This window comes from Amborella trichopoda, chromosome 12 (genome assembly GCF_054954075.1).
Source record: "Amborella trichopoda isolate Santa Cruz 75 chromosome 12, AtrichopodaSantaCruz75HAP2 v2.0, whole genome shotgun sequence".
Taxonomy (NCBI): domain Eukaryota; kingdom Viridiplantae; phylum Streptophyta; class Magnoliopsida; order Amborellales; family Amborellaceae; genus Amborella; species Amborella trichopoda.
The window spans coordinates 39,634,427-39,745,655 of NC_142347.1; the positions used below are offsets into that span (position 1 = coordinate 39,634,427).

Genomic DNA, 111,229 nt, shown 5'->3' on the forward strand with positions numbered 1-111,229 from the left:
AAATGGTTCCAATCCAACCGGGCGGTTAGCGGTTAGATTGTATGGATTTGCAAATACTGAGTATGATAGTTACAAGAGTAGTCTTCTGGAGAACTATAATCATATATCTCTCTTAACTACAACATCTACAACATACAAAAGGTTATTCTATCAGCATATTCATCCCCCAATTCTGTCCAAATCATTGTCAATAACCCCAATACTTTTCATTTATTTCTTAATCCACTTAATCACATTCAATGAATCGCCATTTATTTTAAAATCTTTAGCCAATTTAACCCCTCTCAGCTCTGCGTCATTTGCTATTGCAATCCCCGCCAGACCATAATATTTATTATGGATAAGTCTATTATAATCTCTAATAACTCATCCAATTCCAACTTGCCCTGAATTGCCATGAATTTAATAGGAGCCTCCCATCTACATAAAATCTCCTTTTGTCACCTCTGATCCACCAGATAAACTTATGTTCATTTCCTTCAACCACTGTTGCCTTTGATCAATCAGTTAGGAGCTATAGGCCTTTTAGGATTGCTCGGGCTTAGCCCGATGCTCAAACATTCAGGTACTTTGGCCGGAATAGGTGAGGATGCATACTCCTACATAGCATCTAAAAAGTGATTGAGGAGGAGGCCCCACGATGGTAATTCCCAATTTTCCAATCATTGATTTCTAGTTGGGATCCTCCCTATAATATCTTGACAAAATTAAAAGAAATGTATAATTACCGTATAGCCTATATTTTTCCAATTTTACACCCAGATCTTATTGTTTGGTGATTTTTTATTTCAATTTTGTCTCTAGTTCGATGTTAGTAACATTAAACAATATATATATTTTTAAAGTTTTAGAATTGTTGTAATCTTGAGGTGTTGCAATACCCTAGAAATATTTGGGGCTTGGCCCCAATATGGGGCAGTTTTGACATCGACTCACTTCCTGTGTTGGAATTTTGTTCAAGTATAGGGTGGTTGGATATCAACAATACCTTATGCTATATTAATATGCAAGGTGGTTTGATGTTGTTAACGTCGAACTACCCTAGATATGGGACGGATTGATTTTTAAGTATCATATTTGCCCTAGAGGTCAAATAAAAATAAATAAATAACGGTTTAGTTTTTGTCAAACTATCGAACCCGGGGCTAAATTGGAATAAAGAAACTACAAAAAAATTATGACATGTTGTAAAACTAGGAAAAATATGGACCTTTCAATAATTCCATATTTGTTTTCTAGTCTATGCGTATTTTTTCCTAATATTTTTTATATTGGATAGAAGGTTAACCAAGTGAATTCCCCCAAGTCTTTATGTGTTTTTTTTTTTTTTTTTTTTCTTGAGTGTTCCCAATTCTTTGTGTTTAGCCGAGGCTATCATGATCGTCAGAAGTTTTACTGTTGAGATTTCTTGGCTTTAATGTTGAAGGCCATTGTTCCCACTAGCCAAAGGACCCCAAATTCCCTAAGATACGTAGTAAATTTCTGATAAAAAAATTCATTAGGGAGCACTTACTATCTAGAAAGCATGAATACTTGAATAGTTAATACGTGATAATGGTCACGAGGGAGTATTACAATTTAGAAGAAATGCATAAAATATGTCACAAGATCAAAACTTATTCAATGAGTCACGTCTTTGAGCCAAATGGATAGCTCAGTGCAGTTGGGAATCTAGAAATTTTTGCACAACGTGATTTGGTTTGTGATGCGATTGTAAGATGAAGTTGATTGACAAGCAACTTTTGGAAATGAACAAAATGTGCATGCACCTTTTTTTCTCTAGATTTTTTATAGGAGAAATAATGGATTACATAAAAAGAAAGTAATGGCTGTTGTTATATTAGAAAAGAGCCTGAGCTTAACTGGTTAGCACTGGATGACTTGCAAAACTACGTCCAGGGTAGGGGCCCTCTCTCCACTGACTCACCCAAAAAAAAAAATAGCATAGCGAATTGCTCTTTAAAAGTCTACCTATGTGGAAGTTTTCGCCTCATGAGCTCACTGTTTCAACCTTAGTCTAAAGAAAAGATGGGTACCTTTTGTTAAATAGACCTAAATGACATTTTCAAGCAAGAATTTCAATGTATCATTCTTATCTGTCTATAATCAATTTGGGAGGAAAAATTCGAGATCTCTTATCTCTGATTTGTGTTCAGATTAAGTTTCAACGCAGTACAAGAAGAGTGTCAGACTTTTCTCTGGATGGGTCCGGTGAATTTTTCAACTTCACAATCTCATCTCTCTTGTTTGCTAGTATCGTTCGCCGAAGATCACTCGTAAACCTTCAAATTTTAATGCAACTTGAAAATAAAATATATCATAAAGCTAATCATCAAACAAAAGAAGAAAATAAACAAGAACAACAAAATTATAGGTTGCTAGCCCCATAGGCACCACACCCTGAGTTGACACCATGAGTTGGGACCTAGTTTAGACTGATGGAATTGTGATTTGTCCACTTCAACTTGACGATTACTTGAATATTGCACTTGTATTTGAGAATTGGTTTTGAGATTAAATGGTTTGAAAGACTTAAAAGATCCAAGGCTTTATAAGGCTAGATCTAGGGTTCTAGATAGGACCAATAAGCTTAAATTAGGGTTTCTTATGGCTCATAGGCATGTTACAAATTTTTTTGGGGTGTGGTTTGTACAAGGTTGAGGCCCTAAACAATCAAAGTAAGGCGCGCCTTAAAATAGTTTTGAAATAGGTTGTTTTAGTATTGAAAATCTTTATAATAGATTGAAAATTTATTTTTATTTGTTATTATAGAATTTTTAGCTTCAAAAATAGTGCATATCAATCAGATATATGAACACTTGCAAACTTTGAAAATTGATGGTCTAGATAATGCTTTACAAGATGCATTATTTGTAAGACTTGAAGTCCATTATTTATAGGGAAAATTACGTATATATCAATTATAGTTTCTGATATTACGAAAATACTAAATAGTTTATGTTATTACTGGAATGTCCGTTTTTTTCACTTCATAACGAAACTTTTAAAAAAAACTTTTTTAGCTTTTTTAGGTTTTTGAACCGAAATGGCTAGAGTTTCGGTTGTTTTTTTTCACTTCATAACGAAAATTTTTAAAAATACTTTTTGACCTTTTTTAGGTTCTTGAACAACCGAAATTGTTAGATTTTCGGTTGTTCAAAAACTGAAAATAAGCTAATTTCGGTTATTGAACAACCGAAAATAGCATGGCTCGTTTGAGCTTATGGAATAAGCAGTCCTATTTTCGGTTTTTCAACATTCGAAAATGTCTTATTTTTTGTTGTTCAACATCCAAAAATGTCATATTTTCGGTTGTTCAAAAACTGAAAATAAGCTAATTTCGGTTATTGAACAACCGAAAATAGCATGGCTCGTTTGAGCTTATGGAATAAGCAGTCCTATTTTCGGTTTTTCAACATTCGAAAATGTCTTATTTTTTGTTGTTCAACATCCAAAAATGTCATATTTTCGGTTGAACAACCAAAAAAAAGAATGCAAATTCCAAGCTTTTGTCCTATTTTTTGTTGTTCAACATCCGAAAATATGAACAACCGAAAATATGATATTTTTGGATGTTGAACAACCGAAAATAGGACTGTGTATTCCTTAAGCTTTTTGGAATACACAGTCCTATTTTTGGCTGTTCAACAACTAAAAACAAGACATTTTCTGTTGTTTCAACAACAGAAAATAAGAATGCAAATTTCAAACTTCTGCTTATTTTTGGTTCTTCAAAAACCAAGAACCGGCAAAAAAAAGAAAAAAAATTAAATATTTTTGTTATGAAGTGAAAAAAAAAACGTTCCATCAATAAAAGTATAATAGATATATATGTACTTTTTTTTTATTTTTATATCCATGTATCTCAAGGTCAAGATGATCAAATTTGATGATTTTTCAACATCGAAACAACTTCTGGTCATTCATTAAGTGTACCCTTATATGAATGTTTAGGGCCTCAACATTCTATTAATTTTTTTATTTGGATGTTAAGTTTAGGGTAAGGTTTCTCGAAACTTGGGCTCCGCTTTTAAGTATCACAATCTAGCTCTTTAAACGGGTCGGCGGGGTAGATATACGGTTAATAGTCGGTTTCTTGCCTCTTGCATCTTTAGGTCACCCTAACCCTTATCTCGCACTTGTGCCAATTTGGGCCATTGATTTCCGTGCCCCACGATCCTTGTCGTTGATGCCATGCTTGGTGGCGCTGACAGAACATTGCTCCAATATCTCTGAAATTTTGAAATTGAGTTATTTGAAGAACCAAAATTCTAATTCAGCTCGATCTCATATGTTTTCATATATGACTTTGGGATTGCCCGCAAAGAGACATGGAGGTCACAATTATTTACACTCATTACATGTCCAATTCAATGGCTTGGGGTGAGTTACAATGTCGGAGAAATTTTATATTTTTTTAATTATATGTCTATTCAATGATACTCTTACGACTACTCATTTTGAAATTTAAAGGATAAGAATAATTGCGACCTCCATGTATAAACGATAAATAGTCTTGTTGTAGATAATTCAATATGAATTTACTGAAATTTGATGGCATTTTAAATCATAAAATTGCTATTTATCCATCCTTTACAAATTTTTGAAATTAAATATTGTTACATAATTTCAAAGTTTGCTGAGTAAATTTAATATAGATAAACATAAAATTAAGAGAAAATTACGTATAAATATGTTATTTTTATCATTATTACGAAATTACTTAAAATTTTATGCTATTATTACTATAAACATAAAATTAAGGGAAAATTACGCATAAATATGTTAAATTTACTATTATTACAAAATTATCTAAAAGTTTGTGTTATTATTACTATAACATTTTTTATTCGTTATCCCATCAATTTTCTGCATTTTTTTAAAATAACCAAATTGCCCTTTTTGAAATTTCAAGATTCAAAATATTCATTTGCACAGGGCCCTAAATATGAATTGTTCAGATTTTGAGTGTCTTAAATAGTGACGATTTCTTATTTCCAAAATCCGAAATTTCTTTCATGCGAAATGCAAGTGTCATGTACCTTGAGTGTGAACTAATCAATTGACTTATGTTTATAGTGCAAAATAAGAGAGAGATCTCTCATATCAGAACACCATAAACTGATTTTTTTTAAAAAGTGATAGAGAATGTGAAGAAAATTGAATTCTGATATGAGGCCAGATCTGCTCTCAAATCAGTAGCAGAGCCATCATAGATCCAAAATACGAAAAACTGAATAAAAAGGAATAAACTAATTATTTCTAATTAAAATGTAATAAAACAAAAAAGAAATATAAAAGAATAATAAACGATACCAAACAGGGCCGGATGGCCCGGAACTCCCGAGCCTTCGAGGGCTCGCCGGTATCAGAACCGGTGTCCTCTTTGTCTCTCTTTCTCCAAGTATTGATCAGGCCTTAGCCTGGTTGAATGATTTTTCTGATCTAAAGATAGCTTAGAATTAGAGCTTCTTAGGTTTAGGTTTTTCTTTCTCTGGCTCTCTCTCTAACTTCTAGTCTCCCACGTCCCACCTTTTTAAGAGGTGTCCCTAGTCTCCCACATCACACCTCCTTCCCAAAAAAAGGGACGTTAGTTTTATTTTTTTTAGAGACCTAATAAGGATGCAGAATAGATAACTACTAAAACATGGGGATTTACTAGGTGCGGAGTGAATAACTACTAAAACTAAAAGATTTGCTGGGTGTGGATCATAGGATGGGACTATGGATTGTGGTGGTCTATAGTTTAGGGGTCTACTAAAATAGTGTGGTCCTATGAGTTCATAAAAACCATAAAATTTGTCAGATTTAAAATGGGGTATCTACAACTTCCTATATTGATGGATTGGTTTAGTAATACCTGATGCTAATTGATCTTGCCCTATCAGCAAGGTCGAGTTGGCCCAATAATTTGGAGAAATATGGGGATTTTTTATACCTATTGTAGATGACTCTTGAATCGAGATCTTGGTTGAATGTTTAATTAGTTATTAGATAGTTCTATCTCTTTGCTAATTACTTGTTTTATTACTACTCCGTAATTAGAAAATGCCATTTATGTAAGGGTGCGGTTTGTATAGAGCCTAGGCTCTAAACAATCAAATTAGAGCCTGCCTTCAAATAGTGTCGAGAAATGTGGTTTTAATATTGGAAATCTTTGTAATAGCCTTAAAATATATTTTTATATTCATTTATAAAGTTTAAAGCTTAAAAAATAGTATCTATCGATTGATAGAGGAAAACTTGAAAATCTTGAAATTCTTGAAAATATTGAAAATCTTGAATATTGATGGTCCCAAAACATGTTACAAAATACACTATTTTCAAAAGTTGAAATCCATTTTTTTCTCATGTCCATGCATCTTGATGTTGAGATGAACGATTTGAAGATATTTGGGCATCAAAACAACCTCTTCTAGTTAAATTTTTGAGGTAGGCTCAAATTTGATTGTTTAGAGCCTCGGCTCTATATAAACTTTTCCCTTTATGTAATACAAAATTATCGATAATAACTGGTGAGGGAGTACGATTAGTATTCCGTTTGGGAAGAACCGTAAACCCGAAAACTTTTGGGTCTATATCTGCCTAATAATAGGGCCACTATCGTAAAGTCAATTTAACAATAATGTCGAGTGGTGAACTAAGAAAATTTTGAAGTAAATTTCATAAAACATGGTTTAAAATAAAGGAGGAACTTTGCAGATTGGTGGATTTGCATTAAACGAAAAACAATAGACTGTAGCTAAATTGAGCCCAAAAAAATTAAAAAAAAGAAAAAATTGAGAGCAGAAAATTCAAAATAGTTTGTGCAAGTGATTGATGACTTCATCTACATTAAAACCAATCTTGCAATTGATTTTAGAAATATTTTAAAATCGATATATCAGTGGATTTTCACTTCTTTTACCGCCCTCCCCCACCACCCCCAAAAAAAGGGGCATTAGTGAAACCCGAAAGCAATAATTATTTGATGATTTTATAGGAATTATTTGATCCATTATTGATCGAATAATGCCAAACAAATGAACAAAAAAAAGTTGAAAATATTGAAAAAAGCTAATTCTATAGTGGCCCTCCATTATTGGACTGAAGTCTTTTGGAAGAATCGTCTAATTCACTAATGAATCTCAATGATTCTATCAGGAAACACCTGGTTCCGAATCCTGTCAAGGAATCGGGATGATTTTGAGATCAGATCTGATCGAACCCAATGATTTTTCAAAATTTGTTAAACAAGTATGAATACCTGCATCGTAGAAGCCCATACCAAAATATAGGTATCGGCGTATACAAAAAGTAAGATTTGAAGTAAATAAAATAATTGTTATTTTTTTTTGTAAAGGGTGTGGTTTGCATAAAGTTGCAACCTTAAACAATCAAATTAAAGTGTGCCTCTAAAATTTGGCATGAGATGGAATTTTGGTGATGAAAATTCTTAAGGTGGTGCTAGCATCTATTTTTATTTTTAATTATAAAATTTTAAACTCCAAAAATTGTTTAAATCAAGCATATCGATAAAAGTATTAAAATTTTGAAAATAGACAGACCAAATACTGTGTTGCAAGATGTACTATTTTAACCGTTGAAATCTATTTTTTCTCTATATCTATACATCTCGTTGTTGCGATTATCAATTAGATGTTTTTCTAACATCAAAACAACTGCATCTTAATTTTGCATTTTAAGGTATCAACCTGAGATGTCCCTTTACCTTTGCCATAACATGTACAAGGTCCTAATAGAGTCATAATGAGTGTTCCCGTATGGGTCCTGAGAGCGTATAAACAGTCGACTCGGCCGCCTTGGGTGAGTTATCTGTTGAGTTAGGTATATTTCATAAAAAAAAGTGAAGAAAGCTTACAAAGGGAAAAAAAAATTTACAAAAAAATTAAAAAACAGAAAAAATTAAAATGACTAATAAAATTAGAAAAAAAATATAAAGAGACAATTTATTTTTAGTACAAGGATGTCAGTGTCATTTTTATCCATCAAAGTTCAAATCAAATGGTTGTAATTGTATTTGTGACTATACTCAAAACCCAACAAAAAATTTCTTGAATTTCGTGATACACTCCAAGCCTTCTAATCAGACATCTAATGGTTAGGATTAGTTATGACCTTTTTGTACTAAAGATAAATCATCTCATAGTATACAATCCCATAAAATTATTAAGAGACTAAATAATTTTATAAAATCTAGAAAAGATGGATTATTTAAAGGGTGTAGTTTCTATAAGGTTACAACTTTAACCAATCCATTTAAGGTGCACCTCCAGGTTTTATCATAAATGTAATTTTGTTGTAAATTTTTTTTAGTATTATCTTAAAATATATTTCATATCTAATTAGAAAATGTTAAACTCCAAAAATGGTTAAAATCAAGTAGATCTATAAACATATGAAATTCTTAAAATGGATGGTCTAGATAATGTGTTGCAAGATGTATTATTTCTGAGACTCAAAAACATTTTTTTTTCCATATACATACATCTCAATGTCGAGATGATCAATTAGAGGGTTTTTCAAAATTAAAACAACCTTTCCAATGGATTTTTGAGGTGCATTGTAATTCTACATTTTAAAGTGGGAAAATTTGTATAGAACCTTAATTCCTCATATTATTTTATGGTAGACCCTCCTTCTTTTTTTCTTGGCAGAGACATAAGGAAACCTTTAAAGATTTCACCATATCCTATCATCTCTTATCCATCTTTTATTGATTTTTTATCATAAAAATTAACACCAAAAAATATTTTTATACCATTTCAACCCAAAAACTTTTTTAATAGGAGGAAAGGGGAAAAGAGGGTTAAAAAAATGTTTGGGTTGAAATGGTATAAAAAGATAGAAATAAGAGATGAGGGGGTGCAGTGAAATCTTTAGGGGTTTCCTTATGGAGTGTGAAAGAAAAAAGGAATGAGGGTCTACCATGAAATAATATGAGGAATTAGGGACATTATATAAACTTTTTTCTTATTTAAAAAAGAAAAAAGTTTATATAGAGCCGAAGCTCTAAATAATCAAATTAGAGCCCACCTCAAAAATTTCACTAGAAGAGGTTGTTTTGATGTCCAAATATCCTCAAATTGATCATCTCAACCTTAAGATGCATGGATATAAGAAAAAATGGATTTCAAGTTTTGAAAATAGTACATTTTGTAATGCATTTTTGGACCATCAATTTTCAAGATTTTCATGTTTTCATAGATCTGCTCGATCTGTACTACTTTTGAAGCTTTAAGTTTTATATATAAAAATGAAATATATTTTAAGGCTATCGCCAAGACGTCCAATATTGAAACCACATTTCTCGACACTAATTGAAGGTGCACTTTACTTTGATTGTTTAGAGCCGCAGCTCCATACAAACTGAACTCTTTAAAAAGTAGATTTAGACCTTGAATATTTCATATTTTTTTTGAAAATAAAAATACAAAATTTCCTAAATGATCTTAAAAACTAATAAATCTTATAAAGAATTATTTCTAACCATTATGCTAGTGTTTTCTTTTTCTATTTTACTTTTTGCATTTTTATACATTTAGCACTTATTTGGGCTTGGCGAGCTAGGCCGAGTAACTTGTCCGAGTAGACTCGAGCGTGTCCCAAGTCACTCGTTCGAGATAATGCCCCCAAACCAGCTCATCCTAGATTCATTAAAGAAATTTAATTAAAATTCAATTTACAGTACCGAGCTAGATGTGGAGTCTACAAATTTACTTGCTAGTACTTTGGCACTTGTGCTCCCCCCACTAGATTAAATATTATATCTATTTTGGAACGGTGCAGTTTGTATAGAGCCGAGGCTCTAAACAATCAAATTCGAGCCCACCTTCAAATAGTATTGAGAAATATGGTTTCAATACTGAAAAGTTTTGTTATAGCCTTAAATTATGTTTTCATCTTTAGTTATAAAATTTAAAACTTAAAAAATAGTGTACATCAAGCAAATCTATGAAAACTTGAAAAACATGAAAATTGACAGTCCAAAAATGCATTACAAGATGCACTATTTCCAAAACTTGAAATCCATTTTTTCTTATGTCCATGCATATTGATGTCAAGATGATCAATATGGGACCCTTCCTCTTAGCCATCCGATCTGGATAGAATTGGAACTTGAGCATCAGATCTCAATCCAATTGCTCATAATGTTTTGTTTTTAATTTTTATTTTATAAATAATTTGATAGATATATTTGGGGCATGCATATATCTAATAGGGCCATCTCTGTGTACCATCTCCTAAGTGACCCATTGCTTATTAAACTATAAGACTCTGCAAATTCTCCTGAGGGCTTACACCCCTAAACTGCTCCAATAGTGTTGAAGAAATGTATCTAACACTCCCCTTTATCTATAGGCGAAGGTTTCTATGCGGGCCAGCCCGCATATAGTAGAAATGCGAACTTGGTAGTAAATGTGTTTTTTAAAATATAATTTTTTATTTTTTAGAGAATATATAATCTTTAAATGGGGATGATGAATATTAAAAAAAAAAAAAAAAACTAGAAATAATAATTATATTAAAAAAACAGTTGAACTGTTAGTTATATATGGACCACCTATTTGCTTCTATCTTTAAGATGGATGCTATATACCTCTGGACCGCAAATGCAGTCCAGCCAGCATGAAACAATTTTCCATAGTATTGTGACTGTTATCAGTTACGACCTAATTAACCTCGACTCTGTGGTTGACAACTCTCTGGATACTTGAGGAAAGAGCTCCATTAAAGAACTATGACTAGCCCATTTACTGAACTACAACGATCTCTAATTCCTTTTCCCATAATGATTCTATTTGTTTCTAATGAATATGGGTCTGCACTGGTTATCCCCTTCTATAGAGGGTTTAACCTTAGAAATAAGGCCCTTTATTGTGGCACAACCATTTCTCAGAATTTGTCTCCAAGGGTATGTTTGATTAGTGGAACTTTTAGGGAGTGGAGCTCCCAAGTTCTATGAGGATCACCCTCCTGTGTTTGTCGTGGAGCATGAAAGCCACCAAATGGAAGTCCTGCATACCACGCTTAGCGTACAAAAGGCCCTATTTTTTAAGAAGAGGCTGCTTCCATGCTAAATTTCATCATATTTGTAGAAGAGCGGGCTATAGTAGAGCCGATTTCCGCCTGTCAAACGCATCCTAAATCTCGGCAACTTAGGCCCCAATACTCTCCGAAGTACGTTCAAGGTTACTAAATGGAGTTTCCCGGCAGCAACATAGGTACCCAACTGGAATTTTCCATCATGCTTTCTAGCCATTTGGCCACCTTGCTGGGCATCCAACAGGGAAAACAAAAGTATGTCTGAAAGGGTGGAGTTGATCAATGTTATTCTCTTACCCAGTAAAAGACACCTTGACATCTACATATTGAGTTTTTTTTTATTATTTTGGAACTTCTTGGTGACAGGTCCCAAACAGTTCTAGGAACCTGCCATCCGTTAACTGTAGAATGAGGTAACTAGGTAATAAACCCGACCACCCATTAATGAGCTTGATAGGTTTGTGGCATTTATACAGATGTATTATAATTATTGCAAAAATTATATATGGGTGTGGTTTCTATAGAGCCGAGGCTCCAAACAATCAAATTAGAGCCCACCTTTAAATAGTGTCGAGAAATATGGTTTTCATACGGGAAATTTTTGTGATAGCCTTAAAATATATTTTCATCTTCAATTATACAACTTAAAGCTTAAAAAATAGTGTATATCGAATAAATCTATGAAAATCTTGACAATTGATGGTCCGAAATTGCGTTACAAAATGCATTATTTCTAAAACTTGAAATCCATTTTTTTTCTCATGTCCATCCATCTTGATGTCGAGATGATCAATTTGATGACATTTGAGCATCAAAACAACATCTTCTAATGAAAATTTTGAGGTAGGCTCTAATTTAAATGTTTAGATCCTAGGCCATATATAAATATATAAACCTACTACTGTAAAGTTTCTATGTAAAGTTGCATGAAGCTCTAGGTGAGTTTTTGGGTCATTTTAGATGAAAATGCCCCTCACGATTATATACATGAAAATTAATTTAAATATTTTATTTTTTGTTGTATGGGTTTTTTTCCAGAGAACTCAAAATGTGGAAAAAAATTTAAACTAATTTTCATGCTTTTGTTTTTGAGAGACAACTTCATCCAAAAAAAGGCGTCCCATGTAATTTCCCTAGTTTATGCAACACATAACATCGGGACGAGATGGATGGAGAAGAGAGAAGGGTTGAGATGAACCGTAGAAGGGACACCTTGTGCTATAATTCGTCTTTAACACATATCTTGGAAATGGATGGATGATGCTCGCCTTGCATGTAGCTGCTATACGTCATTCCATCCAACCGCTTGAGATATCTTATTTCCACACAGAGAGAGAGAGTATGGTGTTAAATTTGTTAGTATTTTTTTTTTGAAAAAGTAATATGCTTTGAAATTATTCTTTCATCAATATTTAATAAACAAAGAAAAAAAGTAGTACGTTTTACTCTTAAATTGAACAACAGAGTGAATCAAGAGTGGTTTTATATGAAAACACTATTATATATTATGTTTATGGAGCAAAGGAGAAAATGGAGAGTGCATGGTAGAGCATGGAGGTATGTGAGACACATGACGCGCACTTTGCACCTCGCATCAATGTTATTGCACTTTCCTTCAATGGAGAGTTGCCCAAACCCCTTAGCCCGAGATGTGACCCGGACTCCACCGCTCATTGGATGACTGTGTGCGGGCATCCAACTGTTATAAACTAACCAATGTTATGGTTGGTGACCGTTGACACAATGGTTGTCGCAAATACAACTATTAGATGTCAATTTTAACGGTTGATGACCATTAGATGTTGACAATTGTGTTTCAATCAGGCACATGGCTCAGTGAACAATCACTACTATTCACTTGGATAGTCACCTCCAAGAGCCATACTCCATATAAAAGGGTTCGAGCTCTCCATTTAAAATATGCTTTTCTCTCATTGATTCTCCCTCTCAAAAGTCTCCACCATCTTTCTGTCTCTAAAACTTATGACATATTCTCTCTTTAACTTTGAGACCTTGTATTTTCCATGCAATAGTAGGTATTGTTTTTTTTTTTTTTACCTTTAGTTTTAAATATGGCCTGAACTTTGACGGTAGTATTGCCGAGTCTTATGCGAAAGTCTTTGATTTAATTCTCACCAAAAATTAGGGGCCTAAATCCCCACTATCAATACCAACTCTTTTAACATGATTGAAAACATAAAGGTCCACCATCCATCTTTGTATTTTCATAAAACTTTCGCACCAAATTTCTATAACCCCATTTCATCAGTCCAATTTTTCAAAATTTGGCTATATTGATATCGATGTTCACAAAATCGAACCAGAATGATTAACCGGACATAGACCTGAAAGCGATTTAACCGGCCTAACCAGTAAACCGGCTGATTCAACCGCTCTAACTAAGCAAGTCCCGGGAGGTCAAAAAAATGTTGAAAATAAATAAAAAAATACAAAAAAAATCTACTAAAATATGAAAATCATATAAAAAATGGTTAAAACAAAACACATTCAAATGAAGTTGAAAATTAATGGAAAAAATGAATTTTAACCTATTTTATATTTTCCAATTGTTATTTTTAAATTTTCTAAAACGATGGGAAAATGGAAAGTGAGTATTAATGACCAAAACAATTTTTGATATTTACCATAATATAAATAATATTTAAAAATACATTACAAATCAAATTCTTTATTTTTTAGAATTTATATACATTTTTGTGTTTTTTTTTTTTAAATACCGATTGATCACCCTAACTGCCCAAAATTAGAATCGGTCAGTAACCGGGCAGTTAGCAGTTAGCAGTTAGATTGGGTGATTTTGTGAACAATAGTTGATATGTTCTTCTGATAGAGAAAGAGAGTTCACTTCTACCCCGAGGAAACTAGAGGTTTATACAATGGTAGCATTTTAATGAGGGGTGCGGTTTTTATAAGGTGTTAACTTCTTCTTTATTTTACCTCTAAATTTTACTAAAAGATGTAGCTTGGATGCTTATAATGGTGTAAAAATATTTTTTGTATGGAATTATAAAATGGACATGTTTTCTATGCAGCAAGTCCACATATTGTAGAAATGTGGGCTTGGCAATAAATATATTTTTTAAATATAATTTGATCCTAATTTAACAAAAAAAAAATTTAAAAATAGAAATAATAATTATAGTAAGAAAAAATTTGGACCGTTAGTTACAATTGTACAATTGTTTTTAGATGGACTACTTATTTGCATCCAACTTTAGGATTGATGATTTATACCTTTGGATTGCATATTGTAGAAATGTGGTCCAGCCCCGTATGAAACAATTTTCTTTATAAAATACAACTCTAAACATTAATCTCAAACATATCTATAAAGGACACAGTTTCTATGTGACCAGCCTGCATATCGTAAAAAAAGTGGGCTTGACAATAACTATATATTTTAAATATAATTTGATCTTATTTTTTAGAGAGATCATGCATATGAAAAATAAAATAATTAAAAACTACAAATATTAATTATATTAAGAAAACCTTTGGACCTTTAGTTACGCTTGCTTTTAGATGGACCATCTATTTGCAGCTATCTTTAAGATGGATGCTTAATACCTATGGAGTACATATTTGTAGAAATGCGGTCTAGCTCGCATAAACAATTTTTCAATAAAACACTCAAAATCTTTAAAAGGAAAATTGTTTTATGCGGATTGGATCACATTTCTATATATGCGGTCCATAAAGTGTAAAGCATCCATCTTAAAGATAAATGCAAGTAGGTGTTCCATCTTAAAACAATGGAAATTAGCGGTCCAAATGTTTCTTTACTAGAATTATTATTTCCAGTTTTAAAAATTTATTTATATTTTCATATTCACGATCTCCATATTAGAGATTACATGTCCTTCAAACTGAAGTCTTATAAAAATCACCTCAAAATAGATTTATTAAGAGGCCTGCATTTCCATGTATATGGGCGAAAAAGTTTATATCGAGCCGAAACTTTAAACAATCAAATTAGAGTATACTTCAAAAAATTTATTAGAAGAGGTTATTTTGAAGTCCAAATATTTTCAAATTGATCATTTCAACATCAAGATGTATGGATACAAAAAAAAAACATATTTCAAGTTTTAGAAATAGTACATATTGCAATGCATTTTTGAACCGTCAATTTTTAAGTTTTTTAAATTTTCATAGATTTTCTCCACCTACACTATTTTCAAAAGAGTACTGATCCTATGAGACCCTCCCGTACCTATGTATATAGAACTACGAAAGATCACTATTAAATTTGATACATACCGTTGAAAAATTTATATGATAAGCGTAAGATTTGATTTTTATAGAGATCTATATCAAGTTTAATGATGGTCATTCGAGGTGGATCTACGCATATGAATGTACGAAGGTCACGTAAAATCATTGTTCTCTTCTAAACTTAAAAACTTTATAACTAGATGTGAAAATATATTTGAAGGCTACTCAATACAAACGACGGCACCAATGCGCTGTTTAGGTTAATATGTACAATAATAAATAGTAGTAAAGACCAGCGTTTTAAAAAACGTCGAGTCGAACCGGACTCGCCCGGTTCAACTCGGAAATCGTGAAAGGGGACCGGATCGCCTAAAAAATCGGAAATCGTCCGGTTCTAGAGAGAACCGGACGATTCTGTACAGTGAATCGCCGATTCACTGTACGGAATCGGCGAGTCCGAACAGTGAATCGGCGAGTCCGTACGGTTTTTTTTTTATTATTTTTTTATTTTTTTGTAATCCATGATAGATTTTTTTGTAATACTTGATCGATTTTTTTGTAATCCATGATCGAATTGTTTTTGTTTTTTTGTAATCCATGATCGAATTTTTTGGTTTTTTGTAACCCATAATAGAATTTTTTGTAATCCATGATCGAATGTTTTGTAATACATGATCGAAATGTTTGTTTTTTTTTTGTAATCCATGATCGAAATGTTTGTTTTTTTTTTTGTAATCCATGATTGAATTTTTTGTTTTTTGCTTTTTTTGTAACCCATGATAGAGTTTTTTGTAATCCATGTTTGAATTTTTTGTAATCCATGATCGAACTGTTTTTTTCTTTTTTTGTAATCCACGATTGAATTTTTTGTTTTTTTTTGTTTGTTTTTTTTTGTAATCCATGATCGAATTTTATGTAATCCATGATCGAATTTTATGTAATCCATGATTGAATTTTTTGAAAATTTGTGATTTTTTTTTTTAATCCATGATCGAATTTTTTTTTGTAATCCATGATAGAATTTTTTGAAAATTTGTGATTTTTTTTTTAATCCATGATCGATTTTTTTGAAAATTTGTTTTTTTTTTTTTTTAATCCATATTATTCAAAGAGAAAATGAGAGAGATGATGATTCTGAGGCCACCCTATCCCAGCCATATTATTCACATATCGAGTCCCAACAGCAACAGTGTAGGGATGAGCACGAAATACTGTAAATTAAATGCTGAATGGCGGTTCATGCAGGGAAAAAACATATCAATATTCGCATATTCATTCAAAAACATGAAAATTCTTAATGGAATACCCTCATTTTTTATTGAATTCCTAAAAAACAATATTTATAATGAATATTAATAATTTTTTCGAATTTTTTTTAAGCTTTATTCTGACCGATTCACCCGATTCTCGATCAGGATCGCCGATTCACCGATTCGGATCGATTTTTTGGAAGCCCGATCCGGGTCACCGATCCGTTTTTTAAACCATCGGTAAAGACTACTCTCAAGATTGAAAATTCCTTTTTTAATTACCACCTCGATTTTTTACTCTAACGAGTAGGGTCATTATCGTTCCGTGCTATCCTTGTTATTAAAAAGACAAGTATATTTTACATCTTCCACCTGCCTAAATCTTTGCGGATTGCGGGAACAAGTGGCGCGCATTTCAAATTTCGAAGCAATCCGTAATCTGCCGCTAATAGATCTTGGAGCAGAGCACGATGGAGAAAGGAAACCGTGTCGTACGAAACTCGGAGCTATCTTCTTCTTTATAGGGGAAAGAAACAGGAGAGAGAGAGAAAACACTGCAGAGAGCGAGAGTTAGGGTTTTATTCTTTGTAAAAGGGCAAACACACAGAGAGAATTGGGGCACACAGAGAGAGATGGGTGAGCTTCAAAACCGCAGATACTGGTTACTCAAGACCGAACCATCAGAGTGGTCATGGGATCACCAATCAGCCAATGGTGGTCTCTCCATATGGGATGGTGTTAAAAACGCTCAAGCGCAAAAAAACCTAAGAGCCATGAAAATCCATGACCTCTGCTTCTTCTACCACTCTGGTTCGAAGGCCCGAGAAATTGTGGGCGTTGTCGAAGTTTTGAAGGAATTCTATGACAGTGAGAAAGAAGGTGAGCCAGGAATGGTTGAGGTGAAGGAGGTGGCTCCGCTAAAAAGGCCGATAAGTTTAGCGGAGATGAAAGGGGAGGAGTGTTTGGGAGAATTTGCTCTGTTCAGGCAGCCAAGGTTATCTGTGGTCCCTGTTCCAGAGGGCATTTGGAAGAGGATTTGTGAAATTGTGGAATTTGAGGAGCCAGAGCCAGAGAAGGCGGCTTGAGTTGGAGGTCTATCTCTAGATATCTATATGGGTTTTTTTTGAGGTACCCTTTTACAGAACCCTCTCTCCTGGTTTTGGGTTCGCATCTCTGTCTCGGCCTTTTACCCCTCTCTGTTTATGTTTAGCTCTGGTTTTCGGCGTCTCTCTGTATTTACATGAATATTTGGTTTGGTTTGGTTTGGTTTTGGGGTGTTTTTATTTTTTGTTACATGTAATTTTGGTTTTGGGTGTTTGCTTCTCTTACTCTCTTTTCAAAGAAAAAGAATTGGATTTTGAGTCATTGAGCAACTAGATCTTTCCTTCCAAAAATTCTGACGATCTTAGGATTTGCACGAAGAGTGGTTTTTTTTGTTCACTTATTGAAGCGTTGAAAATGTAGTACTCTCACGATTGGCATTAATGTGGTGAATTCGTGAATAGATAGAAGCCAGTGGTATATTCATGGGAAAAAAATAAAATAGTAGTCAATGAATTCGGGAAAATTTTACAGAAACACCATCTATAATTACAGAAAAATTATCGTGCACGGATTGTGAAAGGAAAAGAAAAAAGAAAATAGTAGTAAATGAATTCAGGAAGGTATATTCGTGGGAAAAAAAGAAAATAGTAGTAAATGAATTCAGGAAAATTATACAGAAACACTATCTATAATTACAGAAAAATTAGCGTGCACGGATTGTGAAAGGAAAAAAAGAAAATAGTAATAAATGAATTCAGGAAAATTATACAGAAGCACTATCTATAATTACAGAAAAATTATCGTGCGTGGATTGTGAAAGTATACCATTGCATTGCATGGGGGAGAGAGATTAAATAATTGATGCTATATCCAAAAAAATCCAGGATATGAGTAAGATAAAACTTGATCGCAGAGCTTGGATTTCAATTAGCTTTAGAGAGAAGAGATGCTTTGTATAAATAGGAGGTTTTGTATTTTGTTGCTGTGTTTTCCTCTCTTTGACTTGCATTTTCATTGGAAAATATTATCTCTCTAAAGGAAGGGTGGAGCAATACCAACCAAATAAAAACAAATATGGTTTTGCATCTCAGCTATGTAATTGCGAAAATATGAGACACGGGTTTTGGGGGAAATGGTATAGACATTAGGGCATTGTTATTGTTGGGGTGCTGCTGTGAAAATTAGGGTTTTAGCAGAAAGTGCAGAGGAAATGAATAGTGTTCTTCACACTCGCAGGAGCCACGCCATTGATCGTGGAAGCCAGAAAGTTTGGTCATGCAGGGAGGATCTATTGGGTTCTGCAATCCACAAAATTCAGGGGTTTTGGGTGAACTTGTAAGCAGAAGAGATGTATTTTTGGTTTAACAATAGGGTCTCACAAGAACAGTGAAGAGCGAGAGAGGTGTTGAGCCTCCAATTTGCAGACCGAGAGGCTTCAATTAGCAGGTTTTCACAAAAAGTCAAACAGCACAAACAAAATAAGGTAAAGAGGGGTTCAACTTGGCTCGAAGCAAAAGAGAGAGAGAGAGAGGAGGGAGAAGATTAAGGGATTTAGGTAAAAGGAGGTTAAAGGGCAAATCAGGGATTTAAGTAAAAAGAGGTTTAAGGGCGAATCACTACATGGAAGTAGAAGAGAAAAGGATTAATCGGTGGGAGAAAAGGTTTCTTCTCGAGATTAGAACGTCTTCTCTTGAACTTCGTTCGACCTTTCACATCCATTTCACGTGATCATCTCCAATATATATATAAAAAATTAGGATCGTACCATTAACGTTCTGCTTTATATTTCAATTCAAGTGATTGTGAGCATCAAACTAGACTTTGAAGTTCGAAATGTTGTATTGAATTTAGTGATACTCCCCAGCTATCTAATTTGGCATCTCACGGTTAGGATTGGTTGTGATTTAGTATACAATCTCATTCATATATAAGCTATTTAATTTGATATCTTAATTGTGACTTAATATACAATCTCATTCATATATATATATATATATATATATATATATATATATATATATATATATATATAGGCCATGATTTCATACAACCATTGTATAGTAATATGATGCGATAACTTTAAAAAACCATCTCATGGCTATTTGTTTGATCCAAATTTTGAAATATACATTCTTTTCATTTTAATGAACAATCAAAAAAAAAAAGAAGAAAAAACTGAAAACAGAATTTATTTTGATCCAAATTTTAAAATATTCATTTTTTTTATTCTAATGAATAATCACAAAAAAGGAAAAAATTGAAAACACAATTTAAAAAGTATTTTTTTGGTTTAATTAATTGAGATGTTTGAACTTAGGCTTTAAAAGGAATTTTTCATTTTTAATTTTTTTGAATGGTTCTATTATCATTAGATGAACAATATTAAAAAAAAAAGAAAAAATGATTTTGAGTTTACAATGGTTAAAATCTTGAAATTAACAAAATGGATAGATTAGATTCGGAGGGGATTCATTTTGACCATATCTAGATTCAAATTGTACTTTTTTTTTGGGGGGGATTGATTATTAATGTTTTTTTTGGGAGGATGGGGGGAATTGATTATTGAGATGAAAAAAGTGTATGTGTAAAATTTGAGGTCATACCACAAACATGGTTTTCTATAGGTGTCATTGCATTATACTATAATACTTCGTTGCATTGGATCATTGCTCATAAGAAAGGGGTTGCATTCTATAAAAACTTCATTCTATATAGGAAAGGGGTTGCATTCTATAAAAACTTGCATTCTATATAGTAAAGGGGTTGCATTATGTAAAAACTTGCATTCTATATAGGAAAGGGGTTGGGGTTGTGGTGGTCGCATCCTCCAATTTAACACCTTCAAACATTTCCTACCGTTAGACACTCAATTTAACTCTTTCAAATTTTTCCTACCATTGGCCCTTCCAATTTAACACCTTCAAAATGTAACTCCCTAATCTATTGAAAAATGGGTAGGTACCTATTTTCCTCATTGAATTACCAAAAAAAAACTTATATTCTCTATATATTTTTTTTTGAGTCTAGCTATTTTTAAAACCTTTAGATTCTATAGCATCTTTTAAAAGTTCTAATTTTGTGTTGATGCTATTTTGGGTCTTATTGATTAAAACTTTGTAGTCTGCAAACAACATATACCACGTAACCTCATTTTGTAGGTACCTAGTTAAATCGTCTATAATTAAGACAAATAGGTATGGGCTCAATGTTAATCTTAATGTAGATCTATTGTCTTTAAAAATTCATTTGTTTCTCCTCTAATTGTTCACACAATAGTTAGTGTTCTCTTGTACATATATCTCACCAGGTTGATAGTATCGGGAGATTCATTTTTTTTCCAATACCCGCCAAATTTAATGTTAAAGTATTTTATCATACAACAATGATCCAATGCAACAGTTGTATCATAGTATAATGCAACGACACTTCTAGAATATTATGTTTGTGGTATTTATATGATTTCAAATTTTGCACACACTCTCTTCATCTTAATAATCAATTCTTCTTAAAAAAAATAAGTTCAATTTGGACTCTAGATATGGTCAAAATGAGTCAATTCCAAAAACGAATCTAGACCATTCATTTTATGAATTTCAAGATCTTAGCTTTTATAAACTCAAAATCATTTTTTTCTTTTTCAACATTGTTCATCTAATGATAATGAAGCCATTCAAAATAATTGGAAATGAAAAAAATCTTTCTAAGGCCTAGATCTAAGCATTTCATCAAAATGAACAGTTTATGTTAATTGGGCTAAAAAAATACTGTCTATGTTGTGTTTTCAATTTTTTTTTTTTTTATTGTTCATTAGAATGAAAAAGAGTGTATTTCAAAATTTGGATCAAGCAAATGGCTATAAGAAGTTTTTTTAAGGTTGTTGCATCATGTTACTATACAACATGAAATCATTGCATTTGCCTTTTATCATAAGCTTTCTCTAAATCAATAAAAATCATGTAGAGGTTTTTTTTTTTCTTAAACTTCTTAATCAGTTGCTTAAGTAGGAAAATAGTTTTAGTTGTTGCCTCTTTGACATAAAACGAAATTAGTTTATGATGTACTTGTATCATGTCTTAGTCATTGTATTATAATAAAAATGTATTATAATAAATAATATAATTAAAAGCATTTAAAAAAAAAGTTAAAAAAATCCATGAAAATATTATGCATCTAGTTACCACTCAACAAAAATCTATTTTGTAATAAGTACTTTTATCAAAAGATATATTTCAAAGAAAATACATGTTTCTAAGACTTTTTCCATTGATCCAACAGCCCTTATTAGTTGATTGGAGTGTCCACGACGGTCTATGTGCCTTGGGGAAATATTTTACAAGGGTGAGACCTTATACAATTAAATTAAGGCGCACTTCAAAAGTTCCCTTGAAGAGGTTACTTCGATGCTAAAAAATCTTCAAATTTCGATGTTAAAAAATCCTCAAATTGATATATAAATGTGAAAAAGGATGAATTTCAACTATTGAAATAGTGTATCTTATATTACATTTTCTAGACCGTCAATTTTCAACATTTTTAAGTGTTCATTGATTTGCTCGAGCTACACTGTTTCTATAAATTTTGGAATTAGGGATAAAAATAAAATTTAGATCGACCATCACAAAATTTTTTAGATATTAAACAACATTGTTCGATATTATTTGAATTTTTAGATATTAAACAACATCGTCTCGACTTTATACAAACCACACCTTCTTCTTCTCTCTCTCTTTTTTTTTTTTTGGGGTGTAAAATGGTCTATGTGGTCTTTCTTAAAGGAAAGTTCAAAACAGCCCTGGGCTCACAATTCCATCTTTACTTAGGCCTTATTTTAATGGAAAAAGTTTATGTAAGGTTGCAAACTTAAAATGTAAAATTAGAGATGCACTTCAAAAATTCATTGGAAAAGGTTGTGTTAATGTTGAAAACCGTCTAATTGAACATCTGAATAATGAGATGAATGAATATGAAAAAAGAAATAGATCTTGAGTTTCAAAAAATAGTGCATCTTGCAACAAACACATTATCTAGACCGTTCATTTTCAAGATTTTCATATCTTTATAGATCTATTTGATTTTAACTAATTTTGAAGTTTAAGATCTTATAATTAAATATCAAAATAGATTTTCAAATAATCTGAAGAATTTTTTAAACCAAAATCACATGATAAATGCCTTAAGTGGATTGTTTAAGGTTGCAACCGTATAGAAACACACCCTTGTTTAATTGGTACTGATCAATGACATAATAACTGAGGCCTTTGTTTACTTGGTACTGATCAGTAACGGCAATAGACCCGACTTCATTCGTATGCTACATTCTGCATTTTTTCTCTCCTTCTAGTCTAGCCTGGTAAGAGGGAGAGATTAGAGGGGAAAAAGAGAGTAGGTGGTAGAAAGAGTAGAGAGAGAATGCTGGGCAGGAATAGGTTCCTCTCGCTGCCCACGGTGTTCGTTGCAGCTGTGTGAGTTTCCGCCGCTTCTAAAACCCTAATTTCTCTCTTCATCTCTATATTTCTTAATACCTAATGGTGGAATGATTTTTTAATGAATTTAATCACCAGTATTTGATAATTTGGGTACAGTCTTATATTTTCATAGATTACCATTATTGTAGTTCCCTGTAAATCTGACGAGTGCTTATATTGATAGATGATATCTTCCTACAATTTTTCATTTCCTGAATTTGTTTGACATCGTGAATCTGACGAATGCCTATATTTGTTTCTGGAAAGGATTGCTATGTATTCTTGAGCACAATTTACGACTTTTGATTCTCTCTCTGTATTTCCGTATTAGAGTTTTCTTTTTAGGAAATTGAGTATATTTGTCATTACGAAATGTCAAATTTGAGGAAACATAAACAGACAGACAGGATGTTATGGGAGAACAGATCAATTCTGAGTAATAACTTGATAAGTTTGCAATGACATAGAACTAGGATAGTTATTGCATAGAAGTAGGCAGGAAGTGATACATTAATTAATGGGAAGCCCATTATAATAGTACATATTTCACACTAACAAACAACTTTCGACTGAGCCATGGGTTTGAAATCTCAAATTGATGAGTGGCAATACAGAAACAACATCCTCCATTGCTGCTCTTCATCAAATTCTTTTGACTTTGATAACTGTTGTACTAGAATTCTGGATATGTAAGATAAAATGGCTTATGGCGATTTGATATGCTTTGGTGGTTTGGTTTGGTGAGTTTTGTTGTTTTCCTTGGATACATTCAGCCATTTGATTGAAATTCGGATCTCCAACTTAATTAGAATCGAATATAAAATCAGAAAATATACTAAAATTTCTTAGGCCGGCGACTTTTGACCTTTGCCGACGACCCATTGGAGGCTGCATATTTATGTCTTTTTTGCTTGATATAGATCATTGTTTTTTGACAGTACTGCATATTTATGTCTTTTTGTTTGATACAGATTATTGTTTTTGGACAGTACCCTTGGACTTGGGAGGGTAACTCAGCCACGCCCGCTAGGTGATTGGGGCTAGTTGGGTGCCCCACTCTCCAAGCCTCAGCAACCTGCAAAAGAAAAAAAATACAAACAATTGTTAAAAATTACAAAAAGTAAAAAATAAAAAATAAAAAACACCAATATGTTAATTAGTAATGTCTTTTGATGATTCTCATAGCTTTTAAGATGATTTGAGAAGTTTTATATTTTTTCCTTTTTTTTTCAATTTTTTTGAAATATTCAAGGTATAAATCATATCTTTCAGTAATCCATCATTTTTAACTTCTTTTCTTTTTCTTTTTCTTTATTTTTTTACAATTTTTTTGGTTTTTTAGAATTTTTAAACAAATTTTTTGGATGGTACATGACTAGGCCGAGTTACTTGTTCCAGCCAAGGGTCAAGTACCTTGGACGAGGTGGTTTAAAAAACATTGATACAAATGATGATACTTATTGTCTAGCACAACGAAGTCGTGTGAACTTGCAGCTCAAGAATTTATAAGTGGAAAATTTTTGCATTCAATATGTTTGGTTAAGTGTGGGATCTGAATTTTTTTCTTATTTTAATATACATTATACATTGTAATTTATACTTAAATATTCTATGATGACAGATGACCCAACTATGTTTGTTGTATTGTATGATACATTAAATCAAAGTGCAACCTGTCAGAAATATGCATTTGGTTGGTTAGGCCATTAGGGGAACCATCAACCCAATATGTGAATTAAGATTGCTTAAGTTTTTTGCATTTGATTTTTCTTGAAACTATCCAGAGTCATTACTCAACCATTTTGGAGGCTACAATGAATGGATACTTTAATATGCATAAACATGAGCGTTTTGCACTGTGTCAACAATGATATTGAAATGGGATACTGCTAGGATACTTGTCAATATAAATGCAAGGTGGATAAAATGTAGTAGTATGCACTATGATAGGTTAGAAATGTGGTAACATGTAAGATGCTAGTGGTCGGGGCCTAGGTCGGACCGGTTCACACTTGACCCCCTCTCGAACAACCGCGTGGCCTTACGAGGGTCGCTCGCGCATCTCGTGGTGTCACTTTGTGCGGATAGATGTGTCCAACTTTTGAGAGGATTTTTAAGAATGGCGAAGAGATGAACTAGAGCACCTACCTCACCGCAGTTGGGTTCGTGGGAAAAGCCAGGGCAGAAACGCCCTCTTAAATCAATTCACAAAAGCCCTCCTGTTGTCTAGCAGCGCGGTTTGGGCGCAAACCCCTCTCAAACGTCAACACTTCATTTGGGTTCTTTCTTAGAAAACTGCTGTTGTAAATTCAAATAAAAATGCTCTTCTTTAGCGGGTTTTGTGAATGAGTGGCTCTGGTATGGTCTAGAAATGGGAGAGAAGAAAGCCTTCTCGCGACTCAGACACTATATGATCGGATGGTTAGTTGAGATAGCAAGAGAGTCAGAATTATGAAGAAGACTAACTCAGGACGACTACAACTCGAGTGATTGGGTGCTAGAGAAGCAATGTCTTTTACAACCTCGATTCACTGTGTGAGAAGGTAGTTAGAGCAGCATCCTCAGAATTAAGACTCTAAAATATTGTCTTATGGCCTTTTGGGTTCAAATGTTTTAAGCGCTGAGAAGGACAATCAGTGAAGTAAATGCAGATGGTTAGGTGCGGGTAGAGAGTGCGAGTATGAGTGTGCGTAGAGCACAAGTACAGGTGTGTGAAGAGGGCGTGAGTAGGAATGTGCGTAGAGCACAGCTAGAGGTGCGCGAAGAGAGTGCGGGTAGGAATGTGCCTAGAGCACGGGTACAGTGCGGGACAGGGTGCGGGTAGAAGTGTGCGTAGAGCACGGGTACATGTGCACGAAGAAAGCGCGGGTAGGAATGTGTAGAGCACGGGTACAAGTGTGCAGCAAGGCGCGGGAAGAAGTGTGCGTAGAGCATGGGTACAAGTGTTCGGCAGGGCGCGGGTAGAAGTGTGCGTAAAGTACAGGTGCAAGTGCGCGAAGAGAGCGATAGGAATGTGTGTAGAGCACGGGTACAAGTGTGCAGCAGGGCGCGGGTAGAAGTGTGCGTAGAGCACGAGTACAAGTGCGCAGCAGGGCGTGGGTAGAAGTGTGCGTAGAGCACGGGTATAAGCAGAGAGGGTAGATAGGTGTGCAGCAGAGAGGAAGCTAGGTGCCCTAGGCGCGGGTTAGTGACCTCAGGCGGGAAAGAATGAGAGTGGATGGGGAGGAGAGAGAAAGAAAGAGGAGAGAGAGTAGACTTAGGGCGCATATGTGCCTAGGTACACCTCCATGAGTCCTCGTGAATGCACATGAGAGAGAGGGCTAGGGTTTGGGTGTAGTGTGGTGTATGGGATGGGTTAGAGTAGAGTAGGGAATGGGCAGTGGTGTATGGTAGTCTAGGGGTATTTCTCTCTCTTGCAAATGTTTCTCTCTCCTCTCCCTTTGGTCTTGAACTTATGAGCAAAGTAAAGAGAGCAAAAAGATATTCACTCCAAAATGCTCACATATTATTATGATCAAGCCTTCAAACACTAAAAATTTCAAGACCCTATTACAAGGGACATGGGTTTCCTTATATAGAGCAACCAATAAACAGGGATAGAATGCTCAAAAGTACCCCAAATTGTCAAAAAATACACAATTACTGAATTAAAATATTCATCCCGTATTTGTACCAATGACCAAAATACCCCTTAGTACTTTTCAGCAAATGACAAAACCATCCCTCCATGAAGGGCCTCTTGCCATGGCTAGTCTTCGGGAGTTTTTTCGGACACCTATGATGGTAATTCGGGCGATCAATCGTCGTAATTGATGCTTGCACTTTTGTGAATGTTTTGATACCCTTCGATCGTCTTGAAACGAATTTTTCATGAAGAACCCAAAATCCGGCCAAGTCCATAAACTTTGCTAATCTTTAACCATCAATGTTGTTTGATTTGTGATGTTCCAAGTCTTCATTTTGGTCACAAATTGGAGAGGACACTGTCACAATCATTTTGCAGTAATTTTGGTCCGTTTTGGTCTGAAATTGAGCATTTTCCAAATTCGGGAGATTGCCGGAAAATGGTTTTCCGGCAACCGGAAAAACATGCCTTTCTTCAATCTTAAAATGTGTATCATTCGACTTCCAATTATGCATAAGATTTGTACCAAAATGTAGTTCTTCGACGCACGGTCGCAACAGACATGTATTTGCAATGATCCATCACCGAAATCTTGAGCTATGGTCTTCCAAAGAATTGGATGTTTTCTTATGAATTTCCATGTTTCTGAGCACATCTTCTCTCTAGAAATTCTCTCACTTCAGGTCACGCCAAGATGCTTGCCTTATATCAAAATGATGGAGTCTTCAAGATCTAGCTTGTGTCCAAATTTGAGCTTAATCGGACTGAAAACGAGCAAGATATGATTATTTGAAAATCCTCTCGAAATAAGAAGGCACAATTTTCATAAATGGAAACTGCTTCGTTGAGGCTGCACCGCAATAGTGTAAAACCAACATTTTTATGATAAGATAGGCCCAAAATGGTCCCGAAGGGTCAGATTGAGTCGAAATTTGGTATTTGGGGGTTTTTCGATGTTCTGGATTCAATGGCGGTGATCTGATAATGTTTTGAGACTCAGAAAATAGGGCTGTAGTTGTCGGGTCCACTTTCAGCATGATAGGAGCTGGTTTTGAAAACCAAGTGTCGTTCTGATCATATCAAAACTTATCAGAATCTGACGAAACTTTGCAAGTGTCCTCCGGGTATCCCAAACTACCCTTTTCATGCATTTTGAAGCCGTTCCGATACTTCTTTAGAGGTTGCCCAATTTTAGGCTTATTTTTGCAGTGTTCCCATGGTCTGGTGGCGTCTTGGGTACCGGCAGGACCTGGTTGCTACTAGCTCTCATCTTATTCTCTTCAAGGATACAATTACGTCAAAACTGACGTATAACAGCTAGTCATATATTTATGGATTTGTTAGAGACGATTCTTGCTTCCATTTTCATATCCTTATTCTGGACTTCGATAAATGCTGAGTCGTATACTTGTTCTTTGTGCTATGCATCTATCTGGGCATCTTAAGTTGGGAGCCAACATATTGTTCGAGATCTTATTTGTTGATCATTATAATTTCCAAAAGATGAAAAACTTGTACATCTGGTGAATGGTAATATTTTTTAATCTAAAACATGGAAATCAAATTTAATGTAAGAAATTTTATTATAGAATTATGTATACCACCACGTACATACTTCATTAATATCTAGATGTGAGTTTTTTTACATTGGCAGCCAATGATGCTAGCAATTGATCTTTGACAGTTATGCGTGACCTAGTTTGCTTACTTTCCAAATTTGTTCAACTCATGAAGATAATCCTTATGAAATTCTCATGGAAATCATACTAGTTTTTATGTAGCAAGTGGTATGTGGCCTTTATTTTTTTATGAATGTGGTCCGGCATTTATCACTCATTTACTTTTGTACATAGATCTTTCTTGATTATTCTGTCAACACCTCTACGTGTAATCATTGATATTTTTTGTTCTAAACTTACCAATATACCTTCTTAGTGATCTTGTTCATTTTAAGATGATCTCTTCAATGATAATTGAGACGTTTTTCTAAACTTCAGCTATAAGTGCATCATTACAAATCTTGTGTTGCTAGCTGGTGATCTTCTCATGTTCAATGTGTGAGAATTGTTACAGACAAACTTTAAGTGTTATAAACACCAGGGATACCTGATCTAAGTGGTTTAGTTGGGAAGTAGACCCTTTATTGGTCCCATCAAATGCTATAAGGACCTGCTAAGAAACAGTTTAACTCACTTCCTGTTTAAGTTGGTGAGTCGAAGAAGCCCTAGTGATGTCTTTCTTAGATCAAGTGAGCTTTCATACGACTGTGATCCTTGATCCTTAGAGACTTTAGAGATCTCATTTTTGGATGATTGTCATGTACGACATTGACCAACTTACCCTACATTCCTAGGTAAATATCACCATATTAACCTGTTGTTGGACGATTAAGTGCTCTAGCACCATGCTATGTTTCTTAAATAATGAATTTGCTTGGCATGGGGACCACCGACACAATGGAGGAAGACTTAAAAAAAAATAAAGCTTTGTGCACATGGGTTGATGTGGGATGGGTAACCAAGGATTGGGTGAGCGAAATGCTGTGAAGTTGGGTTTTGTGGAGGTATGGCTTTCATGAAGGGTGGTTAGGAGAAAAGTATTAGAAGGTGGGTTTGGAACAATGTGTGAAGACTTGCCAAGTCCATTACGGACTTTGGTGAGTCACTCAGGCTCGGCAGGGTACCATGTCCAAATGAAAAATCTTTGGAACTGGCCAAGTCTCATTGATTCCCAAGGTTTCTTTGTTATTCTTTTTGAATACTTGGTCAAGTACAAGTTAAACTCTGCCAAACCCACTTTTCTGCCTTGGGCCTCGTTCTTGCCTGTTTCTTAAGAATTTTTCAGAATTTGATGGCCATGGCTTTGTGTAAACTAGTTCATGGAGACTAGGTGGCTAGGGAAAGGGTTTAAGAAAATAAAGGCTTTTTCAGCTTAGAGGTATATTATTTCTTGTGTGGAATGTATTCCAAGCATGCCAGTTTTTTGCATTTAGGAGATTAAAGGGCTTCAGGGTCAAGGTTCTCTAAAGTGTTTCAAGAGAACAATGGGCTTTGGGGTTGCACCGTAGTTCTTGGGATCGGGAGTGGGAACGGTAGAGAGATCGGGATGGGAGCAAGGGATCGTGAAATGCTACAAGATCCCTATGGTTGGGAATACCGTTCGTACAATGCACATGTTAGGGATCGAGATCCCCAATCTTTTGGGGATCTTGATCCCGACCTTTTGGGATCTTGATCTCAACTTGTTGGGGATCTTGTTGAGTGTATGGTAATCTAGGATTACATATACTCTTTAAAGTAGGGATTTTATTATTGATAGCAAGCAAGCAATAATAGTATTGTTAGTCGGCTATAAACAAAGAAAATCATCTGTTTGGTTGTTGTCTTGGTCTTTAAGGTTGCGATCAAGATCCTTAATAGCAGGAATTAGGATCCCTATCAGGGGGGTTCAAGATCCCAAACCGTAATTCATCCAAAACTAGGAGACACTGCTTATATATCAGAGCGTACAAGCTCTGAAAATTATGTATGCAAAGATGAGACAGATTAAGTATGGAGACCAGGAATTTGCAGCTGAAGAACAATAGGCTTTGTTTGTTTTTACTTTTTAGAGAGAGAGAAGGTTGGATGGGGAATTTAAGGGGGCATTGTGAAAGTGGGGCGGGGATTAAAAGGGGAGTCATTTTCTTGGTGGTTGAAACCATTGTTGAATGGTTTGCAAGAGAGAAGTGGCGGTGAGGGATGATTTGTTGGGAGAAGGTTAAAGAGTGGGCTCCCACTTTCCCAATCTACGGTTGAAACAAACTCGAGAAATTAAGAAAGTTGAGAACTTTCCCCCTTTTTTAAGATTATCAAATGCGACCGAAGGAATGTTGAATGGTATATGAAGCAACAAGAGGAGTGCAAAGGAAGAAATGCGGGTAGCATACCCATAAATAAATATTTCAAATCCTAATAAATCTATCTCTATGATATTTAAAAAAGGTACGGTTTGTATAAAGCTGAGGCTCTAAACAATCAAAGTAAAGGGCACCTTCAAATAGTGTTCAGAAATATGGTTTCAATACTGGAAATCTTTGAGATAGCCTTAAAATATATTTTCGTCTCTAATTAGAAAATTTAAAGCTTCAAAAATACTGTAGATCAAGTAGATCTATGAAAACTTGAAAATCTTGAATATTGACCGTCCAAAAATGCATTACAAGATGCACTATTTCCAAAACTTGAAATCCATTTTTTTCTTATATCCATGTATCTTGAAGTTGAGATGAACAGTTTGAGGATATTTGGGCAACAAAAGAATCTCTTCTAGTGAAATTTTTGAGGTGTGACCTAATTTGATTGTTTAGAGCCTCACACTTATATAAACTTTTTCCAAAATATATACATATAATTGCTTTCAGCATAGTAATTAAAATACCTTAAATTTATCAAACCTTTTTTTTATTGTTAATCAAATTTTATTGCCAAATTCAATCACATACTAATAAGCACTCTAAAGATAGTGGATCGGATTGTCGTTCAAATTGATGTGATTTTTTGGAATAAATTTTTTTGATGTAATCTTTTGGAAGAATAACTTTTCTCGTTTTGATTTGAGAATAACTTTTCAATTTTTGGAAGGATATTTGATTTGAGAATATTCATGTCCATACTAGGCTCTACTATTTCATTCTATCCAAGTATTCCACATGCTAGTCATATTTTGAGGGATTGGGTATACAACTGAATCAAACTCCTACTCGAATTCTATAGTTATTGGGTGGATGGGCAATCTCAATTCCATAAGTTTTGGGTGAATGAGCAATGCAGCAGTTCTCACTGTCGTGCAAACGCAATAGCCACCCATTTGTCAAGATGAAACCTCTTCTTCTTCAGTTGTCCTGTGGAAAGTTTCTTGAATTTATGAAAACTCCTAGATCTAAAAGAAAACTTATAAATACAAAATATATATATATAAAGTCTCATAAATAAATTTTTTACTTTGCCACTGATTTTATTGATGATGCAATAACAAAGTGAAAGTATAGTTAATCATAAGATATTTTGATTATTTGTTTTTATTTGGTTTAAAATGTCATTATATTGCATTTTATAGATGTATTTATTGAAGTTATTTTGATTATGGAACCTTTTGGAAAAAAAATTAGATTAAAGAAATTCATAATTTTTTTAGGGTTCATAATTTTTTAGAGGGATTAGGGTTTAGATAGATATTTGGCTGATGAATGCATTTTTATGGATATATTTATTCATGTTTTGAAAAAAAATAGATTAAATAAATTCATAATTTTTTTTTGGGGATTAGGGTTTACATTGATACAAAGGAGTTGCTTACGATGAGTGAAATGTGTGCTGTATTTTCTTCATATTAGTCTCCTCCAATATCTCAATGATAAATTTTTTATAGTACTTTAAAATACATTGTCATTTAGCTATTTAAACTATAAAACTATCGATATTTATAGTTTATAAATAAAATCACTCATTCAATTAGGAACCATATTAATTCATACTATTTGTTATTATTCTTTGAGGCATGAAAAGCATGATACAAGCATACTATCTATACTAGTTTGTAAGTAAAATGACTCACTTAATATTTATGAACAATATTAACTCATATTATATTTATTATCCTTTGAGGCATAAAAAGCATGGTGCAGTCATACTACCTATATTTAAAATAGATATATATTAATTTATTAAGTCCATACAACATGTTTTACACAATAATTAAATCCAAAATGATTTACTATACCCATAACTGTAGTGTAGATAATTTTAAGTATCCTTATTAATAATTAATGAGTACACAAGATGTTTAATACATTTTTTACAATATCTATAAATAATCATGTTCCCTCGACTAGAAAAAAGGAATACCATAATATGATGAGATGATATAGTGTCCATAACATGTGGATGCTTAAAAGGTGTGCATACACCAACTGTTGACATTGAACCTAACCTTGTCTAATAATTTTAATGGAACATCTTGATATCTCATTATGGGATACAGGACATTTGAATTCTCACATGTTCTTTGTGGTTTTTAGTTAGCTTTTGACTTCGTTTTTTAATGGGACATGGTTATGGTGAGTTAAAGAGAAGTATGGGATTTATTTCCGGTAAGCCAAAAGTTAAGGTACATTTTTTATAATTTCCCTATTATTTATTAGTCCAGAGTTTGCTATGGTTATCCCATATATTTGGTTGTTTTTCTTTAGCTTAATTTAAAACCTATAATTTATAATAAAAAAATATTTTCTTGGATTTCTTAATGCCCTTTGAGTCATTTCGTGGTTTTATTGTATTTCACTTCAACTATTCCCTAAAATATTTTCCTTGATTTTTAATTATTAATGTTTTGGTACATTATAATTTTGACACAAAATTTCTTTTTTACCTTTTAAAAGTGTATACTGAATTTGACTATTTATTTATTTATTTATTTTATATTATATTATTTGTAAGTGTATGGAAATAATGTGGTCTAAGAAGGGTGAGGATCTTAAACTTTCCCCTAATCCATCCCAAGCCCGAGTAAAGGAGGTGGCTTGTGTTAAGTAGGCAGCCAACGTAAAACTTGACTAAAACTTTTTATAAATCCTGAATCTACTATCTGCTTATGCGCTTGATAGAGAAGAATGACGGACCATGATTCATATAGCCGACCCCAAATAGTTGGTAAAAGGCTATGATGATGATGATGATGATGATGATGATGATGATGATGATGATGATGATGATTATGATTGTTATGGTGAGTCATCTCACTCACCTAACGTAAAACTTGACTAAAACTTTTTATGAATCCTGAATCTACTATCTGCTTATGCGCTTGATAGAGAACAATGACGGACCATGATTCATATAGCCGACCCCAAATAGTTGGTAAAAGGTTATGATGATGATGATGATGATGATGATGATGATGATGATGATGATGATTATGATTGTTATGGTGAGTCATCTCACTCACCTATTGTTGTGCGTCCCCTTAAGCATTGAACGCCCATCTATACGATGGACGTTATAAAATGGTACCTCAACTAAAAAGCCGAAATAGATGGTGGAGAAAAAAGCTTTCTAAAAACACTAGATTTCACTATATGTAAACTATTTTAAAGGTCTTGCGATACTATATATTTAACAAATATTAATTATTTTTCAATTTTTGAGATAATTATGTTGTTTATGTTTCGTCTTACATATTTCACATATGCAACTGTATTCCAACATACGATCTTGAGCAATGTCTCATACAGACTTTGGGTTGAGGAACAACAACCACCTATCTTTTGGTGAAACTGGACTGCTGGGGAGTTGCTAATGGCTTCTTTTTTTTTTATATGTTAACAGTGGGAATTTAGACCGGGATGTTATGTTAAGGCATCCGCTCCCTAACCTTCGACACCCCAACCCTACTTCTAAGTTGCTAGTGGCTTTTTTAGGACTCAAATGCTAGCACAACATTTACAACTCATAAATCAATATTTAAAAAATAGGATTGTACACGATGCGACTATGTACTTTTGTTACAAGGTCACAATTGCTGTTAGCTATTAGATGTCAAATTGGTAAGCTTGGGGTGTATGAGAAAGTTGGAGAATTTTTTTCTTTTTAGCATTGAGTGTAGTCAATGACATACACAACTACCTAATTTGAAATCTGACAGACAAGAGTGCTTGTGATCTCTTGTATGAAAAACAAAATGGCCTCTTTGTATACTTTTCCTTTAAAAATTGGTAAGTTTGCTGGGAGTTAGTGGGTGAGCAGTTCAGATCTAAGGGCTCCTCAAGTTCACCAAGTTTCCACTATTGTTTTAATAATTTATTTTTAGATTAAAGACCTCATAGAATTGGCAGTAGTTGTATTCAAACCGGCGGAGCTGGCTTAATTCGATTTAAAATGGTAGTACAAACTTTTTCAAATAAACAATATGTTTTTGTCATTTGGTGTGGGGCGTTGTGGTGTCATCGTCCACCTATTGGCTGAATAGTGATCCCAGGATAAGCTAGGGGAAATATATCAAAATTTCTTGGGGAAATATATCAAAATACACCTAGGACTTGTTTGGGTGATAACTAAATTTTTTTTTTCTTTGACCTCCTGGTTTTTTTGTTTTTTATATTTTTTATGGGTGTGGTTTGTATAAGGTGTCAATTGTAAACAATCCAAGTAAGGCGCACCTCCAAATCTCGAAAGATTTAATTTTGTTATTAAAAGTTACAATTATGACCTTAAAAATCTACTTCACATCTAATTATGAAATTTAAAACTCAAAAAAGGGTACATATCGAGTAGATCTACAAACAAATGAAAATCTTGATAATGGACCATGTAGATAATGTATTACAAGTTGTACTCTTTTTGGACTTAAATGATCAATTAGAGGGTTTTTGCAGCACTGGAACAACCTTTTTTCGATGGGTTTTTTAGGCATGCCTTTTTTCTACAGCATAAAGTTGCAACCTTATATGAACTTTTTCTTTTTTTTTAATTTTTTTTCTTGAACTCTAGGGCTGTCCTAAAGGCCAGAGGTCAGTTCTAGGTCATCCGATGTTTGAAACATCGGATTGCCCAACTTCAGGGTAGTCTGATGATTCAAACCTGGACCGATCCCTTTTCTTTTATTTCGTTTGGATGTGGTCGATGGTTGCAACATTAGAGTGGCCGATGTTGTTTTTTTTAAAAAAAAAAAAAGAAAAAAAAAAGTGGTTTGATGTTTGAGATATCGGACTGCCTTTAGGTCCTTTTGTGTGTGTGTTTTTGCGTGCATTGAGTGGGAAGATCAAATTAAGAATCATAATTTGAACCTTATCTTTGATCCCCAAAATCCTCTCTCACACCAAAATCCTCATTTTGGGAGGGGATGATGAGGGCGTTTAAATCCCCTTTTTTTGGGGGAGGAAGATGAGGTTTGACTTGAGGCTTTTAAGCTCTAACCTGATCTTCGCTCTCAACACAAAAAAAAAAGAAAAAGAAAAATCATAAGGGCAGCCTGATATCTCAAACAATAAGCCGCTATAAATAACGGTGACTTAGGCCAATCCCGCACAACAATTTTCGGAACTGAAATATTATCTTTTGGCATCATTTGGAGGTGTGCCTTTGATTGTTTAAGGTGCCAATCTTATGCAAACCTTACCCGTATTTATTTATTTTTGTTGATTATATTAATAATGAACAGTAAATTAAAAGAATGTGTTTTTTATGGCTGATATTTAGGGGACAAATGATTAGATATTTTTTGGGAATTTGGAGAAAGATAAGAAATCGCTACTAGAAAGCATGATTTAACTATTTCTACTTTTCTGAAAGTTAAGATAGCATGTCCTTGGCATATCTGGGGCATGTGGCTGCATTTTCTCTTATTCAGTTTCTTCAAGAATCTCTCTTTTGAGGTATAATTCAGGTTCATAATTATACATGGGTAAAGTTCATTAAAAAATTTAAAGAATATGTTTATTTTTTCGATTTTCTTTTTCTTTAGCATGAACTTCTATGTCAGGCGAGAACCCATATGTTGAGGTTATAACTCAGCAGTTATGAGAGTATGACCGCTTGGAACACTAATTATCTCTTTCGATTCTCTTTTTTCCAAATACTCGTGCCTGACTTCTAAAATTTATACTTTTCCATTACCGAAAAGTTGTTACTTTTTATTCTTATCTTTGAAATTCTTGCTAAATAGATATGAACATGCATCATCATTATTATCATCCGAGCCTTATCCCAACTATTTAGAATCGGCTACATGAACATTAGAACTAATAAAAGTCTTGTTGCATGTTCTCTCACCTTTGATATTATGGAAACCTCCTAACTGTCCCAGGCCGTCTTTTGTGATTCTTCTTTATTATTTGTTATTATTATTATCATTTAGGTTATGCAAATCTAAAGATTTTGATTATGTTATTTAAGTTATTCACTTCTAAAGATTTTGAGTATGTTTTGGCAACTCAATTTTTTTGTTCATATTATTATATTTGAAGTATTTTGTTTATAGTAATTGTATTTGAATGTCTCTAAGGTTCTAAATGGCTTGATAACTTGATGCATGTAGGATTGGAGTGATTTCTGGAAAGGTCATTTTTGGACCACCACTAGATGAGTACTGGGGGAAGAAGCTTCGGGAAGAAGCTGAGAAGGAGAAATCTGCGGGATCGACTTAATGCAAAAGGACTTTGCTCAGAGAGAGAGAGAGAGAGAGAGATGATACAAAGAAGCTGCCACTAGAGTTACTACTGACAAGTAGGAGAGAGGGAGAGCTTTCAGACTCTGAAGCTGCTGCAGAGTAACCCCTGGCAAGTAAGGGACCAGCTCTCTTTATGGTATTGAACTTAAATTCTGTGCCTGAGATTATGATACTTGCATTGAGATGAGTGTCCTGAGTTATGACCTTGTTCACCTTGATGCGCTTCCCATGTTTTATCTAAAATAAGGATCTGCTTTTGGCCCGAGTCTATGGGTCTGCTTTTGCTGAGGCTGCATCCCATCCAAGAGGGAAACCAGGGCTCTGATTCCCGGTTTTCTTCTCTAGCATTTGTCTCCCTTTTTTTTTTTTCTTCTTTTTTTTTCTCTCTCTCTCTCTCGGAAGAATGTCCCCGGCTGTTGAACAATAATTTTTTTCGAGATATCTAATTCTAATGAAATAATCAACCCTCATTGGGGTAAAATTATTGAAATGCTTTTTACTGTTTAGCTTTTTTTTAATATCATGGAAATTTGGGAATTTTTTGAAGTTTATTTTGAGGAAGTATCTATTTGATATAGAAAATTAAAAGCACACCCTTAAGTGCAAGTTGTTATTTTTTAACCCCTTTAGTGATATTACATATATCAAATTAAAAGCACATCCTTAAGTGCAAGTTGTTATTTTTTAACCCCTTTAGTGATATTACAAGGGGTCTCAACCTGTTTTAATATTTTATCTTCTTTTGTTCCGGTTTTAGCAAATGAAGAATATGAGGAAGTATGACAAGTATATAGACAAAATAACATGTTTTATCCTTGTGTTTATAGAGCAAAACGGTGTTTAAAAAATTGGATCGGTGGGGCGAATCTTCCGCCTTTGATCCCTATCTGAATTGGCTGGATTGGCGATCCGCATTGTTCTCGAATTTTGTCTGGATTGGTGATGCTAAAAAAATTTAATAGTAAATGAAATAAAATTAAAATTAAAATACAGGTTTATAGGGTGGGGATTTAGGGGACCACAAACAACATTAGATAAGTTTAAGAAAATGCGAAGTGATTTTAAAGGGGGGAACCGATTCGAGACCGATACTAACTAGTTCGGTCTTGATCGATTCTACATCAGAATTGACAACCTTGATTGGAAATTCCTGGGTTTTGAAACACTAAAACAAACATTTACTACCAGTGTTCTAAAAGAAGGCCAGTGAAGTGTGCAAATGCATGCACAAAACGCAAGAGCGATTATGCCGCATTTCACATCGAGCACTCTTGCACAGGTCGAGTTTGCGGTTCACATTCATTTTAAATGTAGCCAACCACGTTAAAACACAAGGCTTTTATGATTAAAGCCTCAATCCCACCGGAGAAGCACTTTGGGTATTGAAAATTTTCATGATGGCTCTAAAATTAATTTCACCAGCTATGAAATTTAAATCTCAAAGAATGCTACAAATCTTGTTGATTTGTAAAAACTTTTTTTAAATGAAGTATTACAATATACACTATTTTAGAGCTTGAAATCTTAATTCTTTTCCATAATCATATGGTCAAGGCCGAAATGATCGATTTGAAAGTTTCTCAATCCCAAAAGTATAATTTTTGAGGTGAGGCTCTAACATTGTTTTTTGATAAGGCTAGCCTATCAAAACAAATTATTTTTCGTGAAAATAGATCCCATAGCAAAACATGATGCATTGTTTGCCAATGCCACTAATGCAGTTTTGACACAGAAATAATACGCCATTGTTTGGTTGCACGTGTTACTCTGTTTTCACCGCAGAAAGGCAGTACACGCTGTTTGGACGCTCCAATAAGGTTGTTAGACCGCAAAGTGCACTTGGTCATAGATGGACCTTAGGTTGAGCACAAGTTTGGCCACAGTTGAGGTGCTTTTTTAACATCGTGGTACTATTTCAAATGAACGGTTCACTTTTTGAACCCAATACTTTGAAAATGAACTGTTGGGGATGTTGGAATTAAACTTCATTAATAGTTATAACTTATAAATAATTAACTGTTTTATATCTGTTAACAGTAAGAGTCGTGATTCTTCAATAATCAGTTGCAATAGCAGCCACATTCCAACTTGTGAAATGGCGCGTACGCTCTCTGTGGATATACATCTCGAATAACTCACTCAAGCAGTACACATACTCTCACTTGCTTTTCAACACCTCTCTTTGTTGTTCCTGTGCATTTGGATAAGTGTATTTCAATCTTCTGTTTATTTGTATCTTTTAGAGCAAATTTGCCAAGAAAGCATACATATGTGATTTTTTTTCTTATCAGTAGAGAAAAAATGTTGTTTGAAAAAATGTCCTGTACAAGTCTGAAAATAAGATCTAAAAACGTACATATCTTATTTCTTTCTTATCAATAGAGAACAAATACCAGCGAGAGCACCTCCCCAGCAATCATGGACTCTGCCGCGGCCAACCTGGATGCCTATCCTCATGTATCGCCATCCCTGCTTTCAGAGGAGTTTCCCCCTTTGGCCGAGAGATCCCCTTTGGTGTCCCCCCTTTCAATGGACTCCCAATTCGTAGAAGATATGGACCTGGCACAAGGTAATCTCGACAAGGTGATGGACATTATGGGCTTCAGGTATAAGGCCCGAAGAAAGCCCTGACAGACTTTTGTGTTCAGTGTAGCCCCTACCACTCGCAAAGGTCGGAGGGAGCTCACCAGGATCTCAACTCTATGTCCTCCAGCCCTAGTCTGAGATGCCCTTCTAGGAGGGCTCGCACCTTGCCCCCCGATTCATGAAGCTCCTCACATGGATTGTGAGGGGCTATAGCGATCCCTTCAAACATAGGTCCACCCACAACTTATGTTGATCCTTTCTCCCAGCGGTTCTAGCGTTGGTAGAGACTAAGTTACCTAAACCCTTTCTTCCCCATATACGCCAAATTTGGGGGTCAAGACCGTGCAGCTGGCTTGCCTTACCAGTGGGCGCCTTGGGAGGTATTTGGGTGGTTTGGAACCCAACCCTCCATGCTTTCTCCTTGAGCATCAAGGCTTCTCGGTAATAACCCTCTTCTCTACCCTCTTCTCTACAGTGTCCAACGGCCTCAATTGGAAATTCACGGTTGATTACCACCAAATGCGGATTCCCTTCACGACCTCTTATGGTAGGAGGACCTAGCCTCCTCCCTCCCGCACCCTCTTTGGTGCCTAGTAGGGGATTTCAATGTGACCAGGTGGTCATTTGAGCACAATACCAACCACACCTCCCCCGCCATGGTGTTTTTCTCTGAGTTTATTACTCTAGAAACAACTTGCTAGACATTACTCTTCATGGGGTAACCTTCACTTGGTCAAACCACCCCCTCAACCCTTCCCCCTCTAAACTAGACCGATACCTAATCTCACTCAATTGGGATATCCATTTTCCGGTACCAACGCCCTAGCTCTACCAGTCCTCACTAAACTGGGATGGTCATTCTGCCGGTTTCCTCCTGCAATGTAAGCTTCAGCTCCTCAAGACATCGCCCAAAACCTAGGCTAGGCAACTTCCTAGAAACTTCAATGAACCTAAAGCATCCCTCAATGAAATAGCCCATTGGGACGCTACCGAGTTGTGGGGCAAGGCAAATTGCAATACCTCATTTCAGGAAGTCCTTCGCAAAGATCTTCTGGTACCAACGATCTAGGGTTAAGTGGCTAAGACAACAATTTGCATACTGCCTTCTTCCACAAGATCGCTAACTATCGAAGAAGGGACAACACCATCATTCATATCAAAATAAACAACCTCATCATCGACTAGCCCCCCCTTGTAGAGGGGACCACATTGATTTCTTTATGCACTGTTCTCTCACCAGATCGGCCCTCGTCCTTCCATGACTTCTCCTTTCGGTCTATCCCTTCAGCACAAGCCAATTGGCTCGAGCGGCCCTTTACTAAGGATGAGATCCTCAAAGCAGTCCAAGACCTAGGCCACGATCGTGCCCCCAGCCCGGATGGATTTTCGGTGGCCTTTTTCATTCCTTCTGAGATTCACTAAAGACCGATATTCTCTCCTTCTTCAATGAATCCCACTCTAGGGGTGTCGTCCACGAGGCCATGAATGCCACATTCATTGCCTTAATCCCCAAACTCGAAGGTGCTGAAGAGCTACGAGACTTTAGGCCAATAAGCCTGGTGATATCTTCCTAGAAGCCACTATCTAAAGTTCTAGCCACCATGCTCAAAGAGGTCTTACACTGAGTCATCTCCTCCACCCAAGGTGCCTTTGTTAAGGACCTATAAATCCTCGATGGAGCCTTCGTTGGTCATGAGTGTCTCCACTCACAACACTAGGGTAAACTCCCAGGGTTGATTATAAAGCTAGATTGGCAAAAGGCGTATGACCATGTAGATTGGTCTATTCTTGACCATACCTAGGATAGATTGGGCTTTGGCCCCCGGTGGCATAACTGGATCAAGGGGGTGTATCATCCACGTCCTTCTCTATCCTCCTCAATGGTTCCCCCAAAGGCTTCTTCAGCTCGTCTCGAGGGCTGAGACAGGAAGACCCCCTCTCCACCTTCTTGCTTGCTATTGTGGCTGAGGTCTTTAGCTGTTCCATTTCGGGCCTCTACAATGTTGGCCTTCTTGCTAGCTTTACTTAGGGCCCATGGGCTTGTCATCTCTCATTGTGATATGCGGATGACACCCTCCTCTTCTGTGATGCCTCAATTCAGCAGGTTGATACCTTGTGGGTTTTCTTAAAGTGCTTCGAAAATGGGTTTCCGAGTTAATATGGTCAAATCCTCCATGACGGTCAATGCTTTGAGCAACCATTCTATCGAACTTCTAGTTGCTCGATGGGGTCGGGTTGCAAAGTTGAACATCTGCCATCCACCTACCTAGGCCTCCCCCTCTGTATTGGGAAACCAAAGCATGGTCTCTGGAGTCATCTGATAGACAAATTTGATTGGTGTTTGCTGCCTGGAGGGGTAAGTTTCTTTCTCCAGTGGGCTGCACGACTTTAATTAAGGCAACCCTATCAAATATTCTGGTATTCAAATGTCCCTTTTTCTTATGCATGCATCGGTACTTGCCGTTTAGAACAAAAACAATTCCCTTGGTCTAGAGAGGAGGTTGTAAATTCCACCTTATCTCATGGGACAAAGTCTGCAGACTTCTTTGGGCTGGCGGCTTGGGCATCTATAGTATTAAGCACTACAATTTGGCCCTTCTAGGTAAATGGTGGTGGCACTTCACCACTCACCACAACCACCTTTGGAGATAGGATCTTTTATCAAAATACCGTATCCTCGACTCCGCTTGGCTCCCCCTAGAGGGTGGGCTCAACAATTCCTCTGGGATTTGGAAAGCCATTAATCGGTCCCTTGCTCTTTCGATTCTGAGCCAGAAACGATAACATGATCCAGTTTTGGACGAACTTCCGGATAGTCCACTCCCCGCCTATCTCAACATGATCCATCTCAACTCAAAGTGAGATGGTTCACATGGATAGTGTGCTCGAAAAAAGTCCTAACGGTGGACCAACTACAACATAGAGGCTTTCAACTCCCTAACAAATGCGTTATGTGCCTCAACGAGGAGGAATGTAATCCTCATATGTTCCTTCACTACCCCTTTGCTCAAGCCCTTTGGGCAGATATCTTGCGCCTTTTTGGTTTGCAATGGCTCCTCTGGCGGATTGCGGTGTCTCACCACTTGTGGACCTTATGGGAAGAGAGAAATTGCATAATCTTCCAAGGCAAGATCAAAACACTAGACTACCTCATTGACTCCCTTAGAGCTTCCATTATTTGCTGGGCTAATAACAACAAGCTCTTTAAGCATGCCTCTACCTCAGACTTGGCAGACCCTCATCTCACACTGTCCCACCAAAACCTCCCGCTCCTCCTTTTGGAGGCCTCCCAATCCAGATCAAATCACATTGAACTTCGACAACTGCTCTTTGGGCAACCTGGGCCCGTTAGGGGTAGATGGCTTATTTCGGGATTCAATGGGGAATACTATGTACATCTATCCAAACATATTGGTGTCACGGATTCCACAGTAGTCGAGGTCATTGCACTCCTCGAAGGCCTTAGAGCTTTCAACCCCGCTTGGATACCTACCCTTATCATTGAAGGGGACAACCACAACATTATTGAGTGGGCCTCAGGAGCAGCACCCTGTCCTTGGAGATTGCAATATCTCTTTGATGAGATCTTTTTTTGTTGCTCAGCCTCACAAATCTCATGGAGACATATTCAAAGGGAAGCCAACTCCAAAGCTGATGCACTTGCCAAAAGATGAACCCTCCTTAACTACTCTTTCATCAGCTGGAACTCGACTTTTTGCTCAGCCCCTTCCATTCTTGTTTGCTATATTGTATATGAAATACACCTTTTGATTATCCTTTCAGAGGGACACATTTTTTTGGAACCCATGAGGTTCTTGTGTAGGGCCGCAATTTTGTATGGGCTCCCGCTTTTTCTGTACGAATTTCCTTATCTCAATACAAAAGTTAACATTCTCAAAAAAATAAAAATAAGTCACTAAATAAATTTGAACCCCATCTCTCTTTCTCCCTCTATTAAATTGTAACCATCTCTCTTTCTATTGAATCGAAAATATTGTCGATCCGAACCTCTCTTTCTTCTCTTGTCGTCTTGTTTGATTGAACCTCTCTCTCTTGTGGGCTCTTACTTACAGGTAGTACAGGCCCTCTTCCCATCTTCAGTTAATCTCAGCCACACGTTTGGTTCTCTCTGGTTCCCAATAATTTGAAGTTTTGAACCCTTTTTTGTCCACCGTATGATAATTTAAATCCACTATTTGCCCTTTGTACGTCTTGTTTCTTTCATACATAAGCAAGTATGGACCCACAATCTCTATTGCAGATTGCAATAACAGTCTCTGCTCAAGTTTTCAAGGGAGATTTGGCCCTTCCATTACTGTGTAGAGTAAGCGCACCCTCCACCCTTTCTATATCTTGGCGTTTAACCAGCGTCTTAAAAAAAATGGATCCGTGGGGTGGATCGATACTGCTCCCGATTTTGATTGTCGGGCTTGGCAATCCAAATTGTCCAGATCGACAATATGAAAAAATTTAAAAAAGAAACAAGAAAACAAATAATTTAACAGTATATAATATAAGGGATTATCTACAAAAAGATCATCTATCTTTTGTACACGAAGGCTTCAAGTATTTTCATTCTTCATTCATTAGATGTTGAATTGGATGGCTTGGGATGAGCCTAAAATAGCATATAGCTGTGAACACTCCAGCAATTCAAAACAACGCCTAGCATTCAAATCCATGGAAATTACAAATTTTTTAACTTAAAAATTGAACTTTTTGCATCCAAAGAGAAGCTTAAAAAAACTTATGACAGGCAATGCGAGTTTAGAGAACCCGATGAGTTTAATATTTGCCAACATTTGCCCAAGGCAGTAGACTTGAAATTGTGATATTAAAAGAAATTATTACGTATCATCTAGTAAAAATCACTCGGAATTAATTCAATGATTGATGATTCCTGATCTGGATCGACGATTTCCAATTTGAATGGGTGGATTTCATCTAAAGTCCCATTGATGTAAGCCCACCTACACCATCCCAACCACAACGGCTAACTTATTATGGACAAAAATCCCATTGACATAAATCCCTTATGTCTACTCAACTAATTTCTTTGACCCAAAAATCCCATGCATTAAAAGTTTAAAACAATCCCTCTCCACCTCCCTCCCCCAACTCCCTCTCTCTCTCTCTCTCTCTCATATTAACACTCCCTTCCCCTTCCTCTCTCTATCTCACTAGCCCCAATATTTCTCCCCCATCTGAATTTCCATCTGTCCACAATCTCACTCAACTGATGTAAGCATGGCCCCAACGAATTCACAGACCCCAATAAAGGTTCAACATCCATCTCTATCCATCATTTCTGCTCTCCTTAAATGCTCCTCACAGACCCCAATAAAGGTTCAACAACCATCTCTATCCATCATTTCTGCTCTCCTTAAATGCTCCTCAAGCTGATACTTCAATGCTCCTCGAGCTGATACATATGTTTAGTCATTGTTCTTGTTGGAGGAATGCATTAATTTTAAGAAAGGGATTAAAAATGGCCAACCAGCTATATTGATTCTTGATCACTTGTAACTAAAAACCAGAGGTTCCAAATCAGGTTGCAGGAATTGTATGACAGAAATGTGAACCACAAAAAACAGGAAAAAGGAAGCAGACCAACATGGAAGCAATGGATTGTAGGCATACAGTAAACAGACCAACATTGAGTGGAAGCAAATGTGACCACAAAAAAACAGGAAAAGCAATGAATAACATCATATGAAACATAAGAAATTTGCCATGGCATCTATATTTCTAGCTGAATTATACATTTCCAGAAACTCTTTCTCACTCTAAACAAGCAGTACATGACAGAAGAGGCCAAATTCTCTCTCAAAACATGAAGCACACCATGGAAGTGAGAGAAACTCTTACCTCTCTCGCTCAGCTTTGAACCCAGGCCCCTGTCCTGACTAAAACGTGGACGCAGAGCGCAACTGAGATAGTGGCTATCACTATGGACTTTGCACGTGCATATCTCACAATATCTGAACCTCTCTCTAAAACATTGGAATTCATCACACTCATTGTCCTCAAATTGGATGACACTTTCCACAAAAGGAAGTCGAGGAAGGATCTTACAGTCTCAAAAGTAACTCTACCTGTTACATCCAAAAGAAACTTTCGATTGCTTGGAACAGCTAAAGTACCCGAAACCTTATCGATCCATCCATTTTGTTGAGTCCCACTAATGGAGTTCAAAGAACCTCTGCTTCCAGTTTGATCCATTGCCAATTGCGCCATGATTTTTTGGCCCTCAAAACCCTGTTTCTGAATATTTTGAGAATACCTAGCTTCATCATTTTGCAAATTCTCTGTGCTTAAACAATTTGCAGAGGACCCCATATCCAAATTATCTTCTATTTCACCATTGCTTGAACTAGAGGCATTGTTTTCACTGTTGTTGTTAGGTGGGCTCGTTAAAACTCGATGAGAGGTCTTAACTAGGGTTTCTACAGCTCCATTACAGACTGAAACCAACATATCCCTCACCTTGGCTTCATGCCTAGGGTTTGTCAAACCAGAAAAAATCTCATCATAGGTATTGATATCCATGGTTTTATCAAGATAGACTGCAACTGCTGTGCTAACAAAAAGTTGTATACAATCAGCTATGAGTTCCTTGCTCTTATCATTACAAATAATGGTGACCCATTTAGGGTTTGGTGACCCAGGCCTTTGATCACTCATCTGAACCGTAGAATTGACACTGTTGGATCCATGACTAGCCATAAAACCAGAGACCATGTTTCTAGCAAAGCTTCCCACGACAATTGAGGCAAAACCAGAACCAGCAGGGGTGAAAAGCTTGTCTAATAATCGATCAGAGTGTCCTAAAGCAGATGGTTCTTCTCTCTGATCAACGTTTTTCTCAGAACTGAAGCCCCTCAATACCCCAATTGTTAGGGCTTCAGTAACCCTAGATGCAGAAGCATGGAATTCATCAGATATAAGGATTTTAGAGATTTGCTTGAGACTATTAGGTACCTCGTTCGAATCAGATTGGATAAATTCCTTCAAGTCTTTGGAGACGACTCCAATGGTTTCAGCTGAATCAGAAGTAGCTTCAATGATGGTGATAAGGGTTTTCAAAAGTTGCAGAAGCTTCTTCCTTTTTCTAGTGATTGAAGGCGAGCTATAGAGCCTGTAAGCGCCATAGCCAGAGGCTCCACAAGCCGTTAAGAAGAGAAGCCAGTTCCTTCTCCTCTTTGAGAGGTACAAGCTCTTCAAGAATTGCAGGTCCATGAAACCCCAATCCTAGATCTTAGGGGTTTTAACCTCTCTATTCTGAAAGAAATTAAAGGTCTATGAAAACCCTAGCATCCAGTCCTTTCGGAAGTTGCATAAATCGTTAATAGAAAACCTTGGTTTCTCTGTGTGGAAACCCTAGCTCTTAATTGGGGATCAAATTTGTTACAGGGCTATGAATAACCCTAATTCCTGTCTCTTACAAGCGTCATATTGCTCGGGAAATATGATTCTAGGGTTTCATAAGAACCCCAGATTTACGCAGTTGGGCTGAAAAGCTCTAGTTGTTATGAGATGATGACGTTGAAGCAGTTGTGGAGAGAGAGAGAGAGAAACCGTCTGGTAACAAGTTAAGGATTGAGGAGGCTCACTATTTTAAGAGAGAGAATAAAGTCTTTTTTAGAGAGAGAAAGAGAGTTGCAAGGAAAGGGGAGCTCTGCAAGGACGGCTAGAACCAGGCAACTGACTTCAGTTTTTTATTATTTCGGAGAAACTTCGGATTGAAAATTTCAACGAATTTCGGACGAAACAGAGAAATTATCCGCTTGTTTGACCATCAAGTCAAAGTCTGGATTATGGAGATGGGCTGCACTTGGACTCGAGGAAAACGATCGGCTCATAACTAAAAGGGTGAGGTTTGTATAAAAGTGTCAATCTTATAATATTCAAGTAATCTCTACCTCAAAACTACGGCAAAAATGCAGTTTCCGTGCAGCAAAGCTTTTGTGATGATATGAAAATCTATTGGTGCTCTCAATAATAAAATTTAAAATTTTAAAAATAGTGACGGTCAAATAAATCTATAAACACTTAAAATTTTTTAAAATAGATGGAAATTTTTTTAAAATAGATGGTCTGGATGAACTATTTTTAAAGCTAAAAATCTTTTTTTTTTTGTGTCATCTCTATAAACCTCTATGTCAAAATGATATATTTAAGGGTTTGCCCAAAATAAAAACGACCTTGTCCAGTGGGTTTTTAAGTGCACCTCACTCGCACAGTATGAGGTCAACCCGTTATATAAACTTTTTTCAATCCAAAACAGATTAAGATAAGCATACGTAACAGTGAGATGATTCTTAACGAAATTAACCGGTTTTTTTTCTATTTTGGTGACAAATTTGAAAAATAGATTTTTCTTTTTGTTTGTTTTAAATCCAGATAATCGTAATATTTGATATAATTATGAAGATTTGGTTTTTTCTCAAAACGAGGAACCAACCAAGGATGACGAGGATGATCCTTAATTATTTTTGCTTTATGTGTGATAATAAAAATTTAGAAATTTCCATAACTTGTAGCACGTGTGCATTGTCGGGAATTTCCTGTAGCCCAGCTCTACCCTCGGGCCATCGTTGCCGGGTCGTTTGAGCCACATTTGTGGCCCAGATCCTCCATTTTTAGGGCTGGGTGAACCCGGTGCATTGCAAGTGCTCCAACATCATGACATAATTGAGAAACAAATTCAAAAAAATTAATTTTATGCGAGAGAGAGGAATACAGTGAGCAGGGATAGTTAATTTGAAAAGAAAATTAGCGTTAGGGTAATGTTTCGGAGGAATTTGTTTAACCTTCTAAAGTTAATTTTGGGCTATTTTTAGGGTTCGATCTAGCCAGTCGAATTATGTTTGTGAGTTCAAAAACCCATTTTCCATTTTCTGTTCTTAAGTTTTGTTCATGAGCTTCTTCATAAAATGCCGGTCATGTTTGAGGAGAAACAAAAACCCATGGGGCCCTCAAAAGGATGGCGGACGGTAGACCAATGTACTGTAAAAAAATTCTCGACATTTTATACGAGGACTTCCAAATTAAATTTATTGTAAAAATTAATTGTGTTTCATGTTTTAACTAATGTCATGAGGATCGGACTAGCTATTGAATTGGTGAAGGGTTTGGTTGAGTCAAAACCTGTCAAACTACTAGTTGAATCAGTTCTATAAGATGTTAGATAAATGAACAAAAAATAGATATAATCGTTCAAAATATAAAATGTATAAAAAAAAATTATGTCTAGCATCATATAGCTAGTGGTGGCAATGGACTTAAACCTGACCTGAGACCAGAGGGCTAGACCAGATTTGGGTCCAAAATTGGACTCGGAGTGTCGGATCTGGATCCAGTAATATTTTTCGGGTCCCAATATATGAAATACATTTAAATATAGTTAAATACATAGATATTTTAACTTTTAGGTCGGTTCCAGGTCCCACACTATATTTTTTGGTCCGAGTTTCGGCCAGATCCGACCTGACTCGTTGCCACCCCGACATTTAGCTTATTGAACCTATTAAAACTAGCTGGCCCAACAAATCAAAACTGGTCAAACATTAGTTTTAACCAGTTTTCGACTAAATCTAACTTTACTTTGGACTGAACTAAGCAAAATACCAATGACCATCTTACTGGTTGGGCCACCAGCTCAGTCAAATCTTGAGGAGTATGGTTTCAAGTTTTAACGAGGATGCACCAAAAGCTAGTGAACAATTTCATGTCTTCACACAAAGCTTTGCAATCCATGACAGCATGGACAAATAGAAATGTGTGGATTGGAAGAAGGCGATGCCCAAGCATTCAGCTGCCCTCACAAGACTTCCACACCAGTAACGCAAGGTAGCAGCACTTGGCTTTAGGGCAACCGCACGTAAGTTTCCCAACTGGAAACAAGCATCTTATGAAATGTAGCCTTTTGTTCGTATATATTCATGCTGAAAATTCATCTCATTCCATAAATTTATCTTAATAACAAATTTACAACAAGAATTCATCTTAAGTCACTTCAGATGCATCTTAACCCTACATCTATGAGTTTGCATTGGAAGAAAATGATGAAGATTTGATGATTGACGAAGAATCGAAATGAATGTTCTAATTCTTTTTGAAATGGTATATTTTTAAGGTTAGAAACCTTTTTCTTCTTCTAGATTCACGATCATAGTGGTCGAGATTATCATCTGGTGAAATTTTAAATAAGAAATCCATTGTTACATGGATTTTTTGATGGATGTTGTATTTGAGTGGGGCTGCACCAAACCGTCAATCATCTATTTTTGTAATTGTATTCTATATGATTGTTTACCTTATTAGAAATAATCTAGATAGATTCTCACAATATATTTGATTGATTATTCTAATCTGTTTATGTTGTACCATCTATCCATATCTGTAAAAATTGATGTAACATAATCTTTGATTGAGTCAATCAATGATTCTTATCGAATATGTTGTATGTATATGTTTTATAAATAGAAGCCACAACCTTCTTTATGGGTGTGGTGTGAGTTTACTCAAATCATTGTCTTTAAATTTTTTCATAGTATCAGAGTATTGGAATTATGTCCTTTCAAGGCTTTAAATTCCGATATGACTCTAGGATCTTGAAGCACTGAGACCAAGAGTCATAAAACTCTGATTATGTTATTAGAATGATTTATATATGGGAGGTACCGAGAGGGTTGAGGGTTACCTTTAAGTCAGGGAGTATAAGAGCGATATGATTCAAGGAGCTTGGCGCACCATGACCAAAAGTCATGAAATTTCGATTATGTCATGAAGATGATTTATATATGAGCTAGCTGACTAAATGCCTCCTCTCTCTCTCTCTCTATCCCCTTCGCTCTTTTTATAGTATGAGGACTCTTCATTTCGACGTTGTCATCCACACAATTTCATTCACCAAGTCTCTCACCAAACTTGAAGTATCCTTCAATTTTACGATTCCTAACCTCTTTCGAAGTCTTCGAATGTCTTTCTTGCATGCCACATAGCATCCAAATAATGTACGGTTCCATATATATTATATAAATACAAGGAGGTACGGTTCCATATATATTATATAAATACAAGGAGGTCACTGTGAAAGGAAAGTATAAATTGTCTACTAGGTTAATACAAGAAGTGTATATTGTAATCTATATATATAGAGAAAGGTAGGTATAATGTGTTGTATTTTATGGTAAGTTTTGGTATAGTATAAGTGTTTTTGATTTATTTCTATTCTTGTCATTTGTATTTGTCTATAAGGCGAGCTTGTATATTCATGTTAAATAATGGACACTGAGTCTTTTTAAAGAAACATGAGATTCTTCACATGGTATCAGAGTAAGATTCATCGTTAATGTGTCCATTCCTGTACAATTGAGTCTCTTACTCGATCCTATTCTTTTCTGTATGATCGAATCTGTTTTCTTGCTACTCAATCATGTCTATTTGTCTACGAGTTACTGAATTGGTTTGGATTTAGATCGAGTTTTGTTGGCTCTTTCAAGTGCCATTATATTTTCTCAGCTGTCTTGATTGTTTTTCTCTCTTGAGAAAATATCTAATTTTTGTTTATTGCTCAAGCCTATTTTATTCGAGCCTTTTTTTTTTTTTTTTGATGAGGTTTGTTGATCTGGCATTGCTTGAGCCTTTTATTGTTCCTCTATGCTTGTTAATCAAGCAATCTAAGTATGATAACCATTGTTTCTACTCGTCACGTTATGCACGTGAAAATCCAACTGTTCGTTCCTGCAACTTAGTGTTCTAACTCCAGTTTGAAGGGGAGTGTGAAAGGAATGTATAAATTGTCTATCAGGATAATATAAAAGGTATATATTATAATAAGTATATATGGAAAAGGTAGATACAATATATTGTATTTTATAGTAAGTCTGGGTACAATATAGGTTTCTGTGATTTATTTCTATTCTTATCATTTGCATTTGTCTATATAAAACGAGCTTGCATATTCATATTAATTAATGGACATTGAGTCTCTTCAGCTAAATTTGATACACTTCACAATCACTCGTCTAGTTCAAAATTTAAATTGTGTGGTTATGAATATATTATTGCCTAGATTTAGATTTCAAAAAAAAACCAACTCACAAATTTTATAACACTCGCAAATTATCCAATTTGACATCTAATGGCTTGGAACAATTCTGACATCCTTATAATAAATATAAATGGTCTCACAATAGCATTCCCTTTTCAATGTACAAGGAAAAAGAACTTTCTGGTGTATACCACACATTTATTCCTTCTCCCTCTCTATCTTAAAACTCATTCTTCCCCTTTTCCTCGATTGAAGGTCCATTCAACCTCTTTGGAACCTCCATCTCTCCATGCCTAGAGGATCAAACTTGAATAGCACGATTTTCTCTCCTATTTGAGGTCCTTTTATATGAATGCAAAAAAATCCTTTTTATTTTATTCTTTTATTCATGGAAAAAATTTATATGAGGTTTCCTAAAAAATTCACTATGAACAGCTGTTTTGATGCCAAAAACCCTTAAATCCGATCATCTCGACCTTGCGATACATGGATGTAAACCAGAAAGGACTTCAAGTCTTGGAAACAGTGATCTTGTAATGCATTTTCTAAATCGTCAATTTTCAAGATTTTCAAGTGTTCACGGATCTGTTTGACCTACAACTATTTTTGAAGCTCTAACTTTTACAATTAGAGACCACTATTTATTCTCATCTTTTGAGAAAAGCATGTGATCCAATGTTTGAAACATCGAATGACTTGTTATAGGGATGCCTTAAGAGGTGTAGGGTGGTTTAAAGTTTGAAACATGGAACCACCCTACAAATTTGGTGGTCCAATGTTCTGCATCTCATATTGCCCTATGAATATGAATATATATATATATATATATATATAGTCTGTAACAATTGTAAAATATAACATTTTGGACGTAATTTTTCCTAAATAGTATTAAACAATGAAATTGCCCTTATTTAATATTGAGAACCTGGCAATAAGTTAACCCCATTTGAGTGAACTAGCTAAACAAAAATTGTTTGTAGTTTGCGACATATAAACAACCAAATAATGAAAGTACCCTTTGGTTGTCATGGAAATCATTGTAAACACTTGTCAATTGTCATTTTCTCGAGCCACTTAAGCAAGGCTATTACTAAAGTGCCATGCTTGTTCGAGGTTCCCAATATTAAGTAGGGGTAATTTGATTATTTTTTATTATATTTTACAGGGCACTTAAGTAAATATTCAAAGGCATCACTTCTAATGTTAAAAAGGATTAATATGCGAATCAAACCAGTTTGGCGAATCAAGCTCATTTTTTGTGTAAGAATCAGTTCCAAAAAGATTAAAAAAAAAATATTATGGCTCCTATAAATTCCACTTGTTTCATGATGACTCCTCAATGTTTATCCCTATTAAGTGATTAATATGTTTATAAGTATTTCATTCCACCCCGCCCCTCCAACACTTTTTATTTTAATCCTCATTTAGTGCTCCAATCTAATTCTTTAGTAATACTCATGTCCTTTGTCTCTCTCCTCTATTTATTATTTCTTAGACTCTTTGGTAGCGATTTATATGTTTTGTGATTCTCCAAAATATAAAGTCGAGTTATAGGGCTTTCAGAGATGATAAATAAAGATAGTAGAGAGAAAGGAAGTGAGTGTTGTTTGAGAATCAGATTGAGCACTTAAATAGGATTAAAATATAAAAAAGCTTAGACGGATTCTTGGAAGGGGAATGTAATTTTTATAAACTTCTAAATGTTGGTTGATAGGGATAAAAGGTGGAGGGTTACCAGAGAATAACTGAGACTTTTAAGTGTTATAATAATTTTTTTTCAAAATAGAAGGGAAAAATTAATAAAAAATGTAGTGTATGGGGCAATTATGCTATCCGACCCAAATCACTTGGTCCCTCATAGAATCTCCTGATTTTTGACAAAACTGGGTGAATTCCTGGATCTGACAAGAAACCGTGTAGATTTAGATAGATTCCTAATCTGGTTTGATGATTTTTTAAACAAGTTGTAAGATGATGTGATATTAATAAGTTTGCAAAATAATTTAACCATTTAACTAAGGGATGTATACTATGAGACTATTTATTTTTTATACAAGCAGGTTACAATCATTTCTGGCCATTGGATGTGAAAAACAATAGATGAAAGTGTCACACAAGAAAGATGAAGGTAGGAGAGATTGTGGAGGGTGAGATTATGGAAGGAGATGAAGCTCATGAAAGAAAGACCTTTGCGATCTTTCCCAGGGGAATACATTTTTTTTATATATATAATGATAATAATCACCCTTTTTTTTGTTTTGGCAAAAAGATCACTTACAGATGGTCTTTTTACAAAAAAAAAAAAATTCAAAATAAAACAAGACAACAATAAAAATAAAACTCAACTACTTGATGCCATTTTTATAACTCAATACTATAATTGAGAATATAAAATAAAAGAACAAGAAAGTAAAAGAGAAGATGCTAGAGATTACCTCAACTAGGCTTATTACACCCCACACTGAGTCACCACATCCAATGGCGCGGGATCAGCGGTCTAGCTTCAATCTCGAACCGAAAAAGTTAATTTCGGCCAAACTAGGTAAACACCCTTAAATCTCTACAAAACCCTAACTCCAAAATAATTAGGCTCAAACTCTAACTTTCCCAACCCGTAAATTATATTAGGTCATGAGAGAGAGGGAGAGTCTCTAAGGTTGGGGCGTGCCCCCTAGGGTTTTAGGAGAGAAAGTTAGAGAGGAGAGAGAGGGGCGTGACCCCAATGGAGGAGAGGGAGAGAGTTTATGGGAGAGAGAGGTGTGTCTAGATAAGTGGAGAGCTCCCCTATTTATAGTGAAAAATTAGGTCAGGGTTTCCCATAGTTTGTCTCTATCTTGAGATTAAATATGGACTGTTGATCAAGGTGACTTGTGGGGTGAGATATCTGAGTCATCCATTCCATAGATGGGCCATCAACATTATGGAAGGTGCATAGACCATTATCCCCATTTCCTTAAATTATTTTCCCATCAATATATTTAAATAAATTAAATCTATCAAATATATAGTGTATACCATAAAATTGCATATTCTATCTCATATTTTCTATAAGAATATCTCAATAATATAAAGTCAAGATATTCCTTCAATAATCAAGATAAGAAATGGTCAATATTTCCCAATCAATATTTGACGATATGCTACAAGATAGAGTTGTCATATTCAATAAACTTGTTCTCAAAGTAATCAAAGAAGAGGCATCCAAGGGTGGGGCATGCCACCCATATGAGGCACGTGGGGGCCCACCCAATACCCACATGGTGGGCCCATGTGCACTATGGGCCCCCATGTATATTTTTTATAAATATTTTAAAATCGAACAAAACTAATTTTAAAACGTTATAACTTTGTAAATTAATAATTTTATTTTTATAAGTCAAAAATTAATAAATAAAATATCAAATGACTTATAAAAATTCAAATAACAAATCTAAAATAATTTAATAATAAAATGAACACAATTAAATTAATATGATGGGAAGTGGATCCATATGGTTTAGAAATTCTATCAACGATCACGGGGTACTCCACCTTCGACTGTAGACTACAAACCACGCTTGCTTTATCAAATCGACCCTAGTGTTTCCCATGACCCACAGTCCAATCAAGGGCTCATTAGCATGTTACCAAAGTCTGGTCGATGAGCCAAGGGGTCGCAATCCTAGTCTGTGGATTACAGGTCTTCCCCTAGAGAAGAGTCAATGTCACCACGACCTGATGCTATCACAACTCTATGGTACATAGGGGTATCTCTCTCGTATATGCAGATGCTTCACCCAAAGGTGGATAACTGGCTTTTTCGAACGGTCTGTCGATATGTATGCCGTGTGATGGAACATGGATGGGGATTTGGCCACCGTCTTTGTAGGCCTACCATCACACACAAGGGTCACACAGTCCCTCGGCTCACTCATCCAGGCATGAGCTCCGACTTCATAAAGGATTACAAAACCCTTATCGGTTTATTCTTTATGCCCAGGAACCTTGGGTTTTTCAATCGACTGGCCTAGATCGTCAAGCACAGTCCGGTATCAGCAAACATCATTTGCTTAGAATGGTCCACGAGGGACCATACTCCCACTGAGTTTATGTTCCACAATAATAAATGTTTTTCATTACACACTCAGCCTTTAAAGGCCACATAAACCCAACAGCTCAGAGAGTGGGCTCTCTTCCTTCTCTGACTCTGGATTGATCAAAAGTAGATGAGTTGTTGATTCGTATAATTGTATTTACCTTTGTAGGACCTATTAGAGTTGCAACTATGAATAAAGCTAAAATGTTTGCTATACTTCATGGTCGTAAGATTTTACGCAATAAGAATATGGGTAATGTTTGCATCATTGAAGGTGATTCTTTGAATGCGATTAGATGGTGTAATAGAGAGCCAAGCGTTCCATGGGAGATGAAAACCATTTGGTAGCAAATAATGGACCTAACTTTCGGGATGTCGACTACTTTTCAGCATGTGTGCAGAGAGGCAAATGATGTGGTAGATAAACTTGCTAAAAGAGGGTGCTTCTTTATCTTTTTTTTCTATTTCCAAAGATGTAATACCATTTGGGTAATTTCATTCTTAATAATATTTTTTAACATTTGTCAAGCATAAAAAGAAATAAAGTGTGTCACAATATTCAATAAATTTTATTTTGGACTTTGTGTCGAACCAATGACAATGTTCTTAACCACCCGATTTCAAATCTAATAGTCAATGATCACTATCACCTCCTTGTATCAAAAAGTAAATGATATCATTTTATACATTTTCTTCAATCCATCGACATCGAGATGTATGAATATGAAAAAAAAAGATTTTGAGTCCTAAAAATAGTACATCTTGTAATACATTTTCTAGACCGTCTATTTTCCAGATTTTCATATGTTTGTAGATCTACTTGATTGTAATCATTTTCAAAGTTTAAAATTTCATAATTAGATATAAACATATATTTTAAGATAATCATAAGAATTTTATATACCAAAATTACACGTTATGATAAAATTTGGAGTTGTGCTTTAATTGCATTGTTTAAGGTTAAAACCTTATAAAAACTACACCATTTTATAATTGTATTCAACATATTTTGAAGGTTTACTTTTATTTTGTAATACATTATATTTTTTAATAAAGATATTTTTGGTTATTGAGGGAGATGTATAGAGTGCTAAATCACCCACATGGAGCGTTAAATAAATTTACATCCTTCATAATGATAAAAAATACCTCTATAAAAAGGTATTTTATCTACAAAATCATAAGTGTCCAAAATTTGATTATAACCGTTTAGGAAAATTTTAATTTTGTGTACAAGTAGATATGTGAATAGAATTATTCATGCAAAAATTGGTGGCAAAGTATCATTCTTCGTGCTGGAGTGTTTTCACATGTCCCTGAAAATGTAAAATAGAGATACTTCAGCATGCCTCATGACCCTCACGTCTTACCTGTTATGTGGACTCTGGAGTTTGCTCAAGTCGCAGAGTTTGTTTCTTCTTGTTCTTTGAAGGAATGAAAACCCTGGTTTCAGAGCGTTTCTTAGTTAAGCTTTTCGTCCTTTCACAGCGGAAATCACCAAAACTTTATCATTTTTCGACCACTGTATCAGCGAGTCAATCTCGAGGTGGTCTGCCTCGTTTCTTCTCTGATGCTCTTCCCTCTTCCAAGGTATTCACTCTCCCATCTTATTTCTTTTGCTATTTCTCTCTCTCTCTCTCTCTCTCTCTCTCTCTCTGCATTAAAGATTTTTGTCCTCGATTCTTTAAGTTTTGCATGCTTGCAAAAGGGTGAACACAACTATTTTGGAATGAGGTTTTCAACATTGTAATTTCATTATTCTGGTTTAGGGTTTGGAGGTTGTGTGAGCTTGAAATTATGGCTTGTTGTAGTGTACAACTTGTATTTTGCAAAATGGTGGGGTTCTCGTTTTTTTACTCTCGTATTTTTATTCAATTTTCCATAATTTATTAGGTTGATGGCGCAGTGGTATCATTTAACTTATTCTGGAGTTGAGTTTTTATAACATGTGATCCAATATAATTTCAAACTCATTTTTTGCACCATGGTTTTAAACATTTTGTGACTTTGATGCTAGGATTTTGTTGTATATTATTGCTTTTGTTGTTGTATGAAAATGGTGGGATGCTTATTTTGTCTGTTGGTTTCGATAAAGTTAAATGACTCGGTTAATGGTTTTGAATTTAAAACTATAGCTGGTCACATGCAATTTTATTCCATTTCAAAGTTTTCATAAACTTCAGTTTAAATTTTGAAGAGACAACCCAATTGTACTTTTATAGATAGAAATAGAGAATTGATGACGGAGCACTTCATCTCCTACAACTCATTGTAAACAGTGATGCACTTTAATTATGTATACCCAATTCCTTCAATTAACATTCAATCGTTACTTTGCTGGCTTTACAGGCCTTAAATTTCCATGAAAGGCTGCATATTTAAGACTTGAAAAGCTAGCAAAGAAAGATGGTTGTGTGGGAAATGGGTTTTGGCATTAGCAACTTTAACTTTATTTTTGATGCAATCTTCACTTCTAATTTACCAATATCATTCTGATCCTTTCTGATGTGAACTTGAAGTTACCAATATCATTCTGATCTTTCTATAAATGTTCAATTGAGAGGAGGGTTTTGAGTTTTGCATGTCTAATGCTTTTTTGTGTGTTTTCATGCAGGGAAATGTTGTTCGAGTGCAGGGTGATGAGTTTTGGCATATGACAAAAGTTCTACGTTTGAATGTGAATGATAGGTATTAATTTTGTTTCGAAGCAATACCTGTATTTATATAGTTGATTGTTTGGTGACAATATAGTGTTTGCAATGATACCATGCCATTGAGCCCTGCTCTTTATATACTTAATATAACTGTACTTTGGAAATCGGAAAGAATGTTGTGCTCTCTAATTGGATTTGGGACTCAACTAATTGATGATGAAAATAAGTGGCGACCAGGCATATTGCTTGAAGTGATGTTTTGAAGAACAGAATGGAACTGCTGTTCTTTTTGTAGCTTGTCAGTTCACACATTTAGCGAATGTGTGACACCTGAAGTTTCCAGCATGCTGTTGAATTTCACCCTTCCATAAATATTCTTCATTCTTACTTATGTATATAATTTCTTTCAGCATTGAGCTTTGCGTGCTACCGACTGTTTCTATCTCAATCTACTTAATTTTATTCTGGTTTATGACGAGTAGTGAAAATTTAAACCTACATTATTACGATAGCGCAATAGCCACTTGGTATCAACTTTGTGAGGCAGAATGGGATGAGTTATGATTTGTCTCCATATTCTAATGCCAATAATTAAATTCAATCTTGCAAGAATAGATATCTCTAGTGTTGGTTTGGGTGCCTGTAATTCAAGGCCAGCATTGTTATTCTATTTTACCTTGTACCTGTTGAGCATGTTTTCTATTATCAATAAAAGTCAATTTATTGGAAAAATTCTAAGCAATGTATTATTGAGTTGATAAGGACTAATTCTATTTGTATATTGTTTATTAATACAAAGAATTGTGATAGCTTGTCTATACATATTTACATTCTATATGTTGGTCTTTCCTGGCTTATACATCCAAGGATAGAGCTGTTCAATGGGAAAGGGGCCATAATTGGTGGTTGTATTCAGAGAATTGATCGCACAGGCATGGATTTCTTAGCTTTGGAAGATCTCAAGATGGTTGTTCCGGAAGTTACTCGGTGGCATGTAGTTGCAGGCTTTGGTGCGTTTTCTATTATCTGATTCTTGAAAATGTTTTTTTTTTCTTTTTGAGTAAATGGTTTTTTATGTTATGATAAAAAACAACAATGATTGTTTTGATTCTTGTTTTAACCCATTAGTCTTATAAGTACTGCTACATTTAAATTAAAATTTCAGGTACTTTGAAAGGTGGTCGGGCCGATTGGCTTATTGAAAAATGCACGGTACGCATTCTGACAACTTCTGAAGATTATTAATACTCAAGTACTTGGGATGAGGAAATGTGTCACTGTTGTGATATTTATATAACATTATTTCAGGAGCTGGGAGCTAGTAGCGTAACCCCACTGCTAACTGAGAGATCCCCTTCAATTAGTGAAAATCGGCTGGACAGATGGCATCGTGTCATGAGATCAGCAATTAAGCAATGTATGTTAAATCCCTACGAGTTAGAATTATATCTTTGCCTGTTATCTGGTTTTGTTGATGGTTTTGGGAAATGAATTAGGTTTTTTGATGATTGAATGTTTCATTTGTTATCTTTTATGTAGGTCAGAGGTTGCATGAGATGAAACTTAATCCTCCAATGAGAATTAAAGACCTTGTGCCTCTAGTGAGTGTGTTCTTCTCCTAAGTTGCTAATACTGGTAAACAATATGTTACTTTTTATGACTGGTAACAAAAGAATGCTTCTTTGTAGCGCAAGTTTTGTGAAAGACTTGAAAATGATTTATTCGAGTTGGGAAGATGAGAATCTTCAAATACTCATTTCTGTAATGCTTTTGAAGTTGAAGCTGGAGCAAAATCTGAAGTAGTCTATGTAATAAAGCCCTAAAACTATCCAAAAATTTAAGAGACAACCTCTGTGTTACAATGTTCATGTCCCTGAAAACCAAAGAAGATCATGGTCTTTGCTAATGTGTTCTCTAAAACTAGCATTAGTCCTATAATTGAAAAGAAAAGGTTTCTTGTTCATATGAACTTTCAAATGTGGTGGCATGAACTACTTAGTTTACATAATGTTCTAGCATCAGGTAATTATTAGATAATTTTATTGTTTGTTGTAATCTAGGTAGCTCGATCCAGTCCATGCTTTTTGGCTGTAGCAGAAGCAACTCCACTTGTTAATGTGTTGTCTCAATCAAGGCACAGCTTAAGTGGGCTTGCTATTATTGGTCCTGAAGGAGGTTAGAATGACCTGCTTTCTTGTCTTTCTTCACTTTAGAGCTGGATAGTTACAGCACACTTAATTTGCTCCTTTCTATCTATGGTATGAAAATGAAGTTATGAATATCATCAATAAGCTTAGATTGCATACGTTTTTCTGAAAAATGTCAAAGCAGTTTTCTTTCATGATAGTTTTGCAAGTTTTCTCTTACTTCTTGCAAGTTTTATTTTATGGGACTAGAATAAAACAATGTGCTATGGTGACACATGATGGGACATGCCCGCTGTCCCGATAAAAGTATCTACTTGATATTTATATGTCTTTCTATATAAAAAAGATCTAGACCCTATTTTTATCTCTATCCACGGAGATACCTCTATGGTATGGATGGAAAGAGTCTATGAATTAGACTATCCTCTATCCGGATGTTGAGCGGCTCTGTTGATCATTTCTTAAAAGTTTTGGCCACTTTCGTTTCTGCTCCGAAGAGGAATCAAGGCACCTAACCCAATCAGCATGGATTTTTTTTTTTTGTACCGTAAAAATATAAGCATGGATGTTTGTCAAGAGAAATATAAAATATGATAAACTAATAGACCGGCTTAACTTGTCCTTACACAACATATGCATAAGATCCTGTCTACACAAGTTGTCATGTAAACTGTAACGAGATGTCCAAAACTCCAACTAGATGACAAGTATGTATAGGATTTGAAAATGGATATTCCATTTTCATTGTGATCACTAGGCTTGAAAACTTTATCTTCAGGAGCCTATACAAATCACCTTAACATCCTGCAGTGTTTACACTAATATTCTAGGATCAAAATGAATGTAAACCATAGTTGTTGGGATCGGGAGGAGGGGATCATGAAAGGCTAGAAGATCCATATAGTTGGGAGCGTTGTCCATACAATGCGTATGTTAGGGATCAAGATTACTAGATTTTTTTTTCTTTTGAGAAAATATTTGACTTTTAATTATCATATAAATTGTACATCTTTTCAGAAAAGGCTATCCACATGTCGGGAGCTCTATGCAAGAAGAAGAAACAAAGGAAAAGAGAAGGGTGTTATCTCAGAATCTGTCACAGAAAATGCAAGTGTGTGGGGTAATAAAATGGCATCCCATAAAGAGGTTCCTGTACAAGAGGGAAGGAACTATGACAAGGAATAGGAATAAAGAAAAACAGGAGCATGGGTTCTGATGTTTTCATATGAGAGGAAAATAAAGAAGGAAGAGATGGTAAAGGAACTAGAAGCTGATGGGGCCCACACATTCCTGTCAGACCCATTCATGCAAAGGAAGTGGTTTTGTAATTCAAGGAGCAATTCAGCCAAACACTTCACTTCATGGTCTCTGAGGGATCTCCTGAAGGTTGGGGTCATTGTTGCTGGGATCTTTGAACCTTGGTGGCAATTTCGCTTAGAGAGCTCTCGCTCCTGCGTATCTTCAAAGGAAATCAATTTTTAATTTCACAATCTCAATCCCCCTTATTGGGGATCTCGAGCTCTCACTCCTGCGTATCTTCAAAGGAAATCAATTTTTGAATTTCACAATTTCAATCCCCCTTATTAGGGATCTCGATCCCCATTATTAGGGATTTCAATTCTGACCATGATAATGACCAAAGAGTTGATTTCCAAGACTACTAGGAGTGCAACTATACTTTTAATATACTTGCATTGCTTGCTAGCCATAAATGAAGAGATCCCTACTTATAGTCCTAGATCGTTTATAATCTTTATGATTAGGAGCAAGGTTCCCAAAAGGTTGGGATCCAGATCCCAAAAGGTAAGGATTGAGATCCCTAAAAGATAAGGATCAAGATGCTTGACATTAAAGGAAATTGATCCCCAATATATGTATTGTGCAGACAACGTTCCTAACCATAGGGATATTCTAGCTTTTCATGATGCCCCACTCTCCATCCCTATCCCACTCCTGATCCAAACAATTGTGGTTGGGGTCCTTGTGAGGGAATCCTCTTTTCATTATGTGACCCTAATAATAGTGAGAGCGGGCCTCCTCTTTGTCACTGTTTGGTCTGCTAGCTGTAGATCTTCCCAAAGAAGGGACCTTGTTCCCCATCCTAGGGCTAAATCTCACGTGGTCCTAATGCTACCCCAAATGTGTGCTTATTCTCTTCCATGCTCTTGAAGCCTACGAAAGGCATCTTCGGAACCAGCCTGAGCCCTCTAGTGTATATTTTCCTGTGATTACTTCCTCTCCTCCACCAAAGAATTGGTCTTCTTGGGTGGAAAATCTCCACCACTACTTCCTTTGATTACTTCCTCTCCCCCACCAAATAATTGGTCTTCTTGGGTGGAAAATCTCCACCACTACTTCCTAGATTCCAATTCGTCACTTGCCAAGATATTTGGGTTTACACACCTTATCCCATGCTATTAAGTGGAACTTATGCTTGTTTGCCTCTCCTCCCCAAAGGAAGTTATGCATGAATTTCTCTAGTCTCGAGGAGACCGAGATCGGCATGTGGAACAACAACATTTGGAAGATCCGAATGTTAAAAAGGGTAGCTTTGATAACCGTTATACGCTCATCAAAAGATAGGAAACGACCATACTAGTAAACCAACCTCCAATGGATATGCTCGTCTATGTGGTCCCATAAAGCCATCCTTGGGTTACCTATGCACAGAGGTCACCAAGTGTTAAGGATCTTGATCTTAACCTTTTATCCCAACCTTTTAGAGATCTTCCTCCAAATCTTTAAAGAGGATATCTAGTCTAAGACTATATATACAATTTAAATTAAGGATCTCTTTATTTATAACCAGCAAGTAATGCAACTATATTAAAAGTATAGTTCCATTTCTAGCTGGCTATAATAGAGAATCCTTAACTTGGTCGTTATCTTGGTCACCAAGGTGGGGATTGAGATCCCAAAATCTAAAATTGAGATCCCTTTGAAGACTCCTTTCCTGGAGCGCTAGAGCAAGATCTCAGAGCAGGATCGCCACCTAGGTTAGAAGATCCCAGCAACTATGGCTTAAACCAGCTCCATTGTGTGGGATTTCAGGAAGCTTTTCAATGCTTTAAAAATCACCTCAATTAGAGTTGCTGATCAAAGGTTACGGTTGTTTTACTGAATATTGTCAGAGGTTGCCGAATTGTATGCAAGTTCCAATGCATATGCACCTTTCTTGCATGACGATATCAGCATGATGTCAACATATCCAAAGTTCACATGGAACCTCTTTTTCATTTCACACTCTTCTCTTCTTGTTCTTCTTCTATCCCTCTCTCTCTCTCTCTTTCTCCTTTCTCCCACCCCCCTTCTTCTCCTATGACCTTTAGGCCATGTACACCCTTTTTGTCCATTTTAACTCACGATGCCCTTTCAGGTTTTCACCGTGCCCAGTTTTTATTCACGAAACTCTTTTACTCATGGTTTCATGACCATGCTCATCCATCATTTTTACTCATAACATTCTTCAGGTATATACCATGCGTATTTTTTATTTTGTGAGGGCGTGTTTAAGGTCATGCCTCTGGGACTTGTGCGAAACAATTTGATGTCATGCAGCCTGGACGTGCACTATGGTTTAAGATCATACAGCTGGACCGTAATGGTGATGGATGGCTTCTATGAAGGCCATGAAGTGAGTATGGTAGTGGTTTGGCTCACTTGGGGAGACGGCTCGAGGCTATCTATGAGAGATGAACAATGTATGAAATGTGAGTGGATGATGGTGACCCACTAACTTACAACGAGTAAGGATGGCAGGATGGTTCGCCGTTTTGTGAGCATGGGTGAGACTCATTGGGGAATGATGTAAGATGATCAAAGGGATGAACTCACTGGGGAGGTAATGAAGGTGGTGCGTGTCCAGGTTAGAGAAGGCGTCCGTGAAAGTGCACGAAAAGGTGTGTGCGTGTATGTGGTGACGCGCTTATGGTCATGCCTCCAGGACCTGCGTGAAGCAGTTTATCATCATGCGGTCAGGACGTGCACTATGGTTTTAAGGTCATACAGCTGGACTGTGGTTATACAGTTTAAAGTCGTATAACTAGGACCATGCAGTTTTAGGTCGTGCAATTAGATCTCTGCTAAGGTTTAAGGTCATAAAGTTCGGACCATGGTGCTGAGCCTTTTATCGTCATGCGGCTAGGAAGTGCACTATGGTTTTAAGGTCATATAGTTGGACCATGTAGTTTAGGGTCATGCAGCATGGATCGAGGCTGTGCAGTTTAGGGTCGTGCAGTACGAACTGAGGCTGAGCAGTTTAGGGTCATACAAGGTGGTCACAATTATTTATAACCATCCGATGTCAAGGTTGACAATTTGGATGTGTCACAAAGTTTGAGAAAATGCCTTTTTAAGTTTGACATTAGTTAATAGAATAATTGCAATCACCTAATTTCACATCTAATGGTTAGGATTAATGTGACTACCTTATCCCAAAGGTACGTGGTCTCATCGTATACTTTCCCTAAAAAAAAATGAAGATTGGCTATCCGGATCATTTATCTAGAAAATTGGGTTGGATCGGAAAATTGGCCGGATCAGTTGGCTTCGGCTTACAAAAATTTCAAAAAATCTTTAAAATTTATTAGAAATCCAGTTTTTTAGGTTAACAATAAAATAAGGGATTGCATTATGGATTTTCATCATTTTACAAAAAATACATAAATAATGAGAATATGTTTCATGGCTAAATGTTTGTTATTCATTACATTCATTTCATAGTTGAAATATAGTTTAAATTTCACTATAACCCGTACTTTTTTTATTCTGGTGTTTTTACCATCTTTAACACCTCAGGTAAAGATAGGGGGTTTTCTTATCCATTTCTTACTTTTACCCTTTTCTCAAAAACTTAAGGTGAGAGATCTTGGCCATTTAAAGGCAACTAAAAAAAAACAAAGTTCTTATTACAGGTGAGAGATATTGGGTCATTTAAAGGTTAATAAAACAAAACAAAGTTCTTATTAAAAGTGAGAGATATTGAGCCATTTGAAAGTTAATAAGAAAAAACAGACCTTTTATTAAGGTAATAGATATTGGGTCATTTAAAGGGTTTTTGGCTTTGTAAAGTAAGAATTAGAAACCCAATATCTCTCACATTTAATAAGAAAAAAACAAAGTTTTTATTAAAGGTGGGAGAAGTTGGGTCATTTAATCCCATTGATATTTTTTGTATTAAAAAGTTTACCTCCAAAAAAAAAAAGAAAAAAAAAAAAAAAGAAAAAGAAAAAGAAAAAGAAAAAAGAAGGAAATTTGCCCCACTGAAATGAATAAGCAAGAACGAAAGACAGAGATGGAAAGGCTTTATCCCACTTCAGGGATACAAATAAGAAAGGGGGCCCAAAATGCTATAAATAAGTCTCATGTGTGTCTTATAATGTGGATGGGCACAGGTATCCGGTGCACTGGCATGTTGGGGCTAAGTAAATGTAAATTTTTAAAATTCAAATTGTGAAATTAAAATAAATAAGATGTGGCTTGATTTACTTTCGAATTGCGACGCTAGCTGTTGCTTTTTGCAAGAAAACGGATGCGCTAATGCTAGCGTTAGGCTAGCCCTACGTGGTTCACTTTAGACAAAACCGGTCGGTTATCTGATATACAGGCGGATTTGTCAATGAATTGATCAGTTCTTCACGAGAGCTGGTCAAGTCCTTATATATTGGGGGAATTAGATTAGCCCATTTGATTCTTGTTCTAAATTGGGCTTTTCCAATTTGGATTACCGATTTTTTAAATCTTGCTTAAAACCTTACCCCGCTTCTTGTCTTTAAGCTCTAAGTTGGCCCTTCACCATTTTTTCAACGGTGCGGTGTGCATTAAGGTGTTAAGCTTAGATATTGAAAGTGGGGTGTGCCTCCAAATTTTGCTGAATTATGCAAATTTTGGTGATGAAATTTTTTTGTGATCAAATGAAAATATTTTGTCATCCCTAATTATGAATTAAAGCTTAAAAAATGGTATGGTCAAAGGAGATCAATAAATAACTCAAATCTTTGAAAATGGATAATCCAGATATTATGTTACAAGATAAGCCTTTTAAGCACTTGAAATCATTTTTTTATTCATGACCGTACATCTCGAAGTTAAAATGATCAATCATAGAGTTTTTTAGCATCAAAACAATCTTTTCTTATGGGTTTTTGAGATGTTCCTTACTTCTATAGTATATGATCAATGTCTTATACAAACTTTTGATAAATAATTATACAAGGTGTCAACCTTACACTTTAGAAGTAAAGCACACCTCAACTTGATCATCTCGACTTTGACATTGCAAAACCTCAACTTGATCATCTAGACTTTGACATTGCAAAACCTCAACTTGATTATCTTGACTTTGAGATGTGTGGATATGAAAAAAAAATTCATTTCAAGTTTTGAAAATAGTGTATCGTGTAGCGCATTATTTACATTGTCAATTATCAAGATTTTCTAGTGTTTATAGATCTACTTGATTTGCATTATTTTTAGAGTCTTAGATTTTACAATTAGTTGGTCATGCTCTTTAAATATTTTTATTAATGGAATACTTATAAGCTACCAGTCATGCTTGGTCTTAAATAATTATGAAAATTGAAGTGCTGCGCATTTTCAAGGGCAATGTTGGTTTTGAACAAGTTTACTCCTCCCTTTATATTTTATACGCTTGGGTGAAAATCAGAGGCTCCCCACAAGCATAAACTTCACTTGAGAGTTTTTTTATTGGGTAATACATCTGATAGGTTTCTTTTAAGGGTGTGGTTTAAACAATTAAGGCGCACCTCCAAATTTTATCATAACATGTAGTTTTAGTATAAAAAATTCTTAAGATGGCCTGAAAAATCTATTTTCATATCTAATTATAAAATCCAAAAATGTTTTGAATCAAGTAGATCTATAAACATATGAAAATCTTCAAAATAGACAGTTCGTTGCAAGATGCACTATTTTTTGAACTAGAAATCCTTTTTCTTTTCATATTCATACATATCGATGTCGAGCTGATCAATTAGAGAGTTTTTCAACATTAACACACCTCTTTTAATGGACTTTTGAAGTGCACTTTAATTCTACATTTTAAGGTTGCAAACTTATATGAACTAGAAATTTCAGTCTAAAATGTATTGGTTTTTGAGAGGAACCTCTTGGAGGCCGGAGGGTGGACCAAAGTTATCTACAATCTCCTACAATCTTCTCTCTCTGCCTGTCATATTGCAACCCCTCTCTCTCTCTAAGTGATAGGAAAATTACAAGCCTTTATAAATCCTATCATAAATAGGGTTAAGATTAGGTAAGAAAAATAGAAGTCCAACTAGACTAGGACTGTTGATTATATATTTTAGTTTTAATATATATTTAACATCTAAGGGAGACGAGAGAGAAAAGAATATATTTTCCCCATTTGGGGTCACTATATAGAAAATACAACTTCCTTCAGAGAAAGAGACAACAATCTCCTGCACTGAGTGGCAATGCCTTCATATAGAGATAAATGAACTTCTTGCAGAGAGAAGCATCTACGGAAGTTCATCCTATAGAGTTAGAGGTTGGAAGTTCATACTCGTATTATGCTCCTTATTGATTTCTTTTTAGCCGGTTAAGTATAGGATTGTAGTAGGCTCCAACTTTTGGGGTTCCTATTTCCATTTATGAGATAGATCTTGAATACTAAGAAGTGGTATTAGAATACATGGTTCAATATACAGCTTGGTTTAGTTTATTCGGTCAAATAAAAGTCTATGACGAAATGTGTGAGTGTTTTGTTTGAGGTGGAAAAATATGATGGCAGACATAATTTTTCAGTAAAAATGACTAAGGGGTTTATTTAGAAACAAAGGAGGAAATTGTGAAATTATATGATGGATGTTGGCATCATAAAGAGGTGATTTTAATATTAAGGTGGACATTGTTAGAGAAAGTCTTAGGTAAAATGACAAGCTTATAAGTGAGATTAAGATTAGGTAAAGCAAATGGAAGTCCAACTAGATCAAGATTCAAGACCCCATGATGATATCACTTAGTTTTTGAGATATGTGTGACATGTTAGGGAAGTTTTCCTATTTGGTATATGATTTCTAACCTTTAATACATAGATAACGAAGAATAATATATGTGCCCCATTTGAAGTCACCATTTGGGAAATGTGACTTTCTCTAGAGAGAGAAGCAAGGGTCTCTTGCATTGAGAAGTAAGGCCTTTATATAGAGAGATGTGAGCTTTTTATGAAGAGAACCACCATGATAATACCTACAACTCCTTTGCAGACTTTGGGTGATATCTCCTTTTAGTAAGAGAAAGTCTTAGTTATACTCAAGGTTTTTTTCATGTACAATATCTAGCTATGGAGTAGAAATCAAAGATCGACTTGTAGCATTGGTTAGATTATTGTATCCCAAAATATGTGATGTACATTTTCATTGGTATAACAGATTTCAGTTTACCATGCTTGTGGATGTACCCCTTTGAGATAAACTACGTAAATCTTTGTGTTCATGTGATGTCTGTGTTTTTTATGCTTTATTTCTCGTACTTATATTATGCTCTGTACTAGTTAATTTCTTTCTAACTAGTTAAATGCACAATCGTTCTGAGATCCATCTTTTGGAGTTCCTATTTCCTATGAGAGGGTCTTGAGTCATAAAACAAAGAGTGGTGGGATCCTCCACCATAATCATTAGCTCTCTCTATCTAGAAAGATCATTGGTAGGGATAATTTTTTGAAAATAATCATATGAGAGGATGATCATATAAGCCAACGGAAATAATTTAGAGGATCTCTTCCTTGAAACAGTTTTTCTATAACTTTAATTAAAAAATAAACATTTTAAAACATCAATATCAAGTTTTGGAAATGCACGTGTGAAAAAGTTAGAATTCAACAGAGGGTCTGGTTTGTATAAGGTTGCAACAATAAACAATCAAATCAAGGGCACCCCTAAATTTTATCATAAGATGTAATTTTGGTGTAAAAAATTCCTAGGATGACTTAAAAATCTATTTTTATTTCTAATTATAAAATTTTAAACTCCAAAAATTGTTCACATTAGGTAGATCTATAAACCCATGAAATTCTTAAAAATGGACGGTCTAGATAATTTGTTATTAATAAAGCTTTATAAACTTATTTGGTCTGTAAACTAGCTCAATATTTAGGTGATGGTGAAGCAATTAAAAGGTATATATGCATAAATAAGTGTGGCTTTATGCTTACATATTATAAACTTATATGGATGTTAACATCTCAACATCATCATAGCTTTTTTTTCAATTAATTGGGGTCTGCTACATAAATCTCAGTCTGCTTCAAGATTCATGATAAGTTTTAACAAAATTTTGCGTTGTCTATCTACCTAACACAACTGAGCCCTTTACCCGGACATGGATGTCAATATCAAAAGACTAAATATACCACATATTTGAGTAGGTCTCAAGGATTTGACCCTCCCACATTTTGGGGTGTCTTGGGTCATTCGTACTTACCCCAAACTCAGCACTGAACTCAGCGAAGAAGTCAATGAAAAATGTTCAAAAGAGATAATAAAAATGTTAATATGTTTGTGTAGAAAATACGAAAGGGTATTTCAAAATAACATCTATTAGAAGCAATGGTTTTTTTGTCAAAAACTGCTTTTCTGGATTTTAGTTAGGGAAAATTACATAAATATCTATTTTATTTTCCATTATTATTTAAAGACCTAAAACTTTCCATTATTACTGGTGCTTGTTTTTTAAACTTCACAACAATTTTTTTTTATAAGAAGAAGCTACCCATTTTCGTTTTTTCTAAAAACTGAAACTATTAAAATTTATGTTTTTCAAAAACTGAATTTATTTGTTTTTTGGTTTTTTTTTTTAAAACCTAAACTTTTCTCTTTAAATGTGCAGCAAGTTTCTTCATTCTCTAAAACTAGTCAAATACCTACTTCTATTACAATTCTCTAAAACTAGTCAAATACCTACTTCTATTACTATTACTCAAATAACGTATTAGTAAAAGCATACATACCTCTTTAAGAGGGTTTGGTATCAAATCCTGTCCATTCCATGATGAGATTGCATATGGCAAGACTGGAACCCTTAACATGAAAGTGTAGAGGTATGCATTACAATAGAAAAGCCAATAACTTGGCCGAGTCCACAAATAGTGAAATTTGGTTTATCAAAAACTGAAATTTTTTAAATTTCAGTTTTTGAAAAACTGAAAATGAGTAGTTTCGTCTTCTTAAAAAAAAAATTGTTATGAAGTTCAAAAAACGGACATATGAGTAATAATGAAAATTTTAAGGTATTTTCATAATAACAAAAAATAAAATGGATATTTACGCAATTTTTTTTTTTAGTTATGAAGAATTTAAATGAGATAGTTCTGTATATATAAACAATCTCTAATCTTAGAGTAGTGTTCGCAAAATCGAATCCGAGCGGTTAATCGGACATTGGGCCATAAGTGATTTAACCGGCTTAACTTGTAAACTGGCTGATTCAACTGTTCTAACCAGGCAAGTCCTGAGCATTCAAAAAATTGCTGAAAAAAAATAAAAAATCTATAAAAAAAATCTACTAAAATATGAAAAGCATATAAAGAATGGTGCGGTTTGTATAGAGCCGAGGCTCTAAACAATCAAATTAGAGCCCACCTTCATATAGTGTTGAGAAATATGGTTTCAATGCAGGAAAGTTTTGTGATAGCCTTAAATTATATTTTCATTTTTTGTTATAAAATTTAAAGCTTCAAAAATACTGTAGATCAAGCAGATATGTGAAAACTTGAATACCGTAAAAATTGACGGTCCAAAGCGCCTTACGAGATGCACTATTTCCAAAACTTGAAATCCATTTTTTTCTCAACTCCATGTATCTTGATGTCGAGATGATCAATTTGAGGATAGTTGGGCATCAAAACAATCTCTTCTAGTTGTATTCTTAAGGTAGGCTCTAATTTGATTGTTTAGAACCTAGGCTCTATATAAACTTTTCCCTATAAAGAATGATTAAAACAAAACACATTCAAATGAAGATAAAAATTAATGAAAAAATTGATTTTAAATAATCGATTTGTGTCTACAGGGATTTTTAAAAATTTTCGAAAAAGATGGAAATAATATAAAAGTGAATATTAATGTCCATAGCAATTTCTAATATTTACCATAATGTAAAGAATATTAAAAAATGTATTACAAACCAAATTCCTTATTTTTTGGATTTTATATACAATTTTTTGAATTTTTTATTTTAAAATACCAGCTGATCACTAAAACCGCACGAAACCGGAACCGGCCAATAATCTAACCGGGCAGTTACTTGTTAGATCACCTGGTTTTTCTAACATTGTCTTAAAGTCACTTTCTTCTAAAAATATAAATATCTAGATTCATATTCATCATTAACAAACCCTAAAAGTTTGGATCCAAAATCCATATTTAAGAAGGATTTTGGAGGGCGCGTAAAATTGGCCGACTCACCGAATACTTTTTCTTATATATAAAAAAAGACTTGGTTTCTATGCGGCCAAGCCCGCATATGTAGAAATGCTGGCCTATTAATAAAATCTATTTTTGGGATGGATTTTTGGACTAAATTTTTAAGGACATGTAATCTCTAACATGGAGATCACAAATATGAAAAAAAAAAGTAAATTTTAAAAACTACAAATAATAAGTCTAGTAATAAAACATTTGGACCATCAGATTCCATTGTTTTTAGTTGAAACACCTACTTCCATCCCTCTTTAAGATGGATACTTTACACTTTTTAGATCTCATATGTAGTCATGCGGCCCAACCCTTATGAAACAAGTTTCCTAAAAAAAAACACTTTATAAGAGCTAACCACGCCTACATCAAAACTTTTATTGCGCTCAACATCAAATCTCTTGTTGCAAAATCAATGCGACTTCCTTACGATGACCCCTTGGCCCAAGCCAGTCCCGGCCCAATCAGGGCTCAGGTCCCTTGGCCCAGACTGGTCAGGGCCTAAAAAAATAACAGAATTTTAAAAAATAAAAAACTTTACACTTTTTAGATCTCATATGTAGTCATGCGGCCCAGCCTGCATGAAACAATTTTCCTAAAAAGAAACACTTTATAAGAGCTAACCATGCCTACATCAAAACTTTTATTGCGCTCTACATCGAATCTCTTGTTGCAAAATCAATGCGACTGCCTTACAATGACCCCTTGGCCCAAGCCAATCCCGGCCCAATCGGGGCTCAGGTCCCTAGGCCCAGACTAGCCAGAGCCTAAAAAAAATAAAAGAATTTTAAAAAAGTTGAAAAAGATACTACATAGGCCCAGCCCTGCCTTGTCATGGCTTGGCCCATGCCTGGCCCTCAGGCAACATTTTGTGGCCCTGGCCCTATATTTTGATGGCCGGGCGAGGTGACCCTATCCATTGCCGGGCCTACCTTTGATATAGGCGCCATATTATGAAACAATGGAGGTTTATTAGTCATTACGGAGTATAAAGACATCATACTCCTTAACGGAGCATATTTTCCCACTACTTTCCTACTGAAAATAGGAAAATTTAGAATAGCAACTACTAATTACTAGCACAACGAAAAACCAATTCTCTTCATTGCAAATGTTGGAGGGACATAATGATGGATTGTTTGCCGCTTGATTTTGTCAATTCGAGATTGGGGCTATCTATGTGTAGCTTATGACTATAGAAAATCTGTAATCGTCAACGTCACCACCGTTTCCCTATTGATTGGACGGTGAGATATATTCATGAGCACAGAAGTTCTATGATTGTATGGATCATAGTACTTTTTGCTCTTACGGTGGATAGCCCTAGAACTAAAATGCAACTGAGTGAAACCACGCTCCCAGTCATGGCGTCACTAAACCCTAAAAAAAAACCCTATGCTGTTAATCCCTCCGCAACTCCCGAAATGTTCTCTCAATTCATTGAGGACCAACCCCTATCGAAATCGTATCCTGATCATCTCGTTGACACGCCAAGTGTTTGCCATTCATGACCAATAAACTGTAGCATAAAGCCCAATCTAATAACCTCTCTGCAACTCCGAAAATGATCTCAATTCATGTATGAAAATCCGAAAACCTTGATTTGAAATTAAACCCAGCAACAAAATGATCTTAATTAGAAGACCCTATCTGTGCATCAAGACCCTCTTCAGGCTTCGAAGCTCTTCATTCTCCTTCTCTTGACAGGTTGAATCCAGATCTGAGAAGCTTGAAAGAATTGCAGAAGAGCTCCTGAATCTCACTAAAATTGAGAGGTATGATTACTCTTTACTCTTTCGTCACAAATTAGGGTTTCAAAAATATGGCTCCGCACTATCCGGGGCCATTTCCGGCGCAGCCACAGGGAAATCTGGTTCTCCAACGTTTGAGACCAAGGTCACAGAGAAGACGGCCTTTGAGATGAAGCTCGAGAAATTTGACGCGGCCGCAAAGATTAAGATTATAAAGGAGGTCAGGACTTTTACTGATTTAGGGCTGAAAGAGGCCAACCAATGATTTGGTGGAGAAAGCTCCTGTTGTTTTGAAGAAGGGGTTAACTAAGGAGGAGGCTGGCCCTATTGTGGATAAACTAAAGGAATTGGGGGCTACTGTTGTTTTAGAGTGATAAAAAGAAGGTTGTTCTTTTTTATCTCCAGATACTGATAGTGATAGAAGGAAAACCGTTCTTGGTCTCTCTGGGTACTTTTGTTTTGAAATAATTGAAGAATACTCTCTTTAATGTTGATTGATGGTGATAAAAGAAGATTGCTTAATTGCTCATACATTGTGTCTTTTAGAAGGGAATGACGCTCTATTTGCCACACAAAGGTGAAATTTTGGTTGAGGTTTTTATTGTTCTGTTGATGAACGTGGGTGCCTTGTTTCTGTTTTCTTACTTGTGCTATTTGTAGATGGGGATCCAAATTTTGTATTGTGTTACTGATGATATTTAGTTTTGTAGGATGAATCAGTTGTATAATTACTCTTTCAGTGGTTTGTGCATGACAAATGTTTTGGATTTGGTTTTGTAAAATGAAGGATATAGAAAATCGGAATGGATTGCTTCATGAGCTTAGAACTCAATAACCATTTATCCTTTCCTTGTTTTATTTCTTTTCCATTTTCCTACTTCCAACTAGAGATTCTTATATTTGCTTCATTGTTTTGGACAAAATTTCTTTGAGCTAGTGAGATATAACGATGGTGTTCAAACCTATTTTTATGGTGACAAGTTGCTAATTTTCTGTTGAAATTCCAGTGTTTTATGTGGAAATAGGTCAATTCCTATTTCCATGTTGTGCCATGTTGAACTTGATTATATCATGATAAACTTGTGATTTAACTTGTATTAGGTCAATACATTTGCTATGCATATATTACAAGGTTTTATTGATTGAAAATACCGTCAGGTTGAAAGTGAATATCCCTTTCAACAGAGTATTACTAGCATACCCTCATTCCATTGTAATACACGAAAATTAATGTTTATAAACATCTTTTACACGCAGAGATTCCTATCATTTTCTTGTTCATTGCAGTGTCAATTGTGTCAAGGATAGTCACTACTTTTGTGACTACTCCATCATTGTTTGAGTTTTGTCATCTTGCTATGATGGTTTGTTTCTTTTTTGACAAGGCTGATGGTTTGTTTCTTTTGTTGGGCTTATGGTATTTTCATGAGCTTTGCAATTGTAGTTATAGATTGTAGAGGTTAGCTCGTTGACTGCTCTATCCCCCCTTGTTGGGTCGGTTATGACATGCGTATAGGTGTTAATGTGGTCCGGAATCTTCTAGTAGGGTATATATGGGTGGGTCGGTAAACATATTGTGCTATGGGACTTTAGAAGTTTTTTTCAACTACATTATATGCTAATATATGATGATCATTAGATTCTTACCATGAATTTGGAATGGACTTTCTTGCTGACTAGACTGTTGCTACCATAGTACCGCATATGTATTAAATTCATATGCATTCTATGTCTGGTACATCTAGTGGGCTAACCTCATGTGCCTATGCCTTTATTATATGCTCGTGTTGTGCGATTAGGGTTGCATAGCATGTTTTCAAACCCTCACGTACTTCTCACCTCTCCCTCTTCTGTCTTCACATGTAGTTCTTTCCCCTCCTTTGTCTTATCCAATTATTCTTTTGTTTCCATGTATGCATAGCTCTTTCTTCACTATGTGCAGCCATTATGAATTGAACTATTAAAAAAAAGAAGTGAATAGCTCAACTATGATGGAAACTCTTGCAGGAATTCTAGGCCATCAAGATGGTGGGGTTCAGGGTCTTCTACGGGCCTTCTGAATCTCTTCTAATGGGTAGATGACCCTGTCAATGGGAGGCATTACCCGCCCAAGGGACCTCCAGTGGGATTTAGGTCATTTGGGACCAAACAATTTAGCTTTGGAGTCAGCTACAGTAGGCATGTACTCAATCTTTGTCTCTTTCACTAGAATGTCATACCATTTGATTTGGAAATTATTCTCTTAAAAAAAAAAATGCGAAAACAGTAGTTAGAAATTTTCTTCCATGGCCCGAATAGACTACAGTCACCAAACTTGGGAAGAATTATTGACGGAACTCAACTGAGTTGTTGTCTTGCCCCTCACCCCATTCTCAACAGGTGTCTCTTTACTTGGTCAAACCACACGGCCAGTCCAAGCATAAGTAGGATCGATAGGTTTTTCATCTCCCCCATACAGGAAGTGGAATTTTCTGGAACTCACTTTAGATCTCTCCCTAAATCTATTTCAGACCACACCCTTTTCTATTAGACAACTGACATTAGCTCTAGTGGTTTGAAGAAAATATGGCTAGAGGAACCCAACCGGCATCCCTTGATTCCTTTATGGGGGTCCTCCTTTGATGTTCAAGGTTGGGAAAGATTTAGCCTTTGAAATAAACTGCATCTCCATGGCTGCCTAAATAGTAGAACCACTGGAACCATGGTAGTTTCTAGGGAAGAATGGAGGCCATTTTAACAACGATTAGGGACCTATACTTAGTAGAGGAATTTACAGAACTGACTCGGAGGAGTTCATTGCATACCAATGAAGTTGAAGGGGAAGTTCTATAAGACAACTATGTGACTAGCTTTGCTTTATGGGACAGAATATTGGGCAGTAAGAAACAACATACCCATAGGATGAGTGTAGTTGGGATAAGGATGTTGAGATGGATGAGGGGCAAGACAAGAAGGGATAGAATTTAATTACATACGGACCTTAAATAAGTTAATTAATAGAGTTAAATTACGTATGGACCTTAAATTATTTTAATTACGTACATAATTAAAAGAGTTAATTACGTACGGACCTTAAATAAGTTATAAAAATACGACTTGCTCCCTTTATACCCGAAATTTACAATCAAAGTCGTTCTACGCGATCTTTTTTTTTGTTGACAGAATTACCCCTTGGGCCGAGGATGCCATCTTCGGACCGTTTTTTTTTTGGATTTAACTTAAGTTGCTGCCTGAAGATGGCATTCTCGGATTACTTTTCTTTTTCAAAACTTAAGTTTCGGTCCAAGAATGTCATCCTCAGACCGCAACTTTAAGTGTTGGAAAAAAAAAAAAAAGCGGTCCAAGGATGCTATATCCCCGGACCACTTTTAAGTTTTGGAATAAACAAGCGGTCCGGGGATGGCATCCGCCGACCGCTTTTTTTTTCTTCAAAACTTAAAGATGTGGTCCGAGGATGGCATTCTCAGACCTCAACTTTTAAGTTTTGAAAGAAAAAAAAAAAAAACAGTCCGAGGATGCCATCCTTGGACCAAGGGGATAATTTTGTCAAAACAAAAAGGTCGCGTTGGCCGACTTTGATTATAATTTTCGAGTATAAAGAGAACAACTTGTATTTTCTCAACTCCATGTATCTCGATGTCGAGATGATCAATTTGAGGATATTTGGGCATCAAAACAATCTCTTCTAGTTGTATTTTTAAGGTAGGCTCTAATTTGATTGTTTAGAGCCTAGGCTCTATATAAACTTTTCCCTATAAAGAATGATTAAAACAAAACACATTCAAATGAAGATAAAAATTAATGAAAAAATGGATTTTAAATAATCGATTTGTGTCTACGGGTATTTTTAAAATTTTTTGAAAAAGATGGAAAAAATATAAAAGTGAATATTAATGACCAAAGCAATTTCTAATATTTACCATAATGTAAAGAATATTAAAAATGTATTACAAACCAAATTCCTTATTTTTTGGATTTTATATACAATTTTTTGAATTTTTTATTTTAAAATACCAGCCGATCACCAAAACCGCCCGAAATCGGAACCGACCAATGATATAACCGGGCAGTTACTTGTTAAACCACCTGGATTTTCTAACATTGTCTTAAAGTCACTTTCTTCTAAAAATATAAATATATAGATTCATATTCATCATCAACAAACCCTAAAATTTTGGATCCAAAATCCATATTTAAGATGGATTTTTGAGGGCGAGTAGAATTGGAATAAAAATGGACCCGGTTTCTATGCGGCCAAGCCCGCATATGTAGAAATGCTGGCCTATTAATAAAGTCTATTTTTGGGATGAATTTTTGGACTTAATTTTTAAGGACATGTAATCTCTAACATGGAGATCATGAATATGAAAAAAATAAGTAAATTTAAAAAACTAGAAATAATAAGTCTAGTAAGAAAACATTTGAACCGTCAGATTCCATTGTTTTTAGATGGAACACCTACTTGCATCCCTCTTTAAGATGGATACTTTACACTTTTTAGATCTCATATGTAGTCATGCGGCCCAGCCCTTATGAAACAAGTTTCCTAAAAAAAAACACTTTATAAGAGCTAACCATGCCTACATCACTCAACATCGAATCTCTTGTTGCAAAATCAATGCGACTTCCTTACAATGACCCCTTGGGCCAAGCCAGTCCCGGCCCAATCAGGGCTCAGGTCCCTAGGCCCAGACTGGCGAGGGCCTAAAAGAAGTAAAAGAATTTTAAAAAATAAAAAACTTTTACACTTTTTAGATCTCATATGTAGCCATGCGGCCCAGCCCGCATGAAACAATTTTCCTAAAAAAAAACACTTTATAAGAGCTAACCATGCCTGCATCAAAACTTTTATTTGCGCTCTACATCGAATCTCTTGTTGCAAAATCAATGCGACTGCCTTACGATGACCCCTTGGCCCAAGCCGATCCCGGCCCAATTGGGGCTCAAGTCCCTAGGCCCAGACTGGCCAGAGCCTAGAAAAAATAAAAGAATTTAAAAAAATTTGAAAAAGATACTACATGGGCCCAGCCCTGCCTTGTCATGGCTTGGCCCATGCCTGACCCTCAGGCAACATTTTGTGGCCCTGGTCCTATATTTTCATGGCCGGGCGAGGTGACCCTATCCATTGCCAGGCCTACCTTTGATGTAGGCACCAGATTCTGAAACGATGGAGGTTCATTAGTCATTACGGAGCATATTTTCATCATACTCCTTAACGGAGCATATTTTCACTATTTTCCTACGGAAAATAGGAAAAATTAGAATAGCAACTACTAATAGCCAGCACAACGAAAAGCCAATTCTCTTCATTGCAAATGTTGGAGGGACATAATGATCGATTATTTACCGCTTGACTTTGTCAATTCGAGATTTGGGCTATCGATGTGTAGCTTATGACTATAGAAAATCTGTAATCATCAACGTCATCTTTCTTTCTGATTCTGCTCTGGTGACATTATGATGATGTCATCTCATCCCTCATCCCTCATCCTTATCCATTCAAAACACCCACAACAAGTGTATACCTCCATCTCCTAACATCAGCAATGAATTTGTTCTCCTCACTTCCTCTTCACACACATGCATATGCGTGTTTTAACGGATTTGAACCTCCATCTTCTATATAAAGAGGGCACGTTCCTCCACTTCAGGCATCCGCACATGTATCCCATGTATGAATGTCTGTTTAACTTTTCTGAGTATGAAAACCGTCATTCTTAAACAAGACTAAGCTGAGCATCATCTGTAAAGGACCTTCGTGCGAGATTTGGAGTCTCAATGTTATAAGCATGCTGGGGCTTGGATAGCACCATCCTGTGTGCCCACAATCCCATCCTGTGTAGCCACAATCCGACATGCCACACGCGCTTTGAGTGTGGCCAAAACTGTAGTCTTGACCTCCAAAACCCCTTTGTGGCACTAAAATGAGCTGCATTCTGGACATCCAAACAGCATCAAACTGCATTTGGTAGCAAAATTGCATTTTACTTTGTGAAACAGCATGTACATACACAATACTGCACATTTGTATGCAAAAATTTCTCTGTGTATGCAAATATGTGTTGTTGTTTGTGATACTGCATGTTTGCACGTGGTGGACCAGATTGGCATTTGATTAAAATTTCACTATTTTTCTTGTAACTTTTCAACAGCGATCATTTTCACCTGTTTCTTGTGGCATTCAAAAGTGTATTGTCCTTTATCTGAAACAAGTCTCACATATCTGAAAGGTATGACTCGACCTTAAAGTTTTGATGCAAAGAAAATGGCGTGTGTGAGAGATCAGATTATCTTTGTGGTGTCTGCCAAGCATTGATTTGTGTCCACAAGTTTAATGATCTTCTGTTTCCCCCAAGGTTCTGAATGAGGTAAATATGTGGCTTGAGTTCATGTTGTAAGTTTCAAGCTTAACACTCTGTTTCTAATCCTTGACTTGAGATAAGTCTTGAATTTGGAGCATGTAAGTCTGATTTCCCCAGGGTACCAAGTTTAAGTCAATCCCTTGGCTTTGTTTTCTGAGTCTTTTGCTCAGCTTCCTTCACCTAGATTGAAAGATCCTTTGGGCTTTGTTGCCTACTTGGGCTTTGTCTCACCTGTTTGGGTTTTCTCCCATCTCTTTGGGCTCTATCCCGTTGCTTTGATTCCTTCTCTCGTCTCTAGCAACTCTGGTTTTCGTGGGACTTTATGCCTAGCCTCTTTTATCCATCAGTTGTTGACTTCTACTTCACTGCTTCTGGCAGAATCTTCGTGAGTGTGGAATCAAGGATTTCTCTCACACAGTGCAATTCGTGACCGCAAACTAGCGATAGGTCGGATGCAGTGAACATGCACCACTAATATTACCTTCTGATACAGATCGCTCTTTTTGTGCTTCGCGGAGAGTGCAATTAATGGCTTCGTCCTAGCGATGGCCTAGAAATAATGAACGTACATTGCTAATATTACTTTCTGATAGGGATCGCCTATATAATGCTTTATATCTGCTTAGCAATGCAGTGAACCGATCCAACCTGTCAAAAATCTGGTTGAACAATGACATACATGCAATAGTAATATTAGCTTCTGACACAGATTGCCTCTTTTCATGCTTTATATTTCTCCTGCTTAGCAGTGCTGTTAACCCCAATCCAACCTGCAAAGAATCGGGTCGAACAGTGACATATTCAGCATTCAACTCAATTAGTTTTGCCATTGTTCTGTTGTCCATGGGGAGCAATGTTTTCTTCCTTTTTTGATTGGTAACAGTTTTAAGTGTATATAAGTAACTTGCATCCACAATGTAACAAGTGGAATGTACTCAAGTCAGATCTTGTTGGAGCAAAAGATTGTCCCCAATGGATAGGATTCCCTCTCTCCTGATCATTACTCATGCTTTGGAAACAGTCTCCATGTTTGCGTCCTTGATCTGTGGTATAATGTGACAGAATATAAAGCTAGCTTTTCTCCCGTTTGAGGACTTCTCTTTATCAGTTGGATGGTCTACTTCTTTATAAGCAAGTTAATTTATCTGCCTCACTTAAAATTCTTTTAGGACAGTTTTGTTTGCTCCCCCTAGTCATGGGTGAGCCCTGTCTGTTCCGTTTACTTAAAAACAGTGTTTTATCTACTGCACATACTTGAAAAAGATATACTATTTTTCCCTCACTCATGAATGACCCATCAATTAATACAGTATGGGAGTGTCCACACTGGTCACTGATCTCTTCCCGACCACTGACACCCAACTTTAGGTTCCAGCTCCAGAGCAGCCTACCCATTCTTAGACTCCTGAGCTTTACCACTTTTACTCTAGACCAACTCTTTTGTGAACTGGTATGGTTGGACTGCACTTAGATGGTCTGGTTAAGTCCTCAATTCTGAGTAGTCATAGCTCCCCTTGAACTGGTTGGTTGAGCTATCCAACCAGCCGGTTACCAGATCACCCAAAACCAGCTGCTAGTTTGGAGCTGGTTTTCTCAATATCCAGGGATGCTTATATTTAAATTTTCGAATCAGTTTAGTGAAAGGGCGTGCAGTCGAACCCTACATTAATCCATATGACCTGTAATTAGTTGACTTAGTGATGCAAATAAAATGGGGGTTTAATTTTTATTTTATTTTTTTAATAGAAATTGTCCTAGGATAAGTCAAGTTAATTTGGGAGGAGGGAAGATTTCGTGCGTGATGTATTATTGGTGAATGGGAAAGATTTTATGCGTGATGTATTATTGGTGAATGTGGTTTTTTAGTTTCTAAACAATTTGGTTAGTTTAGGAATGTAAATAGGATAAGGTTAAATCTAAAGGAAGTTTTATCTTTTCAACAATAGGCATGCTTTCAGGTTTGGGATAAAACGTGGAGTATTTATCTTTTTGGTACGTGATGGTTAAAAGAGAAGATAGGGATGATCGAGGAAATAGGTTAAGGGAGATAAAATAAGAAAGAAAGTCAGTCATTTATCTTCTTCGTTTTTTAGTCTATTTAAAGGGAGATTTCCCTTCATTGTAAAGTGGTGAATGAGTTAATAAAATCTGGTTGATTATTTTGGGATGGATTCCCTCGCAGACCTTTGAGAGAGGGTATATTCTCTCAACCTTTTTTTTTTATTTTCTGGTTTTATTTTCTCCCTGCATCACTTAGTTATACCCATGGAGCTATGCGATAGCTTTAAGATATTTGGGATTTTCATGATGGGATGTAAAATAGCATACATCCACACTTTCAGTTGTGACCAGTTTGTCAATATCTAGAACTGCTCATAATTTTAAAATTTTGAATCTATGCAATGATGAGACATAGCATTCAATTCCACGTTGATTCATATTACATTATGTTTTGGTCAAGTGATTAGGATATTTAGGATTCTTACACGAAGGGATATTAAACTACATACATTCTCACATCTAAGAGCACATCTTGGGGATTTATGGCAGATGTTACTTATAAAGTTGAGTAAGATGCCACAGGATTCAAAATAATTATATACCCCATTTTGTGATGAACTCCTTTTTTCTTTGCCATTTGTATGTTTCTCCCTCATTTTGAATAAAGCCAAAAGATATTCTACTCCTGTTGGCATAGAATTTTCACTTACTCCCTCAGGTAAAATCCCACCTAGAATTAATTTTAGATCAAATTTTGGGGATGTAACGTCTTCAATCCATAGATTAGCTCAATAACAAAGAAAATTTCCTAATTGTACCCTCTATGCACTTGAAAAAAAGTAATTCTCGAGATTGAATAGAGAATCAATTTTCAGATGGTGAGATCTAACTTTTGGAAAACTCAATTTTCAATTTATTTTTTTTGAGAATAATCTCTTAGTAATTCTTAAGTGGTTTCCAAAATTTCAGATTAAAAAAATCCTCCCAAGTAGGCCTTTTGACCAAAGGAGTAGAAGTAAACTATGCTATATTGAGGGAGTATACAATATATGTTCCCTTGAATAAAAAAGAGAGGGAGCATACAGTATATGTTCCCTCGAATAGAAAAGAGAGGGAGCATACAGTATATGTTCCCTTGAATAGAAAAGAGTAAAATAGTCATTTTCCTAGCCATCCTTGATTTGTATTTGATTATAACAAAAAAGTTAAGATCGATGGTAAATTAGATAGGATAATCATTTTTCAACCGGTAATACAAATTGACAGTTCAACAAAAGAATTGTGATAAAAAAATCATTTCAAGTCTCAATCATCACAGATCATCATCTTACAGGCATGTGTCATAAGATTTCAAGATGGAGCTTTTAGATGATGTGGGTAGTTTTAAAACCCTACATGTAAAATCTCAAGATATTTATGTGTTGTGCATGTGTGTGTGTGTGAGAGAGAGAGATTCCTGACAAAGGGTAATGTTCTCTACTGGAAATTTCAGATTTCACTGATAAAGAGGGGACACTGCTCATTGAAGCTAGGGCTACCCCAGTTGGACTTGGACCATGTCGTCTTCGTGTTGAGACCGCAACCATGGCCCTACTAGCCACTCTCATGCTCTGGTCTGATTCCCAACTCCCCAATTCTCAAGAGGCCAACTTCTACAAATCATGCTTGAAGTAATGGTTTTTGGAATTCAGATAGCATAGCGTGTATCTATACTTGAATTTTGATGCGGCAATGGTAGAAAAAGTTTTAAAGGTCACATTGGTTTCAAGTGCCACAAAATTTGACCATTGGGCACTTGGAGATTGGTTTTTTAAGTGCTAGGTCCCAAACAAGAACAGCATTTTTACCTGAACTTTCGAACTTTTGGAAAAACATTGTTATGGCCTACCCAGTTAAATATCACTAAAAGTTGGTGGAAATTAGGTACTTCAAAAATTGCTGTCATATTTGCTCTGAACATTGATTTGCCAGAGTTTGTGCGATAAATCCGTTTGAAAATCTTGGACCTCTCTAGCTTGAACAGCCGCCAAGTTTGGTAGCATGGGCTAGCCACTTTCACAATGTTTTGGGGCTGACCTTTTCCAATCCAGAAAAAATAACTCGCTGTTTTGATCCCTTTATGATGGTTAATAGTAACGTACTCAATTTCTGTTATAAATTATCCCAAGTTTAAGTTAGCACACCTAATTCAGTTGGAAAACAACCAGAGTTGGGTGGACATTGCCTCGTTGCGACATTATGTCTATATTTTGGCCACAAATTTGGTCATTTTTTTTACCCAATTTATCACAATCTTAATGACCTGTTATAATTGTCAATAGCCATTATCCTTCTAGTGGTGTTGTTTTCAAACTGTTGCCCGTTGTTTTGTCATTTTGTGACAGTTGCTGTTACGGTCAAATGCTCATACATTTATAATAGCTTATAGAAATTTAAGGGAAATATAGGAAAAAGTTTATATGCCCATGCGTAAAGTAGAGGATAAAGTTTTATAAGGGGTATGCTTTATGAAAACGAAAAAAAGCCTCACCCCAAATCCTCAATTGAAAAGCACTTTCAGTAGTGGGAATCTCTATTATGGCTTTAAAATCAATTTCCAACATTGATAATAAAATTTGAATTTAAAAAAAGTTACAGATCTTGTGGATCTATGAGCACTTATTTTTAAGGCGAAAGTGATGGCCTATATATTCTTTATAATATACACTATTTTTAGAGCATAAAATCTTAATTTTTTTTTTTTAAACCATAATGTTCAAGTTGAGCTGGTTAATGTAAAGGATTTCTATTGCTTGAATTGCAGTTCTCGATGTGTTATGAGGTGAGGCTTTATTTATTTTATAGGGATGCAGCTATCACACCATTTCCTAAAGTAAAACCAAACCTCCAAACCATGCCGGAAAGTGCAGTTATGGTGCCCTCAATTTGATCTTCTCAACTTTGCGAATTATGGATCTAAAAATAAGATTTTCGGTTCCATTTTGTGAGACATTATTTACGACATCCGTTTTCAAGAAATAAAAAAGATTTCAAAGCAATCATACCATTTTTCGAACTACATTTTTCCGTGGTATTTAAGGTGCTCTTTTTTTATGTAAAGTCCAGGCCTCCATCTTTCAAAAAGGAAAAACATGTATATAAGGTTGCAACCTTATACTATAGAAGTAAGGTGCACATTAAAAATCAAGTAGAAAGAGTCTTCCGAAGTTGGAAACCTTGTAATCATCCCAATCTCGAGATGTATAGATATAGAGGGAAAAAAAGTCAAGTCTTAAAATCAATGCATCTTGTAAAAAGTAACAAGGACAATCTATTTTTAAGATTTTTACGGGTTTCTAGATTTGTTTGATCCAAATCTTTTTCGGAATTTAAAAATTTGTAATTAGTGTTGAATATGGATTTTCAAGCTGTTTCCGACATCAAAACTACATTCTCTTATAAAATATTGAGACGTATGTTACTTATATAGTATAAGGTAGGCACCCCGTATAAATTAAAAACTTTGTTCTAAATTTACTAGTTGAATATTCAACTCCGATTAGATCTAATCAAACTAGCTAAATATTAGTCTAATGCAGTCTAAATTATTGCTTATAAACCATATAAATTAAAAACTTTGTTCTAAATTTACTAGTTGAATATTCAACTCCGATTAGATCTAATCAAACTAGCTAAATATTAGTCTAATGCAGTCTAAATTATTGCTTATAAACCATATAAATTAAGAACTTTGTTCTAAATTTACTAGTTGAATATTCAACTCCGATTAGATCTAATCAAACTAGCTAAATATTAGTCTAAAGCAGTCTAAATTATTGCTTATAAACCATATCTATTCTTGACCACTGAAAAGATTCACGTATATGATTGATTGCGGTTTACATTAAATAATCATAAAACGATCGTAATCAAATCAGAAATTTCCTTGCCATCCTCAATAGAATTCCAAAGATGGTGACCTTTTCCTTAGGGTACGTTTGATTCGCACAAATTGCATTTCACACGTTTGGTTCGTTCCAAATGCCTATGAAAATATTGTACCATGGTAAAATAAAATATTTTATCATGAAAAAGCCAATACGTGGTAAAATAAAACCACACCTCATGAGGTGTGGAAATATTTTTCATGCAGTCATCAAATACAGCATACCCGAAATAGAGGCCTCTCTCTCCCCCATGACTCTCCTCTCTCTCTCTCTCTAAAAGCCTATCCTCTATGAGAAAACCAGAGCCCTCTCTCACTCTCTCTCCTGTGGCCCTTTGTCTCTTTCTCTATCTAAAAGCCCCATCCCTCTACGAGAGAACCACAGCCCTCTCTCTCTAAAAGCCCTCTGCTCCGAGAAAACCAGAGCCCTCTCTCTCTCTCTCATGTGTCTTTCGTCTCTCTCTATCTAAAATATTTTTATCATTAAAAAAATATTTTAAATAAAATATGGTTTTAGATATTATTGAATTTATCTTCATAATTGAATACTTTTATTACATAATTATATCTTTTTTAAACCATAAAATAAATAAATAAATAAGCTAGATACTACTTGTGATAAAATAAGATTACATGGAGACTGAAATTTAAAAATGAAGGAATTTATCTTTAAAATTGAATATTGTATCAAATAATTATAAATTTGATATATTATTTTGAAAATATTTCATTAAAACATATCCATTTGGCACAAATTAAAACAAAAATGATTAAAAATAATTCAATTTGCATAAATAAAAGTGATAGAGAATTTAAGTTGTATAAATAAAAATCAGAGAAGAATTAATATAGGGTCTTTCTAATATTTCCTGGAAATAGCCGAATAGAGAGAGTTGTGGTGATCTGCTCGAAATAAACAATGCATTAGCCATAGCCATTCAGGGCAATTTGAGGAGTACTATTGCAAGAAGTTCTTGGTCCTCGTAGGAGCAAGTTGTTTGGATCTGTGCTTGCTAATGATGTCAGTGTTTCAAAGGTTTTGTATTTTCTTTTTTGGTGCTTTGCAACTGCCACATAACACTTTTGTTGTCGGATTCTCCTCTGATGCCGAATCTGAAACCCACCACTAAATCCGACTCTTAGTAATGATGATATCAATACTACCATGAGATATCCATATGCTAACAAATATTTCCCGGAAAATATGGACGTGCCCTTATTCTCTTTCTCAAAAGTTAGAGTGGGGAGTTTTATTTGGTTAGTCTTTGGGTTAGTTGCATAAACAAGTACGTGATGTGGAATTTTCAAATGCTTCACCACAAAGGTTCAGATTTTTATTTATTGTCCCACCAGGATAATTGGGGAAGATATGGCTGGGGAAGGCTAGGCTATATCTTAAGGGGAGATCGTAACTGCCAAAGTCATAAGAAATACAAAATTTCTAAGATGAGTTTAAGTATTTAATAACATGGTGTTTAATTCTGTATGGCCCTTAACTTTTTCTTTAAATTTCTTATTGCCCTTCTAGGAGGAAATGGACTATTTTCATTTTTTGGAATTTTAAGTGTCCAAAGCAGTGTTTCACTTATCAGGCGAGTTTGCTCAGACTTAGCTGAGTAACTCAGGTTTTCCATCCCCAAGTTGGGTGTCCAATGTGAGTCTTAAAAAAAAAAAATCAAAACAAACCATAAAAAATTCAAAAAAAAGAAGAGAAATGGAGATCTATTAGCAAGTACGTTGGCTAGAAAATACTTATTTTTACATTTTGCCTATTTTTGGATTATTTCAAAAATACCTTATGTCACAAACTGTTTTTTCAAATTCTAGTTTTTTTACTATTTTAACCTCATTTAGATGTGTTTTATTATTTTTTTATTTTTTTTGCACATTTTTTGCCTAGGTAGTACCTTCTTGACTGTGGCTGGTTACCTGGACCCGGTGCAGGGCCAGTTTCCATGGCTGGTTCATGCAGCATTAGTCCAAAGGCATCCCCAAGCTTTCTCTCTCCCTCCCTCCTCTCTATCTCTCTCTAAAGTTATCCTTTCTCTCATACATGACGGTTTCAGGAGAGGAGGATAAAAGATATGGAGAGCAGAATGAATGGCGGACCAAGATTCATTTAGCCGACCTTAAATAGTTGAGAAGATGCTCTGATGATGATGATGATATTCAAGATGAATTCTACTGTCCATAATTATTTTGATATTGTCCCGGTGAAATGAAAGTGTCAAAACATTTCAAGGTATCCTGTAATATGAAAAAAAATCCCAATAATAACATGTGTACAATACTAAAGCAAGATTAATAATTTGAATGTGAAAAACAACATTTCATTTACATTCAAATGGCGCTAGGGAATGTATACTATGAGGCCATTTATCTTTATACTAAGGTACATAACGATTATAAGTTGAACGTATTAAGCTAGATAACGAGTTTTGATATTGTGATTTTTACATGGAAATTATTTTCAGCTTTGTCATTTGTAAAATTATCAACATATTATCCATTGTATAATTTATAATTTATATTTATTAATCTCTATAAAAACTTATTTCTTAATATATAATAACTTAATTTTACTTATTAAAGTCCCGATAATTATCCTATAAATTTCCAATTAAAAAGACACACACCCTGATATCCTTATGATACCTTCCACTGATAACTTCCTTCTATCGACGATGTTCGAGCCCAGACTTTTCAATTTATTCCAAAACTACCCTTATTTCAGACCTTGTAAGTCCGAAATGTAAAATTGAAAAGTTTGGCTATTGGATGGCCTTTTAACTACGTTATTAAAGAAGTATTTTTATTTTAGATTTTGAAAATCCGAAGTTTTTATAATTTTGGAAAAGAATAAGTTTAGAATATTAAATATCTGAATATTGTATTTTAGATATTCAAAAATCCAAAAATCATACAAATTCAATAAATTTTAGATACACTTGATTTTGGTTTCTCAAGTTTCAAAATTTTAAAATATAACTTAGTTTTTAAATTTTTTATTTTCGGAGTCTTGAAGATTCGAAATATAGGCAATTTGGTCATATAAAAAAAGTTATGTTCACGTTCGAAATATAGGCAATTTGGTCATATAAAAAAAAAAAGGAGGTGTGAACATAGTAACGAAAAATTTTAATTAAAATTTAATTAACAAAAAATATTGAGAATATATGTATAAATTGTTTAAAAATCTGCATAAAGGTACGGTGATAAGCCTCAAATATCATGGGTATTTTGGATATTGAGAATAGAGATGAGGTTATGGTGGTAGTAATGCCCGAGTCTCAATTCAAAGTCATGGCCTCCATTCTCACTATTTCGAATTGATCCTTTCCAAAAGGGGTAGGGGCCTATAATCCCCGGCTTAATGAAAAAAAAACAGAGGGTAGTTTGGATATTTTATTTATGGGGTTAATTTAATTTTGGGGGATTGTAGGTAATAAAATCATTTGATACAATGAAATGACAATCATGTTTAGCCCTTAAATGTAATATCCAATATAAAAATATATTAAAACATTTGAAAAATTTTATTTTGGAGTTTGAACCCTGACAAATACTCAAGCACTCAATTTAAAATCTTTTGGATATTTTACTTCATCTTTGCTACTAATGTAGAAGATAAGGTTTATTTAATTTTGGCTCAAACCATGACAAATCCTCAACCACCCAATTAAAAATCTTTTGGACATTTTACTTTACTCAAGTATTGGTATCTTTGCTATTAATGTAGAAGATGTGGTTTATTTAATTTTGGGGGATTGTACTTTATAAAATCATTTGATAATGAGGTTACAATCATTTTTAGCTTTTAAATGTGATATCCCACAACTAGATATTATATTTGAGAGTTTGTACCCAAATATGACACATCATCAACTATTCAATTTAAAATCTATTAGGCCAATGATCATTTCCAAAACGGGTAGGGGCCCATAATCCCCAATGGCCTAATGAAAAAAATAGAGGGTAGTTTGATATTTTACTTACTCGAAATGGTAATATCTTTGCTAATCTAGAAGAAGGGGTTAATTTAATTTTGGAGATTGTATATTATAAAATCATTAAGTACAATGAGATTACAATTATTTTAACCTTTAGATGTAATATTCAATAGATGAAAGTGTGTTAAAACATTTAAAAAAATTTATTTTGGAGTTTGTGCTTAAATAATTAAACATCCTCAACAACCCAATTTAAAATCTAAAGGTCAGTGATTATTTTGACCTTATATATTAAAAATAAATAGTCTCCTTAAATACATTTTCTAATTTTGGAGCACAATCTCAAGCTAAATATTAGTCATTGCACCGAGCCAAATTAGCCCCTATTTTCTGACATCCCAACCGCCAGCAACACATGCACCTCTTGATGTCCTTAACTCCCCACTATTGACTGCACACTACATTGACTCCATAATCCAACGGTCCACATTTGACGGTCCAGATTTCATCCCACTTAAAACGTGGTTAAAATGTAACCACGGTTAGGTTACCAGTCGACACAGTTAAATACAGCGGCCTTTCCTCCCCTGGCGAAGTAGTGCACCTCTCGCAAGGTTTTGCGGGGACTCGACGGCTTAGATCCTCTGTTTTCCCTAGAAATGCGAATCTGGACCGTCCATTTTTTAAGTAGGGTTTTTGTGGATTAAGGTTTCATTTCTCTGGTTCTCAGAGCCTTTGTTAATGGCGAACCACCTCGAAAGCTTAGTGGAAACGATCAAGTCGAAGATGAGGTCTCTTAATTTGAAAGGTAAGAAAAAGAAGCCCTATATAAAGATGGACAAGAGTTCGAGTGTTAAGGTTGAGATTAAGAGCAGAAGAGCGAGAAAGCTCATAGAAAAAACCCTAGAAGTTGCTGATCAACCAGGAAAGAAGAGCATCGCCTGATTGTACTTTCAGGCTGGTTTGAAGGCTCAATAACGAGATCCCTGAGGTTAGAGTTTGAGCCTTCTCATTGTAAAGAAATGGAAAATAATTTAATCTTTTTTCCTCACTAGTGGTTTCTTGCTCGCGTTTGGGTTTTTATTCGTGATCTTCCTTTACGTTTCTTCCTTATTATTGCTGATAATTTTCTTTTTTTATTATTGAGTTACGTCTATGAGGGTACTACGTTTGATGGAACAGAACGATAGAAGAAGATCCATATAGCCAATATCAAATAGTAAAACAAGATTCGCACAGTGAATCTCAAATAGTAGAACAAGATTGTGCAGCCATTCTAAAAAAGTTGGAATATCTCGAATAGTAGAACAAGATTAGAGCAGCAAATATCAAATAGTTAGAATACGGCTTGTGTGGTTGATGATAATTTTTCTATTTTTTTGTTCATTTGTTTGCTTTAACTCTGTACTAGAAGGCTAAAGTTAAATTTTATGATAAAAACTTAGAAAATGGATTTGACTCAAAACAAATATTTGGGATAAAATGATGATATGATTCATGCGTTCCGCTTAAGATAAGATTTGACTTTTCGGGGTTGGGGATTGCTATGTAGAGATAGGGTTTGCTAGCACCACCCATGTCTCATTAGGTTTGGGTGCGGTTTGTATAGAGCCAAGGCTCTAAAGTCTAAACAATCAAATAAAGGGCACCTTCAAATAATGTTGAGAAATATGGTTTTCATTACCACAATATTTGTGATAGGTTTAAAATATATTTTTATTTTTAATTATAAAATTTAAAGTTTTAAAAATAGCGTAGATTGTCTAGATTTATAAAAATTTGAAAATTTTGAAAATCGACTGTCTATAAATGTATTACAAGATACACTATTTCTAAAAACTAAAATGTATTACAAGATGCACTATTTACTAAAATGTATTACAAGATGCACTATTTTTAAAAACTTGAAATCCATTTTTTTTTTTTTATGTCCATGCATTTTGATGTCGAGATGACAATTTCAAGATATTTGGTTATCAAAACAAACTCTTCTAATGAAATTTTAAAAATAGGTTCTAATTTGATTATTTAGAGCCTCGTGCCACGCTCCGAAGATTTTGCTGTCTTGAGCTAGCCATGCCTGGCACACTATGTACATAGGCCTCTTTTCTTTTTGTGTCACTTGGCCCCGGAAAGTTCTAGAGAATTCTAGGACATCCCTGAGTACTCTAGTGGGCTCCTAAACATATCTTGAAGGATGTATTGTGTAGATGGCTCTAGAAACCATACGAGGGTTAGAGGGTTCCTAGCCAATAGATGTAAGACGTGTGGGTGTGCATTTAGAAAGATGGTGGGTGCATCTAGAGGTGAATCTTCATTTTACATTAAGGTATCATCATATAAATTTTTCCTTGCAAATTTCAAATACATTCTCACAAAAAAAAAAAAAAAAAAATGCTAATATCAAAACTGAGCCACAACTTTGGCAGGCACATGGGGGTGACACGTGTCACCATGAGAGGTTGATAAGGTTTTCAATTTTTCTTAGAATTGGAAAATAGGGGCCTTGGGGTGATTTGTTAGAGTCCCTTAAATTCTTGGTAAGGATATATGAATTTTCTCCTGACCTCTCTATAATTATTTAAATAAATTAAATGGGGCATTGCGTGGATGGAATGTGTTTGCGTTTTGGGGATTAAAATGGGTCACCTTGGATGAATTTCCACGGTACAAAGTATGTAGCATGGTCAAGTTAACCTCCTACTCCATTACTCAATCGACTTCCATCAAAATAATAATAATAAAAAATAATATATAAAGTTAATTTTGGGTGAATATTATTTTATGTGGAAGGTTGGTTAACCAGTGTGTTTTGTTTTTTTTTTCTCTCAAAATTGTTCTTTAGCATGAAGATGTCATCTTCAAACCGTTTTTTTTAGGAAGATAGTACCTTAGTGTTAGGGACTCAATCCAAAAGGCAATCGGAAGTTGGCATTCTTGGACCTGTCTTATTTCTTAACAAACAAATGAGCTAATGCAGTTCAAGGATGCCAACTTCGGATCACCCTGAAGAACACCAGAGAAGGCGATATGAGAATGGGTAACTTGGACCCCCCTTGAATGTTGAACAAAGTCAGCCTGAGGATGCCAATATCAGGCCGATTCGAAGATGCCAATATCGGATCGACTAGGCACTACCCTAGACATTAGGGCACAACCCTACTATCGAAAAAAAACTCAAAAAATAAAATACCGTTTTGCATTTGGACCGAAATATAATTTTGAAAAATAAAAAAACTTAGGTTGACCAACGTTTTGCATAATTTTAACCCAAAGTTGACTCATTTTGTATTTGAGTTTTTTTTTTTTGTGTCTACGTAATTCACTCTAATTCTATTTTTAAGTTCAATTCAAAGGGGTATTGCGTGGCTGAAATCTTTTTATATTTTGGGGAATAAAATGGGGTCACATCGGATGAGTTCAGCGGTACAAAGTATGTACCATAGTCGGTTTATGACACACGGTCCATGTTGCCCTTTCATGTTGCCCTTTCAGCGCTCGATTGACTTCTTTGGATCCTGAATTTTTCAATCACGGAAAAAATCAATCTTGGAATTGAGATTTATTAGAATTAAATTTTCTGAAATCTGTGTTATGCCGTTTGTACAGCATCATCGGGTAGAAATAAAAAAAATACAAATTTTTTATTTAGATTGGTTGGATTATCTTTTTTTGAAAAAAAAAATCCTCTCTTTCTTTCAAAATTTTGAGATAATTTCTCTCTCTAAATATTTTTCAAAATTTTTAATGCACTCTCTTTCAAAAGCTTAAAATTTGAAATAGTCTCTCTCTAAAATTTTGAGATAGTTTTTCTCTCTAAAAAATTTATATACTTTCTCTCTCTCTAAAATTTGATATAGTTTCTCTCTAAAATTTTGATATACTTTCTCTCTTTAAAACTTAAAATTTAAGATAGTTTTTCTTTATAAAAATTTTAAAATAATTTATCTCTAGACAATTTCAAGTAGTTTCTCTCTCTAAAATATGATATAGTTTATCTCTATAAAATTTTAAGGTATAGTCTCTATCTAAAACTTAAAATTCGATATAATTTCTTTCTAAAAATTATAAGATTGTTTCTCTCTCTAAAAAACTTTAGGTACTTTCTCAATCTAAAATTTGATATAGTTACTCTCTCTAAAATTTTAAGATGCTTTCTCTATCTAAAACTTAAATTTTGTGATAGTTTCTCTTTCTAAAATTTTCAAATAGTTTCTCTCTCTAAAAGTTCAGGTACTTTCTCCATCAAAAATTTGATATAATTTCTCTCTAAAGTTTTAAGATATATTCTCTCTTTAAAACTTAAAATTGGAGATAATTTCTCTCCAAAATTTTCTAGTTTCTTTCTCTAAATTTTTATTATACTCTCTCTCTCTCTCAAAAACTTAAAATTTAAGAGTTTCTCTATCTAAATTTTTTTAAATAGTTTCTCTCTCTAAAAATTTTAGGTACTTTCTCTATCTAAAATTTGATATAGTTTATCTCTCTAAAGTTTTAAGATAATTTCTCCCTCTAAAACTTAAAATTTGATATAGTTTCTCCCTTTAAAAAGTTTTAGGTAGTTTCTCGATCTAAAATTTGATAAAATTTATAATCTCTAAAATTTTAGTATGCTCTCTCTCTAAAATTTAAAATTTTAGATAATTTCTCTCTTTAAAAAATTTTAAGTAGTTCCTCTCTCTAAAATTTAATGTAGTTTCTCTCTCTAAAATTTTAAGATATTTTCTCTCTCTAAAACTTAAGATTTGAGATAGTTTCTCTCTCTAAAACTTTAATTTGGTCTCTTTAAAACTTTAAATTTAAGATAGTTATTCTTTCTAAAAATTTGAGATAGCTCATCTCTCTAAAAAAATTCATATATTTTCTCTATCTAAATTTTTTTGTATATTTGTCTCTCTAAAATTTGATATAGTTTCTATCTCTAAAATTTTATTATGTTTTCTCTCTCTAGAATTTGATATTGTTTCTCTCTATAAATTTTTAATATGTTTTTTGTTTTTCAACAACAAAATAGGTCATTTCTATGAATGTCAATTCCACCTATTTTTGTGGAATTGAGATTTCCAAAGGTTAGGCTTAAAATGAGCATTCACGCATCCAATGAAAATCTCAATTCCAACTGAAATGTCAATTCTAAGCGAACCAAACATGATTGGCCCAACTTTTTCCAAGAAAAATGACTCCTAAAAATCTAAATCCAAAGAACCAAACGGGCTCAAGACATGCGAGCATTCTTCCTCGTGTGAAAGGAAAGTATATATTGTCTACTACATTAATATGGAAGATGTATATTGTAATGAATATATATGATGTGGTTGGCATTCGGCCAGCCCGCTTATAGTAGAAACATATGGTCTTTAACATAGAGAATATATTTTTATGTGATCCTAATATTTAGAGAATATATGGTCTTTAACATAGAGATCATGAATATGAAAAAATAAATAAATTTTTAAAATTAAAAATAAAAATTATATTAAGAAAATATATGGGCAGTTAGTTACTATTGTCTTCAGATTGCCCACCTAGGAATGCTTTATATCTCTAGGCGACATTTTGTACAAATGCGGTCCAACCCACATGAAGCAATTGACCCAAACCTTATCGTGTACTTTATTATTGTCTGTGTGGCAGCCGATCCCATGGAGTTGGGAAAGGATTGTGATGATAATATTAGTCAACTTGCCTTGCAATGGCCGTTGCTGACCAAAATGAAAGTATATTATTCTATCTCTCTATTGTGGTGATGCGGGTAAAGAGGGATAACGGCAGACCCACAATGTAATGTGAACAAAAAATTGCAGTTGAGTGAAAATAATGGCGGTTGAATACGTGAGCCATTATGACATAGGAAGGTGATGGGAATGGAGTGATAATAAGAGTTTGACCCATATTTGGGAACGGGGTTGAAGTCGGGGTGGCAGCTATTCATCTAAGTTTTCATTCCTAATGTGTATTTCAAAAATATTCACTATTATAAAAAATGGTGACCTAAACACTTTTACTCAAACCGGGATAGGGAGAAAAAAAAGAAATTTTTTTTTTGCCGTTTCCCGAAAACTTGGTTATGAAAATGGACCCTCATAAAGTGGTATCATGTTGTATAACTATTCCTACCTTTCCCTCGAGGATAGAATGGCCATGGGTACAAGGGGGAACTATATTTATGTGGTGTTCATATTTTCCCCATAAGGCCAAAACACCTTTGCTACAGTTGAGTTATCATACCTAAAAGTGATGATTAAGTTAAGTTGTGGAAATCGACTCCTACCAAATATTTGTATCCAACGAAATACTTAACCATATGGCCTGGGTTGTAAGTTTCATTGTCCACATTTGCTATCCAAACACGCACTAACCATTTTTTTTTTTTTTTTTTTTGAGAAATAGTCACCGGATTTTCATTTCAATCACAAAGAGTCATATTACAATCATCTATGCTGTAAAAACAAAAAGCAAAACTAAAACTACAAATCCACACCATATATCATTACTACACAGTCATTTCTGTTGCCTGGAACCCAATCTTTGCTGACCATCCGCTTCCATATTACATTCTCTAAACACATGAAGAAATCTACAATTCAAAGATTTACAGCAATTCACTCATAAGACTTGTGAAATCTCCATGGGTACTCAGCTTTCCCCATTATCCAATTTGTTATATTCAATGAATCACCCTCAATAATAACTGGTTCCTCAAACCTTCTTAACGGCTTTACACCAATCAGAGCAGCCCTTAGCTCTGCTTAATTAGAAGTAGCGTGTCCAATGGGTCCAAATTTTTTTAGTAAAATATCACCATTTTCATCTCTAACTATACATCAAATCCCTGCTAAACCAAGATTTTCAAAAGAACTTCCATTAAAGTTCAGCTTAATCCACCCTATCTCTCCTGTGAGACTTCTCTTTAACGAGTACAAATAAATTGTACATCAAATCTACCTGAGAAACACCCCTCCACTCCTCTTTGATTGATAACCAATCATCTACCACATTCTTTATTTTATCATTCAACTTAAACACTGTTTTTCTTTTGCTATCAAAGCATCGTCTATTTCTTTCCTTCCATACTTCCCACAATACAACAGCTTTTATAATCTTCCATATAATCCTGCCCCCTTTATTTAAACCTCCAACCAACCATTCCCCAAATAAATCATTCATATTTGTAGGAATTAGCTCACAAAAGCCAATTTCTTCCATAACCCATGTCCACACAGATTTAAAAAACTCACATTCAAGAAATAGATGATCAATATTTTCCTCATTTCCTTTGCAAATAATGCAACAGTTTACCACATTATTTCCTCTTTCTTTAACATATCCAAAGTAAGAATTCTACATAATTTTAAAGGCCACAAGAAAGGTCGAACCTTTAATGAGACTGCCCATTTCCAAATTTTACCAGCTTGTTTATCAGACCAAGTTAAACTTTCCACAATTATCAAATGATAAGTAGATTTCACAGAATACTTCCGTGATCTCTCCAGCTCCCATATAACTTTATCTTCCAACGAAGGGAAATAATAGAACTATTGGGAATAAATTCATCAGACACCTCATTCGATACTCTTCTATAGGATACACTAATATCCCATTCTATAAAAAAACCCGCACCAGTAACCAAATCCCTAACCATTTGCTTTTGGAATTGGGAAACATATCTTTCAAAGTATTTCCCCAATCCATTTTCCTTGCCAAAATCTTACATTGTTACCCTTTCCAACCCTCATTCTCATGCTATTAATGAAAACCTCTCTATTTGCCAAAATCCCTTTTGCAGCCAAACCATTTTCAAGGTCTTCCCCATTCTTTTCCACCAGGATTTTCCTCTATAATTGATCCTTATCATTTGCACATCTCCACCATCACTTGGCTAACAAAGCCTTATTCATTGCTCTTATATTTTTAACTCCCATCCCATCTTCACGAGATGGAGTACACACTTTTCCCATTTGACCAAATTGTATTTTTTCTTATTTTCCAAGGCTCCCCAAATAAATCTTCTTATAATACTTTCAATCTTAGCAACATATTGCGTCATCTGAAAAACAAACAAAAAATAGATTGGTAGATTTGAAAGAGATGCTTTAAGAAGAGTTAGTCTACCCCCCAAGAAAAGTAACTGGAATTTCCATGAATCTAACTTATATTCTATTCTCTGAATAAGAGGATCCCACATTGCCACTGTTTTGCTGCTACCAGAGAAAGGCAGCCCTAAATATTTCAAAAGGAAAGTTCCCACCCCACATTTCAGCAATTCAGCACACTGTTTCACTTTCTCTTCATCACAAGCCACCCCAATTATATTAGTTTTCTTCAAACTCACTTTCTGCCCAGTTACTACCTCAAAAAGTTTGAGAAACTTCTTAAGATTATAAACTTCATATTCACTTACTCCACTAAAGATTAAAGTATCATCTGCATACTACAAATAAGAAACCATATAGCCATTATCTTTAACTTGAAATCCACTAATTAAGCCTTTATGTACTATAGAAGTAAGCAATATACTGAAAATCTCACCCATAATAGTAAATAGAAAAAGGGTTAGAGAATCCCCTTGTCTAACCCCTCGAGTAGCTTTAAAAAAGCCTTTTGGTTTCTCATTTATAAAAACAGAAAAAATGAGTTGATTCTAAAAACACTTGAATCCAACCAATCCATTTAACCCCAAAACCCATAGCTTTTAAGGTTTGTAACAGAATTTTCCACTCTACCTTGTCATAAGCCTTCTCCAAATCAATTTTACAAATAATATCCTCTTTCTTTTGAGAAAGTCTAGAACTAATAATCTCTGGAGCACACAAAATACTATAAGTAACTGGTCTATCTTGTATGAAGGCAGATTGAGGTTCTTTGTCCACTATAGGGAGTACAATCTTAAGTCTTCTAGCTAGACATATAAGGATTAGTGAGAAGACAAATAGGTCTAATATCATTTAAACACTCAATCATTCCCTTCTTGTGAATAAGGGCAATGAAAGTCGAGTTTAAATTGGTACTTATAATACCCTTTATTATGAAACTCAGCCATTATAAGACAAGTATCTGTTTGCACTACCTCCCAATATTGTTGATAGAAACCTAGGGGGAATCCATCAGGTCCTGGGGCTCGATCCCCTGACAAACTAAATACTATCTTTTTAATCTCTGCTTCTATAAATGGTCTTTCCAGCCAATCCGCCCATACCCCATCAAGTTTAGAAAAAGGAACTTGACGGAAATCAGTGATAGGAATGTCCTCAACCAAAAAAGCCTATTGAAAATAATTTATAATTGCATTTCCCATACCTATTACATCACCTTCCATCACCCCATCTAACTTTATGCCTTGAATACTATTAGTTCTTTTACTAGCATTTGTAGTCGCATGAAAAAACTTAGTATTCAAGTTACCCTCCTTTAGCCATTTAATCTGAGATCTTTGTTTCCAATAGGTTTCATCCGCCCCAATCCAATCATGAAGCCCTTTATAAATAGAGTCCTTATAAACCAAACCCTTTTATTCAAACACACCGGACTCCCATTCTTTTATATCCAACTCTCTGATCTTATTCAAAGTCTCATCCACTTTCAATTTATAATTAACCTTATGTTCCTTTCTCCATTTCATCATCTCCTTCTTAACCCCTCGTACCTTTTTAGCCACCACATAACCAGACCAACTCTGTGCACTGTTATTATTCCATGCATCTTTGATCAGCTCATCTAAAGCATTCTCCATGATCCAAGCCAGCTCAAATTTGAATTAACCCCTTCCAAACTCTAAAGTATCACTTTTTCAAATTAGAGGATAGTGATTAGATGACAATTTAGGAAGAGCACGAGTTGAGCCCCTCGGGTATAGATTTGCCCAAGCCTTATTAACAAGAAACCGGTCCAATCGTGTCATAATAGGATTGCTCAAACAATTGTTAGACCATGTAAACTTAGCCCCGGCAGCTGAGATGTCGAACAATTCCATATAGGAAATAAAACCAGAAAAACCCCTCATGCAAGAATTGATCATATGCTTTATACTAGATTCATGAGGCCATATAATCACATTAAAATCTCCCCAATACACCAAGGTAACAAGAATAAACCCTATATCAACGATAATTCATTCGAAAATTCAGATCTAACAGAAGCATCATTAGGACCATAAACATTTGAGATCAGTGAACAAAAACGAGAAGGGGCATGAAACATAACACGCGAAATAGACCAAACATTAATAGAAGACCATTCACAAAACAAAATAGAGGGGTCCCATAAAGTCCAAATAGCCCCAGAATAACCACAAGAGTCTTTCACACAGAATTATAACGGTCTAAAACCCCATATAGCTTTAACATAGGAAAACAAAGTGTTGGAGATTTTGGTTTCTTGAATCAAAACCAAATCAGGAGGTTCTTTCTTGATAATAGAAAGAAGCTCTGTTTTGCGTTTCAAGCTACTTAAACCCCTAACATTCGAAGTCAGCACCTTAATCATTTACAACCAGAAAGAGGGCCATGTCTGGTAGCATAGCAGATAGCAGACATGGTCTTTGACTGACCATTCGCCTTTTTTCAAAATCTTCTCTGATATTTGAGAAGACCCAGGTTTCTCTTTCACGACACATTTGCTTTTTCTTGTTGCCTCACTTATCTTTTTTCTTCGACCTCCTTGTCATCGGACTCTGCATCACTTCAACAACATCTATTATCTCCTCCATTGCTTCCTCATCAACTTGAATATTCATAGCTTGGAGCATCTGATGAACTTGTTCATGAGTGTTCATATTTCCCTCCACAATCATAGGGATGATTTGTAAAGGTACAACTTCCACAATACTTTATTGATGATTCTCTTAAGTTTTTCCTTTTTCATAAATAACCATCGGAGGATCTCCTAGCCCAATATTTTCTTTATTAACCTTTTGCTCAGCATACGATGTTCCCCTCATTTCAAAATTCATCATAGAACCATCATCCATATCTGATACAATTCATTCTTCTCAAAGGCAACCAACTCATCCACATCTATTATGATTATCTGATCTTCAGGCCAATCACTCCCATCCGAGAGTTCAGATGGCCTTTCAAAATTAACCACAAAAGCTTTCCTAGGGGTAAATTTTTTTTCATCTTGCCAAAAATCTCACGTGCATACAGTCTAACCAATTTCCTCGTCTGTAACCCAAATCACCCAATCCTGAAAGTCTAATGAATGTTCTTCAATCTTGCCTTGTTGAGCCCCTTTCATATCACCTGTCACCATAACTTCTTCGGTTACCTGCTGTTTTAAATTTGGACCCTCCATTTGTCCCTGATGTGGCTTCCCAAGAGCCCCACACGCCGCCTTCCAAGATCCACCTGACACCACGGCCTCATCCTGTCCACTCATCCCCAAAAGTACAAAATTGAGAATACCCTTACCCTTCTTAAGACCTACGATGGACTTTCTCTCCACCGTCCGATCTTGTCTACATCAATAATCATTCATACTACGTACTCTACTCTCCGGGTCTGGACTACTATCTTTCCTAGGTAATGATGCACCCTGCCCAACACTATTACCACCGTACCCCTTACCATGCCTAACCGAATTACCAAAAAGCCCATTATTAATCCCAGCCTTTTGATTCACTAAATCAACAGAAGTACAATTTTCTTTCGCACACCACACTTGTTTCCCACCCACCTTTTTCATTTGAATTTCCACTTCAGGTTCCCGCCTATCGTTTTGCCACGTGTTATTTTGGTAGTGATACATAGCAATCATCTTCCCTTTGTTCCTATTTTTCCATGCAACTCCTCTTTATTAGAAGCATCTCAACATAAATCCTTCTCTTTCCTCTTTGCAACTTCATGCCATTCATCTACTGCATCTCTCATTGTCTCAGTAGATCCATCGTTAACCTCTAAAATTTTATCCCCCTTATCATACTGAGAAACTAAATGATTTTCAATAGTGATCGAAATATGAAAATCAATACCTTCTGCTTCCAAAATTAATAATTCAGGAATTGTTTTGCCATGAATTTTTTCAATTTTTAACCATATTGAAACCAATCGCAGAATTCCAGTCAATTTCAACAAAGTTCCCACAAATCTCAGCAATTTCATTAAAAATCTCAAACTTCCAAGCATGAATATGTATACCACCTACTTTAACCCAAATCTTCTCATTCACAATTTTAAAAAAATTTAAAGATTTAGATCAGTCTTGCAGAGTCAAAAGACTACCTCTGAATCTCCAATGATTTTTCCTGAGAATTCTTTCTTTAGCAGTTTGATCAAACAAATTGAACAAGACGAAGCGATATCGAAAAAAACTTACAACTAGGTTTTTTAGCTAGATTACAATTTTGTCAGTCCCAACAGTCTAGCCCTCTCAGATCTTGAATTGGTGGAGAAAATGATCATAACAAAGATGAATGCAGAGCTTTCCTTCTGTCTTTACAAATTTCACCATCCACCTTAAACATCCATTAATCTACCATCTGATTAGTAGATCCGACCGAATTCACACCTAATCTACCATTAACACTCACTTGAGAATCACCCCTCACAACCTTAGCATAAGATCGAGAAAGATCAGTACCCATCGAGAAAGATCAGTATATAAAAGAGGAATCGAGTGGAAATAATGGTAGAGAACTCAATCGATTCCAAACATGCATTAACCTAATCATACTTGTATATCTCATTACTTTATTGTGGGGACGAAGTTGTCTTGTAAGGCCAATCTTGAGCACCATGTTTCTTTTTCTAGGCAGATCATCAGGGGGAAGAGGTTAAATATCTGTGATAGGAATCAAACACAAGACGTCATGTTATGGCTAATGCTCGAAAAATTGAACCGGTTTTAAAAACTGGTAAACCATCCAGTTCAATCATCTTAATCGAACAGGTTCAACCGGGTCCAAAAAATATTAAAATAATAAAAATATATGAAAAACATATTTAAAGCTTAATTAAATAAAGCACATCCAAATGAAGTTGAAAAGCAGTGAAAAAACAAAATTTTAAAAAAATCGAATTATGCTTAGTGGTATTTTTAAAAAAGATGGAAAAATTGTAAAAATAATTTTTTTTAAGTGTTAATTGGAGATGTCAACAGTAGGAATGGATACCCCGATGTAGTAACTCGGTGTGGGGATGCTACCACAACAACCCCATCCCCTTTCCTAAAAATATAAAAATAAGTATTCAAGGCCAAAATACTTTCTAATATGTCAAAATAATAAAAAAAAACCCATTACAAATATATTTTTTTTGAATTTTTTTAAATACCCAGCCTAACCACCAAAACCAGATTGGCCAGTGCCCAATTCCGGTTTGATCGGCCGAGTTTGAGAACACTCGTTGTGGCACTCCATAGCCTCAATACATATGAATTGGGTTCATTCCTAAAATTCCATAGTTCTTTTGAAAAGAAGAAATATGTTCAATCGAACACTCAAAATGAGGGCGTTTGTTTCGAAGTTTATAATCTTCTCCCTAGAGTCCTGGACTCTTGGTTGCTTTGTTTTTTTTGTGAAAAATTTCCATTTCGAGTTTCATTTATCGTCCAAGAAGCAAAATTTATCCCCCATATTTATGTCTAGCTAGGATTCGACTTTCTAGAACCTTTTATTCTTTTGGATAATGAGGATTGTTGGCCTATAGAATTATGGGCAATTTGTGGATGGATTTTATAGTATGAGATCTTTGGTACAACGTGAAATTTCCTCACAGCAATTTGTGTTAAATCTAGCGGCTATGATGTGTTATAAAGTTTGAGAAATCTTTTTGGATTTTGTGGCTTGTCAATGTCACACCTTCAGCAACATGATTTCACATCTAATGGTTAAGAGTAATTTAACATTCTTGCACCAAAGGTACATGGTCTTATTGTATATATATTTGTTGTTTTGGAAAATACCCATAGGTATTTTGAGAAAGATGTGGTTTGTATAAGGCTGAGGCCCTAAACAATCCAACATAACAGAAAAAGTTGTTTCAATGCCAAAAAAATTCTATAATTCGATCAACTTGACCTTAAGATATATGAATGTAAAAAAAAAAAAAAGACTTCAAGTATTAGAAGTAGTGCATCTTGTAAATGCATTGTCTAGACCGTCAATTTTCCAAATTTTCAAACGTTCATACATCTGCTTGATCTGCACTACTATTGAAGCTTTAAATTTTAGAATTACAGATGAAAATAAATTTTCAGACCATCATTAAGATTTCTCGCTCTTGCATATTTTCAAAGGAAATCAATTTTTGAATTTCACAATCTCAATCCCCCTTATTAGAAATCTCGAGCTCTCGCTTCTGCGTATCTTCAAAGGAAATCAATTTTTGAATTTCACAATCTGAATCCCCCTTATTAGGGATCTTGATCCCCATTATTAGGGATCTCAATTCCCACCATGATAAGGACCAAAAAGTTGATTTCCAAGACTACTAGGAGTGCAACTATACTTTTAATATGCTTGCATTGCTTGCTAGCCATAAATGAAGAGATGCCTACTTAAAGTCCTAGATCGTTTATACTCTTTATGATTAGGAGCAAGGTTCCCAAAAGGTTGGGATCCAGATCCCAAAAGGTAAGGATTGAGATCCCTAAAAGATAAGGATCAAGATGCTTGACATTAAAGGAAATTGATCTCCAGTATATGTATTGTGCAGACAACGTTCCTAACCATAGGGATATTCTAGCTTTTCATGATGCCCCACTCTCCATCCCTATCCCACTCCTGATCCCAACAATTGTGGTTGGGGTCCTTGTGAAGGAACCCTCTTTTCATTATGTGACCCTAATAATAGTGAGAGCGGGCATCCTCTTTGTCACTGTTTGGTTTGCTAGCTATAGATCTTCCCAAAGAAGGGACCTTGTTCCCCATCCAAGGGCTAAATCTCACCTGGTCCTAAAGCTACCCCAAATGTGTGCTTATTTTCTTCCATGCTCTTGAAGCCTACGAAAGGCAACTTCGGAACCAGCCTGAGCCCTCTAATGCATATTTTTCTTTGATTACTTCCTCTCCCCCACCAAAGAATTGGTCTTCTTGGGTGGAAAATCTCCAGCACTACTTCCTTTGATTACTTCCTCTCCCCCACCAAATAATTGGTCTTCTTGGGTGGAAAATCTCCACCACTACTTTCTAGATTCCAATTCGTAACTTGCCAAGAGATTTGGGTTTACACACCTTATCCCACGCTATCAAGTGGAACTTATGCTTGTTTGCCTCTCCTCCCCAAAGGAAGTTATGCATGAATTTCTCTAGTCTCGAGGAGACCGAGATCAGGATGTGGAACAACAACATCTGAAAGATTCGGATGTTAAAAAGGGTAGCTTTGATAACAGTTATACGCTCATCAAAAGATAGGAAACTACCATACTAGTAAACCAACCTCCAATGGAAATGCTCTTCTATGTGGTCCCATAAAGCCATCCTTGGGTTACCTATGCACAGAGGTCACCAAGTGTTAAGGATCTTGATCTCAACCTTTTAGAGATCTTCCTCCAAATCTTTAAAGAGGATATCTAGTATAGGACTATATATACAATTTAAATTAAGGATCTCTTTATTTATAACCAGCAAGTAATGCTACTATATTAAAAGTATAGTTCCATTTCTAGCTGGCTATAATAGAGAATCCTTAACTTGGTCGTTATCTTGGTCACCAAGGTGGGAATTGAGATCCCAAAATCTAAAATTGAGATCCCTTTGAAGACTACTTTCCTGGAGCGTCGGAGCAAGATCTCAGAGTAGGATCGCCACCTAGGTTAGAAGAGCCCAGCAACTATGAATTAAACCAGCTCCATTGTGTGGGATTTCAGGAAGCTTTTCAATGCTTTAAAAATCACCTCAATTGGAGTTGCTGATCAAAAGTTACGGTTGTTTTACTGAAGATTGTCAGAGGTTGCTGAATTGTATGCAAGTTCCAATGCATATACACCTTTCTTGCATGACGATATCAGCATGATGTCATCGTATCCAAAGTTCACATGGAACCTCTTTTTCATTTCACACTCTTCTCTTCTTGTTCTTCTTCTATCCCCCCCCCCCCCCCCCCTTCTTCTCCTATGACCTTTCGGGCCATGTACACCCTTTTTGTCGATTTTAACTCATGATGCCCTTTCAGGTTTTCACCGTGCCCAATTTTTATTCACGAAGCTCTTTAACTTATGGTTTCATGACCATGCCCAGTTTTTATTCACGAAGCTCTTTAACTCATGGTTTCATGACCATGCCCATCCATCATTTTTACTCATAGCATTCTTCAGGTATACACCATGCTCGTTTTTTTTTTTTTTTTGTGAGGGTGTGTTTAAGGTCATGCCTCCGGGACTTGTGCAAAACAATTTGATGTCATGTAGCCTGGATATGCACTATGGTTTAAGGTCATACAGCTGGACCGTAATGGTGATGGATGGCTTCTATGAAGGCCATGAAGTGAGTATGGTGGTGGTTTGGCTCACTTGGGGAGACGGCTCGAGGCTATTTATGAGAGATGAACAATGTATGAAATGTGAGTGGATGATGGTGACCCACTAACTTACAACGAGTATGAATGGCAGGATGGTTCACCGTTTTGTGAGCATGGGTGAGACTCACTGGGGACTGATGTAAGATGATCAAAGGCATGAACTCACAGGGGAGGTAATGAAGGTGGTGCGTAACTAACAGATAGGTTAGAGAAGGCGTACGTGAAAGTGCAAGAAAAGGTGTGTGAGCATATGTGGCGACGCGTTTGTGGTCATGCCTCCAAGACCTGCGTGAAGCAGTTTATCATCATGCGGTCAGGACGTGCACTATGGTTTTAAGGTCATACAGCTGGACCGTGGTTATACAGTTTAAAGTCATATAACTAGGACCATGCAGTTTAAGGTCGTGCAACTAGACCTCTGCTAAGGTTTAAGGTCATAAAGTTCGAACCATGGTGCTAAGCCTTTTATCGTCATGCGGCTAGGAAGTGCACTATGGTTTTAAGGTCTTATAGTCGGACCATGTAGTTTAGGGTCATGCAGCATGGACCGAGGCTGTGTAGTTTAGGGACGTGCAGTACGAACTGAGGCTGAGCAGTTTAGGGTCATACAAGGTGGTCACAATTATTTATAACCATCGGATGTCAAGTTTGATAATTTGGATGTGTCACAAAGTTTGAGAAAATGCCTTTTGAAGTTTGAGATTAGTTAATAGAATAATCGCAATCAACTAATTTCACATCTAATGGTTAGGATTAATGTGACTACCTTATCCCAAAGGTACATGGTCTCATCGTATACTTTCCCTAAAAAAAAATGAAGATTGGCGATCCGGATCATTTATCTAGAAAATTGGGTTGGATCGGAAAATTGGCCGGATCAGTTGGTTTCGGCGTAGAAAAATTTCAAAAAATCTTTAAAATTTATTAGAAATCCAGATTTTTAGGTTAACAATAAACTAAGGGATTGCATTATGGATTTTCATCATTTTACTAAAGATACATAAATAATGAGAATATGTTTCATGCCTAAATGTTTGTTGATCATTACATTCATTTCATAGTTGAAATATAGTTTAGAATTCACTATAACCCGTACTTTTTTTATTCTTTTGTTTTTACAATCTTCAACACCGTTGGTAAAGATAAGGGGTTTTCTTATCCATTTCTTACTTTTACCCTTTTCTTAAAAACTTAAGGTGAGAGATATTGGTCCTTTAAAGGCAACTAAAAAAAACCAAAGTTCTTATTAAAGGTGAGAGATATTGGGTCATTTAAAGGTTAATAAAACAAAACAAAGTTCCTATTAAAAGTGAGAGATATTGAGCCATTTGAAAGTTAATAAGAAAAAACATACATTTCATTAAAGGTAAGAGATATTGGGTCATTTAAAGGGTTTTTGGCCTTGTAAAGTAAGAATTAGAAACCCAATATCTCTTAGAAACCCAATATCTCTCACATTTAATAAGAAAAAAACAAAGTTTTTATTAAAGATGGGAGAAGTTGGGTCATTTAATCCCATTGATATTTGTTGTATTGAAAAGTTTACCTCCAAAAAAAAAAAGAAAAAAAAAAAAAAAAAAAAAAAAGAAAAAGAAAAAAGAAGGAAATTTGCCCCACGGAAATAAATAAGATAGAACAAAAGAGAAAGAGATGGAAAGGCTTTATCTCACTTCAGGAATACAGATAAGAAAGGGGGCCCAAAATGCTATAAATAAGTCTCGCGTGTGTCTTATAGTGTGGATGGGCACAGGTATCCGGTGCACTAGCATGGTGGGGCCAAGTAAATGTAAATTTTTAAAATTCAAATTGTGAAATTAAAATAAATAAGATATCGCTTGATTTACTTTCGAATTGCGACGCTAGTTGTTGTTTTTTGCAAGAAAACGGATGCGCTAATGCTAGCATTAGGCTAGCCCTGCATGGTTCACTTCAGACAAAACCGGCAAGTTATCTGATATACAGGCGGATTTGTCATTGAACTGATTAGTTCTTCATGAGAACTGGTCAAGTCCTTATATATTGGGGGAATTAGATTAGCCCATTTGACTCTTGTTCTAAATTGGGCTTTTCCAATTTGGATTGCCGATTTTTTAAACCTTGCTTAAAACCTTACCCCGCTTCTTGTCTTTAAGCTCTAAGTTGGCCCTACACCATTTTTTCAACGGTGCGGTGTGCATTAAGGTGTTAAGCTTAGATATTGAAAATGGGGTGTGCCTCTAAATTTTGCTGAATTATGCAATTTTGGTGATGAAATTTTTTTGTGATCAAATGAAAATATTTTGTCATCCCTAATTATGAATTAAAGCTTAAAAAATGGTATGGTCAAAGCAAATCAATAAATAACTCAAATCTTTGAAAATGGATAATCCAGATATTATGTTACAAGATGCGCCTTTTAAGCACTTGAAATCATTTATTTATTCATTACTGTACATCTCGAAGTTAAAATGATCAATCATAGAGTTTTTTAGCATCAGAACAATCTTTTCTTATGGGTTTTTGAGGTGTTCCTTACTTCTATAGTATATGATCGATGTTTTATACAGACTTTTGATAAAAAATTATACAAGGTGTCAACCTTACACTTTAGAAGTAAGGCACACCTCAAAAAACCCACTAAAACAAATATTTTTGACATTGCAAAACCTCAACTTGATCATCTTGACTTTGAGATGAGTGGATATGAAAAAAAAATATATTTCAAGTTTTGAAAATAGTGTATCTTGTAGCGCATTATTTACATCGTCAATTATCAAGATTTTCTAGTGTTTATAGATCTACTTGATTTGTATTATTTTTAGAGTCTTAGATTTTACAATTAGTTGGTCATGCTCTTTAAATATTTTTATTAATGGAATACTTATAAGAAGCTACCTGTCATGCTTGGTCTTAAATAATTATGAAAATTGAAGTGCTGCACATTTTCAAGGGCAATGTTGGTTTTGAACAAGTTTACTCCTCCCTTTATAATTTATAGGCTTGGATGAAAATTAGTGGCTCCCCACAAGCATAAACTTCACTCGAGAGTTTTTTAATACGGTAAAACATCTGATAGTTTTCTTTTAAGGGTGTGGTTTAAACAATTAAGACGCACCTCCAAATTTTATCATAACATGTAGTTTTAGTATAAAAAATTCTTAAGATGGCTTAAAAAATATATTTTCATATCTAATTATAAAATCCAAAAATGTTTTAAATCTTGTAGATCTATAAACATATGAAAATCTTCAAAATAGGCAGTCCGTTGCAAGATGCACTATTTTTTGAACTAGAAATCCTTTTTCTTTTCATATTCATACTTATTGATGTCGAGCTGATCAATTAGAGAGTTTTTCAACATTAACACACCTCTTTTAATGGACTTTTGAAGTGCACTTTAATTCTACATTTTAAGGTTGCAAACTTATACGAACTAGAAATTTCAGTCTAAAATGTATTGGTTTTTGAGAGGAACCTCTTGGAGGCCGGAGGGTGGACCAAAGTTATCTACAATCTCCTACAACCTTCTCTCTCTGCCTGTCATATGGCAACCCCTCTCTCTCTCTAAGTGATAAGAAAATTACAAGCCTTTATAAATTCTATCATAAATAGCGTTAAGATTAGGTAAGAAAAATAGAAGTCCAACTAGACTAGGACCGTCGATTATATATTTTAGTTTTAATATATATCTAACATCTAAGGAAGACGAGAGAGAAAAGAATATATTTTCCCCATTTGGGGTCACTATATAGAAAATACAACTTCCTCTAGAGAAAGAGACAATAACCTCTTGCATTGAGTGGCAATGCCTTCATATAGAGATAAATGAACTTCTTGCAGAGAGAAGCATCTACGGAAGTACATCCTATAGAGTTAGAGGTTGGTTTTTCATACTCGTATTATGCTCCTTATTGATTTTTTTTAAACCGGTTAAGTATAGGATTGTAGTAGGCTCCAACTTTTGAGGTTCCTATTTCCATTTATAAGATAGATCTTGAATACTACGAAGTGGTATTAGAATACATGGTTCAATATACAGCTTGGTTTAGTTTATTCGGTCAAATAAAAGTCTATGACGAAATGTGTGAGTGTTTTGTTTGAGGTGGAAAAATACGATGGCAAACATAAATTTTCAGTAAAAATGACTAAGGGGTTTATTTAGAAACAAAGGAGGAAATTGTGAAATTATATGATGGATGTTGGCATCATAAAGAGGTGATTTTAATATTAAGGTGGACAATGTTAGAGAAAATCTTAGGTAAAATGACAAGCTTATAAGTGAGATTAAGATTAGGTAAACCAAATGGAAGTCCAACTAGATCAAGATTCAAGACCCCATGATTATATCACTTAGTTTTTGAGATATGTATGACATGTTAGGGAAGTTTTCCTATTTGGTATATGATTTCTAACCTTTTATACATAGATAACGAAGAATAATATATGTGCCCCATTTGAAGTCACCATTTGGGAAATGTGACTTTCTCTAGAAAGAGAAGCAATGGTCTCTTGCATTGAGAAGTAAGGCCTTTATATTGAGAGATGTGAGCTTTTTATGAAGAGAACCACCATGATAATACCTACAACTCGCTTGCAGACTTTGGGTGATATCTCCTTTTAGTAAGAGAAAGTTTTAGTTATACTCAAGGTTTTTTTCATGTACAATATCTAGCTATGGAGTAGAAATCAAAGATCGACTTGTAACATTGGTTAAAGCTGGTTCAAAAGGGTTTGGTCAAAGGTTAGATTATTGTATCCCAAAATATGTGATGTACATTTTCATTGGTATAACAGATTTCAGTTTACCATGCTTGTGGATGTACCCCTTTGAGATAAACTACGTAAATCTTTGTGTTCATGCGATGTCTGTATTTTTTATGCTTTATTTCTCATACTTATATTATGCTCTGTATTAGTTAATTTTTTTCTAACTAGTTAAATATAGAATCATTCTGAGATCCTACT

At 35.2% G+C, this 111,229-nt stretch overlaps 4 protein-coding genes across 8 annotated transcripts; 3 read left to right on the top strand and 1 right to left on the bottom strand.

The window, feature by feature from the left end:
- Positions 1 to 16,908: 16,908 nt before the first annotated feature.
- LOC18446929 (thymocyte nuclear-like protein) lies at positions 16,909 to 17,897 on the top strand. The gene has a single exon (XM_006857033.4). It carries the CDS (start codon positions 17,165 to 17,167, stop codon positions 17,615 to 17,617), a length of 453 nt encoding a protein of 150 aa, XP_006857095.2. The 5' UTR covers positions 16,909 to 17,164; the 3' UTR covers positions 17,618 to 17,897.
- A 27,271-nt stretch (positions 17,898 to 45,168) lies between these two features.
- Positions 45,169 to 49,955, bottom strand: CF9 (Carbohydrate-binding protein). Its single transcript, XM_006857035.4, has one exon. The coding sequence runs from the start codon at positions 46,692 to 46,694 to the stop codon at positions 45,333 to 45,335; it is 1,362 nt and encodes a 453-aa protein (XP_006857097.1). The 5' UTR covers positions 46,695 to 49,955; the 3' UTR covers positions 45,169 to 45,332.
- Positions 49,956 to 56,850: 6,895 nt separating this feature from the next.
- On the top strand, positions 56,851 to 83,891 carry LOC18446932 (methyltransferase). 5 transcript variants are annotated; one of them, XM_006857036.4, is made up of 8 exons: positions 56,851 to 57,178; positions 58,203 to 58,276; positions 59,110 to 59,252; positions 59,408 to 59,454; positions 59,551 to 59,659; positions 59,782 to 59,843; positions 60,303 to 60,417; positions 83,449 to 83,891. In XM_006857036.4, exons 1-8 carry the CDS (start codon positions 57,023 to 57,025, stop codon positions 83,628 to 83,630), a joined length of 888 nt encoding a protein of 295 aa, XP_006857098.1. In that variant the 5' UTR covers positions 56,851 to 57,022; the 3' UTR covers positions 83,631 to 83,891. The 5 variants fall into 5 exon arrangements, with proteins under 5 accessions (XP_006857098.1, XP_088709895.1, XP_088709896.1 ...); XM_088853769.1 differs by having other exon boundaries at positions 59,115 to 59,252; XM_088853770.1 differs by having other exon boundaries at positions 59,159 to 59,252.
- Positions 83,892 to 90,351: 6,460 nt separating this feature from the next.
- LOC105421642 (uncharacterized) lies at positions 90,352 to 90,882 on the top strand. Its single transcript, XM_011629721.3, has one exon. The coding sequence runs from the start codon at positions 90,573 to 90,575 to the stop codon at positions 90,774 to 90,776; it is 204 nt and encodes a 67-aa protein (XP_011628023.1). The 5' UTR covers positions 90,352 to 90,572; the 3' UTR covers positions 90,777 to 90,882.
- The last annotated feature ends 20,347 nt before the right edge of the window (positions 90,883 to 111,229 follow it).

Coding starts and splice junctions, on each gene's coding strand:
- LOC18446929 (XM_006857033.4), top strand. CDS start 17,165: ATGGGTGAGCTTCAAAACCGCAGATACTGGTTACTCAAGACCGAACCA.
- CF9 (XM_006857035.4), bottom strand. CDS start 46,694: ATGGACCTGCAATTCTTGAAGAGCTTGTACCTCTCAAAGAGGAGAAGG.
- LOC18446932 (XM_006857036.4), top strand. CDS start 57,023: ATGAAAACCCTGGTTTCAGAGCGTTTCTTAGTTAAGCTTTTCGTCCTT. Junction 59,253..59,407: donor GCATGTAGTTGCAGGCTTTG/GTGCGTTTTCTA, acceptor TTAAAATTTCAG/GTACTTTGAAAGGTGGTCGG. Junction 59,660..59,781: donor GAGATCAGCAATTAAGCAAT/GTATGTTAAATC, acceptor TCTTTTATGTAG/GTCAGAGGTTGCATGAGATG.
- LOC105421642 (XM_011629721.3), top strand. CDS start 90,573: ATGGCGAACCACCTCGAAAGCTTAGTGGAAACGATCAAGTCGAAGATG.